This window comes from Amblyomma maculatum, chromosome 1 (genome assembly GCF_055883805.1).
Source record: "Amblyomma maculatum isolate TAMU_Amacu chromosome 1, ASM5588380v1, whole genome shotgun sequence".
Taxonomy (NCBI): domain Eukaryota; kingdom Metazoa; phylum Arthropoda; class Arachnida; order Ixodida; family Ixodidae; genus Amblyomma; species Amblyomma maculatum.
Window position 1 is genome coordinate 110,278,250 of NC_139344.1, and position 135,021 is coordinate 110,413,270.

At 44.0% G+C, this 135,021-nt stretch overlaps 3 protein-coding genes and 1 pseudogene across 3 annotated transcripts in view; 2 read left to right on the forward strand and 2 right to left on the reverse strand.

The window, feature by feature from the left end:
• Window positions 1-10,592: 10,592 nt before the first annotated feature.
• Window positions 10,593-33,034, reverse strand: LOC146203490 (cytochrome P450 4V2-like). Its single transcript, XM_084585709.1, has 11 exons — window positions 32,836-33,034; window positions 26,552-26,664; window positions 24,160-24,245; window positions 23,465-23,655; window positions 22,011-22,080; window positions 21,573-21,699; window positions 21,216-21,434; window positions 16,297-16,470; window positions 16,147-16,213; window positions 15,172-15,351; window positions 10,593-10,821 (listed from the first exon to the last, which is right to left on the reverse strand). Exons 1-11 carry the CDS (start codon window positions 33,032-33,034, stop codon window positions 10,652-10,654), a joined length of 1,596 nt encoding a protein of 531 aa, XP_084441835.1. The 3' UTR covers window positions 10,593-10,651.
• A 10,440-nt stretch (window positions 33,035-43,474) lies between these two features.
• Window positions 43,475-91,997, forward strand: LOC146203491 (cytochrome P450 4c3-like). Its single transcript, XM_084588790.1, has 12 exons — window positions 43,475-43,633; window positions 55,777-56,041; window positions 59,540-59,652; window positions 70,007-70,092; window positions 72,148-72,341; window positions 74,380-74,449; window positions 74,749-74,875; window positions 84,280-84,477; window positions 86,252-86,425; window positions 86,506-86,572; window positions 86,701-86,880; window positions 91,482-91,997. Exons 2-12 carry the CDS (start codon window positions 55,792-55,794, stop codon window positions 91,637-91,639), a joined length of 1,617 nt encoding a protein of 538 aa, XP_084444916.1. The 5' UTR covers window positions 43,475-43,633; window positions 55,777-55,791; the 3' UTR covers window positions 91,640-91,997.
• A 15,843-nt stretch (window positions 91,998-107,840) lies between these two features.
• Window positions 107,841-135,021, reverse strand: part of LOC146203492 (cytochrome P450 4c3-like) — a 59,642-nt gene continuing 32,461 nt past the window's right edge. The window contains exons 6-9 of the mRNA XM_084603046.1: window positions 133,395-133,568; window positions 133,234-133,300; window positions 132,338-132,517; window positions 107,841-108,858 (exon numbers count right to left, since the gene is read on the reverse strand). Coding sequence (XP_084459172.1) covers window positions 108,689-108,858; window positions 132,338-132,517; window positions 133,234-133,300; window positions 133,395-133,568 — 591 coding nt within the window. The 3' untranslated portion in view covers window positions 107,841-108,688. The remainder of the gene's footprint in view (window positions 108,859-132,337; window positions 132,518-133,233; window positions 133,301-133,394; window positions 133,569-135,021) is intronic.
• Window positions 110,605-113,737, forward strand: LOC146203493 (uncharacterized; annotated as a pseudogene).

Consider the following 135,021-nt stretch of genomic DNA (forward strand, 5'->3'; position numbering starts at 1 on the left):
GCAGCGCTGCCTTCCTAGGACGAGCAGCGTAAAAACTGGGCACTTTGGCGAGACATGCTCTGGAAGGAATGGCGCAGCAGCAAAGGGGAGGGACTTAAGAAAGAAAACACAAACACGCGTATTTCCCTTACCATTCCTCACAGAGGTTCCTAGGACGATGCCGTTCACCATATGCTGGCGCCCCTGCACCGCAGCCTTGCGCAGTGCATGAAAGGACGTACTGTGTTGCACTTGTGCCAGGAGGATACGAACTGCGGCCCGAAATACGTTGCGCAAAATGCTTTTTTTTTTTTTTGTAAGAAGTAAACGATCGAGTGCATTTTTTCTCAGTGTGCTCTCTTCGGGGCACCTACCACTTACTTATCAATAATTCATCGCACTAAGAGGGTGCCTGCCTTTGTGAACTCTCCCTTGTGGAAGGCAGCGGTGCCACCTATCTTCGTGAATTCAATACACACGCACGCGCACACACCCACACACACGCACGCGCCCGCACGCGCACACGAACACACTCACATATTCACTTTTTCTTTCAATGCAATAATGAAAAACAGCTAATTAGTCTTTACTTATTAATTATCTTTCCTGAATGATAAAATACTGCAGCATAAGTGACTCTGAACAGCTCTGAATTGGTTTCACTGAGCTGGGACGCAACGCATTTTTTTAAACCTTATTTATATTTAGCTGGTACACCCTATAATAGGCACTACTTTTTGTTCATCAAAGTTAATTAGTAAAGACAAATTGGCTCATTTTAATTATTGCCTTGAAAAAAATCTTAGAACAAAAGTTGTAGATCTTGGAAAACGGCTAGCGACGCTGTTTCCATCACGCTACGACTTACGCCCGCCTATTTAGAGACCTTCAAAAAATGCTGTCACGCCACCAGCTGTTAATTTAAATCGCTCACCAAGCGCGTACAACCAGCTTCATCTAGAGAGCACAGCCCAGAAAAGCAGATTTTATCTCGGAAGCCTCTGAAGGCTTTAAATTGACGTCGTAGTTACGAGGCAGTTTTTTTTTTTTTTTAATGCGCCTAGCGTCGTTTTCGGCTGGTCAACAAATCACGTCACTTAAACGCCAGTTTGATAGACACAACACCCCGCCGGGGTGGCGCCGTAGTTAGGGCGTTCGACTAGTGTGCCTGAAGCAGGGAGATCGACTCCCAGCCTCGGCGGCCGCTGTTTTCCAGCGCCGAAAGGCTATTCGCTCGTGTGCTGTGCGATCTCAATGCACGTTCAAGAACTCCAGGGGGTCGAAATTTCCGGAACCCTTTACAACGGCGTCTCTCATAGCCTTAGTCGCTTTTGAACGTCAAACCCCAAAACTAAACCAGATAGAAACACCGCAAGCTGTTTCTTGAGATCTACAGCTTTTAAGGCGAAAGCCTTTAATGGCTCATAATGTCGGGGTTCGTTCATTCGCTCACACTATAGCTGTCAATCAAATCACGTCATCAACCGAAACCGAATCTAGTGTCATCAGAAAAATAAACATCCTGTCTCCGCCGGAAATCGAACCTCCATCAATCGGATCTCAAGCCGAGTGCTTTCACCAACCGTGCGACGCCCGCGATCGTGAAACACGCATCATAATTCTCCTTGTCTACAGTGAGGATGATAATAGCCATGACAACAGGGCGGTAATTAGTGATAATAGCAATGATGGTATTAACAATGATAATGACGGTGCATTTAATTCAAAACGATAATGAGAGCAAACGTGAAGCACGGTGCGCACCAACAACGCTCAGTCTTTCGCATTTCTGCAGTGTAGATGGCACAGTGCACTCAGAATTTTTCATTAACACTTTTTCTCTCAAGCCATTAATTAAAATAAATTTTTATTCTTTACTAATTAATTAGCTTTCGTGAGCGAAAACACACAGCAGATTCGCTTAGGTGATTTTGAAAAGCTCCTAATTGATTTGACCGCGCTATGGCTCACAATATTTCTGAATAACCTTGTTTACATTTAGCTGAGACACCCGGTATATATATATATGGTGTGGGAACAGCATAATAAAGGCAGAGATACATCCCCCAAAAATGACGGCCATAAGAGGAGATTTATTCGACGTTTCTATAAGAGGAAGGATCCTGTATATGCGCGTATTATTTCTTTTCTATACTAACGATTTACCAAATTATTTGTATTCCGCAGGGAGTATAATACGCAGACAACGCTACTATATTTAGCGCCGATACTCTCGTTTCGAAGCTAAATTCCTACCTAGGAATTGTTCCCGACTGCTACAAAAACAGCATGCTTCACATCAGTTCATGTAAAATAATATTGCTGGTGCTCACCTCCCTTCAATAAAGACTAGCCTCTATTTCACCTATCACCATAGCCAACCAAAGTATGCTGCCATCTAAATGATCCACGTTTCTCGATCTTCAACACGGCAAACATCTCAAATATCATGATCATATTGCCTTTATAAATAAGAAAATGGCGTCTCGAACCAGCATCTTCATCAAAGCCAGTCCATGCTTTAACCTTAAGACGTTAATCGCATTGTATTACTCATTCATTCACAGGTGCATCACTTACGCCATATCGTGTTGGGAAAGTACAGCTCGTATGAGACCTACTTTCAGGTGAAAGAATCGCAATATGTATACATCCATCCCAAGAAATGTTAATGCCACAAATCTCCTCCACGCAAATGATATCTTAACCATTACTGACCTCTTATAATTTAACTCGGCTATTTCTTTTCAATCTAGTAAACAAACAGATACCATCTTCTGCACTTTCATTACCCAGCCTTATAAATTCTAACATTACCGGTTCGCCGCTATCGAGAGCTTGCTGTTACTAAATGTACGAACTAACTACGGCAAGCATACTGTTCAGTTTTCGTCAATACTAATAAGGAATGCCCTACCTTCAGAAGTTGAAAATTCACGTACATTACACCAGTTTCGGCATGTACTTAAGCATCACCTAACAAACACTAGTAGACAATGTTATTTTCTGCGCTAATTTTTTCGAGGTCATTACTTTTAGCGCGACGTCTTTTAATATACGGACATTTTCCCTATTAGTAATTTCATATGTTTTCATGCTGCTCTTTCTCTTTGAACAATAGCTCGACATACTAAACTTTTACTATAACAATACTAAAACAATACAATATACTAAAACAATATGTAAAAGTAAGTTTTGACTTTTTATGCTGAACTCTGCTTTACTTTTAACGTGGCCATTTTGTACAGGACGTTCCCTTTCTGTCGCGGACTATGGGGCCACATTTTGCATATAATTTTTTTAACATCACTCAGAAATGGCTAATAAAATTCTGATTCTCATTACGATTCAGGTATATGTGTGTGTACGGGGAAGGGGGGGGGGAATGCACGCGTGTGCGTTTTTATTACACAGTGGCTACAAATAGATCTCAGTGACACATTCTCTTTCACTGCACATCTTCACCCCGGCTGCTCAGTTGGTAATACCGGTTTGGTTCAGACCAGTCAAAAGGTAAGTGTCGGCACCTGTTGAACCGAGAGAGAAGTAAGGCGCCGGTGACGATTCCTCACCTGGCCGACAGGTGGACACAAAATTGTGCGCGCCTTCTTTTTACACATTTACGCAGACGAGCCTTTTGATTACAGCGCTCATGTTTGTCATTTTCAGCGGCACATGCTGCCGTAGGCGGCTCGCATTCCGCGAAATCGCCAAGCTGAGCACGCGCAAAATTTGTTGTGATATCTAGCATGACACAGTCAACAGGCAATCAATATTTGTCGGTGTGTGTCAGACAGCTTTTCTGCCTGGAACAAAATAGTCCTGGTGACGTACATTACCCGTCAATCTCTCATAGCGTTTCTCGTCAATATAGTTGCCTCCAGCACCAGGACCTCACTACGACCATCTGCTGACTTCTCTTATAACATAACTCAGATAAAATTAAGTTTCGGTCACGTTTGGTTTTTCGAAATGACACAGACTGCAATATTCAAGAAAGCGAGCACACTGGCGAAATAAGGAAAGCGAGAAAGCATTAATTGGCGTTAGAATGCAGCCATCACTAGCCTGGGATGATGCCTATACATATGTATGTTTGATGCGAGTCCTTCCTTTTACCAGCGTTTGTAGTGAGTTCCTTGCAAATTATAGCGCAGCTGAACGGATTTTTTTCATGTCTGGTACTTTTCAGTACTAGCCAACAAGGGGAGTTGAATTAGGCCAGAAGAAGGAGACCAGATATTTTCAGTTTTTTGGTGAACACCAAGACCATAGTTTTTCTAACGTCCCTTATTTTTTTCTTGGATGGTGAATAACAGAAAACGGGGCTTGGAGAGAACTTTTCAGGCTCCCCCATTTTACGAGTGGCAATTTAGTGTCAATAATTCCTTAACAGGCAGATAGGCAGCCAAAAATAATGCAACCTGACAATTTGTGTGGGCGAAACTTGAAGGTGACCTTTTTGCAGCTAAAACTAGGCAGGGAGGTACGAAAGCAAAATGATTGGTGAAACTTCGCAACTGACCACAGGGTGAAATAGGGAAGGGAACAAACACGTCAAAAACATCAAGTCTAAAAACAAGACAATAAAATGAATGCTGTCAACATTGGCATTATTAAAGCCTTTATTGCCCGACCTACCTACGCTCGTCACGTCGCAAGTCGTTACATGATTGCGATTGCTTTCAAAGAGGGTGATCAGGTGCAAGTGCGAAAAAACGTATATGGTGGCTGGATAGCACGACCGCATTGTGGAGCCCTGCCCGGAGGTGGAGATACGCGAACCACAGAAAAGGTGGCTGCCACTTTATTCCCTAATCGTGGTTTTGTATGTGCCAATATCGTGCCACGCGAAACAGCATTTCACCACCATGCTCCTCCTAAACTGAACAAATAAGAATCAGCACATCAGCACGTCGCACCGATGTATATCCTGTGTTTTCACCTTTCTACGTTTTCATGTTTCTACAGACACTACAAAGAGTGCCTTAACTCGAACTTCTTTTAAACGGCCTATTCTCGGCCACAGAACTTTAATTTGCAACTCCGATTTCCCGTTAAGACAAGGCATGGGTACAATTAGGGGTTCATTAAAGATCACTTGTATTGTGAAGCAAAACATTTTAAACAAGGTCAAGCCTTCAATAAAGCAAATACGTGCAAATTCAAAACGGCCTGCAAATGCGAACAGCAATTGCAAAAGCATAATTCTGAGCAAGCAGTGGTCTGGAAAGCTGTGCGGTCTGTGCATGCGAGCGGCGGTGCAGATAGTCATAAATGACATGTAGACATATTCGAAACACATTATGATTGGAACCTACTTCATCGTATAGTAGTTATTTTTAAAACGAAACACGCAGATAGAAAGCATTGCTCCCTGGAACGGCTGAAAGTTACCCATACCAAATGTTCCAACTTTGAAACAAATGTCATATCGGAAAGGAACGAAGGCAGCTGTTTGCTTACTTATTAGGCACTCACATCTTGTTATCACTGCTGAGTATCCACACACTGCTTAAAACACGCGCCTTCTATACGACTAAGTTGAAGACGGACTGCTCAAGCGATGAAGGAAGGTAGGTCTTGCTTGAGTGGGCGTAGGGAAAAACATTGCAAGGGTTCAACGGTGCTGAACCAAATATTGAGCGAAAGCATTAGCGGCGGGTGACCGAGCGTTCTTCTTCTTCTCTTTTTCTTCTTCCTCGGCCCACATATAAAGCCCCGCTTTAACCAACCCATTTGAACGTGCCTTAGTGGCCTAGGGGGGTAACGTGAATGCCAGGGTCCTAGCAGGCTGATTCTGACTTAACCGTCCCATGTGAAACTAGAGACCCAAGTTGGCAGCTCCTGCCAACTGAGCCGCGGCTCCGACCGTGCCACGCCGACCGCTTGAGTTGGACGCCCATCTCTCGCTTTTGTGTCACGTGGGGTGTGACGTCACAGCGCCACGTGGGTAAGACGTGGGTACCGCCGCTCCACGCCGACCGCTTTAGTTAGCAGCCCAGCTCTCACCCTAGTGTCACGTGTGGTGTGATGTCACAGCGTCATGTGGGTAAGATGTACGTGGCTACCGCCGAGCTACGCTGAAGGCTCGAAACCTAGAGTAGCATTGCTTTCGCAATACAAACTTGAGTAAAACTCCTGTCGAGGACAAGCACATATGTTTATTTTAGGCAAAGCGTGCAGTGCCTAGCGCTCATTAGCTGTCAGAAGAAGCCTTCCATTCAAAACCAACCGAGTTTTTTCAGCCATCGAGTATATTCAATGTGCCTTTATGTTATCCTGAAGCAGCTGCACTTCATCCAAGCTACTCGAACGAGCCGTTAGTTTTGCGTTTCAAGTCATTGGCTCCATCACATGACAAGACCTAATGGTAAACCACCAACCACTATTTCTGTAACTATACAGACAATTAACTGTTCTCGTCCGGAGTGTCCAGGCACTGCAATGATTTTAGGGCGTTATCTCTACCGTGCACATTTAGCGGGTTAGGGGTGATGCCGCAATCCACCCTTGACGTTAACATTGCAACAGGCGTTTTTGTTTTGTTAGTGTTGACAAAGTGTGCCTACCACGCGATCGAAGTGTCAAATAATTAAAAAGAAAAAATTATGAAATAGCGATCATAAAAATAAATAGAAAACAAATGCAAATGGATAAAAATGAAAATGTTTTCTAGTCGTTAAGCTTATACAGCAATGCTACCATTGAGGTGTGCCCTCAACGGTGGCGTTTTGTGAGCTAACGCTCGATATCCATGTTCAGCAGCATCGAATGGCTCATTATTATTTTTCTTTTCTTTTCTCAGCTACCGACTCATACGCGCCCACTTTCTCCTTCTATTACTTTTTGCGCTTGCACACATACCGAATGTTATTGGCAAGTAGAGCTGCCAGAAGCAAGACCGTGATTATTAAATTCACATTGCTCTTTTGTGCAGCGGTACTATCTCTCATTCCATTATTTAATGTGCTGCCACGCCGAATGAACACCAGTCTGACCAGAGCGACTGGTACATTTCAAACACAACATTCAAAGGAGAATCCCAGCTTATTATGCTCCATTGTATTAGGCCGGAACTTGTAGTTCGCTGATATTAGTGATTGAACTCGGAATTTACACAGCACCAAATTGATTTCCTGTCTTTCCCCAAAGTACCTTTCGATAAAAAAATTGTCTTTTTTGTTGCTGATAGGAGTCTACGCCATCACTTTGTCCGTCAAACATTTATTTTGGATTTTCGTTTATAGCAGGTTCAGCGAGGGGCTCCACTACGAAAAAAGCTTCAGATATCACGGTTCACGCCCACAGCCAAAGACATCACATTCTCAACTTTTGTTATCTTTTCGAAATCATGGGTAACAGTGGCAATCAAACAAGCGCTACCATGCCCGATTTAAAACTTTCGATTTCCTGTGCGGCGTTCTGCCTTTCTGCCCGAGATCGTGGATCTGATATGAACCCCTTAAAGGAAGAAACATTCGACACCGCGAAAAGTGTAAGAAGCGACATTCACTAACTGGTGTGCATTTACAAACCTATGGCTTTTGCATTGGTTTTGAAGTACTAACGCACGGAGGCTGGCATCGGAGGCGTGAAGGCCCAAGGCATTGCACAAGGCGTTACGCTTGCAGTGAGCACATGCCGGTTGTTTAAAAATGAACACATATACAATGCTGGTGATTTCAGTTTCGCGAAGCATGAATACAACTTCGTTTTTAATCCTTCCAGGCAACAGCCCCAGAAAAAAAAATGATCATGCTTTGCCTTTCTCTTCAAGTGTCACGTTTCTCAAGGGATACATAAACGGACGGTGCGAGACCAGACACGTTCGTAGATGTCCACGTTTTGAAACCCCTGAACCTGACGCCTGAATGTTATTTGCATTGCAAACAAGTAAGCGTTCTGTGAAACTGAATGCCAGGTTTTCAGATTTCTGTTTTTTCTAGTGGGAGCAGCCCCTCAGCACTACCTTGCAAAAATGAAATTTTAATTTCTGATATTATTAAGATGTAATAATGATGAGTCATGAAAAATTAATCACGAATGCAACATCTGTTGTGTTCTTGCATCATACCGGTATTATAAATTGTTGAGTTTTTGCATTATGTTTTCTGCATCATACTGGTATCATAAAAACTTGGTGAGATTTTGGAATAACATTTTTGATGTAAAACGTCAGCTGAAGTCGTGATGCAGAAAGACATCACAGCAATATCATTTGCAAGCATCACTTGCACACTTGCACATTTTTCTCAATAGACCTGTCCAGTAATTCCGCCGCGCCACCAAGCAGCAGCGCAAAGCCCCCAGGGAAAGCGGAGCGTCGCCGCGCTCAAGTCTCTCCGACTCTGCCGATTCTCAGGGGAACTTTTCTCTGTCATCTCGGCGTCCTTGCTGCTTTCCGCTATTTTATTTTAATTACGTGCCCATCATTCCTTTGCATCGTTTGTACAGTTGGGAGTTGCATTCTAAATCCACGACACGAAAACGTCTGGCGTTTGCCCGCTGCAGCTGCCCGTGGCGGCGTGCGCATGCGCAGTGCGGAAACAACCATTCTCTCCGCTATCTCCGCGCCGACGCGCGCATCTGGAGCCCAGCGGTGACAGGAGCAGCTCGTTGCCATGTTTACGGCGCATCCGCTGTAGCGGTGTGTGCCACGCACGGCGACCTTGGCTTTACATGGCTTAGTGAAGCTTTCGCTTCAAAAGTCACGAACAAATTGCATAAAGACTAGCAGTTAACCATCAACGCAATCTGGGGATTGTTGCATTTTGCAAGGAAGCACCAACATCACGCAGAAGAAGACGCATGACGACAGAAAGCAGCGGCCCGGCACGACACGTTTGCCTGCAGCCGACGCGAGTGGCGATCGCTCCGTTCTCCCATCATGCTCTGCGTGGATCCGCCAGGAGATGGCGCGGCGCTGCAATTTGTGAAAAGGTCGATTTCTCACGGAGTACTAATGCACATTAGCTAACAGACTTTTGCAGTTAAATCCCTGAGTTATTGCCCTTTATGGACCGTGCACGAGGCGCCGATGTGAGGGCTATGCGGGCTATGAAGATAGTCGGATCCGGGAAGTGTATCGGAGTATCATGTATTTCTACTGGATTTATTGCTGCATTCTCAACGTTGCTATTACTTGCATTTTCAGAGGGTGGATTTAAGCTGTCTACTCATTTGTTCCAACCCTGAAAGAAAGTTAACAATATGGATGTTTACGCTGCGTAAGGAAGAGCATTATTGGCACATCTGTGTAATGTTACAAAGAAAATAGAAGAAAGGTCATTCGATGAATTTTTCATGCTTACCATACCACTGAATAAAATTTATCATAGGTCACGCAGGAATGCACCCCAAATATTTTATTTATACGCCACAATAAGAATATCAGTAAACAAATACTCATTAATTTTAATCAGAAAGGATGTGGCCACTTTTCATTACCAGTGCATCAGAAACTAATGTTAGAAGTCACCAGAAGTACCAGAGGAGTGTGATGTGTAAAATCATTTACTTTAAAACAGGAGCTCGTTACACATTTTTGTAAGGGAGTGTTCAAAAAAAGAAGGTAGGATACAATTAACACTCAAAATTCGGATGCGTCATGAAAAGTTTAATTGCAAGTGTGAACAGAAACTTTATTATACACAGTAACGAAAAGGTGTAGCAGGTAAGAAAATGGTATGAAATTTGAAAACAGTAAGTTTGTTTGCAAAAAAAAAAAATGAAATACTGCATATGGCAGCGTTTAGACCAAAATAACTCTTTCGGTCTATTATGAACCAACCGTTCATAAAAGGCGGACAGTAGCAAACGGCGATGGCGGCATAAACATGAAATACAGCCACCCGAGGAGATTATTTCTTGAACATGGCGTTTTATTGCCTGTTTGCTGCGATCCTTAGTGAATTGACTCTCCTAATGACACCCTCCACGAATGTCAACTTCCAATAGAAAACCGGCTTATATGCAATCAGCTGAACGGATTCAGCCACGGGTTCACTAACGACAGCTCTGTCTACCACAAAAGTTTTCTTTATCTAGGTACGAAGCAAGTGCTCACAAGTTATTCGGGCAGGAGCCTAAATGAAGCCTAATAATACATTAGCTGCTTTGAAGAAATGCTTCCTGCTTAGATTTCATTTTTAGTTTTTATATTCTTAAGAGCATCCCTTCATATTCTTGAGAGCTCGTGTCCAACCAGCTGCGTAAATTAAAACGTGCAAGAATGATATGAAGGGCGTGGATACGTCGGAAAACGAATTGATGTAGTGGTCCTTTATGGTATATGCACACCTTCATAGTTGTTGCTATGACATTAACGTTTTACTCTTCTAACATGATATAGGTAATGTTTGCTCAGTAATGGTCCCTGTTTTATAAATGTACTTTGCTAAAGACATAGAAATGAAAAAGTAGTTGCACCCACAATTCGATGTGAATAAAAACTCCTTAAAATCGCATGCAATTACGAATATGGAACCATAACGTTAACAAGTGGTGTAAATGGGATAGATGTCCCCAAAATGATTATCGAAAGAAAAAATATGACATGAAGACAAACGTTTCCTTCTTGTCCCTAGTGAAATAAGGAAACCTATACCAGTGGAAAATGTTGTAAGTATGATGAAATTCCAGTAGAATACACCCAGTTGCTTGCACTGTCTCAGGTGCACCTTGACCGCTGGGAAAACGCAAGTCTCAAACCATTCACAGGCCTTAGCACCAGTTCGCATGTCAGGATCAGCTGGTCACGCTGATCCAAAGCTTTCACAAGAAAGCGTCGAAGAATAGTTGCAATGACGATCTTAACTTCCATTGAAGCATATCTTTGTCCTGAAATACAGAAGCAGAAAATAGATTAGGCTCGCTGCCTTTTGCATTCTTTTATTGCACTGCAGACGTTTATAACGCCATCTCAAATTCAAGTTTGGAGATGTGATGATGTTTCACATAGATGGACCTCACTGCAAGACTACAGTGTGGGGTTTAAAGGGAACAAGAAAAGTCTTTTATAACTTCACTGCCGCATTTCCTCATTTCGCGGAGACCCATTATAAGACAAAAGCCAAAAAAAAAAATAGCAGAGAAGGAACAAGGGTACGAGCACTAATATAGCCATAGTAGGCTTAAACCAATCGAAATAAGTGAACAGGTTCTAAAAATAAAAGAAGCTAATATATATTTTTAACATACATCTAGTGGCAAAAGAAACAGAGGCAAGGTACGCATTAAGTAGAATGACAAATGCACGAGTCTGGGAACGCGCACAAAATGTTGGCTGATGCCGGAAAGAAATTAACAAATTTGGTGGCAAGTACCACGCGCACGAAAAAAAAAAAAGGATCTGTCGCTGTTGATCAGTGGTTAGAGTGCCCGCCTGTTGAATCCGAGGACGCGGGGTTATATCCAGCCACGGCGACCAACTTTCTATTTAGGCAAAAGCAAGACGCCCGCGGAAGAGAACAGTGCAGGTAAAACAACCCTCCGCAGTCAAAATTTCCAGAGCGCTCCACTATGGCGTCCCTGATAACCTGAGTCACTTTGAGACGTTAAACCCCCAAAACCAAACAGAAAAATTGAGAGCAAAAATGAGCGTGTTGAAATAAATAAAGGGGGAACTTACAGAGCAAATGAAAAGGCTTCTTATACGGTGAAAATGCAAGTCTACCGAAACGCGTACCAAAATTCAGAATAACAAAAAAATATATACATGTAAAGGAAGACCGGGAGTAACGAAAGAACAAAGGGGTAAGGGAAAAACGAGTAGATCAAGATTTCATTGAAGAGAAGCACTATAAAGTGCAAAAATAAGATAATATAGGTGTAAACGAGCGATTTAAAAAAAACACACACACACAGACAAAGGGGAAAAAGAGCTGAAAGATATATTCACTGAGGCATTGGGTAACACGGTAAAGTAGGTATAACGCTCTCCTGCCTGTGTCTGTGAGCCCTTCATCATAGGACCAACAGCTTCACAGAGCAGTGAAGACGGCAAAAGGTCAAGATAGAGAACCAAAAAAAAGGAGACATATACTCGTGGCCAAATCTACATTACACCTGGATAAAACTGATGTAGGAATCCGCGCGTGTTCTTCGTGGTTATGATAATATGCATAACATACTTAACTACGTGCATACATATGAAACAGCAAAAAGAAGGTTGCCAATAAATCTGATTTGTGCACTTTTTTTTTACGCCCATGCAGCAGCAGCAACGAAGTATCGTGTACGACAAAGAATCCTAGCCTCTTATCGATGTCTCGGAGCAAGCATTTATGACTTCGTTGACTATCAAATTGCGTCACATGTTGCAGGTGAGGTAAATCTGGAGTATGCAAATAACCAGGACGCTGTAGCGCTGGGACAGGCCCACTTATAGACGTTTATAAACCCTTTCTGAGCCTGACGAGTCAATCAGGCACACATAAACACGCACTAAAGCCAACCCGCCACTGCAAGCACGTCCGAGCGCGGACAAGAACAGGCGCGAGGGAAGCTGCGAACGGGTGCTAGGAAGCAACAGAGAAAAAGACACCTCGCACTTTCGAAAATGGTAAACAGCAAGGTTTTCAATAAGTACTCTTTTTGGTCACCCCGAGAAGATATTGTGCGTTTATGAAAGGATAACGTTAATCTATCCGCGTCTGTTTGAGTAGAAGGTGACTGCGTTACAGGGCTCCTCCAGTTCACATCAGACATTTTCTAATACTTAATCAGCTTCAACAAGCGAGTCTTCGTGGTCTATGGTAATGGTAGCTATATGGCAATCCGAAAGTCGGCTGTTGGGTTCCATGCACCCCACCGAAATCAGTTTTATTTTCTTTTCAGATCAATTATTCTTCTTTAGTTACACGAACCTTCCTAACGAATATGGCGTCTATCAGAATATTTGTTGTTTTCTTGAATTTATATAGCCCAGTTGATTAAGCGATCTCCTCGCGGCTTCGACAAACAGAAGAACGGTCAAAAGAAGGCGAAAATTAAACCATTGAAAGCATTTATACATTAAAAGAAAACTCTATACGGGCCATCTCCATGAGTGACTGCGCGAACACAGGGGGCAATAACCTATTCAAAAGTGTAACCAACAGATTAATTAGGGCGGATGCTCGTTAATTAATGAAGATAATTGAGATCGTTTGCGACACAATACATGGATGCAATGGAGTTTGGTAACAATGGGACGATACACACCAGTAACCCGAATCACAACCACGTCCTCGAGGGCAATTATATGAGGCCGGAACTCAAAACGTAGAAAATAAAAAGGAATATAACCATGGCCTGAACAACACATTTCGGACCAAGGAAAGAGGGTGTCAGGTGGGTGACATCAGGAGACCAGCGGTGAAGTTCACTCGCACTGTCCGATGAATTTCATCTTTCAGGATATTGTCTATGGACAAAAGCAGCAAAGGCTGTCCGGAAACCACAGCGGGAAACCTCCCAAAATGCTATAAACCCTGTGACATGCTACGAAAGCAGTCCCAATGTGCTCAAGTTCATTACCGACGTCACTGTGACGAGACGGGACGTGAAAGAGCCGAATGGTACGCCATGCCATCGTTTAGAGTAAAATTTTCTGATAGAGACAGTTCTGAGGCTGTGTGCTTGTATATCGGATATAGAAACCAGCAAGGACAAAAGGTGGAAGTATAGAAAAACGCCAAAGACAGACAAAGATGCAAGACGTACTGCAGTGTTTTAATCAGGGCCAAACACGCAGCCCTGTAAGCGCATCTAACAGTGTTTAGAAAAAACTTGGCCACCTTTTTAAATGCGCGCTGTTTTAATAATCCCCACAAATGTCGCTCCAAGCGAGAAAAGGGTGTACACAATATCGATGAAACAACGGAACACGCCCCGATTGGCTATTTCAGCAATCGCTGCAAGAATACCGAGTGAAAATATCGAAATAGTAGAGAGATGATGAAACCACTCCTCGAATGACATCTGGCAACCACCAGCGAGGTGAAAAGAAGGACCTAAAGAGGGCGAATATTTGGAATTTGAGACCGCCAACCTGCATTTCAACTGGCTGAACGACTAATAAGACGGCCTTTGGTCAGTCCTTTGCCTTTCTGAAAGCCAAGCCTGTGCTGAGGATGCGTCGGAGGCGCCAGCAGCATCATTTTTTTTTAATATTAGGGGAATACTGCTAGGCGCCCATCCATAGATAGTTGCACTGTCAAGTACGACTTCACTTCGGTGGCTGTATGCAGCGAAGCATAATTCAATCACAGCCTTTTGCAGCTGACCTCACTAGAATTGTCATTAAGCTACACGCCAGAGAATCCTTGAATCCACCCACATGAAATAAAGAATTCAACGTATGCAGCACTGAAACAATGGCACCCATTTTGGCCAGGGCTCACATAAATGCAGCAGGCTGTCCCATAGCCAGTATGGAAAACTCTATACACGTTGTGCGACAATTCGTCCCTAAAAGACAAGCGATCGAACGTATCAATAGTATGTATTTTAATTTTTTGCCACTGAGATTTCGCAGTTCATTACAAGCCGCCTTTCTTTACAAGCGCACGCATTATTGCTCTGCAAAAGAAGTCACAAATGCCCGTCTGCGTGAAGCCACTTCATAAACGTAGAAACGACATTGGCGATGGGAGGGATGTCCACAAGAAAGAAAGTATTTTGATCTGTTTTCCATAATTCTTGTTTGAAAATGGCTTGCATTTCTCCCAGACGTTGATTCATCTCATTGCGATCTTTTGTTTATGAGTTTTGCATGCTAGCGGCTCATATTCAACGCATCAGTTATAACGGCCGTCTTTTCTTTTCTTTCTTTTCTGGCTTTCTTTTCTTGTTTTCCTTCTGAAAACACACGCAATTCGCCTTCGTTCTGTTTAATTGGTCTTCTGTTTGTGCTAAAAAAAACTCAAGCAAGAAAAAACTTCAGAGGTATAATAGAGGGCATTGACGTTGTAGTAGCACCGCCATGTTGGGGCTCAATATCGGATGAAATGCAACGCGCTTTTTTTTGTTTGTTTGTTTTTTTGTTCACTTCCTCGGCTGTTTAATGCACCATGCTGCGATCTGCACTATAAAGCAGTCTGTAATCGCCCTCATGGTGCCTTGACGTCACATGCCATCTATATATATGCTGTTTATATTGGCTGATTTGGCACGCAGGCTCGTCAAATTCTGTTGGCCTTTTCTTACCAATGCAATTCCTTGGACCAGCAGAAAACGGAACGTAAGCAAAAGGGTGTCTTTGCGCTACGTTCTCCGGTAGGAACCTGTCCGGGTTGAATACCTCCGGCTCTGGAAACACATTGGGATCTCTGTGCAAAGCATATATGAAAATGTCGATGTCGCTGCCCTCAGGAATCGTGTATTCGCCTGAAAAGAAAACGAAAGTTGCAAACCTATGAAAGGAACCGGTTTTGATGCGCAGAATAGTAACCTGTTTTTGTTATCCGCTAACGCCTTAACGTCGATACTGTTTACGTAAAACAACAATAGATTGACTAAGAACAAACTTAGTTGACTGCAGCGCTGACGGGCGTGAAATTTGGCAATCCATGTTTTGCATTACAATTTTGCACCACGGTGAGGCCAAATTGCTGAGCCTTAAGCTGCAGGTGTGACAGCTAGTAGTGAAACTTCGCGCTGCTTAATCTCCTGAAAGGAGTGCAGGACTGGCTTGTAATACTGCAGCAAACTTTACTGGTAGACCTACAGTTTCTACATCATTGTGTATAATACTGGTCCGTCGGTCATTTCTGGGCCTTATTACACAGTGATGTGATGGTGCACGCACTATAGTTTTTGCAAACTCTTACCCCCTTCATCATGTATACCCACTATAAAAAAAAACAACAGATGCTGATGGTATACGTCTCAAATAGGCATACTTCTCGCACTAAGAAGCCTCTGCAATTGTGCCATTTCACACGTTGCTAACCAGTTTTCCAGCAGCTGTGGAAGTTACAGCAATGCAGAACCAAAACCCACAGTTATTTGATAACGGGGGCTCCTGAAACCGGAGTCGTGCTTAAGATATTTTCAGGGCTATCTTATCCGCATCATGTGGCTTCAATTAATGGTGTTTTTATAAAATGCGATACCTGCGAAAATTATTCACCCTGGCGGCGGTCTTGTGCAGTTTAAAGCATCGATTTTAAGCAAGCCTACCTATTTGAACGTGATTCGCCACAGTCCTCGCAATTATCGGTACCGGCGGAAACAGGCGCTGGCACTCCTGCAAGAAAAAAAAAAAAAAGTATGCTGCACTTAGGGATCGCCGGTCCTGCCAAGGTGCCATGCATTAATTTAGAGGCGCACCTTAAGGACACGGTCAAAGAACTTCAGCTCTTTCAGTTGCTCCATTTGTATGTCAGCTTCTAGGTCGTCGTCGAGAACAGAATCCAATTCATCTCGGATCTTTTCTTGAACGTCCGGGTGCAGCGCGATCATATAAAGGGACCATGCAATGCTCATTGCTGTTGTGTCGTGTCCCTAAAAATAAATATACATGCGAAAAGCAGTTAGTAATACAGTTAGTAATACGTTCTCATAAGCTCATAAGTAATGGTTTGAAATATATTCTTGGTATTATGTGAGTTTATGCTTTTATATATATAGTAAGGGATAGGGCAGGGGGCATACGTGTTTACTCGAAAATCATGGCCTTTACACTACGTGCAGCCTCGGTTCCTTTTTTGAAAGGAGGGCGGCGCTACTAAGGGACTGCTTAAAACCAGTTTAAGTTGGCCTAGGTCAATTGGTTACCGGCATGTTATGACGCAGAGTATAGTTTCACACAAAGAGGAGCCTCTACACTCTTAATTTGGTTCCACATACGCGATAAAAACGGTCCAGTTATAAATGAAACTTCCACTTAAACAACTGGAAATTCCACTGAAACTTCTTTGACACGTATGTGGAACGAGATTAAGAGTGTACAAGCAAGGGCAAGACACTGCTACCAGAGACTGTTCCCAGAACCGAGTTGCTGTGACATCTGCGGTGATTGGTTAAACCTTACTGAGTTGCACATCAGAGAAACGCGGTAATATGTGCGTCAATATTGTGCTACGTTGTTAAGTTTCGGTTCCGTCTTTCACAAATAACATTTGTTCCTTCAGGATCAGACCCTTAAGCAGCACTTCGCAGTTCTCAGCAAGGATTTCGTTTCAATATCGGCGAGGAGAATTGTAATGACATCGCTATATGGACGATGAAGCCTGTGTTGTTGGCTGCGACTGAAGTAGCCCGCGGCGCCGACGACGGCGAGATAGGGGCGAAGCTCCGGCGCTCGGCTGAATAAACATCCGCCAGAGGAATATACACATTGCCCCTAAGGCGACCCAACACGGTGCAACACGGGGAAGGCTTCGCACTGGCGGCTGCCAGGAACATCGGAAGCGAACCTGAATAAAGGGTTTTTGGTACCTCGACACCGAACGCGTCAGTCGTGTTCTCTGCGCGCTACATGCTCGCTAACGCTACGTGCTCGCTAACGCTATGTGCTCGCTAACGCTATGTGCTCGCTAACGTTACGTGCCCGCTAACGCTACGCGCTCGCTAACGCTACATGGTGGTAGCGCAACGATGAACCAGGAAAGTGGCACCAACGGATGGTCCACGTTTCGGACTGAGCTATATGAGATGGCTACATACAGTTAGCTTCCTGAGAAATTCAACCTCATGAGCCCAACTATGTGACCACAATGGAAGCTCTGTTTCGAACGCTTTCAAGTCGTCAGCCGTCTTGCGGCGAGTCCCGACGAGGAGCAAATGGACGCACTGTTCTGCTTTATGAGCAATAAAGCAGACGACATTTTGCTTGCCCTGAAGTTAACAGAAGATCAGAAGGGGTCATATGACGACGTACGGCAGGCGTTTCGAAACCATGTCTGGTGGCCGGGTATTGAAAAACTCATTCACCGGTGCACACAGTGTATTAAGGAGCGCACGTACCGCCATGAGTCACTCATGCCATCCTAATATCCTGAGCGACCGTGACAGAAAGTGGCCATGGGTTTATTTCATTGTGGAGGAGGAAATTACCTCCTGGTTACTGACTACTACTCCGGTTATGAGGAAAATATATCTGCTGTCGGAAATGACTACGGCAGAAACCGTAACACATGTCAATTTTCTCTTGGCATGGAACACCTGTACGAGTGTACAGCGACAACGGAGCAGAGTCGTCGGCTCAACTTTATACCTGTTTGTGAAGGATGGGGCTTTGGGCATGCCGCATTTAGTCCAAGATACCCTCAAAGAAACGGTTTCGTTCAAGCTGCGGTACGCATCGCCAAGAGGAGTCTAGAGAAAACCGGCGATGGTTACGTTCTTCTTCCCACTTACAGGGCCACACCACTAGCTAAGGGCTTCAGTCCTGCGGAACTGCCGATGGGACGAAGGCTGCGAACCTCTTTGCACATCGTAGGAACCAAAATGGAACCTGAACCCATGGACAGACAGGCCTTGCGGGAGTAGTAACGAAGATGTGCAGCTGAAGAGAAGAAAAATCATGACAGAAGACATGGAGTCCGCCCGCTTCTAGATTTAGAGCCAGATAAAACTGTATGGGTGAGAGACCAAACGAGGACTGGTACTGACGTGTCTTCCGCCGAGTTTTCGAAGTCGTACATGGCGAAACCGGACTGACAAAGTGAGAAGGAACAGAATATATCTGGCACCTTTGCCCAACGTGGAGGAAGAATGTCGTCAGTCGCAATGAACCAAGCAAACAGAAGTTAGACTGAAACCTTATCGACAGCGAAAACCAAGCCTTGGGAAAAGCAGCCTCCCAAAATGGCTCATCGTCCCAAGAGGCGGACATGACACGAAGCGGTCGTGTAGTTTAGCCGGTTGGAAGAATGCAGCTTAAAAAGGAAGAGATGTGCTCTAGGCTACGACTGAACTAGCTCGCGGTGCCGACGATTGTGAGGGATGAGGCGACGCTAAGGTGCTCGGCTGAATAAACACCCGCCGGCGGAATATACACATTGGGTTCAGACGAAAGGACCGGAGCGCAGACGGTCCGCGCGCGTCAGCACGGGTCGGGTGCCACGTGATCAAGCGTCCGCGTTATCCTCGTGTCCATCCAGCCGTCGAGCATTCACACGAAGCCAGCGAACCATCCGCGTGTACCCTCCTCCCCAGCGCTGTTCGCGCGCTGCCGAAAACCTTTTTACCGAGAGTTTCAACGTGGACGCCGAGCGAAAACGTCGTCTCGCTGCTCTGGCTGTTCTACTTGCAGTGTGCGAGGACGACAAGGAAGCGTCCGCGAAAAAGCTTTCATTTATTGCAAGCGTCTTCAATATTCCATATCGGTGGGCAGCTCTCTACGAGCGCTAAAAACGCGACTGTCGCTTCATCACTGAGCGCTTTTTTCGCTACTTCACCCATAAAAAGCACTAGAAACCGAGTAAAGCTACAACCCTGGCGCACCCACAAGCACAAACACACAAAAAACGATGCACTGCAGCGAAGACGACGCAGCGCATGCACAACAGGAGGAAACAATACCCCGCTCGAACTGAATACGAGACGAAAAACGCGTTAAAAAAAAAGGCCCGACATGGCTCAAAGCCGACCTAATTCCGGATTGCTAGCCAAACAAGTGAACTCACGTGACGTACATAGCAACGCGGACGTAGCAACAATAAAGCAAAAAGTGCAAAAACAATCTCGGTCCTCGCGGATTTTTCGGAAAAAGGCGCTTGGCATATTCAATCTGCTCCGCGATCCGGGGCCCCGGAGGGCCACACCGCTCTCTCGCCGTCGCTCAGAGTAGTGACGTCGGCGTCACGTGGGGCGCGCTTCCGCGCTCCGGTCCTCCCGTCTGAACCCACCACGGTACAACACGCGGAAGACCCCGCGCTGGGGGCTACCAGGAACGTGGGAAGCGAACCAAAATAAAGGGCTTTCTGACACCTAGACATCGGACACGTCGTCTGTCGTTCTCTCTGCACGCTCGCTGATACTATAGAGCTGGGAAGCACGGGAGTTTCTGCGGAAAAGAAGTGATTACTTCTGAAAAATATTGTAAATTTCAGTTCAAATCCGAGATTTTCTCAACACTGCAAAAAGCTTCCTCAATTCAACATGTCCAAGTTATAAGGGAAACTTTATCTCTCTTTGCTGAGAAAGCGTTGCCGCACCATTGTAAATTGATCGGCCTGACACGCGTTGGAATCTTGCTTCAGTGCTGAGACTGGAAATGCATCTTGTAATTCTAAGCAGTCCAGTACTCGGCAAGAAAATATGAAGGCATCAGATATGTTCACTCGCTCCCCAAAAGGCCGAGCTAACGGGACGTCTCCTCCAGACGAGTCTTCTGTCTAAACTAGCGCACGTGTACTCAACGAAAAAAAAAAAAAAAAAAACTTGCAAAGAAATCTGAAGCTGCGAAAAGGCGCCACAACCGGCGGACTTTCTACCAGTCCCTTCCCTAGAGCGGTAGGAGGCTAATCTGGCCAGCTCAGGCCCGTTGCGGCAAATCCGGGTAACTGAGTGGGCTCATAAGGTCGCCGAGAGCCATCGACTCAATCATCAAGTATAGCGCCCACAAATGGCTCAATGCTTTCAATAAACGCCCTTCAGTAGAATTCAAAATGATTTGCTGCAAGCAGTATTTTCAGCGTTTACGAATAAACGAAATGTAAAGATCAAGGAGAACTTGTGAAGAAGAAAAACATTCTGAGAATTGTTTCAGTGGCATAGCTGTCACTGTGTGCGCTTAAACTGGCTGTCTATGAAATGTTTTCGCCGTTACTGCTCGGGTACCCAGTACCTATAGAAATGCTCCATCTTACAAAATAAAGGAACAAGTATTAAAAAAACGTAAGCTTTTCGAACGCTGCAAAAGTTAATGTGCAGCTCGTGATAAATTGCAATCAAGGTAGTGTTTTCTGTAGAAACGTTTCGTTTCTTGTCTTCCTAGTCCATTTTTATACCAAGATTTGTTACTATGGTGTCCTGTATTCTTGTGCGTCTTTTCGCGGAATTCTCCCATTTCTCCGGTCTTTGAAAACCCCCACTTCTATCCAGATTCCTGCTGCGTGACAAATCAAAAAGAGAAAATAAAAATGAGAGAGCGCTGACTCATCTCTTGTAGGCTTATGTACTAAGGAGACACTAAGTTAACAAAGTTGTTCTATATTTTTTTCTTCTGAGAATGGGGGTAAGGTATTGAATAACGTTGCTGGTTTGCTTCGGATAATGTCTCAAATTTTTGCAGAATTTACCTCGAACATGAAAGTATCCACTTCCTCTCGGATGTCGTCGTCTGTCAAAGAAGAGTCCACCTGTATGCTATAACGAAGCAGAATATCAATGAAGGTTGGTCGCTTTCGCTTCCACGGGCTCATTGGAAGCTCGTTGTCTTCTATCTTAAGGGCTGCTTCCTTTGTTACATTGGCAAAGTTGATTTCGTGCATTAGCTCCTCTCTTCTGTTTGTAATAACCTAAAAAATAAAATCCTTCATCAGAATATTTTTCAAAAAAGGTTTCATGCTCAAATAGCTTATGCGGCAGTCCTCATTCTTACTTACGGATAGATAGCAGAAATGTTTTTTATTAGGAATTAATCTGGCATTGTTTACCTTTTTAGTGAATGCGTGAATCAATGACTCATGGTTCCGGTGCTGTCTTCCTTCTTCAGTCATGTAGTAAATCCAGTCAGTTAAAAGCCATGGGGTCTGCGACCGTTCCACTATTCGCTCCGCTACACTGAAAAAAATATATAGGATAGAAAAGCTTGCTTTGGGGAGAAACTAAGTCTAATGCGGTACTCTCTAAGTGCCTGCAAATGTGCGATGGCGTCGAACTGAGGCCTCAGTCACTAAAGCATCCCACCCCATTGTTTCAGTCTTCATTTTAACACTCGATTAAAAAAAGGCGGAACATGTGCCCATGTAAAGCCCTAGATAACAACATTGCAAAATCATTGTGAAACAAGCGAAACAAATCCCATTGCCTACACCCTGCTTCGTGGGGTTATTTAAGTGTTAAAATTAAAGAAAGAGGAATGTAAAACTCACAATTTCACGTTTTTTACATAGTCGTGGCATTCGCTGTCTTTCTTCGAATTCGACACGCCCATTATGGTTTCTGGAAAGTTTCAGACACAAAACTCTGTTTTAGAACCGCAACGAACAATTTCTTTTTTCTTTTGAAAAATAGTTTGTTTTTGTTTTTGTTTTTCATAAATGGCTCCTGGTGACGTGGCTACAGAACAAAAATTTAAAAAGCAACAATTACATAAAGCTCTTAAAGCTTAGGTGCTGCAGGTCTATGATTAAGTGGAACTACCTCTGCATGAATTTAAGAGACGTTGAAGCAGCGAAGAATGGCTGAGCACATACTCGCGCCGCCCTCTCCATCTTCTGCGCTAAAAAAAAAAACAAAAAAAAAAAACGATCAAACGCTCTTTACTATAAGCGCAGCATTCTGCTTAAATAGACTGCAGCCCTTTCTATTTGCTCTCTGTAAACAGCACCCTCGAAAAGTTTAAAATATTCAAGATTCACGACAGTTGAGCTGAAGCACTGCTTGTTCAGGTGTGCTCCTTCTTAGCAAGGTCAGTCCTCAGCGCGGTCTTACGGCGAACGATGGCGGTTGTAATGCTCAGTGGCAGGTAGCTGTAGATGTTGAATGGGTCTCAGAAAGGAAAATGAAAATAAGCAAATTTTTATTTCTCTCGAAACAAGGTTTACGCTCATTATATAGACCGATTACCTCTTCTATTCAGTGCCTTTAGTCTTCTGCTCACGTGACAGCACATGCCCATTCACGATTTAATGGCGATAATACGTCTTCACTGTAGCATCACGTAAACATAACCTTCCGTGAGGTATGCTGAGCTCGTTTTGTAGCGTAAGCGTAAAGTAGATATGGTTTGTTGGATTTAACGTCCCAAGGCGACTCAGGCTATTAGAGACGCCGTAAAGTAGAATTTACATGACAAAGCAGCACCTAATTAAAGCTGCCAGAACCGTTCGTAGAAGTTACGTAATTTTCGGTTTCGCCATGGGAGTATTAAGAAGTTAATTGGCCTATTAGTAGCCCAGGGTTCTTTTTTGTGCATTCCATTGTTAGCAGCTCTTCCGATATATGAAACAGTTCTCAAGCTTAACCGGGATGGTGTTTTCAAATTTTCATGCCTGCTTTTATAACTTCGGGTGGCTTTCTCGACTCCATGCGACGTTATTGACAGCTGCTACGTTAGCTTACATCACGCAACGAGCTCAGCAGTGGGTGCTGGAGACCACCGGTGACGTGGTGCGCGTGTTAAGAGTAGGGAGCCTAGATGTTGCGCCGCGGCGCAACATCTAGGCTCCCTAGTTAACAATCTACCCATGAGCAGACGTAGTATTATCGCATTGGGCCAATGTATGTGCATGCACTCTAACTTGTGTAAAAAGTAGGCAGTTGGCAATAGCGATGCATGATGCAAATAATGTACTCAATAAGCTGTTACATGGCGCGTTCGTACCAAGCAAGACATCCAAAGTGCACGAAGCTGCCAAGGGCACAGCGTCTATCCAGGGCTCGTTGAGCTGCTTCTTAATCTTCACGACCGTCTGTCTCGCCACTCTGTTCATTGGTGCAACGAAATCTTCAAGGATCTTGAAATGAAAAGCTGGTGTCAGCATGCGCCTCCGAGTTTTCCACTTGGATCCCCCACTGCAGCAAAACACGGCCATTGTGAAGTGCACGCAAAGGATGTTGCGGACAACTTACGAAAGGAGCTAGGCCGCAGATACTGAAGGACTGGGGGTATTTTATAGCACAGTTTCAAAAAGTATATATAAATAAAGCAGTTAACAGCACAAAAAAAAATGCTAACCTACTCGGGTTCACTCTGAAATGTACGTAACAGGTAAAAATAAAAATGAATTTTAAATTTCGCTGCTGTCTGAGGTGTCTAATCTATATAGCGTTCATACAATCATAAAATCAATATTCTCAAATCAATAAATTTTCTGAAGATGAGTGGCTATATAAAACATCTTAAAAGCCATCCAGATAAAGCTGTTTTAGACTTTTTTTAATGACCGCACAAGGAAAATGTCTAGACGTTGACCTATTTCTTTTTTTTTTACGCTTAACGCGTTCTGTACTCTATTTCGGGCAACGGGTAAACACCATTTATTCGGTGTTATGTCACGCATCCAGCAAAATTCATACCTCGTCAAAAGTCCGGTTCCAAGCCAGGAATGAAGTAGCCAGTAGTAATAGGATTTTGACTGAGTACTGCGATTAGTCATGAACGTCTGGAAGCGAAAAAAAAAATCGCATTGAAAACAGTGCGATTGACTTGCAAATTCTGGCACCGATTGTTCCTAATGTCAAATAAGCAGACAGACGCTCTGGGTATCCTCACAAAGAATGACCTCTTTTAATGTTTCGCCATCCATTATATATATACAGCCAGAACGGTGACATGACTTTCGTGAGAGCTGGGTGAGGGAAAAGAAAGGGAAAGGACGGGCGCGCACAGTGCGTCTCAGGATGACGCCACACCTAAGAGACCAGCACACCAAGAGAAAATCCCTACTTGAGAGTTCCGCATTAATTTAGATCTCTTTGTTTTCTTCAAAGTGCTCTGACACCACGCAGGACAAGGAAGCTTCTTTTCTGTTTCAGCTTCATAGAAATACAGCAGCCGCGTCATTGGGATCAAACCAGCAACTTCAGAATAATCATGACTTAGAGCCACGGAGCCACCGCGGCAGATTATGGCATCAGTAGTTTCACCGTTTCAATAAACTGCTTAAGTGCTGCAGTTTTCAAATGTATCTTTTTTTTTTAACATAGGAGTCTTTAAGTGCCCCTACAGCATTCATATCTTACTTGAACAAGAACATCTATGTCGGAAGATCATTATCTATGATGTCCACAAGAAAATTGTTTTATATCATATGTCTCCTCCTCCAAGTCCCAGCGAGGACATACGCATTCGTTCTAGCCTTTTTGCAAACGATATTTTAAGGCATGGAGACAGTAAGCTTGGCGATGAAGAAGCCAACGGTATGGCACGGTTTGAGTAAGCTAAGTGCCATACAGACATGTTGTGCGATTTATTTAATCATTATCTTACGCCCCGTGATCACTGGGTGTTGTTAGAGTCGCAAAATAATCGCAGGCCCTAATTCAAACATACTTTAACAAATCAACGGATAGTATGTAATGAAATCTACCGACCCTAAGTACTGCCACAAGCGACGATTGAGAACGGTCAATTTATTGCAGTGGTATGCGACTCCGGGGCACGTCCAACATTTTTTTACTACTCCCCTCCGTAGCTTTTTCGCCGTGTGTGCATGTGCGCGTTTGTCCTTGCAGCGAAGAGGAACCACGTGGCAGCTGCGACGGCACTCAATCGCCGCTGCCGAAACCGAGGCAATCGGCCGCACTGCCGGCGGCCGGTCTCAAGGCAGAGCGCGCTCCGTCGAGGCCGGCCGTGCAGCGCGCTCGCCTCTGTCTAGTCACGTGACAACTATGACGTCACTCAACCGCAGCTATGCTGGAGCCGTGGTGCTCGCTCTTTTTAAATAGTCTCCGCTTCCTCTTAGCTAGTGCAAATGGATCGCAGCAGCTGTCGGGTGGTAGTCAACGCCATCGCGTCATAATCTTAAAGGCTTAAGTGTGCTACAAATGGCGATGCATGCATACCCCGTGATCTTGGATGTAACGAACACGCAACCTCAGTTATAACAAAGATGCATGCATACTACGTGATGTTTTTATATAACGGGCACGTAACATCGGTTATAACGAATAAGCATACATATACCATGTTACTTTGAAATAAAGAACACGTGACCTCGTTTATAACGAAGATGTATGCCTCTTCGTCATAACCGAGGTCAACTAAAGCTCGATATCGATGCTCAGCAGCGTCGAACTGGTTGTTATTTTAATCTTAACTTCCCTGTTTTTGAACTGGCTCAAAGACGGCAGCTCTCAAAGGCGTCTGGAAGACGCTTCAGCTCTTAAGGAAGGCATTGTTCGCATCTTTCATTCTTTACTAGCTTTTATTCAGCTTTCGAAAGTCTAGCGTCCTCCCAGTCGTTTCTTAATATATAATTTCAGCATAGCACGAGGCAACAGCATGTTCCTCAGTGCGGAGACGCAGTTCGGTACTTCAGGGCTCAAGGCAACTTCTTTGTGAGCGTGACTAAAGGTTTCTTGCGACACAACGGGGTATCAAGGGGCAAACCGTTGCCTAAAGCAATCCGCAAATCGGTTAATTCGCATCTTAGTTCTGGCTATAAAATCCGCTGCAATTATGCAAAAACATATTCATTTCTTCCTCGCGTAACTTCGAAAAGGTAAGCAGGACATGACGCATACCATCAAGCTTGCGCGTGCCCATTTCGCACGAAAGAACCATGACCCATTTCCGCGATGCTCTGGAAGCTTCTTAGGACTGAAGAAAACATTTAGTACACCGTAGTTACACAAGTTTCTCATGGTAACAGAGTTAATTGAAAGGACTAATGGTAGGAGTAGAGTGTGCGAGAGAAGTTCCACAGGAAACAGAAAGGTGTAAAAAAAACATACTCGCAGAACTCACCTCGACGTGTTCCGCTTTAAAGACTGTAATGCAAGGTCTTGTCCCCATGTAAAATGCAAAAAATCCTTCTTTTTGGTACTCCTGAGTCAAGGCGAACCGTGATTGCATGTATACTGAAACGATATGCAAAACTAACGCGCGTGAATGGGCAGCTACTTTTTATTTATGCAGTTATGGAGTATTTTTATTACGTCACTGGATAAGCATGCATTCTCACTCAACTTTATCGATTTTTTTTAGACTCTTTTTTGGTAAAGTCTCGACAGTGCAGTATAAATTTCCTTCTTCTTACCAAAAGCTGGATATGTTACAGAGATCGCATCCAAACGCAAAGGTTGTCAGCCTGCTCTAAACTGAAATAAATTCACAGACTTGTAAATGAAAGCTTTCAGCCTCTACGCACCACGACACTTTTCATGCGCATTTAGTTACATCATTTTGTGCGACGAAAACTATCTGTACAAGTCTGCGCTGTGCACTCTGGAAGGTCTGGTGCCCTCGCGGGGCACGTCAATCGGGGCTTTCAGTGCAATAAAGGATTTCAGCTCAGCTTCCCTAAGTAAGGCTGCCTGAGCTATTGGCATGGACTGCTTCTGAAAGCAAGAAAATTTAAGTATGTCAATATTACGAGCCATGATAAGCTAACATAATGTGCAGTTACTCCTGAGAATGCTATTACAGTCAGACACAGCCCTGTTTTCTTCGGTTGGATTACCTTTATATTACATCAGTGATCTACACTCTTGTAGGCACCAAATGCTGACAAGTGACCTGATAGGATATATTTTTTAAACGTAGGGTATTGAAGGCAATTTGAAGTCTATACTCCGTTTCATACATCAGGTGCAACGCAGCGAAAGCTACGCAAGTAGTCCGCAAGGAAAAAAAAGGAGGCGTATCACTACGCGCTCGTTTCGTGGCCGAGTGGTTTCTGCGGATATGGGCTCCATTCCGAGCATACACGTTTGCAGTAACTTGCTTCGCGTGCCTGGACATCTTCGCAATGCGGATCTTACAGAAAATATCCGCTCTGAAGAAGCATTTGATGTCGCTGCGTTGCGCAGCGCGGAGGGCGCCGCTGGAAGGGTTGCGGGGCAGCGAAAACGCGACACGAACGAAAACGACAAACAAAGCATATAAACTCGCTGAATCAGATCTTTTTCTCCCTAAAAAAGCGCTTTTTATGAATTTGATGACAAATATATGAGATATATTAAGCTTCCAGACAAAGTAACTATTATTTCCCCTCGTCAAGAGCAGGCACTATTTTTTATCGCGGATGCGGGGAGCGCAAACAAGAGCTCTAGCTTTGGCAGTGTTGCACTTGATGTATGAAACGGTGTACAGACCCGCGATACTGAATTTCCTGTGGCACTTTTATTAAGCGGAAGCCCGTTGTGTTGTCGACAACAATGTCGGCGAATGACTGTGTTTGTAAACAGACAGGGTTAATACCTTCCTTTTAAATTTTCAGGAGAGCATACAAGAAATTTTCTTCACTGCTGAAACCAGGGAAAGCATCCGCACCTTTCCTCACTTGAAAAGCCGAGTTGTATACTTGCCCATGTGGTTAATAGGGCTAATTCAAGAGCCCGTTGCTTGACCGTCGAGCAAAGCCCCTGTATAGTTTTCCCTTGGCCGTGGAACGACCGAGCCAAGCGTGATATTTTGAATCAGAACCTTGTAAGTTGATTGAATGTTGCTTTGAATGTCTGCAGGCGTAATTAAATTCATTTTGAAAGCATCTGATTAGCGGGTATCATAAAATGGCTAGGTATCGGGTTGCGGGTATCGTAATAGCGGATATCGTAAAATGGGCTCTCCGATTGCAAAGAGATTTGGAGAAAAGGAATTAAAGCCTCCTTCCTTTATTGAGGAGCGAAAACTTCTTTTAAGGTGCTGGTATCCAATGAAACATTTGAATTGAAAATCATTAATTTGTGCCTTAAATACAAGGGGAATCGCATAAGGGATGACGTGGCTAGAAATTAAAGGGATTATTTGGCGCCCAAAGCATGCGATATGTTATCGTGAAGGCTTTTCTAGAGCACGCCAGAAGTAATCCATTTCAGCACTGCCCGCAGCAGGCCTTACTACCTATACCTTAGCGGTGCGAAAGTTCACGAAACTAAGGCATTGAAGTTTATGTGTTAAAGGTGCCTTTTAATGTTAAACACTGTTGTTGCGAAAAACATAAAAGGTGTGCTGTATTTTTTTAACACGCGCGCACGAAACGTTTCGCTGTGGATATGTGGATTAACTACAGATCAGCCAGTAACCAACCAAGGTGCTGCGTAACAGCTCCAGATACAGATTTGATCCTCGTTCACCTAATAATAAGCGTGGTGATGTACTATGAGCTGTCGTCTTAATGCGAATATCTTCTAGAGTACAACCTATCTCATACCTACACAGATAATGTATGTATTTCGTGGTGGCTATTACCAAACTAACGTTTTGTTTTAACGTTTAACGTAATTAAAGTAATTAACGTTTTGAAGCGGGTACGTTTTCTTGGATACGAGGGGGGTAAGTTGCTTCAGACAGTGAGTCGGTTGGTGAGAGTTTCTAGTTTGCCGGTTGTTGCTTTCTCGCCGATTCCATTCGTGTTGCTGCGCTGGTCGTATCTACCCATTCGTGGTACTATATGTGCATGACAATCTGCGTATTATTACGTAGGTTATTTGTTGTGGCTTGGCGCATGCGTGCCACTGCACGGCCGTCGGTTTTCAATAAAAAGTTCAGTTCTCTGATCAGCCCGTGTCCTCTGTTGCGTATGAATCTATTTTGCCTCCTAGTAAACTTTTTGATGCTAGCTGCATCCACTTGACCCCTGCTAACTTCTTAACCTCATCCACCCACCTAACTTTCTGCCGCCCCTGCTACGCTTTCCTTCCCTTGGAATCCAGTTTGTTACCCTAAGCGACCATTGGTTGTCCTCTCTTCGCACTACATGTCCTGCCCATGCCCATTTCTTCTTCCTAATTTCCACTAGAATGTCGGTAACTTGAGTTATTTCTCTGACCGACTCTGCACGCTTCCCATCTCTTAATGTTACCCCTACCATTTTTCGTTCCATAGCACTCTGGGTTGTCCTCAACTTAAGTAGAACTCTCTTGGTTAGCCTCCACGTTTCAGCCCCATAGGTGAGTACAGGTAAGATGCAACTGCTATATACTTTCCTCTTTAGCGATACCGGTAAGCTGCAAGTCATAATCTGCGAGTGCTTGCCAAATGCGCTTCATCACAATCTTATTTTTCTTATTATTGCCTTTTCATGGTCCGGATCTGCGGTTACTACCTGTCCTAAGTAGACATATTCGCCTACTACTTACAGTACTTCGCTACCTAATGTAAACTGCTGTTCCTTCCCGAGGCTGTTGAACATTACCTTAGTCTTCTGCATATTGATTTTCAAGCCTACCATTCCACCTTTCCTGTCTAGGTCACCAATCATTATTTGCAGTTTATCTCCCGAGTTGCTTAGCAAGGCAATGTCATCAGCAAATCGCAGATTACTGAGGTATTCTCCATCTACCCTTATCCCTAGAGACTTGGAATGAGAGCAGTTATCCCTAACTGCTCTCATTCCAAGTCTCTGAATACTTCCCCTAAGCAAACTGTGAATAGTACTGGGGAGATTGTGTCTCCTTGCCTAACACCTTTCTTTATGGGAATTTTGTTACTTTCTTTATGCAGAACTGTGGTTGCTGTGCAGCCACTATATATATCTTCCAGCACTTTCACGTACGGCTCATCTACTCCCTGATTTCGCAATGCCTGCCTCACCGTCGAGTTTTCAACTGAGTCAAATGCTTTTTCGTAATCAATGAATGCTATGTATAAGGGCTGGTTATATTCCGAGCATTTTTCTATCACCTGATTAATGGTATGGATATGATCGATAGTAGAGTACCACTTCCGAAAACATGCTTGATACTTTGCTTGATTGCAGTCTACGATTGCATAGAACCGGGTTAAGTGGAGAAATATGGGAGAGGCCTTCGTCCTGCAGTGGATATAGTCAGGCTGATGATGATGATGATGATGATGATGATGATGACGATGAAACTTTTTGGTCATTCATTGGCACATTTGGCAGGACGTCCACTATTCAGCCTCACTCATGTAGATGGACGAATGCCGGCCTCTTATGCAAGAATGCCGAGGAGCCTGACGCCATTATCTGATCTTTGTATGATGAGGTCGCACTGCAGCATTTTTTCGCTGTTGACGCTTTCGTTTACATTCAATAGTGAACGGCTGCGAACCTTCACGTGGGCGCTTTGTGCGAATACGGTCGCGTAGACGTTCGAAAAATTATTTCCGAAGTTACGTCTCAGGCAACCCATCTTCGATGTCTCGGCAGCAAGAGAATCCGGCAGCCGAGCGTCATGCGTCATGCATGTTCGTGAGGTTGTTGGCGAGCGCACTAAAACAGCCCCCTTGTCGCTCCTTTTAACGAGAGCGTGAAAATCTACCTTCTGCTAAGAAATTAGTGGCGGCGTTGTCATCGTTGTGAGCGAAACATGCCGCACAAACCTCTGGTAGACAATAGTTGACAGGTGACAGGACTTTACCCGGATTGGTCAGTGGGTTTTGTAACTTCATAGGACGACATCACGTGACAGAGTTGTCAGGAGTTGCCTGCTAGAGCAGGTCTCTTGAGGTGTGAATCGCAACAAGGTTCTTTGGATCCCAATGAATCTGCCTGTGTGGCCTATATAGGGAGGCATGTTTTAACGTACCACTCTATACAGGCCACACAAGCAGATTCATGCGGCTTATTGAAAACTGGGCTTTATATCTAAGCCGGGTGGCCTTTCAATTATTGTGTAACTTACGGCGGTAAGCCAGACAGCAAGCTTAAGACAGCAGAGGTACAAATCAAATGATAGGTGGTTAAGGGAGGCTCAAAATGTATGCACGCAAACGGGGACCCACACGAAGAGCCGCAGACGGAAGCCGTTAACGCTGTTGCTTCATACCGCTCAAGGTGGAGCTTAAGTGCCGCATTTTTTTTTACATCCTGCTCTGTAATATGATTGCACTATTAGTGCAGGCAAAATCAGAGGCTACTCCTATCAATATGTTACGCAGCGTGCTGACTGAATCGACGCTCCGTGCAGTGTGTGCTATAGATGGCCGTCACTAACACTCTACTGGCGGGCAACTAAAACGACATCACTTCTTTGGGCATTGATATAATTTTCGCATACATTTCTATTTCAACATCCCCGAACGCATTGCCTCCAGTGTAAATAAAAAACTAATAACACATTCCAACTGTCCAGTTACGCAATCCTTTGCAGTCGACGAAGTCCACCCCAGTAATTTCCTGAGTGTAAAGGAGACCGACATATTTGCACCCCTCTATAGATTGCCCACGCTATATTATTCCCGCTGGCGCTGTATCATGTGATGATGTGTATCGCCTTCCTTGAAGCTGGTTTACTTGGTCGTTGCGAGGTGGGGAGCATTTGTTCCAACGGCGGAAAACATAGAATTGAAATTCAAGGAAAAAAAAATGCTTGCATTGAATCCGCACCCTTCGTTTCATCCGTGAAGTGTAACAGCAACTGAGGCACCGCAGAGCAATCAATGATGTGGAGCCCATCAACTCAATCACCACTAGCGAACTAATTACTGTAGTGAGTAAGGTCCATTCACTGGCAGGTTCCTGCCACTGTCTATTCCATTCATGGGTTGATGAACCCGTTATTTCTACACAGTGCACAAAAGTGACCTTTCTGCTTGTCGCTGACGTTCTTTATTTTTTGCACGCGGAATGCATAATAATTCATACCTCTTCCAAGATAACTTCTGAAAGCATGAAAGTACAAGGGCGAAATTACACGCTTAAATATAGCAACCTTAATAGCTGTTTCTTGCTTGAATCACTCATTAGTTTAGTTCTGTGTGGGACTGCGCCATGCAGCTCCAATTTCGCATCGGCATTAATTACCAAGTGCACTCACATTTAGTATTCGGTTTGAATAACACTCACAAAGTTCCAGGGAATGTTGAGTAAGCAAGCAATTCGTTTAAATACAGGCGTTAACACATGAACAAACTGTGCGAAACATTACGACAATTAAGGTTTTTACCGCCATTTCGTATGCGTATATTATCCCTAGTGGTCAATTCCCGTTTCGCGAGTCGAGGAAATGTCTAAAACATCCACGCCTTTTTCTTTTTTTTTTTTTTTTTTTTGAATGTGCAAAGCGAAATACATGCGAACACGCATACAAACAGAAAGTGATAGGACGGGTCTACATGCTCACCAACTGTTGGAGGAAGCTTGTCTTTCACAGCCGAAGCCATCAGCTGTATCTTGAACATTGTCCCCATGGGTATCGTCTCGTTCGGGCCGGGCATGCGTTTGACATATCTCCAAGTTTTATGGCGCGCCAAATGAACCGCCAGAAACGCGGCCACTACGGCGAATAAAAGTCCCGCGAAAGCGTAGAGGGCAAACAGCATTGTTTGAAAAGGAAGCCGTGTTCAGCCGAGCGTTTGTAACCTTCAACAAAGGCCACCGCTATAGTGCGTCTCTCGGGCGGTAGCAGCTTCGAGAACTCTCTCCGGTGATAGCCAGACGCAAGCTCAAGCTCAGAGTGCTCAGCTGAGTGCCCCGGAGAGGTCCTCAGCGAATGCGCACAACCAGCCAGCCGAGGTGCATCGCATTTTTCTTTCTGTCGGAGGCGCTCATTTGCGTCTTGTTTCCCCTACAACGACAGCCTTGCAGACAAATAGTACATGTATCAGCCATCTGGCATACTAACATGGTTCTATCGGCGCGCCTTCGATAATTATTCGCGGCACGTAAACAACAAAGCGGCCATTCTGCCAACAACGACAACAGCATTAAGAGAGAAGGAAGCTGAGGGATTCGTTTCTATGCATTTCCCTTCGATGCGTGCATTTCGGAGAACATGTGCTTTCCGCTGACGCCATTATTGACCGTTTCTTGAAGCAGTCGGCTGGTCTATTAAAGGTTAAAACCCAATTGGAAAGCACTCAATAACAAAGCGCCGAAGATGACAACACCTGGGAGACTAGGAAAACTACGTCCCAGTGACTCGGCGGAGTAGCTACAGCTGATTAGAGAATGACGTCACAACAGGATGTGCACCGGGTAGTTCTATTATTACCAACGATGGAAGAACCGCCGCCCTTCTCTCCAGGGCGGCTTCGGGGTTCTTGGAAGGGCCAGCTTTACTCCTTTGCAGACAGTTCGCTGTCGAAGATGGATGTAGACGTGGTATGCGGCGGCTTCGAAATTGGCGGTAATTGCAGGGCTACTGGACTCGCTACTCTTGCACGAATAAAAGGGGTCTAGAATGCGCTTTAGATGTTGCAGGAAGGACATTCACCTGAACTACACGCCACGCAAGGTTTCACGTGATATCAGGATTCATTCCAAACGCATCCCCCCTCCTTTACCTTTTGGAGTGCGACACTTTTTTCTTCTTTCTACATTTTTGAACTCCGTTAACTTGTTGTTGTGAAGCTTAGACGAACGGCAAAATTTCGGCTTGTCCGGTACCGCAGCAACGAATGGATGCCGAAAGTTCTTGAAGTAACTTCAGTAGTACGTTTTGTTAAAGTGCGTGATTCTGAACTTGTTCCAGCAGCCATTCAAAATACCCTGTATCTTGTTTCTCTTTTTAAACACAAGGACAATTACGCGGGGAAACACACAGCGCTGAAGCGACGATGGTTGTCCGGAGTTTTGTCAAAATTTCAAGCGACATTTAGGTGTAACATTTGGAGCGGCAAAATATGCATCGAAGCAGTTGTTGCTGGTTGGCGGGAAAGAAAAAAAAGCTTGTTAAGTAGAACGTAATTAACTTTCAAATGTTCCTGCAAGAACAAATATTAAAATGGCACATCTGCAGCTGGATAGACGTAGCAGACATATCATTATTAGACGCAAAAGATGAATTCTGCCAACTAAGTTTTCTTCAAGTGCCTGTCGTTTGCGATAATATGAATTCTAAAATACGACTGGGACCTTTTAAACATTAGATGTGCCCTCGTAAACTGCTATTAAGAAACAAGCATCAAATTTCCGAAACGCGGAAGTAAATTATGGCCACAACTTGCCTCCAGCTGCTAATTAGGTAAGAGTGACTCGATGTACCTGAAAAGGCTTCACTGCCTGTAAAAATGAAAATGAATCTGTCGTCCATTTTCACAGGGACCGCTGCTAAATGCCCGTTAGGTTTAGCGTCATAGCAGTAGAATACGACGCTACAGGAGGGTGGTTAAAGTAAAAGGAGGAGGACTGCTGTGGAAATAGAGTGTCTTCGAGGACACAGGATTGCGCATGCAGGAATCGGTTCCTATGGAGAGAACCCAGAGGGCGGTTGCCGCAGAAGGAGGGAGAGTGGTGAGAGCGAACGTCTCAGGAATGCTCCCTCTCGGGCTATGTAGCGCCCACAAATAATAGGCTCAGAGGCATTGACATCGTGCGCCTAGGGCAGATGACCGGAGAGGAGTGCTAGTCAAGTAACAGGTATGCGCTCAAAACCAAATAGAATGCGCTAATTGCTGGAACCCGTAGATATAACTGTAGTAGATAGCTGAAACCGAGAAAAATATAGGGTCACTGACCGAGTCAAAGTTTAATGAAAACGTACTGATGTTTCGGAAGCCCACGGCTTCCTTGTTGACCTTTGGGAAACCAGACAAATAGCATGCGTTTATATCTTCTTCAAAATGCGTTGTAATGACCTATATTATGCGTCGTAAAATGCCTCGTAAAGGCCTGTATTACAAGCTGCTCTGCACAAACGGATCGGCTCCAGATATCTAGGGGGTGCCGCAAGTTCATAAAGAAGGAGTTCCGTTGCGTCCCATTGTGGATTTTACTAGGCCACCTCTCCAAAGTTTGTCTCGCAACATGGGCAAGATTTTATCGCCTCTAGTTGACAAGACGCATTACGGAACACAATGAACTTTATTAAGAAATTGAAGAACGTAGCACTTGAAAACGATGAAGTGATGGTTTCCTTCGATGCTTGTTGCCTTTTCACGAGCGTTTCGGTCAACTTGGCGGTGGAAGCCTGCAAGCTTTGTTTGAACGAGGACTGTTCTCTTAAAGTGCGCACCATTTTTCGATGTATCCGACCTATTCAAGCTTCTTTCCTTTTGCCTTGCAAACACCTCTTTCTCGTACGGTGGCAGTTAAATTCGACAGACCTTCAGCACAGCCATGGGAGCATCAATTTTCGTGACGGCGGCTAATCTTACAATGGAAGTTATCGAAACGAAAGCCCCGGGAACAATCGAGCCACGCCCTAAATTATTCATCAGATACGTGGGCGATTGTTTCTGCATCTAAAAGAAACAACACGGACCAGCGTTTCTTAAACCCCCTCAACTGTATAAAAGCCTCAATCAATTTCACTGTAGAAGAGGAGGCGAATGGCTGCATCTCGTTTCTCAACACAAGTATGACGCGAGAATTCACGAGCCTGGATTTCGCCGTGTACAGAAAGCCTAGGCACTCAGGTCGTTATCTTCACTTCTTACCTGTCCACCCGATGTCACACAAGCGATTTGTTGTCTGCTCCCTAATCGAAAGAGCAATAAACACGTGCTCTAACGAGCAATCCCTGAAGGAAGAGCTAAGAACTGTAGAAAAGGATTTGAGGAGAAATGGTTATCCAAGAAGCTTTGTGGCAAACACAAAAAAGAAACTCCGACAGCGACCGCCCCCTTCTGATGTTTCCAATGCCTCTGAGCAAAAACGCGCAAGAATCGTTTACATATCACTTGGTCGGGTATTTCAAAAGTACAAGTTGCCCACGTTCCAACAAGAAGCTTAGAAACGAGCTCGTCAATGTGAAAGACCCGCTTCCCCTTAACATACATCATGTGGTCATGCACACGTTTCCGTGTGCAGATTGCGACCGTATGGTATATCAGAGAATGGGGCTGAAACTTGGAGGCTAACCAAGAGAGTTCTACTTATGTTCAGGACAACACAGAGGGCTATGGAACGAAAAATGGTAGGGGTAACATTAAGAGATAGGAAGCGTGCAGAGTGGGTCAGAGAAATAGCTCAAGTTACCGACATTCTAGTGGAAATTAAGAAGAAGAAATGGGCATGGGCAGGACATGTAGTGCGAAGAGAGGATAACCAATGGTCGCTTAGGGTAACAAACTGCATTTCAAGGGAAGGAAATGCAGTTTCTTGTTTTAAGGCGGCAGAAAGTTAGGTGGGCGGATGAAGTTAAGAAGTTCGCAGGGGTCAAGTGGATGCAGCTAGCAGAGAACCGGGTTAAGTGGAGAAATATGGGAGAGGCCTTCGCCCTGCAGTAGGTATAGTCAGGGTGATGATGATGGGTGATGATGAGAAACAGGAGACTGGTGCAAACGAATCCAGCAGCACAAAAAATGACGTGGCGAAAGGACACAGTGCTGCTACGCTCTGCCGAACGCGTGCACGAAACTGGACACGTCATCTATTGGGACAGGGCACATGTGCTTGCCAAAGAACGAATCGCTTCTAGACGCTTGTATTTAGAGCTTTTGCTTATTCAGACCCCTCCTTGCACAATAAATCGGATGCAAGGGAATCTGCCATCAGTACGTTTTCATTAAACTTGGTCAGTGACCCTATATTTTTCCTTATGCCGCCACCAGACCAGACGATGTTTCGTCGAACTCTCGATTAAACCTCATTCCATAGCGTCTGCACATGCGACTCCGCTGTCGAATATATTTCATGAATTTTTCTTAAGAACTCGGCAACCTTGATATTTTCGAAACCATGATTCTACATGAGCGAGCTTCTGCATATCTCGTGTAGCTAGAGGCATGGCCCGAACACACCCGGCGTCACACATGTACAGTCACAGGCTACACCACAAATCTGACTAGAGCGCTCCGACAGCACGCTCCGACGCACTGTGGTGGCCTTAGTTGCTACCTCTTAAATTTAGCGCGGTGCTCGTAGGCTTGTTGAATAAATGTCGATTCGCCGAACAAGATAACGATAATACAGTCTACACTGTGTCTAGAAATAAGTAATAATAAAGGTATGCTATTCGGGGGGGGGGGGGGGCATCTCTGTAAGCAATAAAGGGCTCAGGGGCATACAGACAAATATGCAAAGCCCCCTTTTTCCGTGGCATCCAAACGGATGTGCCGGCTAGATGAATCCCGCTTTCAGTTGCCGCACATCCAGGAAGGATACGAGCAGCGTGAGACGGATGATGCCAGTTGAAGCCATTATCACCTTCCTGGTAGCGTGGCGGGCCTGCAGCAGAGATCGTGCCGCGTCTCGCTGCTCAGGTCTGGAGTCTACAAAAAAATGCCGATGCAATATTCAGTGATGTGTGGTCGTCAACCTGGATACGTTACATTTTTTGTCACAAGCTTTAGGTTTAGCACTCCTCAGAACTTGAACTCTGTAGAGCCTGTGCTCGAGAGTATTGTGCAAAACAGGCAGTACTGTGCACAAAACGTTTGAAGAGAGCTTTTTTTGCTGTAAACTTCTATTGTATTGGTCCTAAGTGGTTAAGTGGTGAATGATGAAAACACTTTCTGCAAATATGTGGTAGTGTTAGAGCTGTTTCTCTATTAAATTACTTGTTCAAATAATCACGAAATTCACAACGCCAAAGAAAGCACTTGGTTGCCATCAATGTGAACACAAAATAATGTGAACTGAACAGAAATGATCGCCCATAATTTACTATCATAATCAGCCAGACTATACCAACTACAGAGCTAAGGCCTCTCCCATATTCCTCCATATAACCCACTCTTTTGCTAGCTCCATTCACTTCACCCCTGCGAACCTCTGAATCTCAGCCGCCCACCAGACATTCTGCCGCCCACTGCTAATTTTTCTTTCTCTTGGTGCTACCCTTTTCGGCCATCGGCTATCCTTTCTTGCCCTACATGCTCGGCCCATGCCAATTTCTTCGTCTTGATTTCCACTAGAATGTCATTACCTCGCGTTATTTTTCTGACCCACTCTACACACTTCCTATCTCTTAATGTTACACCTGTCATTTTCCGTTCCATAGTTCCCTGCGTTGTTTTTAACTTGAGTAGAACCATTTTCGTTAGCCTCCATGTTTCAGCTCCATCATTTATACATTTCTAAAAAAAAGTGCATGACAGATTTATTTCATGATTTGTAATATATGTCTATTTATGTCTATAATATATGTATTTAATTGCAGGATACTTCCCTCACACAAACTATATACAACTGGTTCCGGCGATATATAGACCGTTTTACCGAGAGTAAGCAGGGGAGGAGTAAAATATTGTCTAACCAGATTCATTGCGCCGGCCCGTTGTTGCCAGTACCGAGTGGGCTATGCGTTCGCACGCTTAATGCATAGCAAAGTGGCCTTGCACCTCGGTATATTACTGTTTGAGAAACTTAAATACCTTTATTAGCGCCCCTTTTAGTGGCAATGTCATCAGGACAGCAAGGCTTGTTCATAGACTGCACAAACAATAAAAAAATCCCAAGAATATTGCCGAGAGCGTATGCGGGAAGCGTGCAATTACAGTCCTAGTGCGGCTGTGATATGTTTCTGCTTTACCGCTTTCCACTCAGTTCTAATTTAATTCGCCTATGAACGTTTTGTGTAAGCCAGACAAGCTTAGTACCAATGATGGACTCACGAATATGACGCCCATTTTACTTCCTCCGCCGTAGTAAGCACGCAGGCCGGGCAGGCCGTGCCTATCGCAAGCACTCCGCGCCAACGATACGGTGGATCGCTTCCACCAGCGCCAGAAGAGCGTGCGAAAATTTTTCCTTCCCTTAAACAATAAGCTGGCAGCAAAAAAAAAAAAAAAAAAAAAAATATGCGGATCTCTGATTTATACCGTATTCTTGATAATTGCAATACACACGTTTATCAACAGAGCCAGCTGCCGCTGGCGCGGTGCACGACCCACCGTCTGCACGCTGGCTCGGCTGAGAAGGCGTCAACGAAATTTACATCTTTCTTTTACTGATACAATGGGATCGGCCGTAAAGCAGTTCCATGAGAGATCATTCACTCTAGCGCTGAGTGATTACAAAGCGCCGTCGGATGTGCCTTCGATGCGAAACAATTTAGGCAACTAGGGAATAGCGCTCGGAGAGAGTGCCGTCGTCCGCCGCGCCAGCGGGCGGCGCCGCTTTCGTATGCACTGCTGTATGTGCTGCGAATTTGTAGTCTTCGTTCATAGTGCAGCTGAGAGTGCATGTTTTTCGAATTTTTGCTCAACAATATGTTGAGCAAACGATGCTGCTACGACGGGAGAGGATACGATGTTGCTGCGCCGCTGAACGTATAAAAACGCTGATGGGTGGTACTTTATATACTTCTTTTATGTGCTACTCTTGAACCGTGGTTTAACTTGAAAGTATACATTGTTGAAGCAGAACAGCTCGATCGTTTGCTTTTCGCACTCGGTTGCCGGCGCACCCCAGACACGTATGCATTCGCCAAGCTCGGTACGTGATAGCAGCGGTTAGCGGCGTAAACGCGGTGAACGCCTTCTATGCCTTTAATGCAAAATGAAATCAGCACAACATCGAATATAAATATGCACTGTCGAGAGGAAATACATGACATGAAATGGGTCGCAATTCACGTTAAATCAATGCTGTGATGACTGGAAAGCATCTTTCGTAGTATAATGTATTCCGCGTTCGGTAGCTGCCCGTATGGTTCATTGGCTGTGTGTTTGCGTGTACAGTTACCATTGCGATTATAAATATAGTTGGTAATACATGCATCGTGAAAGATACAACAGATACATCCTCGCCGTTAACTCTGACGAATTCGGCTTGCGGAAGTGGAGCGCAGTCCTTCACTGCCGCCCCGACCGCTAACTGTTTCCAACAGCTGCCGTCATGCCAAACGGATAGTATACAGTTTGCTGGCGCGCTCAAACAAAGCACAAAATAGCACCAAGGTGTCGGACAGCTTTTACGAGCACCGCGAAACAGCACTTTTACACTGCCGCATCGCAGCATCAACACGCACAGCCCAGCCCAAGATGGCGTCAAGACAGCCGGAGCGGGCTTTCCCAGTTTGGCTCATACGGGGCGCCACCATCAAACTAAGATGCCTGCGGCCAGGCATCGAAACTAAAATCGTTTATATTATGAAATGCTGGCCCATATAAGAGAAGAATCTATAGAGTCACTTTAAATTTTTTTTAACAAGATATGGGGTATTGGGAAAAATAACCGAGGCATGAAAAAACGCTGTTGCCGTATCATTCCTTAAAATTGGGAAGTCGCCAGCCAATCCAAGCAGCTATACGCCAGTTGCATTGACGAGTTGCCTTGGTAAATATTTTGAGAGCATTCAGAATATTAGGCTAATGTTTGCTCTAGAATCCCGAGAACCCCTTGACGTCCATTAGTGTGGCTTCAGAAATATATTTTCGAAAACCGATTATCCCGTCCGTCTTGAGAATACAGTCTGAGGGGCATTTATACATAGACAGCACTGTCTTGCGGTATTCTTCGATCTCAAGAAGGCCTACGACACAACGTGGAGGTTTGGAATACAGCGTGACCTGGTAGACCAAGGCACCCGTGACAGAACGCTGAACATTTCGTGCGATTTTCTTGCCAAACCCTCATTCAGTGTCCTTCTAGACACATATATGTCAAAAAAAACTTTATTCAGGAAAACGTGGTACAACACGGGTAATTAATCTTGAGCATTACCTTTTTTTTTTTTTTGTAAGAATGAATGTCATAGCAAGAATAATCCCGAAGTTCATTATGCATTCAATATATGTTGATAACCTGCAAATAGACTGCAGACCTGCGTATCCTCCAGCATACCAGTGTGTGAGAGGCAAATACGAATTACAGTAAACAAACTCTCGGTTCGGGCAGACAGGAATGGTTTTAAATTTTCCCCACAAAAACCCGTAACCCCATTCTGTACTGAAGTCAAACCACCAGTAAAACAGGAACACAAATTTCTAGGCCTGATCTGTGATAGAAAACTCACGTCCTTACACGACATAAATGACTTAAAAGTAAGCTTCTCGAGCCCTTAATATCTTTAAAATGCTCTCACGACAACGTTGGGGCTATGACAGGACGTGCCTCCTGCCGATTTATCGCCCTCTAGTGCGCTCCTTTTTAATCTATAGAAGCTAGTGTATGATTCAGCCAGATCATCATACTTGAAACGGCTCGACCCAGTACACAACACAGGCCTCCATTGTTGAACTGTGGCTTACAGAACATAACCCATGAGTAGCCTATATGTCGAAACAAATTACCCGTCCCTTACCAACAGAGGAACCATGATTACGTGTGCGTATATACGAAAAATGAGATCTCTTCTAAAACACCTCTCTTATTCCATGATTGCTACATATCACGGTCCAGAACTCTATTCAGCAATAAGCCCCGAGCAGTCAAACCATATCTTCTCTGATTCAAAGAAAAATGCAGAGAATTAGATTTACTAGATGTCTTTCCGGTATTGCCCAAAGTTAGAACCCACTGCCATCATTAGACAGTTTTCCCCATGTGTGCGATGTTTCACTGACATGCCTTCATAAAAAGCAAACTCCTAGAGAACACATCAGTTTATACAAACGGTTCAAAGCACTACGTTGGGAGGGCAATAATCCAGGCCTAATGGGAGAAAAAAGTAAGACTGCCTCAATGCTGCTCAATGTTCACTGCCGATTGTTATGCTACTTCTGTAGCGGTAGAAACCGTAATAAAAAAATTATCAAATGCAGTGTTATATACTCTAAGTCCTTTAGCGTAATCAGAGCGCCACACTCAAAAACGAAATAGAACCCTTAATTGGAGACATCATAAACAATGTAGTGAACGCATACAAATAAGGACAGGAAATAAGAGTTCTGCTGGGTCTCTCGCCACGCGGAGATCAACGGGAATGAGAAAACTGGCGAATGTGCTGCGCGTGCCCGTGGCGCGGTAATAAAACAAATGAGCATTCGTAGCAAAGATTGCATGAAGGCCATTACAGAGTAAAGTGAGAACTGAGAAACTGAGAACTATACGGCAGGCTTTGAACAATAATAATACATAATCAACTACACCTCACTGAGCCTATAATCGTAGAGTGGACGTCAAGAATGTTTTGTTGAAGTGATTCTATCTCGTCTCTGAATCGGACACACACAACACGCACAACTTTTTATTCCTGAAAGAAGAGAAACATATGCATGTGGAGATGAGTTCCCAATCAATCATGTGCTGGTATCATGCACAAAGCTCGATGAAATAAGGAAAAGTCATTTCATAGCTCTACAATGAACGCAACTCACTCATCCAAGCCTTCTGCTAGGAGAAAATGCGTATTCCGAATTTTCATGTGTTCGCAATTTTTCTCAATGAAATAAACATTCTGTACAATCTGTGACATAACTGTAAACGAGGTTGACGCCCTTAGTTGTCTATGCGTCATAAAACCCAATAATATGCAATGCAATAAAAAAATCACCAAGATTTGTCATTTATTTTGAGCACACAGGCATTAGGCGCAGCAAGACGTTATGAATTAAGAGAGCACTCGGAAAGAGGACAAAATCCCCGCCGCGCGGAAGCGTCATGCTGGTGGCTGTTGCGCTGCCGCATTGCCTTGAAGTGGTGCTGCGGTAAGCCTTTCTGTCTGAATTCTTTCAGGAGAGCCGACATTCGCTGGCACGTAAAGAGATCACAAGATGTCTTCATCGGCCTTTCCCCTCTTTTCTTTCTCGCCACGCACTCCTTGTGCAGCCATGATCACTTGAGGCCCTTCGCTGCGTCGGCGCGGCCCAGATCCCGTGTCGTTTATCTTGTCACTCTCGTTGTACACGAACACGTGATCCATGAAGTGAGCGGAAGGGCAAGCCCAACGCTCGCGCACGCACCGACACAGGCGCGACCCTGTGCCAACATCCGTCAATTTTGTTTGCTCCGCACTCATGAAAGGAAGCGTAACGCCTTTACCGAGTAAGGGGGACTAGTCGCCTGCCAGAACACGTGGCGCGTACTGAGACGAGGTGTCAAGTGTACGCATAAGGATATTGCTGCAGTCAAGTTTGCTGCGCAGTTTTCAGGTTAGTGGCACCACTCTCTTTAAGGTGTTAAGTAGAGAGAAAGAGAGAAATTGAAATAAAAAGTGGCCCCGCCGTAAGCACTGAGGAGCCACATATAGTAAGCTCAACACGCAATCATCTTGAATCTATAGCACAACGGAAATTGTGTGAAGGACTTTTTCCTTAACGTGCAAATGTTTTTTCATGATCAAAAATATTATTTACTTCTATAGTATACTGTTCCCGCTCAACAATTAACCTCTGTTTTTGTGTTCTTGAAGATTCTATTTTAGCTATGATATTGCGTCACGCATTGAATGTGACCAGCGTAGGGGTCTTTAAAGTAATAAAATGAAAGTAATTACCTTAAAGACCCCTCGCGGGGTCTTTAAGGTAATAAAATGAAATGAAAATGAAATGAAATGCGCTGCATCAGTCATGGTGCCATTGTCTTTTAGGCAGCACTGTGCAACGGCGCTGTCTGCGTTGCAATGCGCCGTAAACTTTAATTACCTTCGCATTCCTGCCCTTTCAACCTTGCCAACCAACCAAGTAATTGATAGTTCTTCCTAAAATAGTTTGCTTGCTCATCTTAAGAGGTTCACATGTTAATGGCTTGTGCCTGCTTGCGTATCCAAACATTGCTTACGAACATATGCCTTCGTATCAACTGCATGCGTTACGTTGGCTTAGTTGATCGGCTTCTGAGGGTGAGACTTGCTACTCGCGGCGCGCAGCACTGTGTATATCTAATTATGAATATCGCATCGACTTGACAGCAAGCACAGAAGTTGATGCCTCGGGTGCTTTAGCATGAAATGCATCAGGGTTTCGTGCGCTCTGCTGTAGCAAATGAGACAATGCTTTGTTGTTTCAGTTCTTCTGATGCAAGAAAGGAGCTAAAAAAGCATTGAGTGCAGAAATTGTGGTCCACGCTATTGAAATGAACAAGTGGCGCTCACGACTCCCGATCACCTCGTTAGCTTTGCGCACGTTCTACGGCAAGTAAAAATAGCAAGACATAAAGGAGTTTTGCCACCTATTTTGAAATGGAGATGGGCTCGTAGCCACCGGAGTGCATCGTGTTTCGTGAATTGCGCGCTCTCTGCAGCCTCTATAAGTGGGAATTCCGAGAAATGGCGGCTGAATACTCACATGACATTTTCTCACCAGCTTCCTCACTAAGTCCCTGAAGAATCAGTAGATTGACAAGGCCTTTGCTGCGCAAAAAGCCTACTCACGCCGCCCCTATACATTCGCTTTAGAATATCCTCTACGCCGCCTCTACATTGTTTGCTTCAGACGACCGAATAACTAAACTGTAGCTAGCTAGGAGCAATTACGCTGTTTTACTGCGATCCTTTGCATATCTGTCTAAGCAAATTATTTCTATAAAATGCCACTGCTCCTGCCCTCTCCATCTTGAGGAATACCTGCAACAGACCTATTAACCTTACTATTATTAACGCTACTCCCGTTAAAATAGCCTAATGAGGACATAATTCCAAGTGTGTTGTTTAGATGATTCTACAAAATCCTGCACCAACGCAGGCAGTGCAAGGAAGACAGTATGCTGACTGGCACTGAATAAATGGCCCTTTTGCTCATGGGACAAAAAAAAATTCATGTAAATACCGCCCGATCCATCAATCGATGTCAAGAAACCATTACGGCTTTGATGCGGTACTTTATAGGTTGGTGAAAAACTACTGATACGAACCCTTTTACAATCAGGACGACAACATTGCACAAACGACTGGCTCGTTAATTTGCATTATAGCGTGGGCTCAATTTTCGTAGATGTCCTGAAGCTTCGAAATACAAGATTACAGATTGTAGTTTTGTTGAACAATTCGGGAGGCGGGAAGGCCTTCAGCTTGAAAACACCAAGTGGGAGTGATGGAAGATGGAACGAACGCTGACGCGTCACCTGCACCGGCGCCTTATCAAACACTGCGCGGGATGTCTTATGAAATACGCCTATCTGCATCAGCGCATCGTCAGCACCTGCGCTACTTGCGACTTTTCAAACACCGCGCCATTGATAGCGGAAGCGCTTTGAGATTCCTTAACGTCTTCATCATTTCCATCATTGCAATAAAGATGTCAGAACCGTGTATAGCCCTGCCCAGTGCAATAGATTCGTGGGTGCGAGCTTCGTGCATTTGCGAACAAGTTAAAGGGTGGTCGATGTTTGTGATGTGTTAACTTTTGTTTTTTACAATTCCCATGTCAAGTTTATTCTGGAATGATTATAATTAGGGGAGAAAGTAAGCACCGCCTTAGGGGTATAATGCGGTAGCGGCCTATATCTATCTTGAGTGCTTTCGTATTCAGAAATTCATGCTGACGTGAAGTTTCCACTGCGAAAGCCGCTTTCAAACATAGAACGCGTAGGCACCACTTGTTTTGATAAGGACATATGAGATCTCCACTGAGTTCCAGTGGACGCCATATGCTGCTTTTTTTAAGGATATTATCCGACACGTATTTTACGCGATCTCTCAGTCCTGGGCTACACCGACGGCTTTTCGGCCGAACGAGCCCTATACACCGTGGCGCAATAAATATACGCTTTCGTTTCCTTAAAAAGCGCCTGGGCCTTGTCGAGGTCTCTCTTGGACACCATCGGCGAGTAGACAATGCTATGTGCTACGTGATATCAAACTTGGTTAGGTGCAGGAATAAGATGATTTTGTTTAAAAAAAAAATGTTTCAGTTCTCAGAATACAGCTATAACATTCTGTAGGCTATATGAGAGACTCGTCATCTCGTACCGAAGCAATATTACGTGTAATATGGTACTCTGAAGTTGTGGAGCTCCTCGTGAATATCTGGCTCCTTGAATTTATTGCTGGGGACTATAATACTCAAAATAAAGCTAGCTTACATTGATATAAAACGCTTCTGTAATATAAAATATGCGGACATGAATAGTATCAAACGTTTATAACGACAATACATTGCAAAAAATGTGGAGGGGGAGGGGGCGGTTAATGTTGCAAGTCGTCGCGGCCTTTTCCGAATACGAGTCACGACGGTTGCAAAAGGAGCCAGTTCTTGGGTTCGGCATCATATTATTTTTCCAAGCCAATGCATTCAGTCATTTTTGTGTTTATTTACTTCTTTCTTGATTTGCTTGATGCCAGTAACCGATTAAAACCTTAGTTGCTTCGAGCAGGTTACTTAAGGTATATGCCAAAAATGGAGGGCAACCCTCAAACCAAACACATATTCACACATCGACATGCCGACCAGTTAACAAATACTTTTTTCCTATGAAGGCTGTAATATGCAACGCAAGAGAAAATAAATTGACTTTGCCGCAGTCGTTAAGCGTTGTTGGTCCGTGCAGCTTTATCCCTTGAAGTGATCCTTGAAGTAATTTGAAGGCCGGGCTTCGGCAACTCTTGTACGATTATTTTCGTTCAGGTGGAAATTTTTCTCGGCTAAGCAAATCTTGCTACTTGTAATAAAATCAGTATAATTGTGGGGGATGTGATTATACCAGCTCTGCACCCAACCACACACAGCTGTCATGGTTGGTTGGCGTGCTATTGAAAATTTCCTCTCAAGATCTAGCTGGGAGCAAATAGACACCCTCGAAACCTTACATGGTAGCATCGCAACAGTCATGCGTTCTATGTTCGATGAACATGCTGCCGTACCTTAGTATTACTTCGCACTGATTTTTTCATGTGAGAAGCAGCGTCATAGAAACACTATACGAAATCGCCTGTTAATTTCTTCATTTCAGTGACTTCACTTCTTTCGAATATATTTGCAGGATTTCTGAGGTGAAGTTTTTAAACAAAATACGAAATTTCGGAGACGAGTGAGAGCCACGTTAAATACTATTCTGAATATTTTTACTCTCCGTTGTTAATTAGTCAGTAGGTAGTGATGATCTGATATTTTTATAATGGCTTCAGGAACAAATTGTAGCAAGGAACAAACTGTACACCGTCTTGAAAAACAGAGCTGACTGATATGTTGACATCAAGGCATAATTTACGCAGCTTTATTTACAGGCCCCTAACACAAAGCTACTATAGGAGACATGCAGGCTCTTAGCCAAATGAACACGCAAAATCTGGTCGGTCGGAACGAGCTTTAGAGAGGGAAGTGGATTATATTCTTTGACACGTCTTGGAGATATGAAGTAGCACTGCTGTCACACGGATCCTCTTCTATTTTATGATTTATCTTTTGAAGCTGATAAAACACTACGCAAGTGCTACGGACTTTGATGAACAAATTTCGGCCAGACGTTTTATAAGACCATCTACAAATTTGACACTTTATTAAAAAAAACCAGTGATTATAAAGTCGGCTTATTAGTCATTGCTCATTACTTAACTTCGGGAATAAAAACAAAAAGTTGAAATCCATGCCACGCAACTCAAACCATCCTTCAATTGGTTTCAACTGGGGCTACGTCTTCAGCTGGGAAACTGGGTGTAATAGCATATGCACATGGATGCAAAACTAATAATTCAGTTAGTTGTTTCACGACGAAAAAATAGCGCTGAAATGGACACGACTAAGTTAAGGCATGTGTGTGCCCTTACATTGGTATTCGTCCATTTTCGGATTATTTTTCCACCATGCAGTAGCTTACATTTTGTCAACATAACTTGATCTAAAGTTTCGAAAATGGAAGACACTTCGGGCGGGACTGAAACTGGATGCATAATGTGGCACTAGCCTAGAATTACTTAGTCTGCGTCTTTTTTTGTTGTATCTAAATGAATGTGTTTAAATGCTCCCTTTTTTTGAAATTTTGGCTGCAGAACCCATGAGCGATACTAAATGATGTAGAGAACCTTCAAAACCTCTCAATGAATTGTTTTCTACCGGATATAGCTTGCGTGGTTCTTTTCTCAGCGTTCTCAAAAAAGGCCTCAAAATGTAAAAGGCAAGCCACGCGACGAGGCGGTCGCGCACCTCTATAGCGGTGCTCTCAAACGTGCTGTGTAAGAAAAAGTTTGGCTCCCGATTCACAGGCCACGGGAATCGATAGAGCTATAGAACGCTTTCAACTCTTCCAACGTCTCTACTACTTGAGCGAGCCTCTCCCGGTTGCAGCGCACTAACAACTCCTGAAATGGTCTTAGAGTGTGCACATGTATTGTTCGAGGCAATGTGAGGTGCCCATGATCCTCTTGCGCTGCAGAATACCGCAAATAAATCTTTATGTCGTTCAGGTCTATCCTTTACTAACGTTTGTGAGTCTTCCGGCGAAATTGAGCCCATAGACCATTGTTTCCTGTTCTTCCGGCGGTTCACTTCTCTCTTTACCATTTACTTAAACACTCCCCTCGCTAGATTACGGCTTCCTGTAACTATTCCAGTTCTCCTCTCCTTTGGGGCAAGCGCTAAGGATATGCCTTGAAACCAGTGGGCGATTCTATTCACGATTTAAAACTCTATAAGGTAGACTTCTATGCCAGAAGAGACCGAACTGCTTTTTCTTTCACTTTTGATTTTTTGCTCAAATTCTAGTTTAATACTCATAATTATCAAAATACTCCACTCCTTGTCCACATACCTTTAGAATCTGCAATGCTTCCAGGCCAATTCCCCGGCCTAGGTAGGGCCATTATGACTAAGGACATCATCATCATCGACAGGTTGTTCTGCCTGTTGCAGGTATTCGGCCTCCACCAACGTTCAAAGAGCGTTGGCGTCCGCTTCATGTTATATCACAGCGCAAATGCCGTTACTGGCCGAGCGACGTGATACGACGAATGCCAGGAGGCCCAGTCACCTGCTACTGGAGCAAAACCCTATCGCTTTCCCGTGACTACAATCATGGTTCAGTCGACCTTACTCCTGGTTTAATGTCAGTGCAGGTTAAAGAACCCCGGGTGGTCGAAATTTTCAGAGCCCTCCACTGCGGCTTCTCTCATAGCCTGAGTCGCTGTGGGACGTTAAACCCCACAAACCAAGCTAATTCAAACCAAACCAAACCTTATTCCTACCTTGCACCTTTTGAGAGCAGTAAAAAAGCAAGGCGCAAGTGACCCGTTACATGAATTTTTTTTCATGTTTCGGGAGGTTTCTTTAGAATACGGGAAATACGACCACATGAGATATATTGTCTAGAAAACAAATTATTGATAGATTTTCGAAAGTTCTCTAACATTTTGCGACTCATATTTGGTGTCTGCTGCCAATACATAAAAAATTCAAAAATACTAACTATTCAGTTTGGAGGAAAACAATAACAAAAATAGCCTGAGTAACTCGAGGCTGGTGCCAACATCACACATACGGTTCCATTTGCGTATGCGAAACCTTGGCTCAAGATATGTAGGACAACTGTACACGCTTCTTATACGAACTATTTTGCTCTTTGGTAACACCGCACTAGGGCTGCCAAACCATTTCCGGTTCCGCGTTAAGCATGAAAAAAATGTGCGAAGCGGCTCCTCCAAGTGGGGTGCTTTCGCTATTCAATGCAGAGAATCTCTGTGACGGCATATTCGTTCAGCAGCTTTCTTTGCGCATGTTCCAACAATTGCCTGGATCAAAAACGCTTGCTGCGTTCGCTTCTCTGTCGAATGCACTGCCATGACCTTATGAAAGTGGGGTGTCCCCTCCCACCCCCCCCCCCCCAAAAAAAAAAAAAACGCGGCAAATAATGCGACGCCTTCGTTTCTTTTTTTTTTTTTGTCATCTTCTATTTGGCGCAGAATCGGTATTGTAGTTTCGGTGGATACTGCGTTATGGCGTTGTGTTATATTGCTTTGTTTTATGGCACATATAAGCAACTAAGGTCATCATGTGCCAAACGAAAAGTTTAACATTTCTGTTTGGTGGGAGGCATTTAAAGTTTTTATAACATTTGTAAGATTCTTTCAGTTGATTAGGGGGACATTTTTGTCAGTGGCGAATATAATACCCGTGCCACATGGACAAATTTAGTACCATTAAGTGCTGACTGTCTTAAGCTTTAACAGAATACGCTTGATGCGGCGTGCACAAATTTAATGGCGTTAAACCTACTGTCATCCCAAGCTGCTGAGTGCTCATTGACTAATTCACTCTAAAATGCCTACTGAAGTTTGATTATTCACAAGGAAATGCAGACAACTTTTTTTAGAGCCATGCCACTTATCAGGTCTCAAACATTTTATTCACAACATTCAATGGAATGAGCTAGACACCGGTCTTTACACCATTTTAGTAACAATGTCGCAACCTTAACCGCCACTTATGACTGATGCCTTCGAATTGTGCCCTAACAGGCGGCTTTTTGACTGGTTTTTCGACCTATCAGCAGAGAAATTCGATATTCACCGGAAAATAATTTTAATATTACATGAGCAACATTGACGAGACATTGTGCTCATGAACACAAGTGATAATCCGGTAAAATGTTTGACTAGCTTGCAGACATTATAGTTTTTGCGATGCACGTGCAAATAAATTATAACTGGACGTGTAGCACCAGCTCCGAAAATAACGGAAGTAATGAACTTATTGCATTATGCATTACATATTGCATTACTGCATTATGTACAACGGGTTCAACTCATATCATGCAATGGAATAGTGTAGTGGAACCCTTAGCCGGGTGTATATGACATATGCTATTCCCATGCAACGCTCGCACAATAAATGACCGTACATTATATGTATATATAAAAAAAATTCGTTTGGGTAAAAGCCCCATCCCGTCGAAATTTCTAAAGATGAAAAGTACGGCCTTTGTCTGTATATACGCAGTAAATCTGGGCCTCGAGAAAAAAAAAAAGTTTAATCTGCGTTTCATGCACGTCGCCTGCAAGGCCAGCACGGCCTGCTTAGACAGCTGCGTCTTATGCGCTCAGTGGAGCAGGGATGTGCAATCTTCGTATCAGCGGCACTCGGTTACCCACTATTCGATCCGAGCTTCCAATTGAGTGCAGTGACTTTTGCAGCGGGAAATACCAGACCCGCTCGCGGTGCCACTCGCGCATGAGGACTATGCCCTGCTTGGCCGCTGAAATGCGTATAACATGCGAAGCAAGCAGGTAGTGAATACTGGATTAATTAGAGTCCCAAACTTTTTCGCGATCACACGTGCACCAGCTCAAACGCGTCCCTGAAAGTTACGGAAGTTCTTCTTTGCAGAATATTTTGACAAATTCCTGCTGTCTATGAACTGGAAAGAAAAAAAAAAACTGTGTTTAGTTACCACGCGAAAATTGCCGAGATTGAACCCGGCACTGTACTCAACGTTCACATGGGGCACTTTAACCTTTATCGCTGGCCTTTTAAGCGATTAGTGTCACTTGCCCACTGATGCCACAGGCGAATGCATACCGGCCGTCTTTCCTTGGCTAATTTGACTCATATTTGATTATTATTTACATAGAAGACTTTGTATCAACAAAAGTATTCTTAATTGTCTTTAGTATTGGTCGTCCAAACTTTACCGCCGAGTAGCTTTGGAAGGGATTAGTTCTATTTTTTTCTAATAGTAGTTTTGTAGAGCTCCATAGTAAATAGCATTCTTATTTAAATTATTTTTCCTTCACACCTGCGACTGGACACTTTAAAAGGAACACTGTGATCAAAGTTGTGCTATTCTGGACATCAATCAGTGAATCCTGGATTTAGTAGGCTGCCTCTTAAATTTGGGTGGGAAGTAAAGGATCCAATATACGTAAATGACCACCTGACCATGGAAAACAAAAAACTTCTCACTAGGGCACGCGCACTCAAGAAAGAAAAGGGATGGCTGTATCTCTGGACGAAAAACTGTCAAATTTTGGCACATAAGTCAGAGAATAGCCATGTCTTCCGTATTAAATCCGAGTCCGATCTGTCGATCTTCACCTAGATTGTGTACTTTTTTTCTGCCCATCTCGTTCATTAGGATGGCCTCGTACTTCACGCCTTCAAACCTAAAATCTTATCTTTCCCCTTCTTGTAGATCTTTAATTTATTTTAATGCACGAAGTCTAAGAAAACATTCGGACGACATTGCTAACTTCTTATCAGCTACTCAACACCAGTTTTCCGTTATCTGCGTCAGCGAGACTTGGCTGTCCGAAACAGATAAAGATCTATACTCGTTACCTTCTTACAGCGCAGAACACTGCCATCGTAACGATAGCGCTCATGGTGGCACAGCAATCTTTATTTCCTCTAGCTATCATTATCGTCGCCGACCTGATCTAGTTCTTGCAGTGATAAACTGTGAATCTGTATGGATTGAACCGGATGAATCTTTCTTTTCACGAGATAAAAAAAAATTTAATCATTGGTTGCGTATACCGATCACCCTCGTCTCCTGTCAAAGATTTCTGTTCAGCTTTACACTCAGTCTTAAGCGCGTTATCTATGGAACGCAAAAATGTAATTATAATGGGTGACATCAACATTAACACATTAGACCCCAACTGCCCTTCACATAAAGATTACTTGGATGTTTTAAACATTCATGGTTTTGAAAATCTTATTACCATTCCGACACGCGTTTCGGCGAGTGGGTCAAGCTCACTTATAGATCACGCCTTATCCAACCTAATAACCGCCCCCGACGCAGGTGTTATAGAGGCTGATTTAACTGATCACTGCCCTATTTTTATTCAGCTGGATAACTGTGTTAACCAGGCTAGGCATACACTCCGCATTAAAAAAACACTGAGTGCTTCATTATTCCTTGAACGGATTGGCAGTGTTGACTGGTCAGTAATCAAGGCCATTGAAGACGCTGATAATGCATTTAGCCAGTTCTTTCTTATTATCTCTAATGCTGTTAATCAATGCTCCACTGTATCTATGCGCAATAAAAAATATTCAGCTCCGATTAATCCCTGGATGTCTTCCAGCCTATTAAACAGTTTAAGGAAAAAAGATAACCTCTATAAAAAGAGCGAAAAACAACCATTCAACATGAGACTTCTAGCACGGTATAAGAATTATTCTAATGTATTAAGCATGCTCCTCACAACAGCTAAGAAAAAATACTATGAAAGAGAGTTAAATCTAGCCGGAAATGACGCTAACAAGAAGTGGAAAATTATTAAAGCATTCCTAAACAGAACCACCACTAAAGTTCCCATATCTGCAATTTCTTCAGGCGAGAAAACATTTAGCGACCCGGTAGACATTGCTGAAGCGTTTAGTGACTCATTTGATTTACCACCAGGTAATTCTAACATTGCTACAAGTAATACATTACAACGATCTCCCCATAGCATTTTCCTTTTTCCTGTGTCACCTGACGAGATCTGCAAAATAATACACAATCTGAAGGACGCCAGTCCAAGTCTGGATAATATGCATTCTTCTCACATAAAGATGATTGCTCATCTCATTTGCGATGTCCTCGCTCACATTATTAACCTGGTGTTCAAATCCGGAATTTTTCCTACTGCGTTGAAAAAGACTAAGCTCATTCCTATCTTCAAAAAGGGAGATAAGCATAACATTTCCAATTACCGCCCTATAGCTATTCTGTCATTTTTTAGTAAAATCATCGAAAAAGCCATTGTTGTCCGACTAAATAGCTATTTATCTAAATTTGACATTCTCTCGCCTAACCAATTTGGTTTTGGATTAGGATTCTCTACTGAATTAGCTGTGATCGCTCTCACTGATCAAATTAAATCCGTCATTGATGCGGGTAACATCGCTGGTGCATTATTCATCGATCTCTCCAAAGCATTTGATTCCCTTAACCATACTATTCTATTCAATAAGCTTGACGCTATCGGAATAACTGGGCCTGCCCTTACTCTAATCAAAAGCTATTTATTCGAAAGAAAACAAGCGGTATTCATATCAGAGACATATTCAAAATAGAGGACCACAAACATTGGAGTTCCGCAAGGTTCACTTCTTGGTCCTCTCTTATTTTTATTGTACATTAATGACCTCCCTGTGCGCCTTAAGAATTCTGTTTTCTTTATGCAGATGACACCACCATCTTAACCTCGGGTTCACACATAAACATGGTGGTTGAAAAACTGAATGCTGATGCAGACAATGTATTAAGCTGGTGCCGGGATTATATGCTGTCCATTAATGCATCCAAATCTAGTTTTATAGTTTTCAGCTCATCTCATAAAATTATCTGCGAAACCCCGTCTGTTAACATCGGCTCTAACTCTATCTTTGCTTCTGATCATGTGTCATTTTTAGGTGTGGAACTTGATAAACATCTAAAATTTCGGACTCACATCACATCTATTTCTCGTAAAATGGCTTATGGCATTAGAGTGCTAATTAAAGTGCGGCCGTATTTTGATATTCTCAAGCTCATTTCTCTATATTTTACTCGTTCATCCACACTCACATTCAGTACTGCATTTCATCTTGGGGAAACACGTACCCTTCGCACTTATCTTCCCTGCAAATTATCTAAAATCAAGCTATACGCATTATTACTTGTAGTCACCGCTCAGAAAATGCCCTTCTTTTGCTCCAATCACACAATATTCTTTCTGTGAAGAAAATAATCGACTACAGTTTATGTATCCTAATGTACAAATCTGTTAGAGAGCTACTTCAATTCTCACTAACCACCAATGATCAAATTCCGCGTCGTACGGACACACGTTTCGCCAACAACAACTTCTTGCTGCCTAAACCAAACACTAATTATGGGAAACAATCAGTCCGATTTTCTGCTACCACTCTTTGGAATTCATTACCTACAACTATCAAACAATCATTAACTATTTTTGCCTTTAAATCCGCTCTTCGTCAGTTTTTGTTATCACACTTATCGTAATTTTCAAGGTAATCTGTTCCAGTGTTATCATTTATATCTTTTCATGAATTGTTTCCTATGTTTTCTTTATGTGATTAGGTGTTTATTCTTTGTTATTACATCAATAGCGTCTGTACTAATTCATGTTTCATTCGCCCCAACCCACTGATGCGAAATATTGTATAATTTCTGCAACTGCTCAATATGTATTTCTTTTCAATAATCATTATAGGAGGTCCAGTTCCGCAGTCCTTGACTTTGGGACCTCTTTCTGTATTCATGTTTTGTTAACCTTTGAAATACAATAAACTTCAAACTTCAAACTTCAAACAAGCCAGAGTCTACACTTACTGCATGTGATTTATTTGGGCGAACTTTATTTAGAGACGTTCTTGCTATCTGTTTTAAAACCGACGATATTCGAAGCCAAGAAAGATTATTTTTCTTACAGCCCAAGACTTCAACCATGAGTAGGCTTTCGGCCACAAGTGGGTTGGCTGAACTGATGTCTACCTGCATAAAAGGAGCCGTCCTGAGTTTCGTCACCATCCTTCTGCTCACGGGGGTGATCATTTGGCTTGCCCAATGGATTAAGTGGAAAACGTTCAGGCATCTCAAGCACCTACCCCATCGTACTGAACACTGGCCTTTTCAAGGCTTGTGGATCATGTTCAGGGCGTGCTCACAGCCTGATTCGCCGGTCCGGTTCAGTACACGTGAGTGTGTCCTGATTGCAACAATAAACACGGCCGAGTAGTTGAGCGTAGCCTGACCCATTTTGGCGCAAATAAGGAAGAAGCGAAGAACAATTTTTGCGAAGCGATAAGATCGCGTGAGTGCTTCTCAGAAAAGCTCGGGAGAAATGGTTGCAAACAGAGGTAGGCACGATGTAGGCAATAATCCACACGTAGCCTGGACTGTCGAGCGCCCAAGTATTATAGAACAGGATAAGAGTGGGCGTAAGAGCTAAGATGGAAAAGCCAGAGCGGGGACTTCCTGGTGGTTCAGCTGTTATGACGCTCGTAGAATGGCAAAGAGTTTATTTCTCTAAATAACAAAGAAGCAGGTTTCTGGAATCACAGAGCTAAGTATGTTTCACACCTAGAATGAACGTCTTCTTCCGCTAGACGAATTATGAGGAGAGGCAGATGCGCTTAACTGATAACCGCAGTTGCTGATCGCTTGTCATCGATATAAGGAAGAACAGGTTAAGGACAAAGCTTGCACTTTGGAAGTGTATCGTTCAGAATTATCCTGCTTATCCAATGAAAAATTGTAATTTCATGCTTGGCTATACAGGCTGAGTGTATCAAGAAAATTTGAAATGTTTTTTTTTAAATACTTTACAGAGCTCGATTCTAGGGCCTCTTCATAGCACTTTTGTGGAAACAAGGGCATTAGAAATGAAGTTACACTAGCAATTTTGCGTATAAGTTCCTTCCTTAACCAGCTGCAGAGCACAAATAAATTGTTCCTAAAAGGAAAATAAAAGCTGTCTCTGGTCTTAATTATAGAATTTCATTTCCCTCGTTTTGTAAGAGGCTTTAAATGAGAAGAGTACACATGTTCTTCAAATTAGTCTCTCGGTATCCTCCGCCGCCCTTCACTTGGTTAACTAAGTGACAGAATGCTAAATTATTTTGTGCCCTGTAATGTGCGTATACCTAGAAATGGATGTAAAAGCTTACAAGTTCATAGCCACTCATTATTGTCAAGTTCTCATAACAGTATTTTGTCCTTGGTTTAAAATCTATTTTGAGTTGAAGGTGCGCAGAACAAGGTTACCTCTCGTGATGAAATTAGGGGTGCTCTTCATCTTAACATTTTCTCTTCAGCGTTCTGTTTCTTTCTCAAAGGTTTAATTTTAGCAAGTAAAGATATATCGGAAGCTCGTAAACGTTGCGAATCATTCATTCCGTAAACGCAGGGGGTTTGGCGCCTTTATGTTTTAGTAAATCACAACGCCGATTGAATTTCACTGTACCACAAACACTGAAAGGCGTTGTAAGAGCTAGCGTTGGCCGGCCAGGCTGCATGCATCAGGATCAGAATCCCCGTCGGTAAAAAGGCGGCGACCCGCCCTTTGGTTTAAATTATTTAGGACAGCGTCTAGTGCCCAAAGAGACACCTTGCCGCCCGTACCTGAGCGCTCCGGTTTCACCAAGGCCTCCGGGCAGGTGGATCATTCCCTCGGAAGTGCCAAGAGTCGTCCGTGCTGGTTGTTTGTACCGCGCGCGTTTACTGGGCCGTTGCAAGCTGCAACCCAGCTTCACCGGTCGTGAAAAGGCTAAGGCAGACTTCGCACATACAGTTAGATCAAACTGCCTTAACCTTATGTCTGAAGCATTTAGAGGAATTCTCGGCGAGACCTAAATTACAATATGTAATGGAAACCACAGGGCACCTTCGATCTTGGGCTCCGCATCAACCATCGTCTCTTTGTAGTCATGTGTCATGCGGCAGCTTCTTTCTAGAGAGAGAGAGATAGAGCGAATGTATCATTTCCGAATGGAGGATTTCCTTCATCGCTGTGATGTTATTTACGACTCATGCTATTATGCTGAGTTCATCAAAATGTCTTTTTTCTACCTGCAAATGTATTTTACAGGTTTTCTTCTTCTTCTACCCCTCCTCTCCCCCTCCACCCTTCCATACGCCGTAATGCCAGATAGTGGCTGTGTGGGTACTATGATAAATAAATCATAATACTGCGTCATTTCTGAATACCTCAAAGGTTAATTTGTTTTTGGAGCATGGGCTTGGGCTGCCCATGATACTTATGACGCAAGCATAACCAAACCGATTGTTAAACCGACTGTATGTATTCCAAAAGAGCCAATGACCAGCATAGTGCCGGTCACAGTTGACTGAGCTATTTAGCTGCTTACTGGTCACTTTGGAAATAGCAAGCAAACAGCCAACAATTCATGATCCTTCCGCCGTCGGATTACGATGACTGTGAAGTTACAAAGCAGTTGTTAAGTTAGGAACTTCCATGTCGGATTAAAAATCAATCAAATTGGTTTAGGGGCGAGAAAAGGCGCAGTATCCCTCATACATATCCGTGGGCGCCTGATTGCGCTCTATAAGAATGTGGAGAGGTGAGATTGAAAGAAAAAAAGAGTTCCCGTAATGGAGTGCTCTAGAATAATTTAGACCACTCCAGGGGGCCTTTAACGCACACTAACCTCGCACAACACACAAACAGGTGTAGGACACGACTTCCATAGAACCAAATTGCCCCCATTTAAGAACCTAGCTCGAATTCCTTTCATGGCAGCCAGCGAAAAGTCTAGAGAAAAATTGTCGTTGGGCGCGATTCGAACTGCCACCGGCGAAAAGGAAGCATTTCTCGACGCCAGCGCCTTAGACAACTCGGCTACCGACGCATCTTGTGGCACCACATCTGTGTAGTCATTCCTTTATCAACACCAGTTTGCTTCTGTCTCTAGGTGCGCTGAAGTAGTTGATGGAATTGAACAGCGGCGCAACACGGAAACGGACACAGACAAGAAGGGGACACCACATGTCTTGTCTGTGTCCGTTTCCGTGTTGCGCCGCCGTTCAATTCCATCATGCACCAACTCGCCCCCCAGGCCGTTATTCTGAAGTAGTTGAAACCGAAACAACCGGGTTCCCCACCCCTGACATAGATATGCATTTGCGTTTCGCCTGCATCGCAACGTGGCCAACGCGATCGGGTTCGAAACCTGGTACTCCAGATCAGTGGCCGAGCGTCTTAACCAGTAGCTACTACGACGGTTATTTTGACAGAGATTAGACTAAATATCTAAGGCTCTTAGCTTTGCCTCGTCATGAACGCTGAAGAAACCCAAAAAAGTACTGTTAAATTTTGCTGCCATCTGATTTCAATATCTAAAAATTCATTGCCTGGAAAACGTTAAGGAGCACTTCTGCCGATGGCTATCCTCGGTGAAAAAGCTTGTACAAAAATGTGTGCATTAGTAACATTAGCACCACCAAAAGCGGGTAATTTTTTCGCTATGGAGCAAAACCAGTGCAGCGAATAGGGGTTCCGAACAGAAGGTATTACCAAAGTGGCGAGGAAGTATTTTTGTCCCTGTAGTTTTTCTTTCTTTTTTTTTTTTTTTTTGCCGCTTTGTAGCAGTTTGCCAAATGCAACTTTCAGGGAGAGCAGTGGTGCGTCTCGTTGAAATATTGATGTCACATCAGCGTTTTGGGTAATTGCGCAGTGGTCTTCAGCGCGATCTGCGGACTACATGCGCGATTCCAGCGGTACGGCAGACATGTCGTCTACGTTGGATTCACTCCGCTTCTAACCCTGTACAAAGCTAAGTACATCGAGGTAAGTCTACTGTACTCATACTTCAGTACTTTCAACTTAATAAACCCTGGAAGATAACTAGGCGTTTTCGGAAAGAGAACACGAGAACTAAGGTCCTGTTTTCAAAGAAATTTTATACCTGGTGGCATTTTTAACTGTTTAGAGATCATTATTCTAAAACCTGTTAGAGATACGTCAGTGCAGTCAGCGCAGATGAATTGCACAGCAAGGCCTACATTATGTACGTTACTGAGCTCAGTAATGAAGCAATTAATTAACTGAAATTAACTAATCAACTTCTCTATTTTCGAATGCGGGGCCAATTTCATATTAGGAAAATGAAGGCCGTCCAAAAATACAGTGATTCCAGTTTTTGAAGCGATAGCCTCACGACATTCGGTAAAGCCAAGATTCGGTGTGCTTCCGATGACCTTTAGACAGCTGCGATGTCAAGCTGGAACCTTGGGTAGCTCTCTTTCCACCAAAGTTCAAGGTCAGAGTCAAATGTCAAAGGTCAACTGACGCTGCAAGTAGCTTCAGGCGTAAGCAGCTGGGGGGAGGGGGGGGGGGAGGGGGGGGGGGGCACATGATCGCTGACGCCAATCTCTAGTAAATATAGAAGCGTGCCTCGATCGGAGCCGCGTCATGGACTCGCAGGAAGAGCAACTGAGCAGCCGTGCTCGTTACGATCATTGGTTGGCTGCATCTGATGATCTGGATGACACTGCGTTGCGAGATGAAAGTTTGCGGAGAAGAGAAGGGGCTATAGCCAAAAGAGCGTCGGCAAAGACGCGACGATGCTGCAAGGCATGAGCGACGAGCAGCACAGATGGCTGCCGGACCCACCGTCGCCACTTCTGCGTCGTCACTGACAGCAACAACTATAACTGAAGAGCAACAACGGAGGCAACTTGCATGAAGTCTATGTGTAACCATACTTCAGATGTCGCTTCATGCTAGGTTTAGTCGAAGCTAAACCACAGCCAGTTCTTAAATTTCCTTTATCGACAATGCAGTTCGAAATATTTCACCTCGAAAATACACCATTTTTGTTTGCAAATTCGCTCGTAAAGCTGACTTCCCGCAATGACTTTTTTTTTTTTAAATGATATCAGTTTGTGGATTTTATTCCTTAGAAGCAGTGAACGTGATTTCCGCGACAGCCCCACGCCTAGCAACTTCGTTTAAAGATGTGCCGTGCGGGAAGCCAGCTTTACGAGCTAAAAGTGTGTATTTTAACTTAACATATTTCAAACTGCATTAGCGATAACAGAAATAAAAAAAAAAGCTGAGATTTTATGTTTACGGTCTTCATTTCTTTATATAATATTGTCCTTCAAAATCAAAAGTAAAAAATTGATTAGTTAAACGGTAATAATCAGTTGTCTAATTACTGATCTCTCTCGCGTACATAATGTCCGCCTTGCTGTGCAACCCACCTGCACTCACGTATTTCTGACAGGGTTTACAATAGCAATAAGTAAACAATTAAAAATAACACCCGGTATATGTGTTGGGCAAATGTTGCAGCACATAGGAATAGAACTTTGCTCGACAAAATCGCTGCCGTTTTCTTTTTTTTTTTTTCTGGAAAAAAGAACGTGCATCACAAAGGGCAGGGAACATTCCATTTGACATTTCATAAAATCGCAGGTTTGGATACCCGCATAAGATAACTAAACATCCACAATCTGAATTTGATTTCTATACTAATGCGCAAATTCTTCCGTTGGAACCAGCGCGAAAAAGTGCCTTATAGTGCCCTAGTTCAGTGCAACCAACACAGGGTTGTTGGGACTCACGTCGCCTAGTATGCAGCGTATTTTTAGTCTTCCGAAGTTCGTTATTTCAATAAACAGTAATCAGCTAACATTTCAATTATACACTTCAAGAACAAGGTGCCACTGGAGAAATTGTAGATCGTCGTAAAAGCTCACAAGTAAACTTTTTTCACCACAGCACCGTCTACCGAAAGGGTTACTTTGTTGTCCTTGAAAAATAACTCGCACAATAAAAAAGTTTCGGCATACAGTGAGGCTGCTTCAAAGTCCCAGAAGGCTCCTTAGAGGAAACAAATATCCAATTTCATGTAGATATATGCGCCATTATCTTGTCGCGAGGTAGGTTTCTTTTAAGGGCGATAAATTAAGCTGCGTAGATGGCACAGTTGTGCAACCCAGCCGTTTTTCTCGAGGATGCACAACTCCGTATTTGACAGTTTGTTCCTCTACCTATTAAATAAAAAGCTAGCTTATTAGGCTTGAATATCGATATTCAATATCGATATTCCGCAATATATTTTCGTTCTTACATGTTTTATAGATCTATAAAACATGTAAGAACGAAAATATATTGCGGACCAGGCCATATATTCGTATTGTATTTTCAATAGCCCTCAGTTAGATCCAACTGGGCTAGGACAATAGCCCTATTTCTAAAACCTTTGTTTCCGTTAGCTGGGGCACTCTGTATTGTTATTTAGAACTATGCCGATACTGTCTTTAAGCAGAATGTACCATATAGCATTGCTTGTTATTTCAGTTTCAGTGTCTTACAGGAAGGTACCTGATGGCAAACTTGCCCAAAATCGGCCTGAAATGTGTAAAGTGCTCAGAACGCTTTGGTTTAGTGCAGCTCTAGCGCACCAGTACGCACCGGTGCGTACCTCTGTGGTTTATCCACGTTACTATCAGACATACTGCAAGCATCTATGAATAAAAAGCCTTTTGAGACGCATGGCTTCAATTTCCTTATACTCTATTACGAAATAACCACGAAACGCTCATGTCGCTATTCAAAGAGCGAACCGTCCCGCATAAGGCCACAAACTAGACCAGAATTGATTCTACTAGGAAATGATCGTGTAAGCTTGGTAAGCATTACGTAATTTGTCTTTAACATTTGTGGTTATTGCTAATTTTCTATGGCTATTTTACAGCCTTCCAACCTGTACTGAATGCCAGTGGCTTGGCTATGCGGGATGTGCTGAGTGTCAATCTCGTCCGACTTTCCTTTCAGCGGCCTTTGAAACCATTAGCGGTTCCGTTGCCCTCAATTCCAATCGAACTTAAGTTTGCTAGTGCTTGATATGCATGCAATGCGTACATGGTGCACAGTAGGCCGTTCTCGAAGATAAAAAATAAATTGTGGTCGTTCATTCAGATTACATTTTTTTTTTTTTTTACTAGAAAATCTGAGGACGTGATCTCTCAAGCATCCAGCGATAATGACCTGACTACAAATGAGGACAAGCTGGCGCTTTTCTTGGATTCAGCTTAGGTGTAAACGGCTCACGTTTCAGCTTTGGAAGCTGCACAAAAAAAAAAAAAGACCCTGGAACACGTAGTAAAAAGGCAAGCTTTGACCTAGACAGAGACGTGACGTGTAAACCTTTCTATTTCACAAGAAAAATGGTGACGCTTCAGGACTCTTTTAGTAGTGATTACTATTGTGTTAATCAAATCTAAATATAGATGAAAGTATATTGAAGGAGACAATGCACCGTTTTCGAATACATCTAGTTCACATTTAAGCATTAAAACGTCGTGTACCTGGCTGGCACGTGCGCTTTTAGTGTCTTCTGGTTTTTGTGAGCAGCAGTCTGCATCTATTTCCGCGATTACTTGGGTCGAGTCGATAGTTTCCTGTCTTCAGCCTCACCGCAGAACGCATATGTACGGACAGAAAATGTTTATTTAAGCCATCATTTTGACTTCCTAAAGCCGATTTATGAACTGTGTGCTTAGAAGTTACCGCCACCGTAAAAAGGAAAAAAAAAAAAAAACGCTTCAACTGCAAGAAATTTGAAAGCGCAGTTTGCTTCGTCAAAACTGATTTGAGGCATAATGGAAATAATTATGTGCTGAAACAGTTACCCAAGTGCTAAAGTACTGCACGGTGCTACAGACACAAGGTTGTCGTGCGCACGAAGATTCACAATGTTTATGACTCGGCAGCAGCCAAAGAATAAGCATAAAACTCGCGAATGATTCGAGATCTGAGACCTACCCGAAATTTTCGACAACCGAATTCTTTCAACTGGAAGTTCTATCTGAATGCAATTTTCTCGAGTCCATAGGTTCGTACCATAAGCATCAATAAATAAGGAGGTGGTACCTCACGACCGTCGTCGAGTTTTTTCGCCTTGTGAAAAATGAGGCTGATTTGTTTCCTGTGGAAAGTTAAGCAGCTTGGTGCGAGCGCGGGACATTATTGTTCAAGAAACGCCTGACAGTGCTTTTCTGTGGAAGTCATAGATGATGAGTGCGAGCGTTGCAAAAACCTTTAACGCAAGCTATCCAATGCAGATCGTGCATATGCCAGAGCTATCTCACGAATAAAATGATATCCGGGAGAGACGGCATGGGTTGGTTGAAAGCAAACTACTCTTGGTAAAATAATACCTTGGATGGAATGGGCTCTATCCAAAATACGCGCTGGTGCTGTACTCGGCCACAGACCTCACAATGTCCTTTCAATATCAATCAATCGATGCTCGAGCTGAAGCAAATATGGGACAAAAAGACCTTTCCATCAGACGGATTTCCACTTCTCCCTACTTGCGTCTCTTGCAGACGTGATACTTGATTTCAGTTCTGGTTTATGTTGTGTTGGTGGGGCCTTGGGATAATTACCGCACTGTTTAATAGTTTGTTAGTAATGGGCGGTTCGTCAACCGTAATGTGTGTAAGGTGCTTTTCAGAAGGAAACGTGTGAGACATTATGGCCCCGTGTTCGGCTACCATACTGAGTACTGGGCCTCGGTCTTCAGTACGACTGCACGGATTCTAATATGTACATAGCTAGAGATCACGTGAAAATTAGTCACCCAAAATAACTTCACTTTTTTTAATCCGACTCCCACCTGCCACCTCTGAGCTTCAGCTCGAGTCAAACATTTTTTTCCTGTGATATTTCTATGACTCCTGAATATAGAAAACCGCGACCACTCTTAAGTCGTCAACACAGTGAAACTGATGGGGCTCCTTCAAATATCAAAACGGAAGAAACCTCACTGGTATCAAGGTCCTGATAAAGAGCTGTAACGTTTGGTGAGTGGGAACACGCGTTCTCGTTTAGCTAGCCCCCTCGTAATGCGGAACATGTGGCCTTGGGAATTACTTTCTTCGGCTTAGAAGGAATGCAACCCTTGAAAAAAGGAGCGAAGTAGACCATAAAGGATTAGATCCCTGAAAAATGTTTTTCTAGAATTACTCTAGTTTTAAACTTCTCAGACATAGGTTTTAACATTTGTTAACCATGGCAAAAAAGACTTCCAGTAAGACGAACCACGGTTGCCTTGGCCTATTGAAATCACTGCTCGAGAAAGAGGATGCAAAGCAGATAGATAACATCAGCGTGAATGTGAAAGAAATACATTGCTATTCAATCTTGAGAAGCACTCTCGCACTCACTAATTCGTTCTGTTTTGAACTATGCTTCTATAGGTTCTATAGTTTGGAATCCATATGCATAATCGCAGGTTAATAAGTTGGAGTCTATCCAAATGAAAGCAGTGCGTTTTATTTTTCGCCTTTATGACCGCTGTTTCTTACCCTCTTCGCCACTTCCCTCCCTGAAACTAACAACGCTTTCTGCACGTCGACGCATCGAATCGCTAAAATTCTTGCATTGCTTAATCAATTCTTCAGCCTCACACTCGCCCAATTACTGTACGTTTGCTCCAGAATTATCAACCAGAAGTAATCACGAAATCGCCGCTTTTTTACGCGCGCACTAATACGTTCGAATTCAGTTTTTTCCCACGCACCATTGAATCGGGGAATGGATTACCTGCGAACATTCGCTCCTTGGATCTCGACAGTTTTGTAACAGCTATTCAAGACGCATAAAAGCATAAACATTTGTATAGATGCCTGTAACCCTCCATTGATCATGTACTCCTCTCTCGTTCATACTTTTGTTGTTCACTGCACATTGTAACTTGTATATATTTTAGTACTGTATTCCAGCATTGATAACTTCACAATATATGTTTCATGCATGTATGTCTTAATCACCCACTCCTGCCATAGTAATCCATGGCGCTGCAGTATGTATGTGTAAGTAAATAAATAAATAAAAATAGAAATTTTGTTCACATTTGGTGCCCAAAACACCGATTATATAATATAAAGAAAGCTTAGCAGAATGTTGTGAAATATTCGCGGTGCATCCAAAACTTGAGCAGCTTTTACACGTGGTTAATGCCTGGGTATGAAATATATACGAATACCGCGAGACGCCGACATTAAGCAATTGACCCCATAGCATATGGCCTGGAAGAATAAACTTTACGCGCTTCCACCCACCAGCTTCAAGGTAATTATGGTGGAAGAAATCGCAGCTATGACAGAACCCTTTTTCGCCGAAGTGCTTCAGTCCATCCAGGTCCAAAGAAAAATACTTAGAAGAAAATTCAATTAAAAATGTGATAGCATGCTTGTCTTAATCATAAGTGCAACGCGATATCGTAGGAAGCAATGTTGCTGCAACAATTTACTTTAATTCGAGCTTGACAAGCACTTTGTCGCTCCCTTTTTGTTGTTTTTTAGCTCTCTACAGTTCATTTTGTAGTAGAAAGGTGGTATTGATTCTATTTTACTTCCTACCTGCATGGTATAAGGGCCGGTCAAACAGGTCTGCTTGCAAATTGGCGCGGACAAAAGCCGCCGCGCTTGCGACCGCTCTCGGCTAAGTCACGTGATCAGCCCACCCGTAAACTCGCCCCTACCACATGGCCTCTTGGCGTCACACACTGTGCGACCAATCGGGGCGCTGCCATGTCACCTGCCACGGCATCTGCCACCTGAGTCATGTCACGTGGTCTCTTGATGTCATTCACCCTGCCCTACTAATCAGAGCTCGTGCACTCAATGTAATCTTACGACTTCATCATCCACTTGACCAATAAGAATTTCTGGATATCACTAGGTTTTCCTACTCACGTAGGCTCCATTAGTGGCGAAGGGAAACTCTCTTCGCCTTCTGCTGCTCTTCATTTCTAGGATAATGCTGCCTCTTGCACTCTATTATTTTTGCACATTCTGCGCAGAGTGCTCTATCGCAGCCGAGTAGCTATTTTGACGAATATCCATTCCTCTACTTTTGAGGGTATATTGTTTAGTGTAACTTTAACTAGAGAGCACTTACCACCGCCGCCCTAGTCGAAAGCAGCGAGCGTACAACGCACTGTAAGGCTGTGATTGCCCTGCACGTGGAACAAGATCGAATGACGACGGTGGCAGCGGTGCAAGAACCATGCATATAACGATCCCTATGGCATCAAGAATGGAAGCGAGGTCGTTGTAAAGATGTTAAGGGGAAAAAGACGAGGAAAGGAGGGGCTCGTTTTGGCATACATAACACAGATTCCAATAGTCAACGAAGCTAAGGAAAGCATAAAATATACCTGTATAAAACGAAAATCACCCAAACGTGCCACTCATTTCCCTTTCTACACTAATAATGACACTGACATGTCTTATTTCATTCCCGACTTAAAACACTCCCAAGCGAGTACTTCTGGATCGGACGAATTTAGTTTCTCAGCTTTTCTGCGTAGTCTAGCAGCAACCGCTCTCTCTTTCCCTTGTATGTCGAGTGCGCACTTCTATTCTCTGGCAAGCGCATCATATAGCCTCTTTGCGCATGCGTAGTAGCATCTGTGGTAAGCACGCGGCTCCAACAAAAGGTCAAACGGTGGGCGAGGAGGCGAAGCGCGCAGTTGTAGCGACAGCGAGGAGATCAAGGAAGACAGTTGGGCTAGTTGGTCATCATCATCATCATCATCAGCCTGATTATACCCACTGCAGGGCGAAGGCCTCTCCCATATTTCTCCACTTAACCCGGTTCTGTGCTAGCTGCATCCACTTGACCCCTGCGAACTTCTTAATCTCATACGCCCACCTAACTTTCTGCCGCCCCCTGCGACGCTTTCCTTCCCTTGGAATCCAGTTTGTTACCCGCAGCGACCATCGGTTATCCTCTCTTCGCACTACATGTCCTGCCCATGTCCATTTCTTCTTCTTAATTTCTACTAGAACGTCGGTAACTTGAGTTATTTCTCTGACCCACTCTGCACGCTTTCTATCTCTTAATGTTACCCCTACCATTTTTCGTTCCATAGCCCTCTGGGTTGTCCTCAACTTAAGTAGAACTCTCTTGGTTAGCCTCCACGTTTCAGCCCCATAGGTGAGTACAGGCAAGATGCAACTGTTGTATACTTTCCTCTTGAGCGATACCGGTAAGCTGCTAGTCATAATCTGCGAGTGCTTGCCAAATGTGCTCCATCCCAATCTTATTCTTCTTGTTATTTCGTTTTCGTGGTCCGGATCTGCGGTTACTACCTGTCCTAAGTAGACATATTCGCCTACTACTTCCAGTATTTCGCTACCTAATGTAAACTGCTGTTCCTTCCCGAGGCTGTTGAACATTACCTTAGTCTTCTGCATATTGATTTTCAGGCCTACCTTTCTACTTTTCCTGTTTAGGTCATCAATCATTATTTGCAGTTCATCCCCTGAGTTGCTTATCAAGGCAATGCCATCAAGCCTGGAAAAACACAAAGGACAGCGACAAAAGCTACCGACGGGACCGACGAGACTCGGTACATTTTGTCGCTGTCCTTTGTGTTTTTCCACGCTAGTTGCAATGTCGCAGTCATTAACGACAGCGAGGAGGCGACGCACATGCGCAGTACCGCACGGCTACGCCGAAATGTCAGGCGACGGAGTCGGCGGCGGCGACGGCTGCGGAAGCGGCGAAGAGGGACCACCTGCGCGGCGCGTGACGTCACTCGCTTTCGCGCATGCGCATAACTCACCCGTTCGGTTCACGCGAAGCTCGCCTCTGACCCGCGTAGTGAAGCTTTTCGCTTCAAAATTGGCTGTGGCTTAGGTCAACTATGCCAGGATATACGTAGCAAGAGATACGTTTCTCTGGCTAAGCTTGTTGTGGTCATCTATGTTTAGCAATGAGAGTACAATCCTCTTCTGTTGGTTCCCGTCGACTGAACTCTTGCATAAGCCCTATCTTGGCGGTTATGCTCCGTCTATTACGCTTGGCAGTCTGGCATCACTGTTTGGCAAGCCGTTCCTCTCTCTGCTTGGGCGTCCCCGCTGTTCTCTTCGCCTTCTTATTCTTAATCTCGCTTTGCTGCTGCTATGCGCCGCTTTATATGCTCTGACGGCGGCTGCGTTTCGATGGAGGCTAAATCTAGAGACGTCCGTCTGCTATGCGATGTCAATGCACGGTAAAGATCCCCAGGTGATTTAAACTACACCATAGCCCTCCACTATGGCTCCTCTTTTTCTCTTTCCACTTTCTCTCCCACCTTCCTCCCTTCCATTACAGCGCGGGTCAGGTGTCCACAGAGCGCGTGACAGATACTACGTCTTTCCTTTCCTGTGAACCAATTTATAGTTATTATTATACGAATTTATTATTATTATTATTAATGCTAGTAGTAGTAGTAGTAGTAGTAGTAGTAGTAGTTGTTGTTGTTGTTGTTGTTGTTGTTGTTGCTGTTGTTGTACTATAGTAGTATTAGTAGTATTGCGCTCTGCATCTTGGCGTCGCCGCTTCCAAGGCGTTCATCTGTTTGTGTTTCTTCGCGTCGTCTTGGCTCGTATCATCTTCGACCCGCTGCGAGGCCAGGACACGCCGCCCCGCTTCCAGACGACGTCTCTTGGCTAGACGTTCCTCTTTTCGCTCCGGTGTCTCAGCAGCCCGCTTAGCCTTCTTCTGTTCATTTTTCTTACGTTCAACGGCCAACTGCCAGGCGACAACCTCGGCGTTCGACGAGTTGAGATTTTCCAATCTCTTACGCCGCTTAGCAGCGGCCTGACTTTCTTTAACATCGCTATCCAGCGTTCACCGCTCCACATTTATACGTGCGACGCTATCTCCTCGCTAGCGCGCGCCGCTTCTGCTCCACAAATGGCGGCGCAGATGGAGTGACGTCACTTGATTCCTGACGTCACCCGATTCCTTGCAGCTGCAGCGAGCAGCCGCCGTGGCGGCGACGGCCTCAGGAACGTCACTCGCTCCTCGAGCATGCACAGTACGGTCGCCCCAGCACCACGGGAAGCCAGCGAGAGTGCGGCCAGTGTAGCTCACGCTACAAAACGCATGTAATTTTGCGGTGGTTGCTTTGATGCCAGTAGTTCTCCAAGAGAGAACACCGCGATTTGCAACCTTATTCTCATCTAAAATCAAGTGCGCATTCTTCTCCTAAAGATACAATAACAAGGACCAGTTAATGTTGGCTGCACGTAGGATGCTTACTGGAAAAAAAAAAAAAACTATAAAAAATTTTTCGGAATAAAGTTTGGCATAGAGTAAATTTTAACAGGTGTTTATTCTCCTGTTGTAGGAAATTCTTTCAAGCCACAAAATATTGTCCAAGGGCCTCCAGTACAGCCTTCTCCACAGCTGGTTGGGGACTGGCTTACTGACAAGGTAACATCTTTATTAGTCGGATAGTATTGTTTTTAAGAATTAACGACGCTTACTATGAAATACCTATGACGTTGCAGTAGCGGGTTGCTAAATGGTTTCATAAGAAAGGTCGCTACGTTCGTATACGGTTTAACTTCCCAAAGCGACTCAGGCAATGAGAGACGCTGTATTAGAGGACTCCGGAAATATTTACCAGATGAGGTTCTTTAACGTACACTGACATCGCACAGAACACGGGCTCCTTGAAGCTGGGCGTAATTGCAAATTAGTTATAAGAGAGGAAAGACGCAGCATCTTTCACATTTCTCGCTAGACACGTGAGCCTCACCGCATGAAACGAGTGTCATATGACCAAGAATGACTTGCAAAGTCATGTAGTATATATCGTAGCTATAAATTGATGACACAGTTAAGTCATATGACAAAGTATCACGTGCAAGTGGTGTAGTATGTCGTAACTAAAAATTCATGGCGTCATCAAGTAATGCGACCAAGATGACTTGCACAGTGGAGTATTAGGTCGTAACCAGAAATTATGACGCATTCAAATCCACATGGTAATGGTGACTTGCAAAAGAGGTGTAGTATGTCGTAACTAGACAGAAAATCAGCAAGGAGGTAGAAATGTGCCCGCCGCGGTGGTGCACTGGTTACAGTACCCAACTACTGTGCCGGAGTACCCGGGTTCGATCCCAACCGCAGCGGCTGCGTTTCGATGGAGGCGAAACGAATGTCCATGTGCTGTGTGATGTCAGCGCACGTTAAAGATTCCTAGACGGTCGAAATTACTCCGTAGCCCTTCACTACGGCTCCTCTTTAATTCGCACCTTCCTCTCTTCCCTTACGGCGCAGTCAGGTGTCCACAGAAGCAAGTGCGACAGATACTGCACCTTTCCTTTCCTGTGAAACAGCTATTAGAAATGTGATTACGCGGATATAAGAATGTTGTGAACCTTCTTTGTCATACTTCAGCTCTGTTTTTTAGCTGTATTTACTGGGTAGGAGGAAGCAATAATTACAGTCTCAATATACATGTTCTGCAATAAGTGGCAGGAAAGACAACTTCAGCCAAGTATTTTCTAACGAAAAAAAAAAAAAATACGCAATGCTTTCCGGTGTACCTATGTTTTTTTTTTTTGTTGTTGTTGTTTTTTTTCTGTGGGCGAAACACGGATTCACGGCTGGAAACGTCGAATTTAAAATTTTCTTTAACAGTCGATTTGAAATCAGGACGGCTACACCGAAACAGACTGATTGCGCCTACTTTGAGTGAATTGCTCATAAAAGGAAAGATTCACAGCGCTAACAAATAGACACTTACAAATAGACACACAGGGTGTCTATTTGTTAGCGCTGTGAGTCTTTCCTTTTATGAGCAATGTACCAACTAGCCCAGCATTAATTTTATTTGAAGTTAATGGCTGCGGTGTAGCCTAGCGTCAGGGATAAGCGCCTGAAATTCGATATCAACGCACTAAATTCATTTGCACAATCGGTCGGTGAAAGAGAGAGCTGTGTTTCTCACTTCGTTCGCCTAGAAATGTTCTAGTCATCATTGTTGATCACGCATTCTGCGTTTCTGGCGAGAGTGGTCACTTGCGCTTTACAATCTCGCAGTCTACCGAAACTGCAACTTAAACTGGTCTGCAGTGGTGCTGTAAGTTCTCTACTGTATGCTCGCAAAGAGCGTTTAGGTTCCCGAAGGTTAGCGTGAATGTGTGTCTTCCTTGACAATTGTGAGTCTTGCTTGTCTGTTAAGAACAGCGTTATTCTAAATCTTCCTCGCTGTACAAGGGTTTAATATTGTTTTCCCTGCATATATGTTGTGCTTTATTATCACTGAATATTTTTATACAAATTGTGCACTGTGGAAATGTGTCATTGTAGCTAAATAGCTCTTTGTTTCTTGCCACGTATATAGTCAAGGGGGAGGGAGTACCGTCGAGCCGCTGTTGTGTGGCTTCTTTTTCTCTCCTCCTCAGCCTTGTTATGCGCATGCCTGAGAATAAACAAAGACTAAGTATTGAATTGTAGTATCCTTTCATTTATTTTCAGCACAGGTGAAAAGTGGCGATCCAGGAGGCGACTGTTCACGCCAGCATTTCACTTCAGGATATTAGAGGACTTTTCATCGACTATAAACGCACAGTCCTTAATTCTGTCTAAAAAGCTTCAAAATCTTTCACTGACTGAAAAACCGTTTGACATCGTACCGTTGGTTACGCTTTGCACTTTGGACATCATATGCGGTACGTCTGTAGATGCTTAGTCGATAGAAGCTTGTCTACATATTTACTTCAGCTATTCGCTTTATTAACATATGAAGATTAGGTCACTGCCCAAGTAAAAAAAAAATGAAAATGACGTTTGCAATTCCTATATGTGGCCGTTATTCGCAATAAAAGTGTCTCAGAAAAAGGGAACGCTTATATACAACTGAAGGCGTGGAGTCATGCATAAATTTCACAATGGAAGAGGAGGCAATGGTAGCATCCCGTTTTTGGGTGTGCTCGTCAAGCGTGATGAAGATTATCCTCTAAAATGCAACACATACGGGAAAATACCTAGTTTGCGAATCGGCTCAACCTCCGGCTCACAAGCGTTGAGTAGTTGCGTCGCCGTCAACCATGGAAAAAACGCGTTCCTACCCGGCCAACCATGACAATGAAATGAAGTAAATACAGGGGGGTGTTGAGCAAAGCGGTTACCCCAGAGTCACGAAAGAAGTCGAGCACACGTGAAGAGCACTGCACCTGAGAGGAAAAGAAAAAAAAAAAGAAATATGAAATGCTCTGCGATTTCATACGGGTCTGATATCAGCGAAACAATTTCCCCGATCTTCTGAAAATACAGAGTGCACAATGGACACGCGCCATCAAGCAAGCTGCAACCCCAAATTGTCAAAGTGAAGGACCCGCTCGTCAAGTTCCCTGGCATTCTTTATCGATTCCCATACAGCGACTATTCCTCCGTCAACATCGAGGAAGCCTGAAACTACCAGCGGTGCATAAGGAAGCACCAGGCCGATGTCAGAAATAAGCGCACTTAAAAAATTGCAGCTGTAGACAACCGGTCACTATCAAGGCTGGGATGAGGCGGCGATGTTGGCAACTTAAAGAAACACATGATCAAGACTACATATGGAGTCCCTAGTCACCCAGACGATGGCGAACATACCGAACAAAAATCAGGGCACGCTTCATCATATGCACAGGAAAAGATTACAGAGGATTCTGAAGCGTATATAAGCATGCCCTTCTACCTAGGCCGTTTTATTGTGAACAAGGGCCCCGTATGGTACCCGAAACGTCATTTTTCTGTTTTGATTCTCTTTTATTCACGTACCCTAAAGGCCCTTTACGGGCATAACATAGGGGTCTGAAAAGTACATAAATTCATTATATTACATAACAGTGAAATATAAAATATCAAACCATAAAGACATAACCAATAAACATAACTACATTAAGATCATAACTGAGCTAAAAAAAATGATACACATGCACACGCGGAACACAATGCTGTATGTAAAGTATAAAAGAATAGAATTCTGACAGCAATCTATTTTATATCGGCATGGAGTAAGCACTTCAATTTGCTAACAAATGTGTCGTAATTTTTTTCAGAAACATTACCTGCTGGTAGTTTATTCCAATGGTAAATTGCCAAGAACATAGGTGAATGCTGCATATGTTGGGTGCGAGCAATCTTGGGTTGCACTTTAAAGCAGTGGTCAAAACGGGGGAAATGCGATGGGCTGGCGTGATATGAAATTCAGTGAACTGCGATGGATTGTGATAAAGCCTATGAAAGTGACATAGCAGGTTGATAAGTCTTCGCTTTTCAAATGAGCTTAAATCGAAGGATGATTTGATGTCAGTGATGCTTGCGTATCTGGCGTATTTGTTCATAATATAGCTGCTTTATTTTGAAGCGATTTCATTTTCTCTGCAAGATAGGTTTGGTTTGGGTTCCAGATGAAACCGGCATATTATAGGTGCGATCTTACCAAAGTTATGTATGCTAACAGTTTGGTTGCCTGATTAGCAAAGTGGCGCCTAATGAAACCGAGGGTTTTGGATGCTTTAGTGATTATGTAATCAATGTGTTTGTTCCATGCCAATTCTGAAGAAATTTGTACACCTAGGTATTTGACTGCGGGAACATTTTCTTGGTCAATGACCCAATCTAAATGCGTTAAAATGTTTCACCCTGATCAGATTGTGTTTCGTCGAACGTTAGATTATCCAGTTATTTATTAAATACATGTTTCCTTCTGATTTGCAGAAACCATAATGGGTACATCTGTATCAGCTCAGTCAAACGAGAAGAGCCCTTACGTAGCCGCAGTGAACAGGTAACTTTTTCCTCTGGACGCATTAGGAAAACTAGACCGTCATACGAAAAAAAATTAACACTGCGGTAAACCTTAAGACCGAAATTTCCTTTACCAATCTTTATTTACCAAATCAGAAAAGTAAGCAAGCAGAAGGTATACATTACGTGATTGTAAAAAAAAAAAAAAAAGGCGACCTGTTGGAGCTTATGGTATCTATGGTATCTTATGGTAGCTATTTCCTTTCACACATTCTCGGAATGCTCATTGAATGTGCAATTTATAACATAGCTCGTTTTTTTTTTTCTTTTTTTTTTCAGACTTGGGGAACTCTTTGTCGAAAGAACAATGAGCCCCTTTCTGCAGCGGGATTTCATATACAAGCTTACCGCTGCCGGCAAGGAGTACTATGAGTGCCTCAATACACTACATTCTTTTACACGACGGGTACGTTTTGCCATCATTTAAATGTTTTTATTTATTTTTTTGAGATGCTGGAGTTATTTCATGTCTCAGTTGAACTTATTTTGGGGAATGGAGCCTTTTCGTTTACTCCGAAGAAACTTTACAGGGGAAGATGACCATGTTGCCTTGCCAGCATCCACTGAAACAGAAAAGATATGTCTAGAACTCATGTTCACCTTTGCGGTGCATTTCTTTTTTAGAAGGAAGGCTTGTGCGAGGCCAGAAACGCCTGTTATCACATGGGACAAGCGCATTAAACACTGAATTTGATGAAGATTCTACACCACATATTCGATAGGAAGGCATGCGCGCCCGAGACAACAGGTAACACAGCGCTAATTGAAAGGCTATTTCTAGCGTAGCGGCCCTTGTGTATCGCTGATGCGATCTAAGCCCTTTTTAATTGTTTTAAAACGTCTCATCAGTTTTCATGGGGCAATATTACGGCATTTACATAGAATCATCGTTTTTTTCAGCGGTGGGAGACGCATTCCAGTAATCTTACGTTCCCATCATTCACACAGTGTCTTCTTTGGCGTATATATGTAGTATGTCCGAAAAAATAAAATGTATATGAGGCCAGACGCGACCCCCCGGCCAGACTTCATTTTGTCATACTCTCGACTTCCCGTTATAGGAAATCTGAGCTAAAGCTTACTGCGCAACTCTGGCGCTCCTTATCCGAGGGAGCGGATAAAAGTGGATATGGTGCAGCCCGTGCTGGCGGGCGCAGAGAAACGTTTCAAAGCCGGCGCAGTACGTGCACACGAAGGAGGACGAATAGTACCGGAGAGACGCGTTCAAAGCAGGCGCTTTCAGTCCAAGGAGTGATGTTTCGAATTTTTGTATTTCTCGGTTGCTCGACTCGAAAATTCCCCAGCTGGAAGCTTGTTTTTGTCAGTGCTCTTGAAAGCGAAAAATTAAGATTTGCTGACAGAATATGACCACTGCGCGCCCCTTCAGGTCCTCAAAATTGAGCCGCTGACGTCGCTTTCAAAGCGCTCGAGTTTGCAGGGGAATGCGAAAATGCTACTCGAAGCTAAAGGAAAGCGACAAGTTGATGGAGGGATTCGAGACGGCACCTCCTGTGTTGTCAATGTATACGGACGTTAAGAATAAGTCGAGCAAGGACGTCTCAGTCCCTGGTCTTCAGGGAAAGAAAGGTTGATGTCTTCCTGTGAAGAATTACTGACGCTTGTGTACAAAACAACGGTGAGGGCGGCAGCACCGCTACAGCTCTCCCGTACAATCTGCTAGAACGAATACGAAATTTTTGAATTCCGGAAGCAGCATTGCGTTTGACGATAGAACGATTGCCACGCCAGTTGTTTGAGGCTGACTAGGTTTCGGAATAGTGCCTATAGTTTCGAGATGGCCGCTGCGGCGCCGCCAAGGGGAGAGAGCGGTAAACAAGCGCTTAAGTAATGTGCGGGGCTGGTGACGTGATCACGTGCTGCGCCCGAGTTTTTCCGGTTTCAGCACGGAGGCCGCTACCGCACAAAGTGACGCAGCACCCCTAGGACGAGGCTGTCATCCCAATACGCGTTTTTCCCACTTTTTACCGCGATAGCGTTGATGATCCTGTTGCCCAGAAAATCAGGCGTCGGCGTTGTAGATGTCCTCGGCGTTGTGAGCGAAACATTATGGGCATGGCTAAGTTGGTGGCAGTTCGTGGCCGGCATGGCCTGCCACTCAAGATCAAGCAGGCTTTCGGAAAGGGCACTCTACTATCGATCATATCAATATCATCAACCAGGTGATAAAAGAAAAGCGCTCTGAATATAACCAGTCCTTATACATAGCATTCATTTATTACGAAAAAGCATTTGACAGTAGAAACCTAGGCGGTCATGCAGGCATTGCGAAATCAGATACACGAGCCGTATGTGAAAGTACTGGAAGATATATACATACATATATATATATATATATATATATATATATATATATATATATATATATATATATATATATATATATATATATATATATATATATATATATATATATAGGCTGCACAGCAACCATCGTTCTGCATAAATAAAGCAACAAAATTCCTATAAATAAAGGTATTAGGCAAGGAAACACGATCTCCCCAGTACTACTCACAGCTTGCTTAGAGGAAGTATTCAGAGACTTGGAATGAGAGCAGTTAGGGATAAGGTATAGATAGAGAATACCTCAGTAATCTTTCCTTTGCTGATGATATTGCCTTGCTAAGTAACTCTGGGGATGAACTGCAAATAATGATTGATGACCTAGACAGGAAAAGTAGAAAGGCAGGCTTGAAAATCAATTTGCAGAATACTAAAGTAATGTTTAACAGTATCGGGAAGGAACAGGAGTTTACGTTAGACAGCGAAACACTGGAAGTAATAGGCGAATATGTCTACTTAGGACAAGTAGTAACCGCAGATCCGGACCATGAAAAGGAAGTAACAAGAAGAATAAGATTAGGATGGAGCGCATTTGGTAAGCACTCGCAAACTATGAATAGCAGCTTACCGGTATCGCTCAAGAGGAAAGTATACAACAGTTGCATCTTACCTGTACTCACCTATGGGTCTGAAACGTGGAGGCTAACGAAAACGCTTCTACTTAGGTCGATGAGGACGCAAATAACTATATGGAACGAAACATGGCAGGGGTAAAATTAAGAGATAGGAAGCGTGAAGAGTGGGTCAGAGAAATAAAAGTTACTGACATTCTAGTGGACATTAAGGAGAAGAAATAGACATGGGCAGGACATGTAGTGCGAAGAGATGATAACCGGTGGTCGCTTAGGGTAAAAAACTGGATTCCAAGAGAAGGCAAGCGTAGCATGGGGCGGAAGAAAGTTAGGTAGGTGGATGAGGTTAAGAAGTTCACTGGAGTCAAGTGGATGCAGCTAGTACAGGACCGGTTCAATTGGAGGAATATGGGACAGGCATTCGCCCTGCTGTGGGTATAGTCCGGCTGATGATGATATCCCATCCATGCAGAGCATCAACGCGGACTTCATTCCTACCGTATCCTGACTTGTCTTTGTGGCTGTGAATTTTCTATGCATGTTTGAAGCTCAAATGCCTGTTTTGTTTTTGTTTTTCTTGTAACACTGAGCGCAGGTGCTCTTTCTTAGTAAACCAGCCCAAAATCCTGCTTATGAGGTATATTTGCAAAGCAAGAATGAAATCTTCATTTGGAACTATACTGTCTACATACTGAAGCCCTATGCCAGATAATGAGGCTCCTTCATACATATGAATAGAAATTCTCCCATTGAACCTCTATTTATGTTTCCTACATTCATGTTCAGGAAGGTTTCAAGTTTCATTGCGGAGGCAGAAAGCGTGCATGATGTGGCCATATATATATATATTAAGAATAAAAAATTCCCTACGCTTTTCTTGGCCTCGCCTACTGCTGGCTTCTCTCCTTCGTGTAACTTTACGACAGCTGTGAAGCCATAGGTAGCCTAAGAGGCTCCTCGCACAACTTGCGCCCTCTCTGTCGATCACGTTCCACTCGTGACTCTGGCAGTAACACTGGATGTTCCATGTCCACCGCTAAGAATGCGGGTAGCGCTGTTGAACCCTGTCAAGGTTCGTTTACAGGTAATATTAATATGCAAACAAGTTGAAAGTTTGACAGCTGTGAATGTAGCTGTTGGTAAGGGCAGCGGACGCGAAATTCGGATGTCCTGGCTTCGCTTCCCACCATCGGCGCGTTTCCTTACCATCTACTTTGTATTTATTCCTCCTCCAGCTTAAAAACTGATTACAGTATCAATTCAGGACAATATGAAAAGTAAAATTTAAAAAAAGATCCCCTACGTTTTACTTAGCCTCGCCGATTGGGACTTCATTCCTTTGCGTATATATATAATTACGCCGCGTAACTGCGCACTGAGAAGCAGCAGGAGAACGAGGCGCGCGCAGAGTGTTCCGGGTTTCTGAGCCGTGTGCGTCCGTCCTTTATTCAACGTTCACCTATATTAAAACCATTTCATCCGTTACATTATATATATATAAAGGAAAGAAGCCAACAGTCGGCGAGGCCAAGGGAAGCGTTGGGGTTGGTACTTTATGTCTTTTTTTTTTAATGTTTACTTGGATAATCACAGAAATTATTAATGTAATCTGTTTAGGGGAAAGATAATTAAACACAAAGTAGAAGAAAAAACAACGTGCCGATGGTGGGATCCGAACCCACGACCTCCGAATAACGCGTCCGGTGCTCTTCCAACTGAGCTACATCGGCCGCTGTCCCCCCTGCTACTTTCTTGGGTATTTATGTTGTCTGTATACGGACCTTGAGAGTGTTCACCAGCGCCACCCTCAGCCATAACGGCGGACGTGGGACGTCCTTTGTTACCGCCAGCGTCACGTAGAACGTGATCAAGAGCGAGGGCGAAAGCTGTGCTAGAACCCTCTTACGCTACCTATGGCTTCAAGACTGCCAGAACCGAGACCCTCGTAAGCTACAAGCAGATCAATCAAGGGGGAATGAGGGTGGTCGTTATAATACATAAAGGAAAGAAGCCAACAGTCGGCGAGGCCAAGGGAAGCGTTGGGGTTGGTACTTTATGTCTTTTTTTTTAATGTTTACTTGGATAATCACAGAAATTAGTAATGTAATCTGTTTAGGGGAAAGATAATTAAACACAAAGTAGAAGAAAAAACAACGTGCCGATGGTGGGATCCGAACCCACGACCTCCGAATAACGCGTCCGGTGCTCTTCCAACTGAGCTACATCGGCCGCTGTCCCCCCTGCTACTTTCTTGGGTATTTATGTTGTCTGTATACGGACCTTGAGAGTGTTCACCAGCGCCACCCTCAGCCATAACGGCGGACGTGGGACGTCCTTTGTTACCGCCAGCGTCACGTAGAACGTGATCAAGAGCGAGGGCGAAAGCTGTGCTAGAACCCTCTTACGCTACCTATGGCTTCAAGACTGCCAGAACCGAGACCCTCGTAAGCTACAAGCAGATCAATCAAGGGGGAATGAGGGTGGTCGTTATAATACATAAAGGAAAGAAGCCAACAGTCGGCGAGGCCAAGGGAAGCGTTGGGGTTGGTACTTTGTCTTTTTTTTTTAATGTTTACTTGGATAATCACAGAAATTAGTAATGTAATCTGTTTAGGGGAAAGATAATTAAACACAAAGTAGAAGAAAAAACAACGTGCCGATGGTGGGATCCGAACCCACGACCTCCGAATAACGCGTCCGGTGCTCTTCCAACTGAGCTACATCGGCCGCTGTCCCCCCTGCTACTTTCTTGGGTATTTATGTTGTCTGTATACGGACCTTGAGAGTGTTCACCAGCGCCACCCTCAGCCATAACGGCGGACGTGGGACGTCCTTTGTTACCGCCAGCGTCACGTACAACGTGATCAAGAGCGAGGGCGAAAGCTGTGCTAGAACCCTCTTACGCTACCTATGGCTTCAAGACTGCCAGAACCGAGACCCTCGTAAGCTACAAGCAGATCAATCAAGGGGGAATGAGGGTGGTCGTTATAATACATAAAGGAAAGAAGCCAACAGTCGGCGAGGCCAAGGGAAGCGTTGGGGTTACTACTTTATGTCTTTTTTTTTAATGTTTACTTGGATAATCACAGAAATTAGTAATGTAATCTGTTTAGGGGAAAGATAATTAAACACAAAGTAGAAGAAAAAACAACGTGCCGATGGTGGGATCCGAACCCACGACCTCCGAATAACGCGTCCGGTGCTCTTCCAACTGAGCTACATCGGCCGCTGTCCCCCCTGCTACTTTCTTGGGTATTTATGTTGTCTGTATACGGACCTTGAGAGTGTTCACCAGCGCCACCCTCAGCCATAACGGCGGACGTGGGACGTCCTTTGTTACCGCCAGCGTCACGTAGAACGTGATCAAGAGCGAGGGCGAAAGCTGTGCTAGAACCCTCTTACGCTACCTATGGCTTCAAGACTGCCAGAACCGAGACCCTCGTAAGCTACAAGCAGATCAATCAAGGGGGAATGAGGGTGGTCGTTATAATACATAAAGGAAAGAAGCCAACAGTCGGCGAGGCCAAGGGAAGCGTTGGGGTTGGTACTTTATGTCTTTTTTTTTAATGTTTACTTGGATAATCACAGAAATTAGTAATGTAATCTGTTTAGGGGAAAGATAATTAAACACAAAGTAGAAGAAAAAACAACGTGCCGATGGTGGGATCCGAACCCACGACCTCCGAATAACGCGTCCGGTGCTCTTCCAACTGAGCTACATCGGCCGCTGTCCCCCCTGCTACTTTCTTGGGTATTTATGTTGTCTGTATACGGACCTTGAGAGTGTTCACCAGCGCCACCCTCAGCCATAACGGCGGACGTGGGACGTCCTTTGTTACCGCCAGCGTCACGTAGAACGTGATCAAGAGCGAGGGCGAAAGCTGTGCTAGAACCCTCTTACGCTACCTATGGCTTCAAGACTGCCAGAACCGAGACCCTCGTAAGCTACAAGCAGATCAATCAAGGGGGAATGAGGGTGGTCGTTATAATACATAAAGGAAAGAAGCCAACAGTCGGCGAGGCCAAGGGAAGCGTTGGGGTTGCTACTTTATGTCTTTTTTTTTAATGTTTACTTGGATAATCACAGAAATTAGTAATGTAATCTGTTTAGGGGAAAGATAATTAAACACAAAGTAGAAGAAAAAACAACGTGCCGATGGTGGGATCCGAACCCACGACCTCCGAATAACGCGTCCGGTGCTCTTCCAACTGAGCTACATCGGCCGCTGTCCCCCCTGCTACTTTCTTGGGTATTTATGTTGTCTGTATACGGACCTTGAGAGTGTTCACCAGCGCCATAGGTAGCGTAAGAGGGTTCTAGCACAGCTTTCGCCCTCGCTCTTGATCACGTTCTACGTGACGCTGGCGGTAACAAAGGACGTCCCACGTCCGCCGTTATGGCTGAGGGTGGCGCTGGTGAACACTCTCAAGGTCCGTATACAGACAACATAAATACCCAAGAAAGTAGCAGGGGGGACAGCGGCCGATGTAGCTCAGTTGGAAGAGCACCGGACGCGTTATTCGGAGGTCGTGGGTTCGGATCCCACCATCGGCACGTTGTTTGTTCTTCTACTTTGTGTTTAATTATTTTTCCCCTAAACAGATTCCATTACTAATTTCTGTGATTATTCAAGTAAACATTAAAAAAAAAAAGACATAAAGTACCAACCCCAACGCTTCCCTTGGCCTCGCCGACTGTTGGCTTCTTTCCTTTATGTATTATAACGACCACCCTCATTCCCCCTTGATTGATCTGCTATATATATATATATATATATATATATATATATATATATATATATATATATATATATATATATATATATATATATATATATATATATATATATATATATATATATATATATATATATATAGGAGCTGATGGTCATCGCCGTCAGTGGTTAAGCCCTGGTTTTGTCTGACAATGGTAATGGAGTACATAGATAAACGTGCGAGCAAGGGCACATCCTATGCAAGCTGTCATTGCTGCGGTTACTATTTTTCAAAGTTCATTTCAGTCCAAGGTATAATTTGTACCCATAAGTATTGTAGACCTGTTTGTCTTCATAATTATTTTCAAACCTAATTCTTATCCGCATGTTTTCGCGATTTTGTCAAGCAGGGTGGGTGGGAACCGTACTAGTGATAGTGAGCCCCTTGCTAGTGACTGATTAATAAGTGGCTCCAATTCAGCGCACGTATAGCACACCGATGTATGTCCCACGTAAGCCTTCTGCGTAGGCTGAGACTGACCGCGGCTTTCACGCAGCCTCATCTCTATATAACGGGGCGTGCAGACTCTCTAAACTAGCTCACTTATGTCATATATTGCCCCGCCTCGGTGTCGCAGTGGTTACGGCGCTTGACTACTGTTCCCAAGGATGCTTGATCGACTCCCGGCCTCGGCGGCCGCTTTTCGATGAAGGCGAAAAGCAAGACGTCCTTGTGCTGTGCGATGTCAGTGCAAGTTAAAGAACCCCAGGTGGTCGAAATTTCTGTACTCCACTATGGCGTCTCTCATAGCCTGTGTTGCTTTGGGACGTTAAACCTCAGAAACCAAACCAAACTATGTCATATATTGGACTACACGAGGTAACGTTGATTGGTCTCACGTATTCGGTGGAGATACTAGCGTTGAACACTTTATTGGCACGTACAGAAAGCAGGCCCCTGATTCAGATTGTCATTTAGACGGTTGGCCAAAAAGCTAGGAATTAGGGCGCTTCTTAGATTTCAAAGGCATGGACTTGGACTCGCGGCAGTAAACAGGCGCACTGACGGTACCTTTGCATACGTTCGCATCTCACTTCTATTTTGAATCTCACCCATCACAAACCTCTTCCTAACCCCAGTGTAGAGTAGCCGACAGAAGGGTCATCGCCTGCCAACCTCTCTGCAGGCATTTCTTATTAGACATCAGCCCCTTGGAAGGGAACGACAAAAACAGCGCTTACAGACGGGTCAGCCGAAAAGGACCAGAAACGTGCGCAAACAATCAAATGGTTGTTACCAACCAAAAAAAGAGCAATATAAAGCCCGCAAGGCAAGCAAAGCACACATACACAAAAAAAAAAAACATTTGGCGGCGTAATTATGATCGTCACGTACATATAGGTGAGCTATAAAAAAGGCCATCGATTAAGAAAGGTCAGCTCTTGTGGGTATAGAGCCACCAATGATTGGCTGACACACGTGCCACCGAATTTGTGAATATGAAAAGCGTCTGATATCAGGTGTGAGGTCTTAGTGTGAGGTATGTTTTTGCCTACGAATGGCCTCATTGAAAAACGCCTCGCAGTTTTTGCAGTCGGCGGAATGAATTGCTGTGTTATTTCAGCGTGAATGGTTTTCTGTCTTTCGCATGTCCACGCAGCCCCTCCTAATTGATGCAGCACAGTGTCCGGTCTCCAAGATGTAGAATGGGCCGCATGACACTGGAATCTTGTATACAACAGTTGGCCAATTTCTTTCAGTGTTTCTTCTGACAGGCTTTTGTAACCTCTTGGTTGACTCCCTTCCACAGCCCTTGTAACTTATTTCCGGCGAAAAAAGCAGTTTCACGCCGGCTTCGCTCACAATTTTTGGCAGGGAGCAAGTCATTTTGTAAACATAGGGTACATGGTACATGGTTCCTGTTCATTGCATGTGTTTGTCCCTTTTTTCCCGTGCCGTCTGTAAGCGCTGTTTTCTCCGTCCCCCCCTCCCCAACCTGAACCAACCAGCCCGACTCAGCTCCGACTGCAGCCGTTTCAAAATGATGGTTTGGGCGCACGCCATCTTTCTTGAGTAGGATTTCTTCCTTGCCGCGTGCTACTCAAGTTATAAAGTTAATTTATTGGTGAATGTCCTTTCACTAGTTTTTACCCCTTACTAGGTTATTTCTGAAAGAAAAAAAGAGCTGGAGGCAGCGATCAGCGAGGGGACAATCAAGCTCGATGGAAGTCCCGAGCGCGAATCGGGTGTTAAAAATAAAAAGCCCTTCTTGGACCTCCTTCTTCTGGAACACCTCAAAAATGGAAAAAGCATCACGAAAGAAGACATACGAGAAGAAGTGGACACATTCATGTTCGAGGTAACTGAGTGCGAATATTTGTTTCTGTCTGTGCTAGTTGCAAGTTCAATCCTATGTGGTCTCTCAGGAAATTCGTCGCGCTTTTCGGTTGTCTGTACACTAATATCTGGTTCAAGGACAACCGCATAGTCACGTTAAACTGTATTACAGCATTAACCGCTTCCTACATCTGCATATTAATGCAACCTCGGCAAGGGCCGGTTTATGAGTAGCTTTCAACACGCAGTTTCAATTTGAGGAAGGCAGTACTTATTGCTAGGTACATTTCCTGACATTTTCGTCTTGAAATAATAGCAGCTGATGTGGTTTTGAAGATCATAATTGTTGGAAGTACGCGCCCAGTTTAATAAATATTTAATTTTACAACTGAGTACAACAAAAATTTCTGTGAACATGGTGAAGTGTGAATATAAAAACTAGGTGCCAAAATGATAGAATTGCTCTTTCCACCTTTGATACACATATGATTCTGTTCACTTTCTGTCGCGCTATTATCGCAAATCTCGCATTCTGAACCTTGAATGGAGCTGCCGATGTACAATTCCCGTGCGTTCTTTATGATGTACTTTGTACTTTTTGATGGCTGCCCAGGAATTTAAATTCCCTGCCTCCTTGCAGCAACACCCTTTATTGTTCTGAACCATTTAGGTTCAAACTGTCTGCCGTCGCAGTCTTTCTTTTGCTTCCAGGGGTCGACGCATTTCTATATCTTGATGCAGCCTAGCAACGCGCACAAACAGCTTTGTTGGGTGTTGGAAGGCTTCGACGCTTCCACTGTAACCGTTTGCGCCGCAGCAAAAGTTTGCTTTAAAGACTGGGATCCGCTGAGTTCTCCTATCATGGTTGCTCAGGCGCTATAGCTTCGTTCAAGACGCACAAGCTGCCGCCACCTTTTAGTGGAAAGTGCTAACTAGATCGGTGAAACCCAACCAAGAATCTCCGTGTGGGCCTGTCATTGAAGACGCCATTGGCCAAATAGCATATCAACAGCTCACCCAAAGCCAAATCATGCATATTATAGCATACCCCTGTCCACGAGGGGCCACCCTGATAGGAATGACATTGACCTTGAACATTGGCTTTTGAGTGCGCATACGCTCTTCGCCTCCCTCACCCACCAAATGCTGTTCCCTCAATGTACTCGTCATGTGCACATCGCTGTCGGTAACCATGGAGAGCGAGCTACTAGTCCGGGCTGCCTGCAAAGGAGATTCGCCATACCGAACGGCGATGTCACGTCATTAATTGAGCTAAGCCGTCACTTGTTCTTTTTCCGCGATTCGCTACTAGCTCGGCGAGATTAAGCGCCCAAATCTTTTCAGCAAGTACACATCCTTGCTTTTTTCTTTATTGTGTTGCTCTTTATTTTTTTAAATCAAAACCAGATTTTCAGACAGCTTAAAATTAAACAATTAGCGTTAAGTAAATGTTAGCATTTCTAAAAGTTCATTGATGATATCCGTGGTATCGAATAGGCGGCCGCCAGCAATGGTTCAGCTCCAGTGCCACCTAATGCACAAGATTTTGAAACGATTACACTTGCCTTGTGAGAGTGGTCAGGGTTTAGGGACAACAGCAAGCGATGAGGCAAGTAGCACTTACTTATATGAAGTGTTTGTTTTTGCATATGGAGCGCCTTGTTCCAGCATCTGTTTCCTGAATACAAATTATGGGAAGCTGCGCTGTTTAAGTTCATTGGGGGCACATTTTTACCACTGAAGCAGTCAGAAGTAGACAGAGCATCATAAAAGTTTTACCGCCTTTCCATTTTTAGGGTCATGATACGACAGCAATGGGCATAAGCTGGGCACTATTCATTATTGGACACAGTCCGGAGGAACAGCGCAAGATTCAAGAGGAACTCGACGCAATATTTGGGGATGACAGAGAACGCTACGTATCCTCCGAAGACCTAAGGAAGATGAAATATCTTGAGTGCGCAATTAAGGTATCGTCCAGCTCGAAAACGGATCTTGGTAAGAAAAATATAAATAAGGATTCAACTTTTCATTTTTCATCTCTCCTTAGGAAGCGCAAAGAATATACCCGTCAGTACCGTTAATAGCAAGGACGTGCGAAGAACCGTTTGAAATAGGTAAGAGTGCAATTATGAAAATGATAGAGAATTAACTATTGCCTCCTAATAAATAATGATCGCTTCTGTTCTTACCACTGGGCAGTAATGCATAAGTAATGCGGTTAATTATTTTTTTCTTCTAAAAGACGGGGCAACCCTTCCAGCCGGAACCGTAGTGCAGATTGCAGCTTACTTCCTGCATCGAGATCCCGAAGTATTTCCCAAGCCGGAAGAATTCCACCCGGAGAGATTCTTTCCAGAAAACTCAAATGGAAGGCACCCGTTCGCTTACCTCCCATTCTCAGCGGGACCTCGGAATTGCATTGGTAAGACGCTGCGTTTGTCTGCTCTTTCACTCTCTGTTGTCACGTAAGGGCTTCTCGGCGTGACAGTGGTAACGGCAGTGACGGATGGTATACGCAGCTGCCCGCCCATAAAGCTCAGCGTTAACTGGAACGCTTTTTTTCACCTTCATCTATATCTAGGATAGATATTAAGGCGCTAATTTCTGGGGGAATGGTTTTTGCAAACCGAAACTAACCCAAAAAATCTGCCACGGTGTCTCAGTGGCTGTAACGTTTGACGTTTCCAGTCTACGTCTGTATGAATACGCCTCCTCCACGCCGAAGGTATGTAATATAACCTCATAGAATAGCCTTACAAATCTTCTTTATCATTATTTGCGGTGGTTTAACTGGACTAAGCACGGATATACATGCAAAAACATTCTTCAGCGCTCATTTAGGCACGTTTTGCTTCGTTTGGCTTTGTTTTGCCAAGTCTTGCCTTGTTTAGATAAGTATCTAGTGGGGGCTATATGGGCTTTTATTAGGATGAAGTAGGCCTCATTACGGTCATTATTCCAACTTTATCAGAGGCGATGACCATACGACTGGGATGACAACATCAGAAGTTCAGCTTGAACGACTGCCAGCTTAACCCACAGAGAAATCGCGGCTACGTTGTTGGCGCAGTGGTGCTGGCCAGCGAAGCTGATGACTTTGCATCGGCGTGGACTCAAAACCCCCTAGCGGCGAGTTATTTTTCGCGCTAGAAGGAAGTTTCACAGCCAATCCGGCGAAATCCAAGAATGCGGGTAGAAATGTTTCCGCATTAAAATATAACAGCGCAAACCAGTTATGCGGCAGGGGCGGCAGGGGTAGCAGTGAGCTACAGCACTACAACCTATAAAAGTATGCCTATACTTTATATCTGTTCACGGCCGCAACGATAATATCCACCAAATGGTCACAACATTGGGTCAGTGTAATAATTCTATGACCGTAAAGTTATCGTATAGAACAATTACCTTCCTCTATTGATAACGAAAGAGAATATGCCAGCAAGAGGTCTTAGTACATGAGATAAGCAGGGGCTATACGTATAAGCCATGCTATCCGAGATCCGTTTGCTTAAACTTCCTGAGTCTCACAGTGGCACCTATGTACTGCAGGCCATGTATGATATTCTCCGAAACGGGGAAAGAGCTGTATATCTTTTCTCTTCGCCGCCGAGCCTCTGATTCGCTCTTTGCGAGCACGTGGCCACACACCGCCATAAAAGTTCCAGCGGATACACGCGGTACGAGTGCTGGTGCTGCAGGTGCCGAAACTGGAAGACATGGCTTGCGTGACGTACTGTCGTGCGTCTTGTTTCGAACGTATCGCTTAAACAAGCATGGTAAAAGATTGCAAATCCTGAAATAAGCCCAGGAACTGTGCATTTGAGTTCTAAAGGGGTCCTGGAAGGCCGGTTTGCCATTGCAAGCGGCGGTATTGACAGCAAAGGATGAACTAGCTATTAGGCTGTAGAAGATAAAGTGGAATACTTTCGCACCCACCTCTAATAAACGACCCTGCGAATTAAGTGGTTGATTAGTTCTTGTGCTCTTGTCCCTCTGCGCGTGAAAAAAAAAAAAAAAATATTGTAACATGGGCAAGGTTATATAGATTGCTGCATATATTGAAAGCAATTAAACTACTACATTCCTCGGCTGTAAAAAAGCCATTTTTCAGAATTGTATCTGATTTGGGAAGCATTAATAATAACCACAGGAATGGCAACAAAATTCTTGCAAAGACACCCGACGTTTCGGAACTTCCTCGTGTTTTAGCTGTAGATTTAGCTAGGCTTCTGGTAAAAAAAAAAAAAAAAAAAAAAAAAAAAAAAAAAAAAAAAAAAAACGTTTGAAATGTCTGCTGCTGAGCCGATACAGACAACATACGCCAGAAAATTTGTTTAGCCCTATCAGGCTTGAGTCTGACGTTCATAGGGGAAAAGAATTGGGGTATGCTGTCCTATTTGTTATACTGACTTAGTTTTATGCAGCCCCAAAAATGCAGTTAACGTGAAATGCATGATTCAGTGCAGCTTGCTGAATTCCATCTTTCAAGCTCATGCATATACTTGCAACTTTGCGGGAGGTATAGGCTCAGTTGCAACCCTGGTATTGCAGATGAAGAAAATAAAAGCCCGCAGTGCATGGTAAGCTCTATTGAGCAGAATGTGACCACGATAAACGAACTCATAAAGAACTGTACGGAAACGTTAAATTACGTTAAATTACACTAAAAAGCGTGCCCGTAGGTTTCTTGTGTTGAGGAACAACGCTGACGGAGTCCAGTCACCCTGTATCGCTTGGGATAAGGCACCAGCTCTCTTAAACAGTGCCGGGGGCTACTTAAAAAGTAGGAAAAAACAAATTATTGAAACATTAGCGTGGAATCGCTTCAGTTGGGCATAGCAATAAAACAGAAAACTTTAGATCGCCATCCCTCATACCGTTGTGGAGGCCGGTTTTTCGCGATTTTTAAACAACGATATATCATTTGCGTAAGAGAAGTGAAATGATGGTTTAAGATCTTAATGCGAAATCTAACTGTGCCTTAAATAGCGTATTAAAGGCGAGTAGCTGTTGTAAAATGTGAATTGATTTTCCCCTGAAATGTGCGTTGCATTTTTATTCATCCCCGCATGTTCAATCCTTTCGCTGGTTTTTACATTCCACGCGTCGCACACAGCGTTGCATGCTTATGAAGAGTAACAAAATTCGCTTGCCGACACTTGCTCGATATCATGTTCCTGCTAACTTCTTTAGATAGCAAAACAGAACATTAAGCAACCAAATTCCAGGTGAATGAAATTAAAGAAATCAGCCTGTTACTAGCAGGCACTCTATCCCATTCCTTAGGAACATAACAAGTCCATCTTTCCTGGACATCACTTTGAAGGGGTCGCTACTATGGAATATTACAAGCTAGTTGCGAATATATCGATGGGAACAGTCCAAAGCGCAGCAATACTTCTCTTTTAATGTTTTTTTTTTTCTGCGTTCGCAGCGAGCTGTTAAAACTGCCACAGAAAACCAATTTGGTGCACTGTTTACACTAATTTTTATGCGACTTTGGATATATCAATATGGATCAATATTATCAAACAAATGGGCACATCCTTGGGAATAGTCTAATCGTCCCATTGTATCAAAATATTGTTTCTAAAGTTTTTCGTACAATCTCGAACTGAGAATTTAATGGCGTTCGTGAAAGCCATGTGGATTGAGATTTTGACAATAAAGAGCACAAAACATCCAGTGTTTCTAAGGGCAATATGCGGATATTGAAACGCTTTGGGACGTTAAACCCCCCAAACTAAACCAAACCATATCGATTGATATGGCGCTACTTGGTGATATGAAAAATCGGTAATAAGCAACTTTTACTTTTGAAAATGTGCTTGCAAGAATTTTTGAGTGTATGTAGTGTTCGAATGACATGCAGGCATGACAATACCAGAACAAGCTCTTCATTTTCAAATAAATTGTACTAAAATTGAATAACTGCACTTCGAATGTTTCGCTCACATATGTCTGATAATTATTTTATTAGTCCATCGGATAATATTCCTAAATATAGTATACATGTAGTCGACACATTTGGGCATTTCCCATTTCAATTAACAATACATTTTAACCTTACAGGCTCTAACCTTTAAAAAAAAAACCTATTCAGTGCGCCCCTGAGTTTACGCAGAAGAGACAGACTTCCCGGCGGCGGGCGCATAGGCCACGCTGAAAAAATAATGACGACCACGACAGTCTGGCTGCAGTGGCTGCGACACTTTCCATGTATGAGCACTGTGAGCGCCGCTACAAGAATGGGCACAATTGTGGCACTTAGCCTTTGATTAGGCGCAAGCCGATAGCGGAAGTATTCATACGTATATGGCGTTTTTGTGAACCCCTTTGTTTGAAACATTTGGCAAAAAAATACGCTGTGAGTTATTCTAACTTCGTGCTAATAATTATAACTAATATATTCGAAAATTTGACACTTTGGTCAATTTGCATTTGTTCTCAATAATTTTGTATGTACACTATTTGTTTCGCTCGCGATTGATCGAATAGAAGGATATTTGATTCGCTTTTCGATATGTTTGCACACTCGCACACCCCTACTAAATTTAGTCCTCTGCTAGTCAATGGCACAGTCAACAGAGTGCCTCAGTCAGGACGCCGACCATTCTTCTCCGAGGCATGTTTGCAGTTAGTACAAGATTATGTGCAAATAGCAGGTAGAATTGCATGTTGCTTAAAAACTATAACTGAGGATAGATTTCTGAAGTGGGTACGGAAAAAAGCGAAATTTAGACATTTTGTGAAAATGTATTACTTCAGAGAGTGAAAGCAACTCTGTTTCTTCAATGGAAAAAAAATCAAATTTTGGTGCTAACACTTAGGCCGGGGGTGCGAATATGGAATAAGGGCAATGCACGTCGAATGCACGGTCTAGTAAATCAATACTCGCCAGCCAACGATGTGCTTTTTCTAACACTCCGCCCATGTGTGCTGGCTGCATACAAATCAAAGTATTCAGTTGTGCCTTCCGCTTAATGACCTTGTTTTCTTTCTACTCTTTTTGTATGCTTTCAGGACAAAAGTTTGCTCTTGCTGAAGAAAAGATCATTATTGCAAACATCCTTCGTCGCTTCACATTGAAGTCTTTGGATCAGCGAGACCAAGTCGAACTTGTCAGCGAATTAGTACTCAGACCGAGAAGTGGTCTGAGAATACAGTTCACTCCACGGTAGGCACAGAAGTACCAGGGCTTCTAGTGTTTTCGCCGTACCTCACAAATAATGTTCTTACCGCTAATGTAACCCTTGTTTTCATAAAAGGTTATCGGTTGCACGCTTATTTGCTTGAAACTTTTTAGTGTGTCTCAAAAAAAAAGAAACGATTTGCACAAAATTATTCTGAATTGGTCATCAGTTATTAAAAGCTTGATGAATATTGACTAGGCAGGGACTACAACAAGAACGAATCAGACTCGATAATGCAGCGACGTAGCCCGCGATTTGCTCTAGTAAGCAAATTCCCACTAATACACTTTACATGGCGTTAAGGAGCAGCGAAGAGAAAAATGCAATAAAATGCCAATGCTAACACTATTGGTTGTCTTCATGAAGGAATTTTGTCACCCTGGAATACTTAAATGCAACACGCGTCGCTTTTTTGCTCAAGCAGGAACAGTCCGTTCAATTGATGTCTTCGTGACGTCTTTGCTGCCCGATACCCTGCCGGATTAGAGCCAGCACGTTTTAAATGTTGACACAATTTGTTTGAAGAAACCTTGACCAGTGTTGTTTCAGATAGCCTCAACAAAAGTAGGATTGCTTTTTCTTCATGCCAACGGCAATTATTGCTGTTAGATATCCAAAGTTTATTAGGCCAGTGAGTGGCCAAAAATTTTCATCAGAATTGCTACCACGGCTCAAAATATCTGGAAGAGATCGGTACGTTTTCGTCGGCGTTTTCTTTTTTCGCTTATTGGTGTGAACCACATGGAAAATATATTCTAAGCTATTGGAACACAGCAGTAACCACTGCTGAGGAACGGGGCGTATGAGCAATGCGCAATACTGGATAGGCATCAAGCGCACGTTGCTCCAAACACGCACTTCTGAAGCAAACATCTAGAATTTTACACGTATTGCTCAATTTCGATAAAACACTGGGACACCGACCAATAGAATGACATTTGATATTTGTGTATTCCCCTGGACTGATGGGATTCCATCATACTCTCGACTTCATTTTGCTAAAATAAGTGCGCTAAAAACGAATAGTGCCACTTCCTTTTACAGTGCTTTTTAGGTTTAAACTTCACTACGATATTAAGCCATTGGTGTGCCTACGACCTTCACACTTCTTCGCGTAGAAAAGGGAAGAAAACGGAAGAATCATTGCAATGGCAGTCCAGATGGCGAATCACTGAACAGAGACTTCTGCATTAGCATATTTTAGTATTTATTTATATATTCATACATACATACATACACACATACATACATACGTACGTACATACATACATACCTGCATACATACATACATACATACATACATACATACATACATACATACATACATACATACATACATACATACATACATACATACATACATACATACATACATACATACATACATACATACATACATACATACATACATACATACATACATACATACATACATACATACATACATACATACATACATACATACATACATACATACATACATACATACATACATACATACATACATACATACATACATACATACATACATACATACATACATACATACATACATACATACATACATACATACATACATACATAATTAACCCCTTTATGAGGCTATTACAAGAGGATGTTTACAAATATATTGTAAACCTCATACAAAAACACAAACAATAAAATTTAAATTCACAGGAAATAAGACATAGGACTAAAATGTAACTCAGAATAATGTGATACAGTACCAAAGCATGAGAACAGCAGTACACAGTAGCAACAAAATACAGAAACTCAGGTGGAATTAATTTTAACAGGACACCATGTAATGACATTCACCTATTTGTTCCCGAGATTAAGTTTTATTATTCAATAGTGCTTGAGAAAAAGAACTATATTTAAAATTATAGGATCCAGCAAAGTAAGGCCTAATGTTAAGGCTATAGTGACTCCTACTTTACCGGGGAATATCTGAAGGAATATATACGGAATATGAGACACGATAAGAAACATTGATGATGCAATGCAGGAACCTCAGTAGCTCAATGTGACGGCGTACAATAAAAGGGGTTGGGTTTATTGAAGACAAGGCACGAGAGGATGAAAAATCTTGATCATAGTGACGATGTATGAATCTGATAGATTTTTATTGTATGCTCTCAATGAGGTTAATTTAACAATGGACATGAGGGTTCTAGGCAGCAGAAGCATGCTGTAGGATGGGCCGATTTAAAGATGTATACACTATAACCTTAGTCTCTTTTACAGAAATGCTGAAATTGCGCCTTAAATATCCAAGCTTACAAACTGCTTCAGTGCAAGTGAAATTAACATATTTCGATCAGGACATGTTAGTGGTAAATATGACGCCAAGATAATTATAATCTGAAACCTTGTGCAAGAATAAGCCATTGAAAGTGTACCTGATGTAACACTTGGCAAATAAAAAAAAACAGTCTAAAAATGTGCCAATGCCAATTTATATTAATGCGTTTCCTTCATTGTTCAATTAAACAATGAAGGAAACGCATTAATATAAATTGGCATTGACACATTTTTAGACTGTTTTTTTTTTATTTGCCAAGTGTTACATCAGGTACAGAAGCTGAAAAGTTAGGAATTGAGTTCCAGATGATCTTCTGGTGTGTTAATCACGCGGTATAAGGCACAGTGTTCCGCGTAAAGGCGTATGTGTAAGCTGACGTTTTCAGGTAAGTCATTATTAAGAATAAATAATAAAGGACCGAGAGGCGACTCTTGAGGTACGCCAGATTACGCGTCAAGAGAAGAAGAGTTAGTTCAATTATAACATAAATCTGTGCCCAGTGAGAAAGAAAACTAGCTATCCAACTAACCAAGGGAGGATTTTTCAAGATCATGCTAATATTTATTAAGAGATTATAATCCAGTACAGTATCAAAAGCCTTTGAAAAATTTATAAATATGGCATCGACCTGGTGCCGATAACGTGGGCGCAGAGAACGTCGGGCGAAAATTCCACTAATTGTGTTAAGGTGCTGAAACCTTTCCTAAGAGCGAGCTGAAAGTTTGAAAGCATGTTATTAGATTCCAGAAAATCCATTATATGTTTGTGAGGTCTGTGCTCCTGCATCTTACATGAATATGATGTTAATGAAATAGGTATTTAATAAGGTAAGAGCTGTTTCTTACCAGACTTGAATAATAGCTGTACTTACTTCGGTCAGCTGCCATGAGGATGGAATAATGCCAATGTTGAGCGACTTTCGAAACATGACGGTTAATATCGAGCAGACCACAATGAATAACGAACGAGAAGAGAGTTAGAATTGGGTATACCATCGGGACCAGTCGTTTTTTTTTTTTCTTGGCCGGGGGAAGTCTATCTGCAATATTAGATTAAGTACAGCATGCTCATTGATCATGATTTTAATTATCGGGACTGCCACAGTAGGAGGGTCAAAGGATGGAACATGGTGAGTGTCAGACGACAAGGTAGATTTGAAGTAGGTATTATAAGCGTCAGCTGTTTTTCACGGATCATTAGCTGTTTCATTACTGACGATTATACCCGATAATGTTGACTCTAGGGCCAAGACAGAGCGCCAAAATTTGTGAGATTGGTGTTTAGAAGATTTCACAACTGGGCATCGAGAAAATGATCTTCGGCCGATTTGGTTACTACTCAAAGTTCTTCCTTTGCGCTGCTAAACTTGATAACATTTTCTGGATGCAATAAACACATCATGCTCCTGAGGCGTCCAACGCGGCGTGATACGTGTAGGATAACAGGAGTTATCCAAGGTACTTTGAGATATTTTGCTTTGTTTTTAGCGAACAAAACGTTGCATGAAGTTACTAACAGCAGTTTCAAAGTAGCTGACTAATTTGGTGATATCACCCATGTGATTAAGCATGTGAAATGTTTTAAAAGAAGCAGCAAGAAAATCGTTGATAGCAACATCATGAGCGCGAGTTACATTAGCCCAAATTGTTTTATTTTTTCTTTTTTTTTCCATCAGCTACACATAATACCAGAGAAATGGTTGTTTCCAGTGCCATTGCAGTAGGGAGGTTAAAACTAGTACACTGCACTAATTAAGGCTGCGATTTCGGCAATTTACTTATTTATGCTGTAGGATGGCTGATTAATCGAAGTACTGGAAATCGAAAAGCAGAGACGGGAACAGTTCTTGTACAAGCAGGACAAACACACGCAGCGATAGCGATTCCACTCAAGACAGCGCTCAGAATCTTCTTCATCTTGACAAGGTCTTCTTCATCTTACAATACTTCAAGAGCGTGGGAAGGCAGGCCAAAGCAAAGAAAACACAACATCAGCGACTATGTCATGTGTTCTTAGTATTGCCTTTTCTTCCCATCTCTTTAAACCATAAATTCGCTTAATGCTTTTGGGGGCTTGCAGCAAAGGGCGAGGTTCGATGCTTCATTATTTGGTTGTATTGTTTCAGTATACGCTACGACAACAATCACTGTGAGATACTTGTGAATAGAGCGAGATGCATGATGTGCTAATGTCTTAGTGTCTCCCAGTGGTTTTTAGCCTATAGAGGCTGAGGACCATTTTCATATAACGCATTGCACACCATCTTTAGTCTGAATAGTAAGTTATTTGATGCCATAGGCGTGAGACAAAGACATAATTCTTTAATTGTGTGGTGCGAGCCTATCCTTACCCTACCCCCCAAATAACCGAAACATGGAGGGACAGTTGAGATCCGCATTTAAGGAAATGACGCGATGTCGTTAATAGCTCCCGTTTGTTGGTACTTACCCTCGGTCACATACAAGCAATTCGCTACTCACTTAATCACTAACCCCTTAATTTGTGACTGTATTATCTCAGGCTTATTCATAAGCATGCAGGCATAAGCTACCACATTGCGCGATAGACCACCTGAAGTCGACACCTAGCCCTCCATTAACCAAGCTTTGCTGACATGCCCGCATGTCCTATGACGGCAGAGCTGGGCGACCTCATGAGGCTTTAATTGACTTCATGATGTCAACATCAATCCCCAAATGACCTCAACCTCACTCGTGAGTTTGAGATTAGTGAGGTCGTCATTATGTGAGGTCGAAATTGGAAGGTCCAAGCTTTTTGCTGTTGCCGCGGATTACACCGGAGAGCGCCCCTTCTGACGTGGAGTTCGAGCGTACTGCCGCGTTGTGCATGCGGAGATGCTTGGTGCATGGTTGGTGCAGATGCTTGGTGCATGAATCTAACATATTGAAGCAGCGAAAGACACAGCAACACAAGAAGAGAAGTACACGGCATAAATGGACTAACTACTGAGGTTTATTTGAAGAAACGGTCGGAAGGAACCAAATGACACATGCGTATTAAGTGGTCTCACGAAGACAAGTAAGTGTCGTATCTACACGGTATTGCGAGGATGCTGACAACCATAGACACGCAAAACATCACTTATGTCGCTCACTATTTACAAGCACACACCTGTTGCTTAATAATCTAACGTCTTTATTGGTCAGTAATAGTGACGGTGCACTAATGCACTTGCCACTGCCTTGCATCCTATGTGATAAGCCTCCGCAAGTTGCCTTTTATGCCCACTCTTTCCTTTTAGGACTAGGCAGCTAGGATTGCCACTTTACTGCAGACTTGGACATGAAGTCTCAAAAGCTTTCTGGCCTTTTTGTGGCCGGTGCTTCTCGCTGTATAAAATTAACTCACGTACAACCTTTACGTAACAAGGATATCGGCTTGCCTATATATAAAGAATTATCGCGGAATGCTAATTACATTTAGTTATGGTTTGCTTTATTCATTTGTATTTTTTTTAGGTCCAGCGCCCAATCTCAACCTCACAATTTGTGTTTGAGGTGAGGTTGAGTGAGGACGCCTGTGGCAATTGTGCTCACGTTACAGAAAACAAGGAACTGACTAAAATTACATTTACTCCTCCTAAAACGTAACTCATTGACCGCGGCAATGAGTTACGTTTTAGGAGGAGTAAATTCTCTGAGAAGGGAACTTCATCAGTGACAGTGAACCTTTACCTCATTCGACACGCTGATTTAGAGAGTTTCGCACTTGAAACTTCAAGGCTTTTCTGAGTTTTCGCGTGTGCAGGACACGACTCGTTTTTAGTTTTGAACCCCGTGAAACACGGTAACTCGAACCACCTTTGCAGGCTGAAGTGTTCGATACTGTTTTGCTCCAGAAGGAGTGCAGCGTGGTTTACGGAGCCTAACTGAATTCTAACTTAGCGGAGTAACTGAAGGTTACAGAGCTGTAATCGATTACTATTACATTACGTTTCTTTGAATTTTATTGCCGTAACAAAACCTCGCTCGAACTGAATTCAACTCGCGCGGCTTGCTTGACATTTTCTAAGCGTTGTTCTTTTTCAGCAGTTTTTTCTAAAGTTGTCGTGACCGATTTCACAATGTTATTACGTGAAGACATCATCTACTGCACTGAACATTCTCTGAATGTAAATTTAGAAAAATTATGTTCTTTACATTTTTGGAGCCATACACAGGCCCCCTATACTCCTCCGGGGAACTGCTACTGAATCAAGAAAGATATATAGAGCGCCATATAAAACCGAGTGACAGGCTAACATTGACTGGCGACTTATGCATGACTGTGTTTTCCTTTTTTACTTACACCACTAAAACAATTATCCTTGATATTTCAATGTATTTGATCTTCTTTAGGTAGGTAAGACTTTTAGTAGAGTTCACAATGGTTCAAGTTCAATAATTGTTTCTTTCTTTTTTTGTAAATGGTGCCATCAATTGTAACGTCGACTGGAAGGCAACGACCGGTATTTCTGATCACAAACCTTTGGTATTCACATTGATGAATGCAAACTTTTATGAACGAGATGCTGTCAGTTTGTTTCCTAATTTTTTCTCGCCATTATGATGAATCACATGCTGATCAGTTTGCATTCATTATGGCCCATTTGGGAGTTTTAATGCAGATGTGAATAACTAATGCCTATTTTTTAAAGGTTTCGTCTTTCAATGCACCAAACGCTTTTGTCCGAAAGTTGCAATTAAGTTCTGAAAATGTAAAATGAGCATCACACGAGAGTCACTACGCTCAGATCAGAAATTGAAAATGATGAAGAAATGGTTAAGAGCAGGAAACTGTTCCCAAAGAGTTGCTGATGAAAAATTAGAAAACTAAAACAGCAGATTGCCCAGGACAAAGAAAGATATTTCTGTACTCGGCTACTTTCCTTCATCAAAATATCGCGTGAGAAATATTGGAGGTGCATAACTCCAGCCTCACTATCACATGATACATATGAAGCAAATACCATGCGTGAGCGTGATGATGCTTTGGTGTGAACGGCATTCAATGATTATTTAAAGCGATATTTACGCAGGATGATGGCTCTTTTCCTACGTATTTCACAAATTTGCTCTCAATTGCAGATAAGATTCTGTGGCAGGTGCTTTCAGTTTGTTGCAGAAGCTTGTCGTAAGGAAATCTACCAGACCGGATGACGCTCCAAATTATTTTATGAGGCTTTATAGAGAGTGGTATTCATGCACCTTGTTTAACAAGTTATTAAAATAAAGCTCATTACTTGATGACTAGAGAACAGCCAGAATTAAACTAATTTATAAAACTGGAGAAAGGATATCAATATCTCCCGAATATCTCCTCTGGGTAGAACACAGGACAACGGCTTGAGAAAAGCTGATGGACGTCCTGACTTCATTTAATTTATTTAAAATACTGTAGTCAAGAAGACTAAGCTGGTGTGAACATACATAAAAACAGTAATATAAACATCAGCTTATATCATCATAAACATCAGCTTAGCAAACCCATCATTCCAGGGCAATAATCAAAGAAACAGAGAAAAGGAGGGCGAGCCGCATTAACTCGATACATGGGACAAAACACGTTCTTCAAAAGCAGTGCAGTCGGGAGCCGTAAAGACACACGCAGGCAATGAATTCCATGCTGTGATAGTGCGCGGAAAGAATGAGCGTTTGAACGTGTTGGTACGGGCAAAGTATGGGCAAAGGCTATAGTTGTGAACATAACGAGTCTACCGTGTGCACCGGGACCTTAGATGTGGAACAGGATTCATGTTAAGCTACCTGGAATACGGTAAATGAAGAAATTTAATTCTTCCAAGTTCTCTCATGTCGGCTAAAGTCGGTATGTTGTTGGTTTGTGGAGTTTAACGTCCCAAAGCGACTCAGGCTATGAGAGACGCCGTTGTGGAGGACTCCGGAAATTTCCACCACCTGGGGTTCTTTAACGTGCACTGACATCGCACAGCACACGGGCGCCTTGCTTTTCGCCTCCATCGAATAGCGGCCGCCGAGGCCGGGATTCGATCCCGCGTCCTTGGGAACCGTAGACGAGCGCCGTAACCACTGCGCCACCCCGGCGGGGCTGATATGTTGTTGCTAGTGATCAGATAGGAAGATGACTTGGAGCTTCGAGATGCGTTAAAGATGAAGCGAATGACTTTTCTCTGGACCATTTCAAGCTTGTATATGCCCCTTTTGAAGAACGGATCCCACGCAACAACAAGCATACTCGGTTTCGAAAGAATTAGGGAGTTCTAGGAAAGTAACTTAACCGCAGACGGGGCATGTTTTAATCTGTGTTTGAGAAGGCCAAGACTTTTCGCCATCGACGAGCAAATATTGTTAATGTGGCTGGGCCATTTAAGGAGATCTGTAATCATTCGACGCCGTGCATGATCAAGCAGCGATGTGTTCCGTCGCTCCGCAGAACAATTTGACGCAATCCACAGACACTTCGCCTCTATTGCCTTTTTTTCTCTAGCAACAAAATAAGTATTACCTGTTATAAGTTACTGATGAAATGCAATTTACTAACTTGAAACTTACCTCTCGAAAAATTAGTCACTTAAATTACAAAATTACACAAAATTTTAATTAATTACAAGTAATCAGTTACATATAATTCTGGCCAGTGATGATCGGAAATATGAGGTGAGATTGCCTAAGGGGACCTTAATTTGAGTCACTGAGGTTGAGGTTGATTGAGGTCACCAATTTTTTTCTCTTAGTTTAAAGTGATGTCAAGGTTTTTGAGATCAAATGAAGAGTAGTGTTTCTCTTCTAGTGTCACGCACTCAGCTCAAATTCGAAGCCCGAATTTGAAGCACCTGCCGGGTCATGTACGTGGTCTCGTGACGTCACAGAACCTTCCGACCAGTCAGTACCCGGTCATGCATGTCAATGGCCAACTGCCACCTGCAAGAGCTGTGGCCGTAATTTCTCACTCACAACGCCGAAATCGCCGGCAGTGGCAACAACGACAACGCCGGATTTTCTGCATGACGGGATATTTAACGCTATCCGATAAAATTCAATATTTTAGAGCCTTCGCATGAAATGTGCTCTTTTTTACTGTTTTCCCTGAAGTAAACTGAACTTTTCAATCGACAAAAGCTCGTCCGTATAGAGCCACCGTCTCCGAAATATACGTCGCTTTCCATTATAAATCAAATGGCTTCGCTACAAAAGCAATTTATTTTATTTTTGTACCTATCCATTTGTTCTTGCTTTTGGCCTGTATTGGGCATTGCTCAGTACGCCGGTGGAAAAAAAAATATAGTTCGCTTGTATCCTCGTAAATGTTTTTCCGGGACACTCGACTGCAGTAATCACATGAATGCAGATCATCTGCATGGCTGCGACGCGGCTATACATGCGAACAGGTTTTATTTTCATTGCCTTCCGTTTTGCTTTTCGGGTAGCGTTGGTGCATATCTTTGGTAAAATATGTCGAAATGTTTTAGTATAATTTGTTGCCTCGATTTTTGCAAGTTGCTTGTCGCTATTCCTTTAGGATAGTACAGGAGCTGGGAGCTGGGCCCTCAGGCCACTCAGACTGGAGCAAACAAGTACGATAAGCAGTTCCATTTTCGTTTTCCTTCAAACTCTGCAAGTGCAGCGATAAGTGGTACTTCTATCTCTTATCGCTTCATAGCCGTGCGGCGAGTTCTATGGACAGTAGATATGCATGTTTGGGCGTCCCAGGCCATATCGTTCTCTATTTTCCTTGCCTGGGCATCAGCTCTGAAACTGCTGTTCAAGCAAAATCAATTCTACCAGTGCTCCTTGCGGGTGAAGTGCGAGGGCGTTAGGAGAGGGTGTTACGATGTTCCAATCAATGGGCGAGCTGCGGGTTCGCACGCATTCGCCCCCCCCCCCCCCCCCCTTAAGCTCTCTTCCCTCCGCGCGCCTACTTTGTGCGAACGCTGCGAGGCGCCGCTCGCAGCCTCGACCGAAGGTTCGACGGTCGGCACCCGTTGACCTTGGCGCCGATGACCAGGCATGGAAAATAGAGACGGCTATTGTCAGGCATTGCGCTCCCTAGCGCGGCGCAGACCACTTACGTTTCAATCGGTTTCACAACTTCATCATTGACGTTTGGTTACAAAACGCTGGGACAATGCGCGTGAGTGCGTCAACCAAATTAAAGTATACCACTTTAAAAGGAACTAGTTTGGTTGCTGCTGACATGTTCAAAATCGACAAGAGAAAAAAGCTGCTCCTGCTGGTTGGACTGCATGGTTGAAACAGCGGGAAAAAGAGGAACAGACGAAGACAATCGGGCAAGCACGAGCGCTAGTTCAAGACTGAAACAAGCAGTGTGGTCGCGAAAAAAATTGGTTGGTCTCAATTAAAGTTTCAGCCATAATTAGCGCTGGTTCTTTCCCGCTTCTCTTCGTCATCGTCCATTCCTTTTAAGCGCTTTTGTAACCATGTATAACCAATAACGCTTGTTTTATTTATTTCATTGGTGAGTGCCTGTTGGTTGCGCAATAAGTGGCAGTCAGTACTGCTGACTAGCATTACAGGTAGGTATCGCAAGAGCATATAGCTTCGCTGGTAGACATAGTTTGAACCTAAGGTAGCGCTTGAGCAGGAAACAACACAGGATGCTTAATGACATGAAGAATAACTTTCTTGATATGCAATTTAACATTTAACGTTTTTCGCTCGTTAAAAAAGCTAACATGTAGGCAGAAGCTCTATCGACGGTAGCCCTATGCCTCCGACAGACTCGTGAAAGCACAACAATCGGCAAGTGATCGCGTCTTGTTGCACAGCACCTGTCGAAATGAAAAAAAAAAAAAAAAATAAAGGCACTTAACCTCCGCCTAAAGGGCATGACACGATAGCTGTCTGCACTGCGCCATGGTGTTTGCACTGTGCTGAAAGTGCAAACTAACGAAATTTTTGCGTCTCGGGCGCCATCTGTTGGGGCAGTGGCGTACTTCAATTCGCGGGGATTCTGAACCCGCTGCATGCTAGCGCCATGATTTAACGTGCCTATACGGGAAGGTGGAGAGAGAGCTTCATGGAACATCTTTGAGCCTGGTAATAAAATAAAAAAAAAAACTTCGTTGGAGGCACTTAGATCTCTCTTACGTGCGGTAAGGCGAATACTTTTGTTGAGATTCTTTGCATTCATTTGCCGCTTTTTATCACTCGTTTGCTGCTTTTTTTTTTCTTTTTTGCTCCTTTTCCTCTTTTTATCTTTTTTATTCTTTCTACTTTTTACTATTACGCTTTTTTCCTTCTATTTTACTGCTTTTTTTCTCTCTTTTTGTCTTTTACCACGTTTTTCCTCTTTTACTCTTCACTGACTATTTTCGATGTTGTAACGCTATGACGAGGCGTGATAATAATGCTTTTTAGCATTATTGCACATTGTTTTGCGTAGTTTTGACGTATTTTGCAAAAAAAAAAATCTAGAGGGCAATTTGGACCACTAAAGTGCGATGAGGCGAAAGCCATTATAACGCGGTGGGTCGTAGCCCTCCACTACGGCACCTCTATCTCCCTCTCTTCTTTCACTCCCACCTTCCTTCCTTCCTTTATGCCGTGGTACATGTGCCGGCGGAGAATTGTGACAGATACTGCGCCTTTTCTCGCCTGTAATTCAATTTCACACGCCGCTTACGACTGCTGCACTAACGCCTCCTAGACATCTGGATGTGCTTCTGTTTGCTGTGTAGTGCGGCGTTCAAGAAAGCGGCAAATGAAAGGTGCCGCACGGACGTCTGGATCCATAGAGTTTTTTTAACTAGTCGGAAAGCTGAGGGCACTGCACTTCAGCCACCATGGGCGCGCTAAGAATCATGGGCCGGTGTGCTACTTCTTGCGGGGCAGTCGGTTTTTCTCGGGTGCATGAAGTGGCGTTACTATGATGTTTCTTTTTATCATCATCATCATCATCTCTAGGATCGTATATAGACTGCAAAAGACATAGTAGCGAAGGCGCAAAAGCTGACGTCGCCAATAAAAGGTTATCATTTCCCGAAATGTCACTAAAACTTCCTTAAGTAATTGCACAGCCATAAATATTTCCAAAACATTTTTTTTTCTTTTCAAAGTGTACCTATTAGGTGCGAAATATTGGTATTTGTGCTACTCAAAACTAAGCCAATAGGAGAAAGAGCCATCGCTTATATTAGCTAAATTTCACACTGACATGCTGTTTCTCTCTCTTTTTGCAATTTATAGTCACAATATTGAATGATAGGACATTATTTACGGTAGAATAACGTTTATCTTTGCATTAGTATTGGTCAAAAGTTGTAGTTCTGCACTCGGTAGCTCTCCGGCCCATGATGCTTTGAACGCCCATGATGGCTAAATTTTTTTTAATTTTTTTTTAAATAGGTAATAAAGAAAAAAAAATATTTTTTTTTAAATTGGTAACAAAGAAAAAAAAACCCATGATGGCTAAACAGTTGGCAAAGCACTGGGCTGGGGATCCAAAGAATGGAGGTTCGATTCCCGGTAGAGACAACGTTTATTATTTTATGTTTAACTCTCGCTCTCGAAAGCGGGACACCTCTGCGACAAGCTTCTGTCGATAACCTACTGTCGACAACGATGAGGCAATAAAGGTTTTCGCCTTAAAATTTCGACGACCATGGCTGCTTTGACGTCAGCACACTCTATCGACATCCATGGCTACTTAGACGTTGCATTGGCTTTTTGGGTCCTAATTATTAACTAATTACTTCCATCTACTAAATTTTTCGCATATACATTATTTTTACCCTCTGCCTCACGCAACCATTATTTTACTCATAAATCACGTCATTCTTCGACAAGGACATTCTGACACCTTCTACGGAGGGACACGTTCTGCGCACACTAAGCCTGCGTAAGGGCTTTCACCTTAATATCAAGTGGGCTGGACGATGAGAAATTGACCGTCCTGTGACACGGCAAGCAGTAGCTACAGCAGGGTTTCAGTTTCGCAAGCTTCGTTACGCGAACCTTGCGCTCGAAGCCGATTCGAGACCCGCAACACGCGCAGATGATGATCTTGGACCTTTTGATAGACCGACGCCTGGTCTGAAGGCACTGAACCGTCACAACATTTCGGTAGGCTTTCCACCGGACCACGCACATTAAAAATACCGCCGCGCACCAGGCTGCTTTGGAGCCTGACCACTATGTCGGCAAAACTTCTTAGTTTCATTTCACAAAAAGGCTTAGAGAGAGAGAAGACAAACGCGCCAGAGAAGGATGGCCTGCGGAGGCTACGCGTGGGACGTCGCGCTCCCTCCTAAATTAGGTGTCCAAGGTGTTTTCAATGTCGTGACACCAGTCCCTCCGGCGGCATGTTGGGTCGCACTTCGTCAGTCATCTTCGCTGAGTGCAGTGTGACTGCTGGGCTGGCTATTTTGAAGAGAAAACGAACGTTATCGTACGGTACTCCGCAAATTCGCTCTTCTACCAAGGTAGGGTGTATTCCAGAGATCATTGCACAAAAGAATCAGAGTTACACATAAAATATACCCTGTTTCACGGCTCATCTAAGGAGAAATACAGCATTTTGTGAGAAGTCGTACCTTCATTAGGAACCTTGGTCAGGGCTATTTGGCTCATTGTTTTTCGCGGACAGACTAACACAGTGCTATGCAACAAGGACACAGAGTCTGTACTGCCCTACGTACCTTCGGGCGACGAAGGCAGCATATTCCTTTGCGATTAGCTAACCTCGACGCTCCAAATTGCGAATACTTTTCCGAGAATCAGGACGACTTATTAAAATCTGAACCAAAGCCGTACTCCCCCCTCCCCCCCCCCCCCCTTTCTCTTAAGGTACAACAACACGCGGAATACAAGGAAACAAATCTTCAATCGCCTTGCGACCTATGGCGCCGCATTCTATTTTGGCTCACAGCAGCAGGGATGAAATTTATCGTCTTGAAGAATGAATCTGAATGATCAAAGCAGGTTTTTTGGTGGAAGCCAAGATAACTGCCTTTTGTTGTGAAGGCTGGTGGGATATAAGAGCAATTGCAGCCAGGGTGGGCTACAACAAGCCAAATGGAGGGGTCTCAAATTCTTAGAGATAGCATGACCTGGAAAGAATATGCACGTTCGCAGGTTTTGCGACAAATGGCACGGTAGTTGGGAGTTGAGTTGACGAGATAAGGCTGGGTAGCATTGCGCCCAGCAGGTAACGCTGATCCCAGCCCAGCCCCAGCAGGTAAGACTGGGCAAAAGCGGACTTCAGTCAACAGCTTTTGTATGCCGCATGGGGGCACGACGATCTCTCCGTTGCCGTGGGCCCTGACTGGATGGGCGCTGTGGACAGCGCCCATCCAGTAACAGTCGCTCGGGGTTTAATTTTTATTCCCTCGGTCATAATATTTAGCAGTGCTTATAAAGATAATAGTCGTACCCAGAACGAGTGGATGAGAAAGTTAAGAGCTGCTTAGAATATTTGGCGAGTGGCACGGGAAAACCTGGGAAAACAACTCTTCTCACCGCATCCTCCCAATACTCACGTCCAAGTAGGCTACACCGTTACATCGGACAAACTTCTTATTTTCTGACCGCAGTCACACGTAACAGCGTAAATCAAATCAACGCTACCATGCCCGATTTACAGCTTTGGCTTTTTTGTTCAGTGTTCGGGCCGAGACCATGGAGCTGGAAAGAAAAGCAAAGTCAGCACCTTCGATATAAAAGAAAAGTTTTGACGCTGCGAGAAACTGGGCCAAGGGACATTGTCACATTGGTGCGCATCCAGAAACCTCAGCATTTTTCAGTTGTTCCAGAGCCCTAAAGCATGCAAGGTGACATTGGGGTCCTGAAAGCTCACTGAAAATCAATCCGCTTACAGTGTGCACGTACCGGTTGTTTAGAAATGAGCGTGCCATGACAGTCATTTCAGTTTCGCGACGACTCCAGGCACTCCCTGCTTGCATTCTTGATGGCATTAGCCGTGGAAAAACAATACTTTTTTTTTTTTTTTCACTTTGTGGCTCAGGTTCCTCGGCGCGATAGCAGCTGCTGCGGCTGGTACAAAACTTTTCCTTCAATTTTAATTTCTTCCACTAAAACACCCGACAATTATTTATCTCCGTGAGTGTCGTTTTTCAAGACAGAGACACGCACACTAATGGTGCGAGACAACAGACAGCCGTGAGCAGCTGTCTATTTTTAGAAATACCTCAGTGTGACGCCATTGAATGATAAATTAGCGATGTAGGGAAATAAATGTTCAGCGAAACCACGTGCCGGTTTTTCGGGTTTCTTTTTTTTCATTGGCTCAAGCTCCACAGGGACCAGCGTTCGATGAAGGCACAAGCTAAGATATTACGACACGAATGCTAAAGCGTCGCTTGCGCGAGGGAAAATTACATCACGTACCATTTTATTATTCCTTACTTAGCACCTACTGTCGACCGAAATTACAGCCCGGAGCACCACCCTAGAGATTATATACTATTTTCTTAGGTAGCTCTTAATGCCCTATTGTTTTTTTGTGGTTATTAGTTACTTGACAGCCGCAATCATATTCTCCATAACCGACGGCGGCCACGGGTTTTGTGACATCAGCTTTGCATGCGAAGTGCTTTATTATTTTTTTTTTTTTTGGGGGGGGGGGGATACATGCAGGTGACTAAGCCAAGCACTATAATATACCAACTAGTTCAGAAGAATCAATCGCTGAGTAAGTTTCGTTTGAAACCAGCTCTTTATGTCCTTGAGAGAAATATGTCTAACTAGCAACTGACATCAGAAGAAGAGGGAATAACATGGAAGGCGTGGATATCTAAACGAAAAAAAAGGGGGGCCGCCACTATCTGATAGATGTCAAAGTGCAATAGCGTTAGCCCATGGGAGTTTTTTTAGTGATTACACAATTTGAGATTACAGCATGATTTGAATCATGACTGTGTGTACGTGTGGCATTTCTTTATTCATCTTTTTACATCAAACATTAAACACATGAATGCACCATTTTCTTTCAACACTGCAATTTTCACTTTCAACACTCGGCATCGAGTAATGCGCCAGAATGGGCTTATGGTGGCCGCCACCTTGTGCGGCATCACGCGGCCTAGGATGGGCTTTAGGTTGGCGTGTGGTACCATGTGACCCAGGGTTGTGGCCAAGGTTTTGGGGTGGCCGCCATCTTGGGTGCCATCCCATGACCTAGGTTAAGCCTTAAGGCGGCCTCCATCTTCGGTGGCTAGGGTAGCAGCCAACCATAGTGAACATCGCTTCCGGCTTAGATAAATTCAAATTCAGGCCCTTGGAAGTCAAATGACAGACCCGGACAAATCGACGCGAAATCGCCGAACGAGATGCAAGGTCTAACGCTCTTAACACGCGTTGGTTCAGTGATTTTCGATGGCATAAGCGCACATTCATAGCCGATAGCCGTGTGTTATCTTCCTTTTCTGGATCTTGACTTCCTTCGATATGACAGAAAACTTTTCTTAGGATGTGCAATTCCCATGTTATAATTGTAATCGTTCAAGGCATCAGAGAGGCAAAAAAGAACTTAAGCTCGTAATTTGAGGCTAATAAAATTTGCCTAAAATCATATGCAGTTATGAATAGGACAACTGCTACTTTACCAAGTTGTGCTGCTGAGCTTTGTGTGCCTGAAATGATTATCGAACAAAAATATACAGCATGAAAACAAACGCATCGTTCTTATCCCTGCTGAAAGAACAGATCCTAGCAAGGTAAGAAGGCTCCAAGTAATAAGAAAATGCGAGTTGAAAGAGCGAAGCTGCTTGCGCTCTCTCAGGTGCACCTAGGCCGAGGGGCAAACACAACTCTGAGGCCATTCACCGGCTTTAACACCAGCTCGCATGTCAGAATCAGCTGGTCACGCGGATCCAACGCTTTCACAAGGAAGTGCCGAAGAATAGTTGCGAGGACGATCTTCACCTCCATCAAGCCGTATTTTTGTCCTGAAATACGCAAGCAGAAAATAAATAAGTCTTGCTGCTTTGCTTTCTTATAACGCTACAAACAAAAGTCCCAAATTCAAGCGTGGCCATCTCATGATGTTTAAAATGGACTGACGTCCCTGCAGGTCTCCAGTACGGGCTTTAGGCGCGCACCCAGTCACTTATAACTATAACGTCTCATTTCCTCATTTCGTAGTCCCGCTGTTAGGCAGAGGAAAAAAAAACATAAAATACAAGCAGTACGGAGGCCTGCCCCTACAAAGTCATTACGGGCTTAAAAACATCAAAATAAAATACCAGACTTTAACAAGAGGAAATGAAACAAATATGTAATTTTAAATACCACCTGTAGTTAAAAAAAGAAGGAAACACGAGGTATGCTATGGTTGGAACGTTAAACACGGGCTTGGGGACACGCAGTATATGCTGACTGATGCTAGAAAGAAACTGAAAATGAGGTGGCAGCTGCCATACGAAAAAAAAAATCAGTAAAATAGAAGCCAAGAACTTAGAAACAGGGAATATAAAAGGACGAAGACTCCATGTTAAGAGAAACGCAATTCTGCGCTGAAAACAACAAATTCAGGGAAAAGGTTTGATGAGAGAAAACAAAGTACACACAACAAGACAAAAGGAGCCGAAAGAGCTAGGCAGTGAGGTATTTGGCTGCACAGAAACGTGAACTAAGCGTCCTCCCTCCAGGGTCAGAGGGCACTCCAGCAAAGGACCAGTAGCTTAAGGCGGCAAAATATGCCGCAAAACATTCAAAGCTCTATTTGTTGTTTTTTAGCAGACGCCGGCATACGACCTTATCACTCTGATTCTGGCACGCGTATCAATTCTGTACTTTTTGTTTCTTCATGCTTTTTGTCGCGAGACGCAGCTTTGTCAGTTTCTTTGCCGCGCAAGATGCGCGGAGATGTATCTCGAAGATTCTGGCCACTTGTGTGTGTTTCTGGAATGTTCCAGGTTGTGTTAGTCACCGTTTGCGGCTTTATCTCGATGTTTCTCAGCCGCCCCTTTAAATTGAGCGTTGACGGGTGCGACGGGCATTCTTTTTTCGACGACCAGAGAGAACGTTTGTTGCTATCGCCGCCACCGAGTTGTTTAGTTCTTCTGCCGGTGCAAGTCACCCAAATAAAGAGTTGATTTCCGTGCTATATTACACCTGTCTTCTCTTTTGGTGTTTACGGTTTTGTCTGCACCACATGACATCTCGTGGAGGGGCTGCCTTCGTGTTACGGGCTACCCCTTCAAGCGACCACAGCCTTGTTCCCGCCGCCCTGGAGGACCAGCTAACCAGCTAAGGACCAGCGAGCGAACCAGCCGCCGACTTCAAGAGCTCTAACCCGAACACGGTCTACTGCCGGACACCGTTCGACCCCGGAAGAAGGCCTCAACATCAGCCATGGCCCAGTCTACAGCACCGATTGTCTTCTTGCAGCCCCGGGCCCCCCATCTCCCAATGACTGCCCACTGAAGACGCGAAAAATTGGACTTTTTCGACCGTGAGACAGACTTCAATGGCTTGAATGACGTTGCGAAACTCAGGCAAGTCTATTTTACTCTTCAAGGACCTGCCCGAGTCTGGTTCGAAAATCACAAGACTTCTTTAAGGATTGGGAGACATTCAAAGTTGAGTTTTTGACGGCCTTTTCAAGTTGTGTTCGGAAAGAAAGAGCCAAGGCCCTCTTCCAGTCAAGAATTCAGCTCCCAAATGAGCAAGTCCTGACATATGTTGAGAAGATGATGCGTCGCTTCGGCCGCGCAGATCCCGGTATGAAAGAGGAGATAAAAGGGAACCTGTTGATGCGCGGTGTGAAAGATCAGTTACTTGAAGGTCTGCTTCGCCAGCACCAGACTGTTGCCGAGTTCTACCAGGAAGCAGACAATATCGAAAAGACCTTAGCGGCAGCGACGAAACTCTACAACCGGCCTCTTGAAACGTTGTCTGCTAGCCACTACGACCCACACCTACAAGCGGAGATAACCTCCGTGAGATCAAGTCGTTCGAAAGAGCTGTGCCGACTCCTACCGTTGCAAGTGCAGCCGCAGGTTGCGTCGCTCACGGATGTCATCCGTGAGGAAGTCCAGTAAGCATTGGGCGTAACTTAGGCGACGTCTTCGACAGCTCAAACGAAAGAAGCAACAGATATGAATTATGCTTCCGCCTTACGTCGTCATGCGCTCGGACGTGACCTTCCTTGCGCTCGCACTCTACCGTCCTGTTCCCGAAAGCCGCCCTTGGCCCCGCCCACCAATCCTACCAACGACCTCCAAGCCCCGGGAAATGCGACGCCTAAAGTACATCTAACAACCAACCACTCTGTTTTCATTGTGGTGAGGCTGGACGCATCCTCCCTCACTGCCCGTACAGACGCATCGACCTGCGCGGCTTCGCCATCGACGCCCCACGACCCCGTCCTGGCGAACGACCGGAAGAAATCGAGAACGACTTGCGGAGGACAGAGTCGCCAAGCTGTTGGTACCGCTCTCCATCACCGTACAACAGCCGATTTGCGTCGCCGGGTCACCGGTGCGTCCAAAAAAGGTCCCTTATATCCTGTAGGGGAAACTGAAGGCAGCAACCTTTGGAGGTGAGGTTGCTCAACGGCGAAAAGATGAAGATCCTCCGCCGCTGACGACCACTAACCACGACGCAGCCATTTCACTGCCTCTCTACACGACGACATCGACGACCAACCGACCGGAGTTGAATACGACGCTGACGCCCAACGAAGTGACAACGGTATGCCCAGTTCGCTCCAACAGTACGCGACGGAGCCAAGATCGAACACCGAAGCAAACACGTAATGCAAGGACACGAGCAATTGATCTTCAAGTGGATATCGACGGTCGCACAGTTACTGCCCCAGCGGACACCGGAGCTGACTATTGTGTCATAAGTGGAGCATTCGCCGCCCAGCTCAAGGAAGTGGCGACCACTTTGGACGGCCCGCTAATCCGCACCGCTCGTGGTAACCTTATTACACCGTCCAGGCGGTGCACCGCAAGAGTGATAGTAAATGGACGCACTTACCTTACGAGCTTCGGGGTTTTGAAACATTGCTCCCGTGACGTGATTTTGGGTATGAACTTTCTGAGTGAGCATCGGTCGATCAATGACCTCCGCTCAAAGCTCATGAAGCTCTCGAAGGTCAACGCTATACCTACGACTTCACTCATCACATAACATCTCATCGCTCTAAACGTCCACGACGGTTACTTAATCTTGCCGCCCCGATCAAGTCTCGTCGCTTGCGTGGGAAACGCCCGCATCGAAACCGCCGAAGGCGTCGTCGAAAGAAATGCTCAGTTGCTCTTGGAATGAGGGCTCGGCATCGCAAGAGGTATTGCCCATTTTCGGTTTGGACAAGCTCACCTGCTGGTAACGAACTTTACCGAAGAATACCGGCATCTTACCAAGGAGACGACGATTATTTTTCTCGACGACGTAGCAGACATCCGGGATGTCTTCGCCTTCCCCGAACAAACCGAATATGATGCATCTAACCATGGCTACAAGCCAACGTACGACGTCAGTCCAGCGTTACCCTGAGCCAAGCATGACCAGATACGCATCCTTGTTCAAAGCTACAGCGAATGCTTTTCGTCAGGATTGAATATGCGTCAAACTCGACTGACCAAGCACCGCATTGCCACCGACGAGGACACCCGGCCTCTGCGCCAGTCCCTATCGTGTGTCACCGCGGGAATGCCAGGCCACTCGCGATCAAGTTATGCAAATGCTTCGCGATGACGTCATTCAGCCATCGAAGATTCCCAGTTGTTCTAATGAAGTAGAAAGACGAAACACCTCGTTTCTGCGTTGATTACTGTTGTATCGCGAGTAGGACGCTCGCTGTGTATTGTCCTGGCTGATCGCGTTCGTCATGTCTGCGCTTGCGCCGGCAGCTCACGCAGGTATGACAGTGCGCGTTCTCCATGTACAGGATGTTGTTGGTTTGAGGCTGCGAGCTTACAGCCGGCAGCTCACGCAGGTATAAGACAGTGCACGTTCTCCATGTACAGGATGTTGGTTTGAGGCTGCGAGCTTGCACCTCGAATAAAAGCCTCCTGTTCCTGTTGGCCTGGCGTCTGGATATAACAATTGGCGACGAAGATGGGATCATTGGCCAGGCTGCTAGGATGCCAACACCGTCGGAAAGCTACCGGAGTTCCAGCCGGACAGCGGCGATTTCGAAGTGTACCTGGAACGCTTCGAGTTATTCGCTGCTGCCAACAACGTTACAGATGACAAAAAACTGCAAGTTTTCTAACGGCTATAGGCGAGAAGGCCTATGTCATGCTCCAGAGCTTACTTCTGCCACAGACACCGGCGAATTCTTCATTCAAGGAAGTAGTAAGTGCGCTTAAGAAACACTGCGCTCCAAAACGCTCGCTTGTCACCGAACGCTATCGGTTCAATCAGCGCAGGCAGGAACGCCATGATAACATCGCGGACTTTGCAGTCGAAGAGGCTAGCGGCAGCCTGCGAATTCGGCACGTTTCTGAGCGAGGCTCTGCGGGACCGGCTCGTCGCGGGATTGCTTTCCGAAGCAATACGATGCCAATTGCTGGCCCTTCCTGACGATGAACTAACATGAGACCGAGGGTGTAGTGTGGCCATAGCCATGGAAGCCGCGAGCCAGGACACTAAGGACATGCTGAAATCGTCCAGCAACCAATCAGCAGCGTCCGACAACACCGAAGTCTACTGGAAGCATGGTGACAGTGAAACAACGGAACGCGCATACCGGAGAAATGGATATCAAGCAAGGAGCCAGAGCAAGCGTTCGTAGAAATGCGTCGCAAGGGGCGAACGCATCCTGTCGCCGATGCGGAGGCGAACACTCACCTGTGAGGTGCCCTTTTGTAAACAGACGCTGCTTCCAATGTAAAAAAAAAAAGAGGTCACGTTGCAAAAGTGTCTAGATTTAAAGTAGTGCACTCTGTAGAGTCGGGTGATAACAGTAATGAGCTGCTGACCCGTGTCACACTAACCAGAAGGCTGGCGCGTCTGCCATTGTTATTGTGGTTACGATAAATGGCAGAGCGATTCAAATGGAAGTAGATACAGGTGCAGCTGTATCAATTATGTCTGAAAAAAGAGGGGGCGAAACACTTCCCTCATGCCTTTTAAGACCCCCCCCCCCCCCCCCCAAGCTAATGTGAAATTGATCACATACGACGGAACGCCTGTGCCTATTGCTGGAGTCATGGGCACTAAAGGGCAGTATCAAGATCAATGTTTCGATCTGCCGCTAGTTATTGCAAGAGGAACGGAGAGCGCGAGAATGCCCACGTTGTTAGGTCGAGAATGGCTTTCAAAACTTAAGCTCAATTGGCACGAGATAATGGCTGTGCAGGCAGTGGAAAGTGAGACGTCCCTCACAAAAAACATATCACCATGTGTTTGACTCTGGTTTTGGTGTTATCAGAAGTTTCAAAGCTAGCATCGTCTTGAAAGAAAATGCGCGCCCTGTGTTTGCTAAAGCAAGACTAGTTCCGTACGCTTTACGTAGTAGTTGGGCACTGCCCATGGTCATACTTCCTAAAAAAAGCAGCTAAAGCTGCGTCTTTATGGTGATTACCGGGTCACCGAAAATCCGGTAATTTAGGCTGAGCATTGTCCCTTGCTGCTGCCCGAAGACATTTTTGCAGCCTTGCAAGGCGGAACAGTGTTTTCCGTCCTTGACCTGTCGAAGGCGTACCTGCAACTCGAGCTAGATGAGCAAGCTAAAGAACTGCTGACAATTAACACGCACGTGGGCCTTTTTAGGTTTCGTCGCTGGCCGTATGGCGTATCTTGTGCACCGGCAGCGTTCCAACCTCTCATGGATAAAATACTTCATGGTATGCCGGGGACGGCCTGCTACTTAAATGACAATAATCACAGGCGAGAACTATAGACAGGCTTACGGAAGAGTGGAACGGGTCCTACAGCGTCTGAGTGGGCACGGTGTATGTGTGAATGAGAAAAAGTGTGCGTTGTTTCAGCAACGCATAATGTACTTGGGACATCAAATTAATAAGAATGGCCTGCATTCGACGCCGGAAAAGGTGGTGGCCATAAAAAAAGCACCCCTGCCGACCAACGTGACCCAGTTTGAGGCTTTTATGGGCATGATAAACTTTTGTGTCAAATGTTTGCCAAATTTGGCAATGGTTCTTGAAGCACTTCACGATTTGCTCCGAAGAAAGCAAATGGCACTGGTCACATCAGTGAGACGAGACTTTCACATTAGCAAAAAACATGTCTGATAAAAGTGTCTTGACGCTTTATAACGCAAAAAAAGAAAATCAGATCACATGTGATACCTCCGAGTACGAACTCGGCGCAGTATTGTCGCACGTCGAAAACGGCAATGAAAAACCCATAGCGTTTGTGTCTCTGTCATTGTCGTCATCCGAAAGGAAGTACGGACAAATACAAAAAGAAGCCCTAAGCTATGTTCGCTGTGAAAACAATTTCACAAGTACTTGTACGGACGGGATTTAACATTTTGACTGACCATCAGACACTCACTATTCTGGTTGATCCGAAAAGGCAGAGCAGCGCGGTAGCCACTGCAAGGGTGCATCGGCGGCTCGCATTCTTGGTGAACTATCGCTGCCAGATTAAGCATAAGCCGGGATCTGCTATCAGTCATGCGGATGCATTGTCTCTCTTGCCACTACCCGATTCGGGGGACCAGTGTGAGGAAATCTTTTATTTTTCGTCTCTGAGTTAGTTGTCTGTGACTGCAAAGGATGTGGAACGCGGAACTGGGCGAGATACACTGCTGAGTGAGGTTCGGGACATGATATGGCATGGCTGGCCTAGAACTGTGTCCGGCGGCTGCGTTTCGATGGAGGCCAAACGAAGTGGCGTCCGTGTGCTGTGCGATGTCAGCGCACGTTAAAGAACCCTAGGCGGTCGAAGTTACTACGTAGCCCTCCACTACGGCTCCCCTTTCTCTCTTTCCACTTTCACTCCCACCTTCATTCCTTCCCTTACGGCGCGGTTCAGGTGTCCATATAGCAAGTGTGACAGATACTGCGCCTTTCCCTTTCTCTGAACCAATTATTATCAGTTAAAACCATTTTTCATTCGCCGATTTGTGCTCGGTATAGACAATGGATGCCTGGTATGGACAAACAGAGTGGTCATTCCCGAGTCGCTCCGGAATCAGGTGCTGGATGTTTTGCATGAAGAACATCTGGACATAACCAGAATGAAAGCTGTAGCAAGATCCATGGTGTGGTGGCCTGGCATTGAGCCTTGTCGCGATTGGTGCATACTCCAAACGGTTACAAATCAAAGCTATGACAGTGACAACCACTGCCAAATCAGTTGAATGTGTTCGTTCCAGGTTTGCTTCACATGGGTTACCGGTAGAAGTAGTAACCGATAACGATCTGCAGTTTCGAACAATGTGTGCACAATTGTCAGATATGCCAGTCTGTTCTTCCCTCCGCACAGCCAGTACCTTTGGCCTCCTGGCAACTGTATCAAAACACATGGGAGCGGGTACATTTGGATTTCGCGGAAGGAAAAGGGAAATTGTTCCTTGTCGCGATTGATGCATACTCCAAATGGTTAGAAATCAAAGCTATGACAGTGACAACCCCTGCCAAAACAGTTGAATGTGTTCGTTCCTGGTTTGCTTCACATTGTTTGCCGGTAGAAGCAGTAACCGATAACGGTCCGCAGTTTCGAGCAGCTGAATTCCAAGAATACGCTCACGCCACCCTACCGCCCACAATCTAATGAAGCGGCAGAGCGTGCAGTGCAAACAGTCAAGAAGGCATTGCTTAAGCAGCTGCTGGAAGATGGAGAAAGAGGCACTTCTAGGTCGCTGCAGCATAAAATTGATAACTTCATTTTCTCTTATAGAACTTCGCCGCATACATTTACGGGAAGAACACCCGCCGAATTATTTCTGCGAAGGAAACTGCGGACTCACTTGTCGTTACTAAAACCGAGTACTATAGATACAATGAGTACAAAGGCTGACAAACTAAAAACGTCTGCTGACAAACTCAGAGGTGTGCAGAGGTTATTTGCCGTTGGTAATCGTGTGTGGTTTCGCTCGGTGAGGGATGATGTGGTGAAATGGTGGCCTGGATGAAATACGTGAGGGAAATCGCCGACAACATATTGGGTGTGTGTGAGAAACCAAGTGTGGTTTGTGCACCCTGACCACCTGCGACGATCCTGCATCACGTCGAGTACAAGATCAGTTCCTGAGGTGGAACTGCCACATGCATCAGACGTAGGGCTTCATTCATCCGCTGAATCAACCCCGTTATCGTTGTCAGCACAGCAAACAAGCGGAGGCCAACCGGTGCCATTACGAAGGAGCTAGCACCAGACAGCGACGGCAGCCGGATCGTTTAGAATTCTAAAAGGAAGAGAGTGTTATAGCGTGGTGTTGTATCGCGAGTAGGACGCTCGCTATGCATTGTCATGGCTGATCGCGTTCGTTATGTCTGCGCATGCGCCCGCAGCTCACGCAGGTATAAGACGGTGAGCGTTCTCCATGTACTGGTTGTTGTTGGTTTGAGGCTACTAGCTTGCATCTAGGAATAAAGCCTCCTGTTCCTGTTGGCCTGGCGTCTGGATACAATAATTACCACCGCTTGAATAGCGTAACGAAGTAGGGTGTCTACCCGATCCCCCGTATCGACGACAAACTGGACCGGTTATGCAACGGTAGATACTTCACATCGATGGTCCTGAAGAGCGGCTATTGGCGAATTGAGGTCGACGAAAGAGATCGCGAGAAGACCGCATTCATCACACCGGACGGCCTATCTGACTTCAAGGTGATGGCATTCGGCCTCTGCTCCGCACCAGAGATGTCTCAACGGGTAATGTACACTGTTGGCGGGCTTGAAGTGGCAGATTTGTCTGGTATACTTGGATGATATCTTTTTCTTCTCCTCAAGCTTTGAAGACCCCATCAAAAGGCTTCGAACAGTGCTTGAAGCAATCAAGACATTAGGGCTAACGTTGAAACCAGAGAAATGCCACTTCGCCTACGAGGAACTACGGTTCTTAGGCCACATCGTTACCAAGGACAGTGTTCGCCCTAACCCAGAGAAAACAGCTGCGATCGCACAGTTTGCACAGCCAGCCGACAAGAACGCTGAACGCAGTCCCTTGGAAGAAGGCAGCAGAGCAGTTAACAACACAAAGCATAAGCTGTACGCAGGTTTCTTCGGCTGTGCGCTTACTATCGGCGATTTGTCAGGATTTTTTCGCGCATTGCCGAACTGTTGACGCAGCTTACAAAGACTGACATATCTTTTAAATGGGATTTGTCGCTAGCAGAAACCTTCGATGAACTTATGCACCGCTTACAGTTGCCTCCTGGCCTGGGCCACTTTGAGGGAAATGCTCAGACCGAAATTCACACCGACGCAATCAGTGTGGGCCTAAGCGCCATTCTCGTTCAGAAGAGTGCCGGATAGCAGAGGGTTATAGCGTACGCTAGGAAGTCCCTCTCAAAAGTCGAAGTCAATTACTCGACGACCGAGAAGGTTTCCCTCGCGATTATCTGGGCTGCTTCAAAGTTTCACCCGTACCTCTACGGTCGACCATTGAAGGTTGTAAGCGATCACCACGCGCTCTGCTTGCTCGCCAACCTAAAAAGCCCCTCTAATCATCTTGCAAGATGCAGCTTACGCGTATAAGAATTTGACATCATGTTGGTCCATAAGTCTGGCCGCAAGCATTCTGAAGCAGACTGCTTGTCACGCGCCCCCGAAGAACGATGACGACGATGCCTTCTTAGGACCGGTAAGCACCAGCACTTTTGCACAGCAGCAGCGCTTGGAGACTGAGTTGAGAGACCTAGCGTATTACCTAGAAGGCAAGATCGCTTCTCCTCCAACTGTGTTCACGCATCAGTTGTCGTCCTTCGCGTTACACAACGACGGGCTAGTGAAGAAAAACTTCGCATCCAACAAGACCACATACCTCCTTGTCGTGCCGAAAGAACTACGAGAGAAAGCTTTGCAGGTTTTCCACAATGAGCCAACAGCAGAGCACCTCGGGATGGCGCGCACGCTGCATCGGATCCAAGAGGGGCATTACTTGTCGCGGTTACCGGCCGACGTTGGCCATTACATGAAAATGTGCCGTGATTGCCAGCGGCGCAGGACGCCTCCGATCAAACCAGCTGGGCTACTGAATCCCATACCCACACCGAACAAGCCATTTAAACAAACTGGGATGGATCTGCTCGGCTCCTTTCAGACTTCATCTGCGGGCAACAAGTGCATGGGTCATCGTGGCCACCGATTGCCTTATCCGCTACGCTGAAGCAAAAGCACGGCCTAATGGCACCGCAGGAGATGTAGCCAAGACCACCACCACCTCCTGCGACACGGCGCCCCCTAAGCGCTCATCACGAAGAGGGGAACAGCATTTACAGCGGAGCTCACACAAGCCATCTTGAAGTACAGCCACACAAGCCACCGGAGGACAACCGCCTACCAATCGCAGGTGAACGGACTCACTGAACGTATTAAGAAAACGATAGCAGACATGCTCGACATGTATATGCATCGACGCTGAACACAAGACCTGGGACGCTATCTTGCCGTACGGGATCTCCGCGTATAACACGGCCATAGACGACCAGGGCGACCCCGTTCCAGCTAGTGTATGGCAGGGATTCAACGACCACGCTCAATGCAATGCTACCGCACGTAACAGACGAGGAGAACGTGTACGTCGCCGCCTACCTTCAGCGTGTAGAGGAAGCTTAACAACTTGCACCAACATCGCACCGACGCCCGATGATACAACTTGCGACGCCGCCACGCAGAGTACAAGCCCGGACACCAAATCTGGGTATGGACGCCGATTCACCGTCGCATCGCGGACTAAATGAGAAGTTGTTGCATCGATAATTTGGACCGTACAAAATCGTTCGCCGCGTCGGTCAACTCGACTATGAAGTCATTCCCGACGGTACGACAGCATCACAACGGCGACGCGCACACCCAGAAATCGAACATGTTCGTCTAAAGCCATGTTACGTGAGTTAAACAATCAGTGGTGTTTAAACTTTGTAATGTTTAAGTTGCTTTGTTTATTTTGGAACAGTCAGGAGGGATGAATACTGCGAAACATTCAAAGCTCTATTTTTTTTTTTTGTTAGCAGCCGCCGGCATGCAGCCTTGTCACTCTGATTCTGGCACACGCGTACCAATTCTGTATTCTTTGTTTGTTTGCGCTTGTCCCGAGCCGCAACTTTATCAGTTTCTTTGTCGCGCAAGATGCGCCGAGATCTGTCTCGAAGATTCCGGCCACTCGTGTGGGGTTTCAGCAATGTTCCATGTTGTGCTAGTCACCGCTTGCGGCTTTATCTCGATGTTTCTCAGCCGCTTTTAAATCTAGCGTTGATGGGTGAGGCGGGTATTCTTTTTTCGACGACCAGAGAGCAAGTTTGTTGCTATCGCCGCCGCCCAGTTGTTCAGTTCTTTTTCGGGTGCAAGTCTGCCCAATAAAGAGGTGATTTCTGTGCGATTACGCCTGTCGTTGTCGTTGTTGTTCAAATTACTTTTGGCACATACCCACAGAGGGGGATCGGCCAAGAATTGGGTAGCAAAGAATTTTTTTATACTTGCATAAAAAAAAATGATTTAAGGGGTAGAGGAAAGGAAACAAAACGGGAAATAAGTGAAATATAAGATGAAAAGTGGTAACACTCACGGGAGATTGACACTACAGTTGTAGAACAAGTGATGTTTAAATATTTAGCAAGGCAAACGATTTGAGTTCAGTAAAAAATTTTGCATGGCGGTAAAGACAGACAGACCTGTGACTGTACCCAAGGATGGTGGCGCCAAATGATAATAATGTCGGGCTGCTTAAACTAAAGCCAAGCTGTTGCAATGGCCTTTCCATCAACTGTTTTCTCGACGTAGTAAAGCGGCAGCAAAACAATAAAAAGTGATCTAATGTTTCTTGTTTACCGCAAAATGCGCAGACGGGAGACAGTGCCAAACCAGACCTGTAAAGATAAAAATTTAAAGGTGGGATACGGCATCACAGCCTTGTTAGAGAAATCTCAAGATGCCGTGAGTGACATAATTTTCTATTCGAAGAATAATTTAGATGCAGGTAGTCATCAGATCTTAAAAGATGTCCATTTTTCATATTTAATAGAACGTTTCTTCGAAACCTCGCTGCCGTGATGTACGCTGTCGCCGGAAGGATAGATAATACAGGGCCTTTAAGGGACTCTTTTGCCAAATTGTCAGCATATTCATTTAAAGTCACATTGCTGTGGCCTGGTACGCATACCATATGTACAATTTTCAAATGTCTAGGGATCAGGGAGACAAAGGTTTTTACTATTGCAGAATCCACCGAAAAGAGAGAGATGAATGCAAGGATAGAGAGTCGGAAATTACAGCCACTTTAGAAAAAGAGGAGTCTAATTTCCGTAAAGCGAGTACCACCGCCAGAAACTCCGCTTCAAAATTTGGGGTGAAGTCCGGAAGCCGGACAGAAAAAGACCAGTCTAAATGTGGACAATATATACCCACACCCGGCTTTTCATTACTTTGAGATGCGTCAGTAGCTACAACTAAACTAGCAGAAAGGCTTCTTAAATGATCTTCTAATAATCCGTTTAGAATAACGGATGATAAGTTTTTAGCCTGTCTTTCCTTTTGGTGTTCACTTCCTCGTCATCACCACATAATATCAAGCTGATGAAGCCAAAAAGAAAAAAAAATGTGTAATGCGTGCTTCAATTACTTGAACTCAATAAAAATGTTATATGCATTCTTCAAAGCACTGATCTCACGCATATAGTAAAATCAAGGCTGCCATTCGGCCAAGCTGTTTTGTAGCGAAAGCAACACTGCGATGGGTTTTCAAAACCTCGGGGGGCCGCAGCTACGTCATGGAGAGGCTACGAAAAGAAGGGGGCTAAGGTGAAGAAGAAGAAGATGAAGAAGAATGTTCAGTCACCGGCAGCTAATACTTTCGCTTCACATTCGGTTCAGCAGGGTTGAACCCTTCTCATTTTTTGATTACGCCACTTGAAAACACACAAAGGGAAGTAGCGATGATGTAGCAAGTACAGTCGTGGGGAAAAGTGGTATACAACACTCAGCTAGTAACAGAGCTCGAGAAAATTGCATCGAAATGCCATCTAGCGACTGGGTAAGCGACAGTGGCACATGCATGTGGATAAAATGGGGCACTGCCACTTTAGCTGTTACTAGATTTAGTTGACATGCAGTTTTTTCGAGCTCCGCCACCGGCTGTGTATTGTATACCACTTTTGGTCACAAGTGTACGATGTACGACATAGAATTCTCGGCTTCTCTCGATGCTGCACCACAAGAATTTGTTTTTTTTCTTTTTTTTTTTTTTTTTACTACCCAAATGTGTCACGCGTTCGAGGTAGCTGGCGGATGCAAGACACTCGGACGCTGCAGCGTTGGCACAGGTGTACAACTTACAGACCTCTTGTGTGCGCGACAAGCCAGTCAGACACACAAAAACGCACACCACGAAAACAAGTGCGACCACTGCAGGTATGCACGAGCGCGGAAGAGGATACGCGCAAGGGGAGGCTATGAACACGTGCTCAAACGCGACAGAAAACGTATCGAAAATGCGGAGACCGTGCGCGTTCAAAAACAATGCATTCAGTGTTTTCAAGATGGATCCTTTTGGAGATATTTTCAAGATACTGCGCATTCACAAAACGATAAAATATATTTCTTTTATGGTGTCAGGTATTTAGATATTTGGCTGAAGTGAGCGCGATTGTTTTCTCGGCTCCCTCCCATTTACACCGCGCATTTGCATATATCGGTCTTTATTCAGCTTCAACAAACGAACAGTCATGGTCCAAAGGTATAGCGCCGATCTCGAATAGCCAAGGTCGTGGGTTTTATTCCCACCGCAACCACTATGTATATCAAACTAATTTTCTTTCGAGCTTAACTATTCTTTTTGGATTAAAAGAACCTCCCTGGTAAATTTCGCGTCGATTATGACATTTGTGATCTCTTAATATACTTACATAGCACGGTTGAGCAATTATCTCCTCGTAGCAAAGACGAACAGATATACTCACAAAAGAAAACTAAAATGCGGCCGGTAAATGCCCTGCTACGTTCAAAGAAAATTCTAAATGGGCCGAAACGATGAGTGACTGGGCGGAGACAGCGGGCCAATACGTTATTCGAAATAGCAACCATGAGCTTAATCAGGGCGGATGCCCGTGAATTAGTGACAAGCAGCTGCAAATAGTGTTCACCAGAATATATGGACAGAATAAAAATTTGGATGACGCTTAAGCTTTGCCTTTAAGAATGGAACGCGATAGCGTTATCGCGCCCTGTTCGCACCGTCTACTCATTTGCTTGTCGCGCTTTTGAGTGACACAAAGACTTAGTTCACATGGTACAACACTCGTTAACTTGTACAAAGTTACTCATTTTTATTTATTAATCCTTCCGGGACGTAGAAACGCTGCCGGCCACCTTGTCGAAACGCGCGGGCCTCAAGTTGCAGTCGTAGTTCGTCGGCAACATCGTTGCCGATCCGAGCCGGCGCGATGAATATCTCGGAGGCCATGCCCAGTCTATCTTATTCCGTGCGCCACACGCATGATGGCGCTACGTGCACGCCAAGCGAAGAGGAAGTACAGCGGAAAAGTAATTTGCCAGTCGCTTAACTGCGTGTTCTGTAATTCTCTAATTTACGTGCTGATAATTATTATTATACGCCACAATACACTTCTCTAAGGGATATTTCTGAGACAACACCGCAGTCATTAGACGCGCATTTGTCCATTTCAAACCATGTAGTTGGAGTGTTGTGACGCGATTGGATCTCGAGTGTCAATGATACAGCTGGATCTCGCCAAAGCATTCGATCGCGTTTCGCACGATGCCTTGTTCGAAGTATTGGCACACTCAAACATAGGGCGAGTGATTGAGGAAGGTGTTCGAATGGTGTATGCGAACTGCACGACACGGATAATTGTGAATGGAGAGCTCACTGACAGCATTCGTGTGCTGTCGTCAGTGAGGCAAGGCTGCCCCCTGTCACCCCTGCTGTTTGCGGCCTACCTCGAGCCTCTCTGCCGGTCTATCATAAACAATGAACGTATAACTTGTTTTATGCTACAGTCAGCACAGGTCAAAATGCTGGCATATGCAGATGACATCGCTGTATTCTGTTCAAGCAGAGAAAGCATTCAAGAAGTTACTGTCCTTGTTAAAAATTTCTGCCGACAGACAGGCTGTGAAGTAAATTGGGAAAAAAGTGCCGGTTTCTGGCATGGAGACTGGGATGTTACGCCTGAACACTTTTCTCGTTTGCAATGGTCAAAATTGCCAACCCAGTATTTAGGCGTGCCGCTTGAATCGTACCAAGATCCCACCCCTTTCTGGGCTGGCCAAGCAGAGAGGGCGAGAGAGAAAGCTGATTCATGGCAGGGCAAGCCGTTGTCAATGTTCTCACGCGCTTATGTGTGCAATGTGTTCCTTGTGGCAAAGATATGGTACGTAATGAATGTGCTTTCGGCGACGCGTGTTAGCATTCAAAAAATTCATCGTGTCTTTGCCGTTTTCATGTGGGCATCAACATGGGAAAAGTGCAGCAGAACCAACCTCTTTCTTCCTGTTAAGGCGGGGGACTGGGGCCTTGTGCATCTCTTTTTGCGACAGGTTGTCTCGCGTTTTTTTTTTCCTTCGTGATCAAAACGACAAATTCTTGAGGAAGGTCATGCAAGTACGACTGTGTAAAATGCTTCCAGAATACGTTGTCTGTTCTGGTGAGAATATGAGTGGCGCTTTAAAAGGGTACATGCGCGAAGTTGTCTTTTCTTTCAGAATGTTGCATGCGCGTTTTTCAATGGAATACTTGAGCAAAGTGTGTAAGAAGAAGCTGTACAAAGATCTTCTGGATGTGACGATACCGTTGCCGATTTACCGTGCACCACACCGTGGAGGCCCCGGACAGGATGTCTTAAAGCGTGTGAAAAAGATGCCAGTTAGGCCTTCAGCTAAAAAGGTTCTTCTTTAACCTACATTCCAACACATTACCTGTTAAAACCTGGTTACATGAAAGAGGCTTATTCATTCCCTGGGCAACAGACTGTCTCCTTTGCAAAACACCAGAGACAATCGAGCACGTCTTTCTGGATTGCTGGGACCCAGTCTTTCACTGGGATGTTCTCCAGAGAACACTAAAGAAAGACCTTCCGTTAGATCCGTATGGTAGATCCGTATGGCATACGGTTCCTTCCAGTCGAGAGCGAGGGTATTCCTTTGGATTTAGTCATGGTCTTGGGCCTCCACAGCCTGTAGAAAACAAGGATGCAAGTGCAACGTGCAGATGTCAACACGCGTTCTGTACGCGAGAACTTTATCGAGAGTGTGCTGCTCCTTAGAGAAACGTACCGGGTGCTTTCTGATCCACCGGACTGGATCAGTGTGCTCGATGAACTGGCTGTCGTCAAGAAATTTTAAACCTTTCGTGACAGCCGAAGTCTGGTTGTTGCGAGTTTTACCATTATTGTGGATCTTTTTTGAATTGATGTGAACTCAAAACAGGCAATAAAGAAAAAAAAAAGCTGGCGTGGCGGAGGGGTTAGCGTGCTCGTCTCGCACCCCGGAGGCCCACGTTCAATTCCTCAGGTCGGCGATTTTTCGTACTCGTTTTTATTTATTAATGATTCTGGGATTTTTCGCTCACGGCCAGCGCCGAGCGACGCGGGACGGTGGCCGCCGACGACGACACCGTCTTTTCTGCGACACGGGGCCCTTAATGCTACCGCGTTAAAATGAATTTTACTCGCAATATGAGGCTTTAAGACACAGGCAAGCAAGATAATACCAATCGAATCACAGTAACTTTCTTGGGGACATTTATTCTGAGCCCCAAAATGTAAAAAATAAAAATGACCAATAGATTTCTGAGGAAGGAAGCAAAGTGGAATTTGGAGGCGTCAGAAGCCGAACCGTAAAGTTATGTGCCGCAGAGAGATCAAATGAGTCTTTCAGATCATTGCTTATATACAGCATCAGCAAAGGCTGTTCGAATACAACAGCAGTAAGACTGAGAAGGACGGGAAAGCACAACAGGTACCGCCAAGGCCGCTTTCGAGTTCGCAAGTTGATTACCCAGCCCACCTTGGTGCCTGGGACGTGAAAGAGGCGAATCCTACACTTCGCTGTGAACTGAAGTAAGGCATGTCAGACTCTGGCAACTCTGAGGTTGTATGTCTGTATACGGGAAACAGAAAAAAGCAAGGACAAGGAGTGGGAGTATAGAAACATGGGAAAGGATGGACGAAAATGAAAGGTACACCGCAGTGCTGCTGACAAGACTGAGAGAAATTTTGGCAGCATTTTTGAATACAGGCTGAAATAGTAATCACCCCAAATACCACTCGCGGTGAGAGAGAAGTGTATGCGCCATCGATGGAACATTGAAACACACGCTGATTGGCTCACTGTCACGGCAGAAAAGGCGAACGTGTGAAATTTTCGAACGAGTAGAGAAATGCAGCCACTTGTCGTATGTCATCTGGACACCAGCAGGGTCAAAAAAAGAACCTGAAGAGGCCGATCGATTTGAACACGACAAGCAAGCTCCATTTATAGAGTATGGGCAACTGCTAGAACGCAAGGCAGCCGTCTGTGCAGTGCTTTGCCCTCCTCAACGCCAAGTGAGTGGTGTGGATGCGTCAGAGCATCAAGTAAGCTCGATATAGGTATTAAATATTACGGGAGTGCTTCCAGGTGCCACCCCCTACATCCGTGTGTGCACGTGGTAAAGCACCACTTTACTTTGGAGGCTTTGAGCAGGAAAATAATTTCATCACAGCCTGCTGCAGTTTATCTCGCAAGCAAATGTTTTTTAAGCTACATACCAGCGGAGCCTTGTATTCACCCACATGAAATAGCGAATTCAAAGTATTTTGTGTTGAAACGATGGCACCCATTTTGGTCAGGGCCAACATGAATGGAGTAGGATCCCATACAGCCAGTATGCAGAACTCTAACGATGATGTACCATTAGTTCGTCTCCAAAGACCTATCGTCCCTGTCCGTATTTATCATTTTAACAAAGGTTTTGCCGCTCAGGCAATCGCAGTTCTTTGAACGGCGTCTCTTTTTTGAAGCGCCCGTGCTATTGCTCTTGCAAAAGAAGTACAAATTCACGGCAGTTGGAAGTCACTGGAATGGAGGTGGAAGGGAAGTTCACGAGAAATAAATACATATACTCCAGTGGTCCCATTTTCGCTTACAAAGTATTTTCTTTAGTTTCCCATGAGACTTTAGTTTCAATATGCCTCCCGTCTGTCCCTGGCCTTTGATAATCACAGTCGCATTACGCGTACGAATTTCAAATACTAGCTGATCACCCCTTACACCACTGTTAATGGCGATCGCAGAAATAATTAAGAAAAGAAGTAATTTGGCTTTTTATTTCGTTGGTCACCTTAGTTTGGCGAGTTATGCAGCAGTTTTTTCGAAAAAAAACATCCTATATCACAGGAGATGGAAAACGCCGTTTTTGTAATTTCAAAAAGTTGCAAGTTTGCAGCCTTGCTGCTAGCACAAAAAAAAAAAAACTTTTCGTAAGTTATTTTTTCTCCAATATATATATGCAACCTTTAATTTAGGGAGAGTTATTGAAACAATTTTTTCTTGTCGCACTTGTTTCAGTAAAAAGTCGCAAACGTTTCTCCAAGAGCAACGCGCTGCAAAAAAGTCAATTTGCAATCATACATTCTGGCACGAAGAATCAAGCTGTTTCTAAAACTTCTTTCTCTTACTATAGAGGCTATGTTCTTGATTTCGGGCAACATTTGAGGCTCTAGACCAATAAGTGTTTTCTCCACAACGCATTAAAATTCACTCAAATTTCGAAAGCAGCAAAAAAGGAAAAAACTTGATTCCAAATTTTTAAAAAATCGACACCTTCGATTTTTATTGAAATCTCATTGAAGAACCCTCAGTACCTCAGGATCATTATATACTAAAAAGGTGCGGCATTATTTTGTTTAAAATGTAAAACTGAAAGCTTGTACTGAAAATTGTCAAACTTTAGCCCTCATTTCTGGCACTTAATTGGTCATTGATACTTTTTCTCGATACTATACGCAGGCCTTTTTTCTTTTTTTGTTACAAAAATTTGTAGCTTCGGAGCAGTTCGTTTGTACTACATGTTACTTCGGAATTGGCCAAAATTAAGAAATATAAACAATGCACAACTGTGATTTAAAATTAAAAAACACCACCACCTTCGAATTTTATTTAAGCTGTATAAAAACAACAGCCAGTTAGTTCTTCATAAAAATCCGGCGTTAAAACGTATTTCATTATGCTGAATAAAGGTATAAAAACAAATTACACACTCAACACATGGTTTTATTTTAAGGAATTGTTAAGGTCTTCCCGTTAAGCAATAAGCATGAGAACTTCAAATCATTATTTGCTGAATTATTTACATTTTTTGTCATGCAATATCCAAAGCCTTCTCCGTGCTTATAAAGACGTTTTCTGCTCGTTGGCAGTGTTGATGTCTTAAAATGGAATAAGTACGCTATTTCTTGCCATTTCATGAAAAAATGAAAGTGACGGTTTTGCTTTTACTCTACCCTGTAATTGTTTTTATTTTGCGATGCAGTTGTATTCAATCCGGCTCTTTATTTTATTATTTGATACCCCAGTTATGATAAAAAGTAGCATTAGTATGTTTTTAAAGATTTTCCTCGAGTGAACCTTCGTAAAATCCTAAGCATAATGAACTGCAGCATGCCAGATTTCGTGAAATTATATATTTCTTTACGTCTGCGCCACGAATGAGCCGAGATGGCGAGTGTTCTTGCCGACAGAGCTATCTAAGCTAGGCGAGACGAGACAACACTAAGCGAACCCGCCATCCACCTACCTACAAAGCCTCGAGTCTTGCATTTAGCTTGAGACTTTGCAGGTTAGGTGGAAGACGGGTTCGCTTTGTGTAGTCTCGCCTCGCCCAGCCTAGATAGCTCTTTCGACAACAACATTCGCCATCTCGTCTCATTCGTGCCGTAGGCATAAATACATATAATTACACGCAATCTATCACGCAGCAGAGCATTCTGCTTAGTACGTAAGTGCACTTGAGTAAAATCGTCTTTGAAACATATATAATGTTAATCTTTATCATAACCGAGATATGAAATAATAAAATTGGGAGTCTGATTGAACACCACTGCACGGCATAATAAAAACCAAATTATAGTTATATTAAAAGCTAAATCGTCATTTGCGTTTTCCCATGAAACAGCATGAAATAGCATATTCCATTTTTAGCCATAATCAACACTGACAAGCCGAAAACTGCTTTATAAAGCTGAGAAAGTTTTGGATATTGCATGCAAAAAACTTAATTAAATTCAGCAAATAATAAATCACATTTCTGACGCTAACTCCTTAAGGTGAAGGCCAAGCAATTCTATAGAGGAAAACCATGCGTTCAGTTATATATTCATATCTATATCTATATTTATATTATTTTATTTAGCATGATCAATTACGTTTTAATGCCTGATATTTATGAAGAACTGCCTGATATTTATGAAAGAAGTTTTTAGGCCGCTTAAATGAAAATCAAAGGTGGTGGTGTTTTTCAAATTCGAATCAGAGTTGGCGATATTTTAATATTTATTTAATTTTGGCCAATTTCGATGTAATATGGCGAATGGGGAGAAAGCTTCAGAGCTACAAACTTTGGCAGCAATAGAGAACAAGGCTTGTGTAATAGCCAGAAAAAGTTTCAATGGCAACAACTTATTGGATAGGGCCACAATGTAGGGCTAAATATTGACAATATTCAGTACAGGCTCCCTGTTTTGTATATATTTTTTTTAATTTTAAACAATATATTGCAATATCTTTTAGTACATGATGATTTTGAGGTACTGAGGGTTCTTCAGGATGATTTTAATAAAGATCTAAGATGATGTTTTTTTTTTAAATGGAATCAAATTTGTCCCCTTTTGCCGTTTTCTAAATTTGACCGAATTTGATGGTTTGTGTAGAAACACCCAACAGTCTAGAGCTTCACGTTTTACCTGGAATTAGGTGCATAGCCTCTGTAATCAAGACAAAAAGTTTTAATGACAACTCAACTCGTCTTGACAGAATGTAGTATTGAATGTTGACTTTTTTTTTTTTTTTTGCAGGGCATTCGCTCCTGAAGTACAGTTTACGATATTTTTACTAAAACATCTGCGACAAGAAAAAATGTTTTAATAAACACTCCTTATGGTAAATATTCATTAGATTTACTGAAGTAAAATAATGGCACAACAAAATTGTCGTGTGCAAGAAGCAAGGCTACAAACTTGCAACTTTTTGAAATGACAATAATAACGTTTTCTACCTCACGTGATCTAGGTTTTTTTTTTTCCAGAAAAACAACTGTATATCTTGAAAAACTAAGGTTTGCTCGAGGCATCTGCCTATAATATATTAGTTTCATTCAAAACAAAAAATTGTCATGGCATCTCGAATGCCTTGTTGTCTAAACACCCATATATGCAACAAAGGTTTTCCAAAATACGATGCGCCTTAGCCTCGTGAAATCTCCTAAGAGCTGTTGAGAGTCGACTATGCTAGTTTGCAGTATTTTTCTCGTTCGATTGCGTTAATTACTGTAGATGAAAAATTTTGTATCATTTCATCTATCGGTTTGAAGGAGAAATTTTCAATGCAGTAGTTTTAGATCTGCTCAAAAATGGCTAGGTGCATTGTCTCCTTCAAGATACACGATTCCCGCAGCTTTATCTATTGGCCTTTGCAGAAATCCCGTGAAATACGAAAAACATCACGTGATAGAGCAGCAATTTCAGCGATCCCACACGACCGATCAAGAAACGAAGTCGTCTCGTGCCTGTATTGCTGCCCTGAACGGGGTTTAGCGTTTTGCGCTGGAGAAGTGATATGCGTCTACGACTGTCGCAAGTAAGGTGTAAAAGTGAGCGAGCAGAAGAACATGACGATGGAATTTATCTTCGCTAAGAAAGCGTCCTACCAGCAACATTCACTCAAGTATGATTTATGTCGCAGCGGTCACAGCACACCTAGAGGCCTCAGGGCTCGGTTTCGTCTCGAGCACTTCGAAGAAGGGAGAAGGGTTGTGCGACATATACCCGCCCTGGTGTATGCGGATGACTTCGCAGTGCTCGCAGGGCCAGCCCGCAGAGTTGCAGAAGCTTCTGGACATTTGTGCATCCGGAATGGCGGAGCGTCGTCTGGGCTTCAGTACCACGAAATTTGTGGTGATAGCCTGGGGCGACGGAAGCCACCAGAGCGGATACCCGTGGCATATTCAAGGCAGACTTGTTGCAAGAGTGAAATCCGCCCAATATTTCGGAGTAAGATTGTCCGCAGGAACAGACTACCTGGGACAACACGAGGGAGAGCTAAGGATGAAAACTGCTCTCTACAGGGCCATGGTGGGGCGCCAGTCACTCTGGTCGTTTAATTCGTACGAAGTGACAAGAGCGCTTTGGAAGATGGTGGCAGTACCAGCCCTTACATATGCCAATGCGTAATGTGCCTTTCGACGGGCACCAGGGAGTTCCTTGAGAGTCAACAGAGAGCGGTTGGCTGGTTGGCTTTGGGGGTACCGCGGCACACAGTGGTGGAGGGAGCGCAAGGAGAAGTTGGATGGTCGACTTCCGTGGCGAGAGAAGCCGTGGCCAAAACAACTTTTGAGGACGGGCTAATGCGCCTTCCGGTCAATCACCTGGCTCATCAGATGTGGACACACCTGTTCTACACGGGGATATTCACGAGGTAGACTAGGCGCACAGCGAAGGTGCAAGTTGCCAGCGGTGTGCCTTGCGAATGCGAAGGGGACCCAGATACCGGCTGTGAGTCAGGGGAAGAAGATAAGGGAGGAAGTGAAAGCGGCTGGGGAAACAGCTGAATGGATAGATTCGGTTGGTGCAACGTCATTTCTGGCCTTCTAGAGTTTGCAAAAATTAGAGATCCGCCCGGAACCGTGGTATGAGAACTGTGTGGGAAGGGGCCTGCTGGCTGAAGCTCGCTGCGGTGCCCTGAGAACACGACAGTGGAGAGGGTGGAGAGCCAAGTTCACCGAGTGCCATACAGTGTGCACCATCTCCGGAGCGGAAGACGAATCTTTGGAGCACGTGGTCCTCCGTTGTAGAGAGAACACCCCAGCTCCGAGCGCGGCTGCCAGAGGCACTGGGCTTCTCTGACGGCGAGTGTACGGCAGCAGCGATGGAAAAAAATGCTGCAGACTAGCATAGCCAACTATCGACACCTCTCATAAAATTGAATTAGTACTGATGTATATATATATATATATATATATATATATATATATATATATATATATATATATATATATATATATATATATATATATGCAGGATCCTTCTGCTTGCAGATTCGACTAGTTGTTGAGGCCTTCTCTTACCTATGCAATTCCGTGTTCCAGCAGGAAACGGAACAAACGCAAAAGGGTGTCTACGCGCTACATTCTCCGGTAGAAACCTGTCCGGGTTGAATACCTCCGGCTCTGGGAATACGCTGGGGTCCCTGTGCAAAGCGTATATAAAAATGTCGATGTCGCTGCCCTCAGGAACCGTGTATTTGCCTGAAAGGAAACGAAATTTGCAATAACCTGTTTTCGTTACTTGCCACCGCCTCACGTTCCAAATGTCTACATAAACCAACAGTACAAAGGCTAAAACACTAACATAGCATAATAAAGTACGCGCCAGAACCTATCCTGTGTTTAAAACTTTGTAACCGAGGTCTTTTTTTTATAGCTTTGCGCCATGGCTAGACCATATCCTGAGGCGTAAGCTACAAGTGCTACAGCTCGCCGAGGAACGTCGCCCGCCCGGGCTACTACAGCAAAATTGAGTGGTCCAGTTGCAACTTCCGCATCGTTGCGGTACAATACTAATCCGTGGGTTCATCACTGGCGCTGTTACAGCGCTGTTACATATAATTTTCAAACACGTACCCTTTGTACCTAGTAACCATTTGAAAAAAAAAATAAAAGAAAAGGAAGATATTGATGGTATGCTTCTCGAAACGGTACACTCCCTGCCCTAAGCATCCTCTGTGGCTGAATTATTGCACGACTGCTGAATCGATTGCCAGCTGCAATATAGTTCTAAAAATCAAAGAAGATTAAAGACAGGCGCTGCTGAAATCGGACTTAATATTTTTCGAGGCTATCGTTCCCGCCTAACGTGGTTTGAATTTGTCGTGCTTTTATAAAAGGTGAAATGTCCGAGAATTGTGCCTCCTGGCGGCGATCTTGAAAAACCGAACAAATTGATTGATTTCCGATTACCATACCTATTTGAACGTCATTCGCCGCAGACCTCGCAACTAATGGTACCGGTGGAAACAGGCGCTGGGACTCCTGCAAAAACAAAACAAAACCAAAAAAAAAACATGCGGCAACGAGAGATCGCCTTTATTGCCGACGCGCTATAGACGTTCATTTAGAGACACACCTTGAGGACACGGTCAAAGAACTTCAGCTCTTTCAGTTGTTCGAGTCGTATGTCAGCTTCTAGGTCGTCGTCGAGCACAGAATCCATTTCCTCTTGGATCCTTTCTTGAATATCCGGCTGCAGTGCAATTAAATAAAGAGACCAAGCCATACTCATGGCTGCTGTGTCATGTCCCTAAAAATGTGAACGCCAAAAAAAAGGCGTCATTGGAACATTTGGCAAGTAAAACGTTTGCAAAACATGTTTTTATATTCCGTGTACCTGTTTGTGTATATATATATATATATATATATATAAATATTTAAGTATATATATAAGTATATATATATACAAGGTGTTTCATCTAAGATTTTACCTATTTTTTAAAAATAGGAAAATTAAGTTTTATTGTCGATTCATCTTTTAGCTGTTGTATTAAGAGTAGAGAAAAATCAGGAGCCTTAAACGGTACTAATTAGCTTAATAATTAACTAAGATTAGCTAATTAACTTTTTCTTTATACCAGCCAGAAACTACTTTCAAATTGCAACAGTGAGCTACCGGTGTGAGAATGCCAAATGGTATTTTAAACGACAAGAAACGTGCATTTCTTAACGACTGCAGCACTGGCAATTCTGGCCACTTTCGACGCACGAAAGTTCCATCAACTGGAGAGGATCAGATAACTACAGATTTGCTGAAGGACGGGGGGGATATCGTGCTAGAAAAACTGGCCACCCTGTATACGCAGAGCCTGGTGTCATCGACGGTACCGGAAGCATGGAAGAATGCAAACATTATCCTCATTCACAAGAAAGGGGACTCTAAGGACCTTAAAAATTACAGACCAATCAGCTTACTGTCTGTTACGTATAAGGTATTTACAAAGGTAATCGCTAATAGAATCAGGACAACCTTAGACTGCAATCAAGCAAAGGATCAAGCAGGGTTTCGGAAACGGTACTCTACTATCGATCATATCCATACCATCAATCAGGTGATAAAAAAATGCTCGGAATATAACCAGCCCTTATACATAGCATTCATTGATTACGAAAAAGCATTTGACTCAGTTGAAACCTCGGTGGTGATGCAGGCATTGCGAAATCAGGGGGTAGACGAGCCGTACGTGAAAGTGCTGGAAGATATATATAGTGGCTGCACAGCAACCATAGTTCTACATAAAGAAAGCAACAAAAATTCCCATAAAGAAAGGTGTTAGGCAAGGAGACACAATCTCCCCAGTACTATTCACAGCTTGTTTAGAGGAAGTATTCAGAGACTTGGAATGGGAGCAGTTAGGGATAAGGGTAGATGGAGAATACCTCAGTAATCTGCGATTTTCTGATGACATTGCCTTGCTAAGCAACTGGGGGGATGAAGTGCAAATAATGATTGATGACCTAGACAGAAAAAGTAGACAGGTAGGCTTGAAAATCAATATGCAGAAGACTAAGGTAATGTTCAACAGCCTCGGGAAGGAACAGCAGTTTACATTAGGTAGCGAAATACTGGAAGTAGTAGGCGAATATGTCTACTTAGGACAGGTAGTAACCGCAGATCCGGACCATGAAAAGGAAATAACAAGAAGAATAAGATTGGGATGGAGCGCATTTGGCAAGCACTCGCAGATTATGTCTAGCAGCTT

Excerpts from the sequence above, each read along its gene's own strand:
- LOC146203490 (XM_084585709.1), bottom strand. The coding sequence starts at position 33,034 with ATGCTGTTTGCCCTCTACGCTTTCGCGGGACTTTTATTCGCCGTAGTG. Across the intron at positions 22,081-23,464 it reads CACTTTGGATGTCTTGCTTG|AAACCATAATGGGCGTGTCG; the intron begins GTACGAACGCGC and ends GAAACTTTCCAG. Across the intron at positions 16,471-21,215 it reads TGGATACTTTCATGTTCGAG|GGACACGACACAACAGCAAT; the intron begins GTAAATTCTGCA and ends ATTTATTTTTAG.
- LOC146203491 (XM_084588790.1), top strand. The coding sequence starts at position 55,792 with ATGAGTAGGCTTTCGGCCACAAGTGGGTTGGCTGAACTGATGTCTACC. Across the intron at positions 72,342-74,379 it reads CACTTTGGACATCATATGCG|AAACCATAATGGGTACATCT; the intron begins GTACGTCTGTAG and ends TCTGATTTGCAG. Across the intron at positions 74,450-74,748 it reads TACGTAGCCGCAGTGAACAG|ACTTGGGGAACTCTTTGTCG; the intron begins GTAACTTTTTCC and ends TTTTTTTTTCAG.